The 144,179-nt window shown below is 34.7% G+C and overlaps 2 protein-coding genes across 2 annotated transcripts; one reads left to right on the top strand and one right to left on the bottom strand.

Annotated features, from left to right (window-relative positions):
- Positions 1-2,505: 2,505 nt before the first annotated feature.
- Positions 2,506-52,868, top strand: paqr6 (progestin and adipoQ receptor family member VI). Its single transcript, XM_056475751.1, has 8 exons — positions 2,506-2,637; positions 23,838-24,082; positions 27,810-27,937; positions 30,414-30,619; positions 41,803-41,929; positions 45,067-45,163; positions 45,287-45,431; positions 49,105-52,868. The coding sequence occupies exons 2-8, from the start codon at positions 24,032-24,034 to the stop codon at positions 49,347-49,349; spliced, it is 999 nt and encodes a 332-aa protein (XP_056331726.1). The 5' UTR covers positions 2,506-2,637; positions 23,838-24,031; the 3' UTR covers positions 49,350-52,868.
- A 13,529-nt stretch (positions 52,869-66,397) lies between these two features.
- On the bottom strand, positions 66,398-133,506 carry ntrk1 (neurotrophic tyrosine kinase, receptor, type 1). Its single transcript, XM_056475756.1, has 17 exons — positions 133,242-133,506; positions 117,823-117,897; positions 117,444-117,515; positions 109,514-109,582; positions 109,171-109,322; positions 106,963-107,105; positions 103,541-103,679; positions 93,817-94,149; positions 93,710-93,727; positions 90,924-90,979; positions 90,736-90,838; positions 83,797-83,961; positions 83,590-83,720; positions 80,567-80,739; positions 74,663-74,903; positions 72,364-72,522; positions 66,398-67,748 (listed from the first exon to the last, which is right to left on the bottom strand). The coding sequence occupies exons 1-17, from the start codon at positions 133,418-133,420 to the stop codon at positions 67,563-67,565; spliced, it is 2,394 nt and encodes a 797-aa protein (XP_056331731.1). The 5' UTR covers positions 133,421-133,506; the 3' UTR covers positions 66,398-67,562.
- Positions 133,507-144,179: the final 10,673 nt, after the last annotated feature.

The following is a 144,179-nucleotide window of genomic DNA, read 5'->3' as shown; positions in this document are numbered from 1 at the left end:
GTAGGTGGCTGAGGAGTGACTCAACTGTATCTGTTCGTAAACGATAAATGCTTTGAGGTTTTTTTTAAGAATTAATATAATTAGAGATTTTGTTGGAGAATAATGTAAAATTTTAAAATAATATAATTTTTTAATTAAAATTTTTTAAATTACTGCAGCAAACCAGTGTAGCAGACATTGAACAGTCATGATCACTGAAAATAAATAATTCATTGGATTTACTTTTTTTAATTTTTTTATTAAGCTAAGTGGTTGCAATATATTAATATAGGCTGAATTCAAACAAACAAATTAAGTTGAACATTATTACAATTAATTAGTTTGTTTAAATTTAGCTCATATAAATTGTTTGCAACCACTTAGGCTACCTCAGGGCGCACTCACACTACAGTATGCTATCCGAACAGTTCTCAGGCCCGTTTCCTGGATCGTTTGAGAAGTGTGAGTGCTCTGAATCGGGCTCAGGCATGGCTCAGTTGGGCGGCCCTGGCCCGGTTGGAAGAGGTGTCCCAGAGCACGGTTCACTTTGGCTTTGGTGCAGTACGCTTGTAGTGTGAGTGTAAAGCATGCCTGAGCCCGAAACTAAAGACGAGACGTGACTAAGGGACTGTTTGATATGGATTTATTAATCATTCTTACTGTGCAATGAACACAAACTGTTGTAGATTATTAAAGATGCAAACCTCTCACTGCACCACAGCTTCACCTATAGCAAACCTCCTAATTCCTGCAGCACGAGGACTTTATGATTGTTTATGAGCATCAAAATTGGCTGATCTGTTCGGTGATATATTTGACTGTGTGTTACTGCATATCAAATGACTAAAACGATATAACAATATAAAGAAATCTCCACTGTGAGAGCACTGTGAGAGCGATTCTCTACTGAACAGCGCATCATCGATGACGTAAGCGTGCTCAGGCTCGCATACAATGTGAGTGCGGGCCGTCGGAGGAGACGGGAGGGGGGACAAGCGTGCTTTGGCCCGGTTCAAGGCAACTGTACATAGTGTGAGTACGCCCTTGTAAGCCTTTGTCATTTTTCGTGTCGTACATGTTATTCTTATAGGAGACATTTAACGCATTGACGGACTGAAAAACGTTTATTGAAAGTAACATACAATTTTTTTTTTTTTTTTACGGTAAGTGATTACAAACAATTTATATATGTGCTGTATTTAAACAAACAAATTAAGTTGAATGTTACTAAATTTAATTTGATTGTTTAAATTTAGCCCATATAAATTGTTTGCAACCCCTTAGGCTACCTTTAAAAAAAAAAGTAGTTAACCCAACGATTAATTTTTTTGCACCTAATTATGAAGCATCATTTGCAAATTTACATAGAACTTTTTGTAATTTTTAGAGTACCGTACATTATATTCTTATAGCAGACATTTAACGCATTGACACACTGAAAAAATAAATCATTGGATTTACTAATTGTTAAGGTAAGTAGTTGCAAACAAATTATTTGGGCTGAATTGAAACTAAGTTGAACATTAATACATTTAATTTGTTTAAATTCATCCAAATAAATTGTTTGCAATCACTTAGGCTAACTTAAAAATTTTTGTAAATCTAACGAAAAAATACTAACACCTGGTTAAGAAGCATCATATGCAAATTTACATTGAGCTTTTGGCATTTTTAGTGTCGAACATTGTTATAGCAGACATTAAGCAGGTAAGTTGTTGCAAACAATTTTTTTTTTTAGTTTTTAGAGTGCCGTACATTATATTTGGCATTTTTAGAGTTTCGTACATTTTTCTTAGATCAGACATTTGACGCATTGACGTACTAAAAAACATTCATTGGATTTACTAAAAAAAAAACAACTTATATGGGCTGAATTTAAACAAAGAGATTAAGTAGAGAATTACTAAATTTAATTTAAAAATGAATAATTTTTTCGCGCCTGGTTAAGAAGCGTCATATGCAAATTTACATTGAGCCTTTGTCATTTTTAGAGTGTCGTACATTTTATTCTTATAGCAAACATTTGACGCATTGATGCACTGAAAAAGCATTGAGTGGATTTTGTTTTTAAGGGAAGTGGCTGAAAACATTTTATGTAGGCTGAATTTAAACAAACAAATTAAGTTGAACATTACTACATTTAATTTTAGTTTTAATTTTAGTTTGTTTGAAATTCAGCCCATTTAAAAGAAAAGGTTTATTTTTTTTTCTTAGTAAATCTAATGAATTTTTTTTCATCGCGCGTCATATGCATATTTCCATTGAGCTTTTTGTCATTTTTAGAGTGCCGTACATTTTATTCTTAGAAACGGATCGTAGAAAGTAGCCGAACGGGTTTGTCGTCTTTGTCCTCGCTGGTCTCCTGATTCTGAACACTGGGCTTCTTTCATGTCTCCATCCAATGGGCGCGTGCTCGTGCGCGGAGGGTGGGATTTCGACTGCTGTTTGTGTTCCTTTCTCAAGGAATGTGAGGGACACACAAAGCCCGAATGATTCTCGGGACTGTCCGCTAACTTTAGGATCTAGTTCGACCATGGACCAGTAGCTATTCGCGCTTCTTTTTTTCCATCAACCGTAACTCTTCGGATCCCAAACTGGCGACCTCACATCTCCAGCTGGCACGCGCAAATGAGCTCATAGATCAGATCAAGCTCAAAGGTTTGAGTTCATTTTACGTCAAGTTTTGCTTTTCCTTGCACATTGAGCTTTATGTTGTTAAAACTGTGGAAACTTTAAATGTTTTATAAGAGTTAAACATTAACTTTCAATATAAAGGAACGCTTAATATGAAATGTAATGTACTACAAATACACTGTACAGTCATTCAGGCGAAAATGTGAGGGAGAAAAGCTGTATACTTACGTTAATTTGGAAGATTGTGTGTTATTACGTTTAAATGATCAAGTTCAAGTAGCTAAAAACAGGTTTGTAAAGTTAAGGAAATGTTTTTGTGAAATGTGGAAGTGTTGAGTTGACATTGAGCACCTCCTCATGGATGACTGTAGCTATATATACTCATATAGCATGCATATGGTTGGAAAGCATGGCTGCTTTTTGCAGAACTGCCTGACTTTTCCTTGAACACATATGGTCTATACGGTGCAGGAGTCCACGTGAGTAGGCTTCTGTAAGTAATACAGGGCCTCTTCTTACTGTTCTGACAGCAGCAATCTGTCTAGGTCTCTTTCTGCTGGACGTCCTCCTGACTTTCCACCAGAAGATATGAAGAAAGTGACATGTATGTGCTTCTGTTGTCTTATTTTAAAGGCTGTTTGGAGTGTGTGTCATTTGTCAAGTCGTCTTAAACTTTGTTAGTGGCCACTGTGGTGCACTTTTTGCTTTTTAGCATATGAGAAAATGCAAATAAATAAATAAATAAAGTGTTTTGGAAGTTGGATTCTGCAGTAAATGCTTTGTTTTTGGCTTTGCATTTAGTTTTTTTAGATGACAATGATCTGCCAAATGTGGTGATCTCTTGTAAAGGACATTTACATATAAAGACAGCTGTATAATGTGTGCAGATGAATTTGTTTAGCTTGAGAAGCAGTATGCTTAAATAGGACACCTTGGGCCTGTTTCAGAATGGAGGTTAAGTGAAAACTCTGAATAACCCTGAAATGAGAGAAACTCTGGGTTTTCCGTTTTAAAAATGGCAGGTTTGTTAAACTCGAGAAAGCAGGGTAATACAAGCTTGTTTCTGAAAGAGGTATTTTTAACTCCGAGTCAATTACTGTGTTAACTTACTCTATGAACCTAACCTGGTCAGGACAGGAGCAGGTTTTATTCTCTAAACTCTGAGTTTCTGTCTGTCTCCTCCCCTTTTTTGAAGACGAAGCAGTATTTCTCGCTATTCCTCATTTTGGATATCCGCATAAAAATCATTGATGGAAATGTCAATGATGCACATAACTTTTGAAAATACGCATAAAAAACATGCGTATAACTGAGTCGGATAAACTTTTATTCGATAGAAAAGATGCACCTAACTACGATGGAAACACTTGTACTGAACAAATTCCAGTATGTGCATTAAAAAAAGTTTGTTATAAGAGATCATATGATGATGAAAATATGTGTGAATGGACAAACCAGCAGGCTGAGCACACTGTAGCACATCTTAAATGTTGTTTTGGTCATTCTAAAACGCCTTAACCATTTCAGTATTAGTGTTATATTATTAATGACCTCCAGAGCGCCTGGAGTGGGTCAAGAGCGTCGTTCTCCCCGTCTTATGGCTTCAAACGCCACCACGTGTTCAGTGTCAGCATTGTCTTCTGAGGCGCAAGTACATTTATTAAATAAAGAAAAGATTGACGCAGCTTCTTCTACCGCAGTAAATTCTGTTTTTACTGTTGATATTTGGCGCTTGTTTAATCAGGAAGTGACAATTTTGTTCTCTTTGAATCGTTGGATGGAAACGCTGCTTTATCTTTTATGCGTTATTATAGTTTTGCACATAAATTTAATTAATATATTTGGATGGAAACATAGCTATTGCCTACATTTTAGTCACACAAAGAACAAAGTCACGTACGAGAATGGCTTGTCCTTTCTCTTTAGTTCTGCTTACATTCTATATGTCATATCAACCTCTATCACTTGATCAATAAAAAAGGCAGACACACACAAGTGCACTTTTAAATCTACTAAAACTGATCAACGTGTATAAAAGTGGGAATGTGTGTAAAAATTTTAGAAACGTCACACATAACATTACTTATTTTATTATACCAAAATATTTAAATAATTTAAACATAAAATTACGCATTAACTTGAGCAGCTGTTTTCCCACGCTAACTGTGCCTGTTTCACTGATGCGGTGGTGTTGCTTTTTAAAATATATGCTCATATTTTCTATAACTTTGCATGAGCATATCAAGTTCTGGAGAAAGAAATGCTAATCTCTTTTTTCAGATGTTGCCATAGTCACTCGTAATATCTGCGCTCTATTGATAATGCCTTTTTATAGTCACGGTGTGCGCGCTTAACTCTGAGTTGGTCTACTCAAAGTTTATTGACCTAACTCAGATCAGCTATTCTGAAACCGAAAACTCCGAGTTGGTTGAACCTCCTTACTGAAACAAATCCCTTGTCTGCTAAATGTAAGAAATAATATTGTTGAACTATCTTGAATATATTTAAGCCAAGTTTGGATGACTTTTTTTTGTTTGACGAGTAGTACGCTTAATTATGACTCACTCTGCTAAATTTAAGAAATTATATTATTAAACTTGACATAATATCTTGGACATATTTAAGGCGTGTTTTAGGGCTGGGCTGATAAACGATATTATAGCAAATTGTGATAAAATTGATGTCAATAACAATGATAAGCTCTGGACCTTTTTACTCTATATTGATCTAGGAGCTGGCGATGCAGTGGCGCAGTAGGTAGTGTTGTCGCCTCACAGCAAGAAGCTCACTGGTTCGAGCCTCGACTGGGTCAGTTGGCATTTCTGTGTGGAGTCTGCATGTTCTCCCTGCGTTCGCGTAGATTTCCTCCGGGTGCTCCGGTTTCCCCCACAGTCCAAAGACATGTGGTACAGGTGAATTGAGTAAGCTAAAATTGTCCGTAGTGTGTGAGAGTGTATGGATACCGCCCCCTTTCTAGTTGTACACATTTGTTGCACTGCAAAGCTCAGTTTCACATGAGAATTACTAGCAGCATGTACTGTAATTTAACTTTTGCAGCACGGCGCATCATTCATCGATGTACTTTCGAATCATTCATGTTTTTAAATAGTGCGAATGAGATCGCATGCTGTTGTGTGCGCGCTCAGCCTCAGAGACGAGCAGAGCACACACAGGTCATCTTAATGGGAGCTCTTTAATGGTCAAATAGGTGTCAAAACATTGTGTTTAGTGATTATTTATATTAACATTTGCGTAATAAACAAACGAGTTGAGAATCAAAAGACATGGGAAAGAGAAACCATATATCAGAATCGCACTGCTCTTAAAGTGACAGCGCGCTATATTCCTGCTGCCGACTGTTTTTATCATTAATCAAACAACAACAGGACAAAATCACTCACTGCTCTTGACTGAAGGACTTTTGTAGCATTATCTACATTGTAAAAGCGCTATACAAATAAAGGTGTATTGAATTGAATATAATTAAAGTTTTTTTCTTACAGGGAAGATGCTGAAAGCACAGTTTGTTTCATATTTTTATTCTATTGTGTTTATTTCCCTTTTCTTATTTACAGGGAGGGAAAAAACTGTATATATACAGTTTAAGTCAGAATTATTAGCCCTCCTGAATTATTAGCGACCCGTTTCCCCCAATTTTTGTTTAATGGAAAGATTTTTTTTCAATCTATTTCCAAACATAATAGTTTTACTAACTCATTTCTAATAACTGATTTCGTTTATCTTTGCTATGATGACAGTAAATAATATTTTACTAGATTTGTTTCAAAACATACAAGCATTCAGATAAAAGTGTAATTCAAAGGCTTAACTAGGGTTATTAGGCAAGTCATTGTATAACAGTAGTTTCTTCTGCAGACAATCAAAAAAATATATTGCTAAAGGGGGCTAATAATATTGACCTCAAAATAGGTTTTAAAATATTTAAACCTGCTTTTATTCTAGCCAGAATAAAACAAATAAGCCTTTTTCCAGAAGAAAAAATATAAGAAGAAATACTGTGAAAAATTCCTTGCTCTGTTTAACATAATTTTGGAAATATATATATATTATATATAAAAATTCACAGAAGGGCGAATAATTTCAACTGATCGTTTTGAATAATCGTGATTACAGTTATGACCAAAATAATTGTAATTCTGATTTTTCCTATAATCGAGCAGCCCTACAATTAAGTTAACTAAATCAATATGTGTTGGGGCAATATGAAGTGAATATAATAAAAATCGCAGTCTTATGATCTCTTTATAAGCCTTTAGAAAATTTGTGATGCATTTTTAAGGATCTATCTTTAGCATCTACAATACGCATACCACAACAGTAGTTGACATGCTTGCTTTGGCATAAAGACAGTAATGTTTGGCACACTCAAAAAATGATGTTTGCTGTTTGTTCAAACTACTTGTGTAAAATGAGCTGAAACAACACAGTTCTTGAGGTTTTATTTGGGACAACTTAATTGTTTTATGTTCAATCCACTTAAATTTGTAAAAACTAATACGTTAACTTAATTCTTTCATGTTGTAATTTTTTTACAGTGTAGGAAGGCAGTACTCTTATTTAAAAAAACATTATTAAATCAGATTTTTCACCCCCTCAAACATGCATTAGAATGTTCTCAGATCAGTGTAATGATGAGCTCTTAAAATAGTTTCCAAATTCTGCATGTGTGTTCAATATCTGCTACTTCTTGTTGGGAACTCCATGACCTGTGTAACTTTTCTTTTTTTACTCCCTCTGACTGTATTCAGGCAGATTTGGCCTAGGAGAACTGCAAAATAAGCATTTTCCAGGGAGGAGTAACTTTTTTTTTTTCAGTTTCATTCCCTACAAAATCTGAAATATGGCTGCAAAGCATGTGATTTTGTTTAAGTCATTGTTGAGTGTGCGTTCTTGTGGATTTCAACCATATGTTTGATAATGCGGGTTGTACTTTGTTCTTCAGCATGGTTCTGAGTTATCATTCATCATCTTTCATCTTTTCAAGAAATTTGCAGGGATGACAAACTCAGTTCCTGGAGAGCCGCAGCTCTGCACATTTTAGTTCCACCCCTGCTTTAACACACTTAAGCTGCGGTCACACTTTAGTTTGTGGTTGCAAAATTCTGTCACACGGTGCTGTGAAAAGAGGCGGGATTAAACAAGATGATTAGACATTAAAAAAATCAAGCGATTGGTTCATATTTTTAATTTCTGTACACTGAGGTCATATTTTGATCCTCGATTGGTCTCACGCAGCCATGTGATGTGCTTCCACAGGTCAGAGTTCATCAAGCTTGAACTTTTCAACGCAGCAAACTTGCAAAACTTGCATTTCCGGTCTGCCGTAGTTGAATTCGTTTGAAGGAGCGTCTATGGGACGAAAAGTATAGTGTGACCGCAGCTTTACCTGTAGGTTTAAAACAAAGCCTGAAGGACTCAATTAGTTTGGCTTGTTTAATTACGGTTGGAACTAAACAGTGCAGAGCTGCGGCCCTCCAGGAACTGAGTTTGACACCTGTGATGTTTTATTGATGTTAATAAGTTGTAATAAAATTGGTTTTGGTTTATATTCATAGAACACATTTTAAATGCACGTGTTTTAATACTTTAATGCACATATTTTAAAATACTTAATTATTTTGAGTATATATGTAAATAAAGGTGGTCAGCTCAACTTTTTTTGTTATATTTTAAGTTATTAAAACTTGCAAATCAATAAAACCAAGTGATTTGATAAATAGTGGCAAAGTATAAAGATTCAAAATGACAATTAAAAATATTTTTATAATATTTTATAAATAATTATGTGATCCATGATGATTCATGTTGTAAATAAGCTGTTTCAGATAAATCATGGTAAAAATTTATGACAGGCAGCCATATATTGTTTTGCAAAAAAAAAAAAAATGATAAAAATAACATGAATAAATTAATCAAAATAAAAAAAAAACATCTTGGGTGGCGCAGTGGGTAGCGCTGTCGCCTCACAGCAAGAAGGTCGCTGATTCGAGCCTCAGCTGGGCCAGTTGGCATTTCTGTGTGGAGTTTGCATGTTCTCCCCGTGTTCGTGTGGGTTTCCTCCAGGTGCTCCGGTTTCCCCCACAGTCCAAAGACAGGCGGGACAGGTGAATTGGGTAGGCTAAATTGTCCGTAGTGTGAGTGAGTGTGTATGGATGTTTCCCAGAGATGGGTTGCGGCTGGAAGGGCATCTGCTACGTAAAAAAAATGTGCTGGATAAGTTGGCGGTTTATTCTGCTGTGGTGACCCCGGATTAATAAAGGGACAAAGCCGAAAAGAAAATGAATGAATGAATTAATAATTTCACAGGGAAAAATTGGAAATCTTCATTAAATTTCACAGATTTCTTTTATATAGATCCCTCATTCAAGGCAATCTTTATCTTTTTTTATGGTCTCCAGATAAAAAAAGAAAATCTGTATAATAACATAACAAAAAGAGTTTTAGGGTTGTTGGATTGTGCAGTGGTTTGTGAGGCAACGTGCAAAAATACATTGCTCCGAGTACATTTTGTTGCACGTTTCAGATGGAAAAATCCTCTAGAGAGCGCTGTCTACATTTCTATGAATCTGAAATACTCAGAAACAAAAGTTATTATAAACATTTGTGTTAATAACCTGAAATGTTCTGTTTTTTTAAACATTTTTAAATGTCGATTTTTGTTAGTTAATTACATTATTATTTTTATTATTATTGTTGTTATTATTATTATTACTTATCTATGTTGTTATTTAAGTTACAAAACAAATTTTTGTTGTTTATACAGGGTTCATACGGGTTCTGGAAATCCTGGAAAATACTTGATTTTTAATATAGTGTTTTCAAGGTTAGAAAAGTGCTTAGATTTTAGACAAATTGCTTGAACCTGCTTGAATTTGAAATTGCAGGACTTGAAATTACGACCGTTGTGCACCAGAAATTTTATCTATTCAAGCTTCAAGCAGAATGCATGTTTGCACTTAAAAATGTAGCGCTCAGGAATGGTTTAAAATGGTTGGAATGGTTGGCCGGATACGAGAGAATGAAAATAACACTGACAGATTTCGTTTTAGAAACCATCTAAAGTTACAGATAACGGCAGATCTGATCAGTGATCATGTGGTGAATGTTAATCTTGCATTTACACTTTTTGAAGAGTTGATCAAAGACTTCGTCCGCTATGAAAATGACTAAAGCCGTTCACTGTAAAGCCTGAGGGTCGAAGTTTGCAGATAACTTAACTGTGTTTCCCACACATTTTAAGCGCGAGATGTTCTGTTTAATTCTTCATTTATTCGTCACAATGTTGTCAGTCATGCAACTGCAGAGCGTACACCATCGAAAAAGGACTGGCATTCACTAAGATTAAACTCATGAAAAGACTGTTATTGCTGTTAATATGACGTATGCAAATAATAAGTTATATGTCAAAATCTACCTACCTACCCTGTTTGGCCTACACCTGAATAACATAGTTATTATTTTTGCACTATATTTTGTTCAGTGAAATTAAATTTTTGCACTATTTTCATTGCACTTTATTGTCTAAAGGGCACTTCCTTTAAAATTTAAATTATTGATCGTGTTATTCACGCCATGCTATGTGAGGGCTGGTCAAGATAAGCAGAAGGCAGAAAAAATATTCAAATTTTGCACAATTAACATTAAAGGGTTTATTGAAATTGTATTTATCTCACTGGTGATTATTTGTCAATTATGCATGGGTTATATAAAATTCCCAAACTACTTACAGAGAGGTGATACATTTTGAACCATTAAACATGTTTTCCTTTAACCCCTTAGCTGTCACCATTTGACAGGTGGGACATTCGCATACAGTTACAACAGTACCTTAGTCCTAACCTAATGTAATATTGAAAATAATAAAAAGTAATATTGATAAAAACTTGGCGTCACGGTGGCGCAGTGCATAGCACGATTGCCTCACAGCAAAAAGGTCCCTGGTTTAAGTCCCGGCTGGGTCAGTTGGCATTTCTGTGTGGAGTTTGCATGTTCTCCCCGTGTTTGCGTGGGTTTCCTCTGGGTGCTCCGGTTTCCCCCACAGTCCAAAGACATACGCTATAGGTAAATTGAATAAGCTAAATTGCCCGTAGTTTATGTGTGTGAATGCAAGAGTGTATGGGTGTTTCCCAGTGTTAAGTTGCAGGGCATCCGCTGCGTAAAACATGTGCTGGATAAGACTCATAAAGATTTAATTTGTTACCTGAATTTTGAATAGCAATGCAAATGAAATATTATGAACGTCTGGTCTTAAAATGTTGGTACTACACCCAAACAAAATCTGACTGTAAGCTCATTTTTGAGATATCAACTTTAGGTAGCAAGAGACCGAACTTAAAAAGATAATTCATCCAATTACTGAACCTTTTTTTTTTTTTAACCATTTTTGGGTGAACTATCCCAATAAATCTATGCTCCAAAGTATTCAACAAGTTGAAATGACACATTGAGTTTTATTAAAATAGCACAATAAATTTTAATGTGAAAAATTACCACGGTTGTTAAGTACTGAAAAAGCATAAAAATGCACCTTGAAAGTGCTTGAAAAGTGCTGGAATTTGAAGTTGGAAAAGGTGTAAGAACCCTGTTTATATAAAATGATAAAATATTTTTTATATACTTTAAATACACTTTTTAATATTGGAAATTTCACAAAATTCTTTTAAATAGTGATATAAATATATAGATCCCTCATTCAATGCAATCTTTATAAAATAAAATATAAAAATAAATCTGCATTATAACATAACAAAAGAGTTTTAGGTTTGTTCTGATGTTTACCTTTAAATACAAGCAGTGCATTATCAAAAAAAATCCCTAATCATTGGTTAAATCCACTGGAATCTACTGAAGTGTTGCATGTAAGGTGAAGTTTAGCTCCATGTGCACTGCCTGGTATTGATAAAAGCTTTCGTTTCTAGGAAAAAGCCTTAGGCAAAATTTAAAACATTACACAGAACAATATTTTCTAAGAAATCTATTCTTCACAATACTTAACAAGTCACCAATTAATACATTTAGTGGCGTTTAAAACCTAAACCACATTGATTTGTTTTGTTTTGCTCCCTGAAAAGAGGTTGCTCAGACTTGGTGGAAAATTCCTGTTCTCCCAGTAAAGACATTTGCATAATTATCAGTGTTGGACATGTAGGTGGTAGCCAGACAGTTTCGTCCCATGGTCCTGTATTAACATGACAGAGGAATGTTTTGGACTGTGAGATGCTGTTTGTGCATTTACACACATACTAAAGAGAACATGCACATACAGGCTGCATTCATGTATGCAGTGGGTTGTCAACACACAGTGATAAAGACGCCCATTGAGGCCGATCTTGTGACAACAATCACAAGCCAGAGAAAGAATGTTAGATTTGCTGAAGAGGGAAGAAGCAAGGATTCGAGGTTATCAAGGTTATTATCTGCATTTGCAACCTAAATTGTTCTGCTTTGGATTGTGCAATCGTTTGTGAGGCAGCGTTTTTGAGGTATTTTGCGCAACATAAAATACATTGCTCCTGTTTTTTTGCACGTTTTAGAAGACAAATCCACTAGAGGGCGCTCGCTACATTTTTAAGAATTTGAAATTCTAAGAAATCAAAGTTATTATAAACACCTGTGTTTATAACCTGAAATGTTCTGCTTTGGATTGTGCAATAGTTTGTGAGGCAACATCCAATTTTGTCAAAACGTAAAATACATTGCTCCGGGTACATTTTCCACGTTGCATGTTTCCGATAATAAATCCATTAGAGGGTGCTGTCTACATTTTTAAAAATCTGAAATACTCAGAACTTAGAATTCAAGGTTATTAAAAACATTTTTAATAACCTGACATGTTTTGCTTTGGATTGCGCAATGGATTGTGAGGCAACATCCATTTTTGCACAACGTAAAATACATTGCGCTGGGTACGTTTTGGCTATTGCACATTTCCGAGAGGGCGCTGACTACATTTTTCAAATCTGAAATACTCTGAACTCAGAAATTAAGGTTATTATAAACATCTGTGTTAGTAACCTGAAATGTTCTGCTTTGGATTGCACACTAGTTTGTGAGACGACATGCATTTTTGCCCAACGTAAAATACATTGCTTCAGGAAAGTTTTGTTGCACATTTGTGATTACCATTCCACTGGAGGGCACTCTCTTTATTTTTAGCAATCTGAAATACTCAGAAATCAAGCTTATTATAAACATCTGTGTTTATAACCTGAAATGTTTTGCTTTGGATTGCGCAATGGTTTGTGAGGCAACATCCATTTTTGCACAACGAAATATACATTGCTCTGGGTGCGTTTTGCACATTGCATGTTTGCGATAATAAAATCATTAGAGGGTGCTGTCTACATTTTTACAAATCTGATTTATTCTGAGCTCGGAATCAAGGTTATTGTAAACATCTGTGTTAGTAACCTGAAATGTAATGCATTGGTTTGCGCAGTGGTTTGTGTGGTAACGTGCATTTTTGCGCAACTTGAACAAGTCCCTCTAGGTACATTTTTGTTGCATGTTTCTAAAGACAAATCCACTAGAGGGCGCTGTCTACATTTTAAAGAATTTAAAATACTCTGAGCTCAGAAATCAAGCTTATTATAAACATCTGTGTTAGTAACCTGATATGTTCTGCTTTGGATTGCTCAATGGTTTGCGAGGCACGTAAAATACATTGCTCCGGGTACATTTTGTTGCACAATTCAGATGATAAAGGCAACGTCCATTTTTTCGCACAGCAAAATACATTGCCCCGTGTACATTTAGTTGCAAGATGTCAAATCCACTAGAGGACGATGTCTATATTTTTAAGAATCTAAAATACTCAGAAATCAAGCTTATTATAAACATCAATCTTAATAATCTGAAATGTTTTGCTTTGAATTGCGCAATGGTTTGTGAAGCAACATCCATTTTTGCACAACGAAATATACATTGCTCCGGGTGCGTTTTGCACATTGCATGTTTGCGATAATAAAATCATTAGAGGGTGCTGTCTACATTTTTACAAATCTGATTTATTCTGAGCTCGGAATCAAGGTTATTGTAAACATCTGTGTTAGTAACCTGAAATGTAATGCATTGGTTTGCGCAGTGGTTTGTGTGGCAACGTGCATTTTTGCGCAACTTGAACAAGTCCCTCTAGGTACATTTTTGTTGCACGTTTCTGAAGACAAATCCACTAGAGGGCGCTGTCTACATTTTAAAGAATTTAAAATACTCTGAGCTCAGAAATCAAGCTTATTATAAACATCTGTGTTAGTAACCTGATATGTTCTGCTTTGGATTGCTCAATGGTTTGCGAGGCACGTAAAATACATTGCTCCGGGTACATTTTGTTGCACAATTCAGATGATAAAGGCAACGTCCATTTTTTCGCACAGCAAAATACATTGCCCCGTGTACATTTAGTTGCAAGATGTCAAATCCACTAGAGGACGATGTCTATATTTTTACGAATCTAAAATACTCAGAAATCAAGCTTATTATAAACATCAATCTTAATAACCTGAAATCTTTTGCTTTGAATTGCGCAATGGTTTGTGAAGCAACATCCATTTTTGCACAACGTAAAATACATTGGTCCGGGTACATTTTGTTGCACATTTCAGATGAAAAGTCCACTAGAGGGAGCTGTCTTCATTTTTACAAATCTGAAATATGTTACAGATGGTCAGCACAGGTTTTTTCTTGCATGTAAATCTTGAAATCATGCTGTATGTCTTTAGTGGTTCAATCAAAATATTATTAAAAATATGAGAATGTTTGTTTGCACGTTAAACCAAATTAACGATATCAATCAATAGATACTCACAGTGAGGAGAAGCAGCTGTTGCATAAAGTCATTATTTCTGTTTTGTGTGTGCACACAAGTATTCTCATCACATGATAATATTCATATTGAACCACTGGAGGCATATGATCTGTTTTGAGGATGTTTTTAGTTCCTTTTCTGTATTTTGAAGGAGCTTCGACCTTTGCTGTGGGTCAGAAAATTCTCAAATTTCACCTAAAATATCTTCATTTGTGTGTCGAATGAATGTCTCTTGGGTTTGGAATGGCACAAGGTTGAGTAATTAGTGATAGAACTTTCATTTTTTCTAACTTTTTTTCTGGCTGACACCTCTTCCAACCATCTGGATCCATTCACACATACAATACGTCATGTCATGTTTCACAATCCAATCAGTTCCTAATGGATAAAATGTTCTGTTCCTTGAATATCTTAGCTGGATCAGAATTTCATCAGTGAACTGCGACAATAACAGCTCTTGTTGAGCACATGTGGACAGACACAAGCTTATGCTGACCTCATCTACTCGTCTTGTTTGGTCTGAATGGTGTGTCATGGGATTTGGTTAGTCAGACTGCAAACTAAAACATCTCCGCCTATCAACAAGACGCATCCAGTTGCGACTGAGGAGAGTTTCACAGGAGGCATTATGTGGAAAACTTCATATCCAGTGTCAGATGAATTCTGTTTATGTTTGACTTCCATAGAAACAGCTGATGGTGGAGACAGACATTCCTCAATCTGTTAATCCGTAAGATCAACACTGGCCCATGGATAATAATGACAGCATATTCCATGAATGGACGTCCAGCCCAGAGGGAATTCATCCGTTCTGTTGGCTTACGCAAATCTATTTGTTATGTTTATGTGCTTTTGGAAGGAATAGTTTGATTAAAAACAAATAAAGATCCATATGATGTTCACTTATCTATAGAGCGAAAGGATGCTCTTGTTCATAAAGTCAATGTATATCATGTTGATGTTTGGAGCAAAAGCTATTGATAAATATTTAGTTGTTTATTTAATTTAATTAATTTCGGATGGCACAGTGGCTCAGTGGTTGGCCCTGTCACCTCACAGCTAGAAGGTCCCTGGTCCGCGTCCCGGCTGGACCAAGTGGCATTGCCAAGACATGCACTATAGGTGAATTGGATGAACTAAATTGGTCGTAGTGTATGAGTGTGTGTATGTGTGTGTGAATGCGAGAGTGTATGGGTGTTTCCCTGTATTGGGTTGCAGCTGGAAGGGCTGTATAAAACATCAGTTGGATAAGTTGGCGGTTCATTTCTCTGTGGTCACCCTTTATAAATAAGACACTAAGCCAAAGGTAAATGAATGAACGAATGAATTAATTTAATTTAATTTAATGCACAGTATATTGCTTTAACATCAATATCGCAAATCTGCAATAGTCATCGCAGAATCTCAAGCAATTTAAAGTGAACTTAAACTTAAAATTTTACTTTTATTTAGCAAATTTCTGTATAGTTTTGTATACTTTATGCAAATGCACTCACCCACGAATTCATCCCAATCCATGTAAAATTATGAATTCTTTCTGAATACTCATCTTGAGAAATTATAGTCATATCGCAATATAAATGGCAGAAAAACTAAATATTACAATGTCATTTTTTACAATATTGTGCAGCCCTAATTTAATTATTAAACTGTAAAGTTTAAATAAATTATAAATAAAATAAATATTATTTTATTATTATTTTATTCATTATTTTATGTTTGAAAAAAGATATGTTGTCCTGGACGGTGTAGCTGACTACAATTAATTAGTTTAAGGTGACATACAAAAATCACTAAAACTTTGTCGTCGCCAAGGTGCTGCGGCGACCCGAGTTTGATTTCTGCTCCCCACACTTTCCTGTCTGTACATCTCCACTGTCCTATCAATAAAGATAAACACCCCTAAAAATGCTAAAAAAAAAAAACTTAAACTTACTAAAACAGAACAGGGGACACTGTGGCTCAGTGTTTACACTGTTGCCTCACAACAAGGTGTGGGTTTCCTCTGGGTGCTCCGTTTTCCCCACAGAGTCCAAAGACATGTGCTATAGGTGAATCGTTTAAACTAAATTGGCCGTAGTGTGTGTGTGTGTGTGTGAATGAGTGTGTATGGGTGTTTCCCAGTACTGGGTTGCGGCTGGAAGGGCATCTGCTGTGTAAAACATATGCCGGAATAGTTGTCAGTTCATTCCGCTGTGGCGACCTCTGAAATAGAGACTAAGCCAAAGACGTAGAGACGTAAGCTGTTTGGACAGAACTGTGTGTAGGTATAGTGTGTCCACAGTTATATTGGAGTGATATGAAGGCAATAGATGAATTACCATGTTTGTAAACATTCAGGATGCGCGCGCAGCGAGGTTGCAGAAAAAAAAGGGGAGGGAATGACATACGATGTAGTACAGAGTTTGTTGTTGTGTTAGAAATAAGTTATATTGATTACATATTATAAATATTATTTGCATAATGCTTTCAGCATATTATAACAGCTCGTCACCCAGTGATAAGCACAGTTATTTGGCAAAATTATTGTTAAAGTGAGAGGCGTACAACTGAAATGTCCATTTGCGATAGCACCCTGCCAATAAAAAATGGATAAGACGAAATGGCCAAGCATCCAGCTCGAAAACTCTCATGAAACTCCAAGTGATTTTTACAAGAGAGAAGTTTAAGGTCTACAAGTCTTTGGATGCCAACAATGTTGTTCTGTGTGATCATGTGCAAGAAATAATGTTCTATGATGACCAGATTCAAAACTTTGTAGTGTTAAAAACCGAGATTCTGCACAACACGACATGTTTGCTATTGCGACCGGGCTCTTTTTGCAACTGGGAATCCGTGTGACGTAGGTTGGTAATTCGTCTATAAGCCTCTTTTTTTAAAATTCCTGATGTTAAAATAGGATCGAAATCCCTCGCATTCTGAGGCCGACATGACGAAGGAGTGCGGTTTTCCCTGCCCACCAAATTGATTGACAGCCACGTATTAACATGTCTCCATAGTAATGCGTATAATCATATCAATAAGACTGGACATGTGCAAAGCAACTGGGGTTAAAAGATCTGTTCAGCTCTCTGTGATCATCTGCACCTCAAGAATGAGTTTCAAACAGTGCATGTTTGTAATAAAGACCGTAAAATCGCTACAAAATTCATCACCACAGCTGCATATCAGTACAATTATAATTACAATTTTAAGTATATTCAATCCCGGTTCATGGACTTATATCAAGTTTATTTTGTACATTAATGTAATGGATACTTATACAGCAGTGGATATTAACATGTATCCTGTCACATTTCCAGTGCAAAATTAGTGCAAGCTAAATGTGTGTGCAAGCGTGCGTGTATGCATGTGAACTTTATAACAACAGTGTGCGTTCCCAAACAACCATTGGGAAAGTTCTTACTGTAGTAAAGGAGATCTGCTTAATTCTCGTCTGTCACAGTGCTGTTTATCTACATGAAGGCTACACGCATTAGAGAAATACTGAGAGATCTCTATGGCTCTGTGGGAACAGTGGGTGGGGAGAACCAGCTCATTTGCATTAAAGGCACAGCCAACAAAAACAGCGGCAATGTCCTAACAGCTCAAATTTCCCAGATTCTAAAAGATGTAATAAATAATCTGATGGGTATTTTCAGCTGAAACTTTACAGACACATTCTGGCAACACAAAAGACTTTTATTAAATCTTGAAAAGGAGTAAAATAGGTGCCCTTAAAATTAGTTAAAACAATTAATTAACTTAATTTGTGTTGCAACAACATGAAGAAATTGTGCAGTTTTTACAGGGCAGTTCCAACAGTTTTACTTACTTTTTGAAGTGAAGTGTTGCTTTTACAGTGTAATAATCATTGTTTTATTTGCATCAAAAGTTATTTTTTTTAACAGTGTACTGAGTGATATAATCTTTAATAACTAGTATAATTAGTAAGGGAGTATCTATGAACAGTAAGGAAGACTGCTCAGGCATTTCCATCTGCTTTGTTTAGGCCAGCGTTGTGTGGCTGTGCAGAAAGGCGTGCTCATTTTCATACAGCTCCACATCTAACAGTCAACTCTCTGACCCTCACAAAGCACATTCTGTTCTAGTTTACAGGAGCGGCCCTTTACACACAACACACCACAGGCCCCTATAGAGAGACAGGTACTTACAGCTAAACAGCTCAGCTTCTGCTTCTGAGAGGATGGTTATTGGTTAACGCGAGTGTGCAAAAATGTTGCATGCAAAATAGTATCATGCAATTTCACAAATGTGCCAAGTTATGTTCCCTGCTATGGGCTGTTGAAACGTTGAAACAGGAGGCTCATATTGGGGTCTGAGGTTTATTTCAGTGTTGATTGACCAATGTATTTTTAGTGTGTTCTACTTCATGCATACTGTATATACAGTCGAAGTCACAATTATATATAAATATTTCCCAAATTATATTTAACAGAGCAAGACATTTTTCACAGTATTTCCTATAATATTTTTTCTTCTGGAGAAAGTCTTATTTGTTTTATTTCAGCTAGAATAAAAGCAGTTTTTAATGTTTTTAAAGCCATTTTAAGGTCAGAATTATTAGCCCCTTTAAGCTATATTTTTTCAGTTGTCTACAGAACAAACCATCGTTATACAACGACTTGCCTAATTACCTTAACTTGCCTAATTAACCCAGTTAAGCCTTTAAATTGAACTTTAAGCTGAAGTTTACTAGTATACTAGCTACTGTTATCTTTAAAAATATCTAGTCAAATATTATTTACTGTCATAATGGCAAAGATAAAATAAATCAGTTATTAGAAATGAGTTATTAAAACTATTATGTTTAGAACTGTGATGAAAAAAAATCTCTTTGTTAAACAGAAATTGGGGGAAAAGGTAAACAGGGGGGCTAATAATTCTGACTTCCACTGTAAATTGAGACATGAATACAATTTCACCAGATGGCTTGAATAGGGCCATCTGAAAAAAAATCATTAATTTCGACTGATTGGGGCGAGGTTTTACATGAGTGAATCATGTATAAATAATAATAAACAAATTGCAAGTAAAAATAAAATACAGTTGAGCAAAGAAAACAGCTTTATGGTTTTCCAGAGTCAAACAGTATTCAGGTACAGAAATCATTTATTCATTCATTTTCCTTCGGCTTAGTCTCTTTATTCATCAGGGGTTGCCACAGCGGAATGAACCGCCAACCTATCCAGCATATGTTTTACACGGCAGCTGCAGCTACAACCCAACACTGGGAAACATCCAATTCAGCCAATTTAGTTTATTGAAAAGTGCATGTCTTTGGACTGTGGGGGAAACCCACGCCAACACGGAGAGAACATGCAAACTTCACACAGAAATGCCAACTGGCCCAGTCAGGACTAGGCATGAGACGATAACCATTTTCAAGGTATATCACGGTTTGGAAAAGTCAAGGTTTTAAAACCGCCAACATTTTCTGTAATACTGTTCCCAAGGTATGTGTTTTTTTTTTTGTTGTTTTTTGGGGTTTTAAGGACAACAGTATCTCCAGCAGAAACGATATCCAAAGATGACATTTTAAAATGTAAAGAAATCTGTGCTTTAGAAACTAATCAAGACAGCAGAAGTCAATGATTCATTTGAATTATTTAGCCTGACATGTTCACTGCTCCAAAATATATTGTGTTGAATGGGGGAAAAAGATTTTAGTTTTTTATCCATACATTAAAAAGAATATATTTTAGAGCAGTAATCACAATACCGTGAGACCGTGAAACCGTGATATTTTTATCCAAGGTTATCATACCATCAGAATCTTATACCGGCCCATGCCTAGTCAGGACTCAAACTAGCAACCTTCTTGCTGTGATGCGACAGTGCTAACCACTGAGCCACTTTGCCGCCAAGTATAATAATCAAATAATCAAATGTAATGTGAAATAAGACTGTATAGATTTCATTGTATTAATTGTTTAGTAAAATTGTGCTTTTTTAAAGTTACAGATGTACTTTTTCGTGTCCGAATGGTTTAAACTCTCTTAAAATGCCTTTTTAAACTCTGTCATTAATCATCATTAACACACTTTAAAATCTGTCTTTGGATTGCAATCTGTTGTTTTTTGGAAATGAAAGTTCAAGCCAAGTGTGTTGCTCTCTAGTTACATATGCAAATATATGTGAGTTTGGATATTTCATGGATAGAGACATTTCATACTCACATACACGACTGCTGGTGTAAAGTTTGGTGGCAAAGCTGAATATTTATGCATTCTTGCTGGAATGCAAATATTTTCTATTGAAAAAAATTCTGATTCTAAACATGTGAATAGTACTACATATAGATGTTTGATATTGACGAAAACAGTGGACCTTATTACTTAATCCTCTACTGCACGGTGTCACCATATGGCAACATGATACTTATGTTCATTTCCCTGCCACTGTTTTCCAAAGAAGACCAACATTCATTTTTTGTTGTTGTTGGAAACAGAAGACCTTAGTGTAGCCAATGATGTGCTTTGATTAAGTCACATGACAGCGTGATTTAGTCACATTTTCTGTAGCGCGATTTCTGACAGACTGGCATTTATTGTGTGTATTGCTGAATCCAAATGTAAACGTCAATAAAAACAAAGGATAAAATTATGTCAGATCCACAAAAAAATCTGAAACGTCACCTCCAGTAAGTTATGATGACATATTCACAAGTTTTTTTGTAAATTGATCAAATGTATGTGTTGCCAAATGGCAACAATGTGCAATAGTGGAACATGCAATATTGCAATGGTTTAGCTAGCTAGCAAGGTCAGCTGTGAACTTTTAAGTTGTAACAATAACAACATGAAAGCTAGTAATATAATGTTGATTAGTTGTATGTTAATGACATTTGTATAATGCACTGAAAAAAATTATTCAACGGTGAATCCTTGGATTTTCTCATTTTTTTACGTTAAGTGGTTGTCAACAATTTATTTGGGCTGAATTTAAACAAACAAATTAAGTTGAACATTGCTTAATTTAATTTGTTTGTTTAAATTCAACACAAATAAATAGTTTGCAACAGTTTTGCATGCAACACTTTTTTCAGAGTGGATAAAATCTAGTTTTAATGGCAATACTACTTTTGAATAGATATGAATACAGGGAACAGTGTATTAGCGAGCACCACCATGTTCTATGGTAAGGGAAAGAAGAAAAGGACAGAACTGGCTCTTCCTGCGTATGAAAGTGAGGATGAGATGGGTTTTAGTGACCATGAGAATGATGCAGACTGGACATTTGATAGAGACAGTTCAGGTAAGTTAGCCATATGGCTGACGTTGTTGCCATATGGCAACATATAAAGTACATTAAAAAGTACCTTTTCACAGCACTTCAAGTTAAGCCCTTTTTAGAAAAGGAAAAACAGTCAACAATTTTTTTTTTTATAGATTTATCATAATGTGTGCGGTAGAGTGTTGAATTTGCATAGAAACAATATGTCTCATATGATGAATAAAGTGGATTTATTAAGTCAATACTTAACTTTTTTAGAGTTTACTTAAAGCTGCGCACATTCTCCCTGTCAAGTTTGTGTTTTTGTTCAGGTTTCCACCCCTATATTTTTTGGAATTTTTTTTTTCAGTAATGAGACATAAACAATATTCAGCTGTTTTGGTTTTGCACTTTATCATAGGTTGTTTAGTTCTGTCATGGATTAACAAATATGACCATAATCACACCTGTCAAGGCACTTTTTCTGCTGCGTGGTACAGCTTGCTTCACTACGACTCACTTTTGAGGGCTTTTCCTCTGTGTTTCGTACCTAGAATCTGGCACTATTTTAGTGCTATCTCGAGGGAGGTTCCAATTAAGCCAGATTAAAATGTAAAAACGTCACTATCAACATGATTAGATTTGCAATGCCAGACACCAAATCTGCTATATTTATATATTCAGCAGTAGCAGTAAACTGTTATTATACCAACACAAGAAAAAATACTCCTGAAATGGAAGCATTGATGTCAGTCTAAGAGGTTCAGATGTTCCTATTGATAATATGAGACGACATATAGAATAAAAAACAGTAGAGGCAGTGCCATATAGCAATAATCCCACCCACTATTTTGTATTACTAAAGCCATACAAAAATGCTGGCTAATGCAAAGTGAAACCGAACTGAAGCGAGCCGAACGATGTAATGAATGCGGCTTAAGTGGTAAGAATCACTTAACAAGCGATTCACTGAATCATTTTTTTTCAAAGATTCGTTCAAATAAGCTGATTCGTTTACAAAAACAAAAAAACAAACAAGTGAATGGAAGCAATTGAATTCATTAAAAAAATCATCCATTGGAAGAGAACACTGCACCGTTGTTGTTCTGCTTTAGCTGTTTTGACAACTTTCTGTTGATATAAAAAAATGACTATATTGTGTCTTAAATGTAACTCAAAAACATTTACGGTTGTGTGATATTTCTATAGCTACTATAATATCTTGCAAAAATAAAAATCTGTAGATATTTTTTGCTTCCATAGTGAGTGGCCACTAGACACACTAGAGGGCACTCTACACCTTACATCAACCACTCACCCGGACTACATGCACCACAATGCTTTACACATCACACCTGATTGACATGAACTAGGCTTGTCATCTTCAATCACATTAATGACAATAACATATTGTAACAATATGTTTCAATGTTCAGAGTTTCAATGACACTAAAACTATATTCTAAGTTCATCACACGTCATTGCTTTTGTACCCTAAAGATGTGCTTTTGAAAAGTAAGTAACATACTTGCTAATATACACTCACCGGCCACTTTATTAGGTACATTTTACTGCCGGGTTGGACCCGCTTTTGCCTTTAAACCTGCTTTAATCCTTCGTGGCATAGGTTCAACAAGGTACTGGATTTCGGAAGTGCGCTCTTTTTTTCCGATTGTTTCAGAACTTCCGATTCAGATGCATATGGGAGAAATGACTAGGAATAATAAATGGCAGAAAACAGTCAAACTACTGGCTCTACAAACAAGTGTGTTCATGACTACATATAAAAAGGAGAATAATATAATAAGAAAATATGCATGTTGCAACATTGAGCAGCAAAGCGAGCTGTTTTTAACATCTAAAAACCAATGGAAGTGAATGAGACTGGAAATCTCCAGCCAAAATGATTGCAATGGCTGCACTCATTCGTACATCAAAAATAAGGTTAATAAACAATTCCTTCAGGACATAACCAATTAACATTTTACTTTGTTTGAGTCTAATAAACTCAGTAGATCAAATGTTTAGTGTGTTTCGGGAGATTTTAGGTTCTTTGTTTAGTTGTCAATGTAATTTCTTGGTCTTGAAGCAAAACCACTTATTCAAAGCTTTCAGCAGTAATCCAGCTTCCTTTTCACCGCATGTGGGTCAAGTAATCATTGTGTGTGTGTGTCTGTCTCTGCAGTGTTTCCTGCGTGGCGGGGGGCTGGAGAGGGTCATGGTTGGGGCTGGGCTCAGTGTGTGAGGTGGGAGGCTGGAGAAGGAGGCCCGTCCCGGGGTCTGGAGTGTCCGCTTTGGTGCGTCCTGTGTCGAGGAGGAAGAGACAGACTTAAGCAGGCCTGCCAGATTGGGAGGGGAGCGCTTCGCCTGCCCACAGACATGCTGAGCCTCAGACTACCACAGCTATTCGACATCCACCAGGTGCCAAAGGTGAGAAAGGGACGGCCTTTTATTTAGTAATAATGTCACACATTTCAGATGAGATGCATTTCTGCTACATCAGTCATAATATCCTGAATAAAAATGTTATGAATTATGACTTCAGTCTAATAAAAAAGAGCTGTGACTAGAAAGATAAGAATTGTTAATAGTGATTAAATATAAGATCAAAATATACTAGAAGATACTTATAAATAGGCGGACACTGTGGCTCAGTGGTTTGCACTCCCGCCTCACAGCAAGAAGGTTACTGGTACGAGTCCCGGCTGGGTCAGTTGGCATTTCTGTGTGCAGTTTGCATGTTCTCCACCGTGTTGCTGTGGGTTGCCTCCTGGTGCTCCAGTGTCCCCCACAGTCCAAAGACTTGCACTATAAGTGAATTGGGTAAGCTAAATTGGCCGTAGTGTATGAGTGTGTGTGAATGTGAGAGTGTATTGATGTTTCCCACTACTGGGTTGCAGCTGGAAGGGCATCCGCTGCGTAAAACATATGCTGGAGTAGTTGGTGGTTCCGCTGTGGCAACCCCTGATAAATAAGGGACTAAGCCGAAGTAAAATAAACGAATGAATGAAACTAAGTTGAACATTATTAAATTGAGTTTGTTTGTTTAAATTGAGCCTATATTAATTGTTAGCTCACAGCTTTTAATAGTTAACTGAAGAAGAACTGAAATAGAAGAACATTCTTTAGCTGCAAAACATCTGATTTAAGCAGGTTCAGTAAGTTTGATTCGGCTCAGTGATTCTTTTGAATCTGATTCATTCCGTGATTTGAATCATTGTCCATTTCTGCAGATCACATAATGTTGAAGACAGCCTTATTTGCAAAAGTTTTATTCTCATTCAAATATTTCCCAAATGATGTGTAACAGATTCAGGAATTCTTCACAGTATTTCCTGTAATATTTTTTCTTCTGGAGAAAGTCTTGTTTGTTTTATTTCGGCTAGAATAAAAGCAGTTCTTAAGTTTTCTTTTTATTTTAGTAATGCATTAATAGATGCTGAAGTGAGCTTTAAGTAAGATTAATAAATGCTTTGGATGCCTGTATATGTCTCATTTATTGAATAATTAAAACTATTATTTTTTAAGAAAAGGTGTTCGTAGATATAGAACACAAGCAGAATACATTTATAAAGCCTGTACTTTGTAAAGTTTAGCTGTTACGTGTTATTGTGTTTTCATTATTTATTATGATTTTGTTTTAATAATTTGCAAAAAATCTTGGTTTTATTTTTAGATTGCAAATTAATGCATAAAGAAGTTGCACAAATATCTAAAGCAGTATTACAGTACTACAATAAAACTCTTGCTTATTACAGTTTCGTTCCCCTTTAAGGGAAATCCCTGGGAAATCCAGCATTATGGCTAAAAGTTACAAGCTGAATAAGTGGAACCAGCCAGTGCAAGACACCGTTTTTAGTTCCTCTTTAATCTGGAGTTCAGCACTGTTTCAGCAGGATTGCATCAGATGAATGACTTGTGTCCAGAGTGTGAAAGTTTTTTATTTTTTTATTTTATATAAGTTTTTATTTTTATGTTGCATTTAAAAGAAAGAGGTATGGGTAACACTAATAAAGGTCAGGTTCATTGTTTCAGCTTAGTATGACAGCTGTTTCTTATGTTTTTGGTTAGGTCCAATTAAATAAAAATTTTTAGATGTTAGTATCAGTATGTCTTCAAGAATCTATATAAGCTAGTTTTGTACAAAACAAAGACAAAATTCATGTTTAGAAGATATAAAACTGATATAAACTTGTAAAGCTTGGAGTCTGTCCTTTCCACCTGAATTTTCATGTTACTTCATAGATTTTCATCAAATCTTGACCAATCAAATGCTTTCTAGTATCTGATATGCCCTGCCCCCTTCAAGACGCTACTCATTTGCTTTTCATTTGATGCACTTGAGCTCAACTACTCTCACTGGCAGAGCTGTGATTAAGCAAAACGCTATTGGCTGCTTTTTAAAAGGGGAGGAGCTACATGTCGTACCCTCTCTGTTTTCTGTTGAGATTACGTCAAACATTGAAAATAAAATGCACATTTAAAAGGACTTTACGAGACCTTTAAAGTCATGACACTGCAGGCAAAACATATTTTTCATATGCTTGAAAATTTTAAGATTTTCGTATTTTTTTTTTTATGTTTCTGTGTAATCTAAAATACTCTTTTAATACACAACTTCTTTTGTCACTCATATTAAAATAATATGTAGATACACATTTTGAATATTATATTTTTTTATATCAATACATAATTTTTAACATATTAATAATTTTTTTTTATAAATCATCAACAGCACTTACAATACTAAATTACAGTTTTATTAATATCTGTATTCTGAGAGTTTTTACTGTGGAATTATTAATGGATTACTTTACTGATTATATGCTGTATTTTATTCTGAAAACAATTGGGAAAATTATGGAGTGAGAAAAGGAGATCAGGAAAATATCCTTTCTAAAAACTTAACAATAACTGTAATGTCAAAAAAGGAATTTGTAGCCTCCACTCCCCCCCGTCAGATTTTTGTACTAGAAATGTATGCAAATTGGCACATACTGTACTCAATGAAATAATTCATTTGCATATTTAAACATACAAAAATGCTTGCAATTCTTAATGTAACCAATCAACTGAGGAAGTATGGTGATGATAAATATTAGTTTTATAGTAATTATATTTTTATATTAATAATTTACAGATGAAGTCAGAATTATTAGCCCCCTTTGAATATATTTTTTAAATATATTTTCCAAATGATGTGTAACAGAGGAAGGAAATTTTCACAGTATGTCTGATAATATTTTTTCGTCTGGAGAAAGTCTTATTTGTTTTATTTCAGCTAGAATAAAAGCAGTTTTAAATATTTTGAAAACCATTTTAAGGACAAAATTATTAGCGCCTTTAAGCCAGATTTTTTTTTTCGATAGTCTACAGAACAAACCATCGATATACAATAATTTGCCTAATAACCCTAACTTACCTAGTTAACCTAATTAAACTAGTTAAGCCTTTAAATGTCACTTTAAGCTGTATAGAAGTGTCTTGAAAAATATCTAGTCAAATATTATTTACTGTCATCATGGCAAAGATAAAATAAATCAGTTATTAAAAATGAGTTGTTAAAATTATTTAGTTTAGAAATGTGTTGAAAAAATCTCTCCGTTAAACAGAAATTAGGAAAACAAATAAACAGGGGGGCTAATAATTCAGGGGGGCTAATAATTCTGACTTCAACTGTATATTTATTCATATATTTCATCATTTAGGATTCCAAAAAAATTGTATAAAAATCATCTCATCTTGTCTCATTCTCGTGAACCCAATCTCATGTCTCATCACACCCCTAATAACGATGGTTTGTTCTGCAGATAATCAAGAAAAAAAATTGCTTATGTGGGTTAATAATATTGACCATAATTTTTTTTTATTAAAACGGCTTTTATTCTAGCCAAAATAAAACAAATAAGACTTTCTCCAGAAGAGAAAATATTATAGGAAATACTGTAAAAAAATTCCTTTATTTGGGAAAATTTTGAAAAAGTTCACAGGAGGGTGAATAATTCTGACTTTTTCTGAATCTGTATCCCCTATTCACCTGCAGTGTCTCGCCTTAAATGTTGGTTTAGTGTTTGCATGTGTTTCAGTCACCTGTGTGGATGTTTGCAGGTGCTTCAGTGTTTGCATGTGTTTCAGTCACCCGTGTGCGTGGTTGCAGGTGTTTCGAGAGGATGGCATCATGTCTGGGTATCGTCATCCCAGGAGCTCAGCGCTGGACTGCATCCTCAGCAGTTTTCAAATGACCAACGAGACGGTCAATATCTGGACACACTTCCTGCCGACCTGGTAAAGAGCCCAGTTCCACATGTGATCTCCTGTTAGTGCCAGAACTAGTAGGCTTTCAGCTTTCAAGCTTTGTTTGGGCTGCTTCGTTATGCAATTATGATTTAGCTTATAAGCAGACTCTTTTAGGCAATTTCAGATTTTACAGACACTAAACGCATTACGTGGAAAGTATTATTCGGGCAGCACGACCTAAATCTTGTTACCACTTTGTAAGGTTTTTTTGTGGTATGTGATGTAAATTAATAATAGAAATAATTGATCAAATAACCATGTAGTAATACATATGTATGTTGCCAGCAAAAAAGTCGCTGGTTCGAGTCCTGGCCTGGCCAGTTGGTATTTCTGTGCGGAGTTTGCATGTTCTCCCCATGTTGGCATGAGTTTCCTCCAGGTGTTCTGGTTTCCCCTACAGTCCAAAGACATGTGCTATAGGTGAATTGGCTGTAGTGTATGTGTGTGGGAATGTGAATAGTGAATAGTGTATGGGTATTTTCCAGTACTTGGTTGCGGCTGGAAGGGCATTCACTAAAACATATGCTGCAATAGTTGACGGTTCATTCCGCTCTGGCGACCCCTGATTATTAGGGACTAAGCTAAAGGAAAATGAATGAAAAAATGGAAAATACTTACTTACTTACTTACTCTCAGGGCCGTTTATAGCGAAGTTGATATTTAGCCGCACCATATTAGTGTTTCATTACATCTAGTTTTTATGAGGTGGGTTGTTAGCCCAGCGCTCAATCCCCAGGACATACACACATACACGATGGACAATTTAGCTTACCCAATTCACCTGTACCGCATGTCTTTGGACTGTGGGGGAAACCGGAGCACCCGGAGGAATCCCACGCAAACATGGGGAGAACATGCAAACTCTACAAAGAAAATGCTAACTGACCCAGCCGGGGTTCAAACCAGCGACTTCTTGCTGTGAGGCAACAGCGCTACACACTGCGCCACCATGTCACCAATGAATAATACTTATGTTTCAATAATCTGCCCGTTTTTTTTTTTTTCCTTATATATATATATATATATATATATATATATATATATATATATATATATATATATATATATATATATATATATTTGTTACTTGCTTAGTTTATTGACGGTTATTGTTTTTTTTGTATGTACTCTGACCTGTTTACCAAGTTACCTTTACATCCACACACACAAACACACGCACCTGCCAGTATTTAACTGTATTGTTGTTGTTTTTTTTTCATTTTTGTTATGTTTCATTTTCTTTGTATTTGTGTCATCTCAAATTGTGTACCTTTTGTATATTCTAAAAAATAAATAAATAAATAAATAAATAAAATAATAATAATAATAATAATAATAATAATAATAATAATAATAATAATAATAATAATAATAATAATAATAATAGTAATAATCTGCTCGGTCAAATAATTTACAAATGAATGTTTTTTTATTTTTTTTATTTTCTTATTCGTTATTTTTTATAAATTTGATCAATAGATTATTATTACAACATACATTCAGAAAGAGCTTCATGTTATGAAACATTTGAGCTGAAGACAAAATCCTTTATCTGATTCAAATTATAATTTTATTTGTCACATATAGAGTCATACACAGTACGAGATCCTACATTTCAAGAGTTCACACTTAGCTGATAATCAATAAAGCGTAATTGGCATGCTGTCCCGGGAGAGATCCCTGAGCTCGTAATATCCTCGAGCCCGGGGCTCCCTCCCGTTAGAAGGGCGAGAGGGGAGTTTGAGCTCAGGAAGGTCTTGAAAACTCCCCTGCTGTCGCGGTGTGAGAAGTGTGAACTAAGGTTGTCCAGGGTGATAATTTGGTTTAGTCGATTGGCTATGGTGTATGTTTTTGGACGGTGGGAGGAAACCGGGGAACCCAGGGGAAATCCATGCGAACACAGGGAGAACATGGAAACTCCGCACAGAAACGCCAACTGGCCCGATAGGAGGTTGGACCAACGGTGTTCTTGCTGTGAGGCAACAGTGCTAGCCACTGGACCACTGTGTCACCCTATCGAAAAAAAGGGTTGGAAGTAGCGGTGGAAGGGGGGAAACTTCAAGATGAAGATAACTGGAGTGAAAACCTCTGGTTATTTATAATGCTTCTGTAATCATCTAATAGGGAAGATTACGGAGCTAATGAGGTGCCAGCCGTGTTGATCATAAGCATGTGATCCTCTCGAAATTAGTTTATAAATAAACCCCACTAAATTCTATATTAAATCCTAAAAATATTCAACTAATTTTAATGTTTAATTACAGTCAATCAATGCTTTGACTTTCTTTGTTTAGATAGGAGACCAAAACGTCACAATATTCAATAAATCTTTGAGCAGGTATTGATAGTCTGCGAATGTTTGTTTTTCACAAATTTTGACACCTACTGTATAACATAAATACACAACAGCACAGAAAAAAGGTGTAGTAACCAGCTGACATCTTCTTCTTCTCCTGTATTGTAGGTATTTTCTGTGGCGGTTCAGCGTCCTGTGCTCGTCTCTGGACTTTGTGACGGATAGCTACACCTGGCCGCTGCTGGTCTACATGCTGCTGATCTGCCTTTATCCCTTCACCTCCAGCTGCGCTCACACCTTCAGCACCATGTCAGCTGAAGCTCGTCACATCTGCTACTTCTTCGACTATGGAGCGCTCAGTCTCTACAGTCTTGGTAGGATCTGCTTTTTGAGTCGTCCTATACTGTTAGCTTTGGGTAACACTCACTATATTACTTTGAGAGAGGGAACGGTAATATAAGCAGATCTTCATTTGTGTGTGTGTGTGTGTGCGTGTGTGTGCGTGTGTGTGTGCGTGCGTGTGTGCGTGCGTGCGTACGTGCGTGTGTGTGTGTGTGCGCGTGTGTGTGTGTACATGTTTTTGTGACATATCAGGACCAAAATATGTATGATGACATAGCTATGACGCAGGTATTACAAGAAGGTAGTGTAGCATGAGGACATTGCTGGTGTTCTCATTTCTCAAAAAGTTTATAAATCACACAGAATGAGTTTTTTCAGAAAGTAAAACTGTACACAGTTTTCTGTGAGGGTTGGGTTTAGGCGTAGGGTGGGGTTAGGGCAATAGAAAATACAGTTTGTACAGTATAAAAACAATGGAAATCTATGTAACGTCCCCACAATTCACAAATCAAAACAAACATGTGTGCGCGTGTATGCCTGTGTGTGAGTGTGTTTTGGCTACATCTAATATAAGCTCTTTATGAGTTCTTAGCTGATACAGACACCATTAATTGTGTGCAAAAATATGCTGATATGTTGAAGTCTGCATGAATGTGCACACTTAAAAATTGACGTTTGCTGTTTGTTTAATGTACTTATTTACAATGAGCTGAAACATCACAATTCTTGATTATTTTTGGGGATAACTTATTTGTTTTATGTTTAATCCACTTAAATTTGTAAAAACAAATAAGTTAACTTAATTTCTTCATGCTGTCCCAACTAGGGATGCACCATGGATTTTTGGCCAATATCGATAAACGATAACTCTTAAGATTTGGAGGCCGATAACTGATATATTAGCCAATAAATAAAAATATTTCAGAATGTTATATTTTTATACAGTGAACAACTGATTTTATTTTAAAAACTTCATAAACGTTTGAACTGATCTTAGAATAGCCCGCTCAAATCAAAAAGGCAATAATTTCAAAATTGCAAGGTGATTATATAGACCTATATTCAAGAATTTACATAAATCAGCATGCCAAAAATAAATTATTTCCTTTTCTTCACATAGCAAATTAACATGGAACTTGACTGCATAAAAATAATGGGTTAAATATCAAAATGGGATTTAATTAACAAACAAGTAAAATAAATACATTTTAAGTAAAATTTAAATAAAAGAACTAAGAACTGAAACCAGTAATGTACAGATGTAGAAATATGTAATGTCCAAAAAAGCATTTTGATTGGTGTTTTGACAGTTCAGAGCACCGTACAAGCGGAAAGCTAAATATAGATTTAGATTGACTATCGGCTTAAAGATATCGGACTAATTTTGATATCGAACCGATAGCGTTTATCGGCCGATATCAATATGGCCGCCGATATATCGTGCATCCCTAGTCCCAACACAAATCAATGTGTGGAACCCAGCGTTTTCTTACAGTTTACTACAGTATTTTTATTTTATTATCTCAGATTGTTCGTTTTACAATTAATCCGATCAAGTTATTCCTCTGGGAATTTTTTTAGGGGGGCGGGGGCGGGGATATTTTTGTAATCTTTAATTATAATATAACCCTTTGCTTCTGCTCTGAAAAGGCTGTACTTCTCTGATGATGTCAGTTTGACGGATTGGGTGAAATGTGAACTATGCCACGCCCCTCTAACCATTCATTTGTTTAGAGAGAAAAATGAGAGGATGATAAAATGCCCCCTTATTAATATATAAGTCTACAGCATCTTCCGATTCACAAAGACTTCAAAGTGTCTCTATATTTCTGTACATATTGATCCGAAAATATTTAAAACAATTTTGCAGTATCAATACTAGGCCTAGTTTTCTTCACAAAAAGTACTTTTAGGATGTATTATAACCAGATGAATTGATGTAAAGTTTAAAGATGTAAAGCTGTTAAAAACTAACTTTAGGAAGAGACGAGAGTCCGAATTATTAGCCACCCTTCTTTTTGAAATATTTCCCAAATAATTTTTCACACTATGTCCTATAATGTTGTTTCTTCTGGAGAAAGTCTTATTTGTTTTATTTTGGCTAGAATAAATAGAATTTTTTTTAAACCATTTTAAAGTCAAAATTATTAGCCCCTGCAAGCTAAATATTTTTTCGATAGTCTACAGAACAAACCATTATTATACAATAACTTGCCTAATTACCCTAACCTGCCTAATTAACCTAATTAACCTAGTTAAGCCTTTAAATGACACTTTAAGCTGTAAAGAAATATCTTGAAAAAGATCTAGTAAAATATTATTTACTGTCATCATGGCAAAGATAAAATAAATCAGTTATTAGAAATGAGTTATTAAAACTATTATGTTTCGAAATGTGTTGAAAAAAACTTCTCTTCATTAAACAAAAATTGGGAAAAAATAAACAGGGGGCTACATATTCAAGGGGTCTAATAATTCTGACTTCAACTGTATATATATATATATATATATATATATATATATATATATATATATATATATATATATATATATATATATATATATATATATATATATATATATATATATAAAAAGTCATGACAACAAATATTTTTATGTCGCTTTAGTTGAAGTAAGTTATCAGGTTATAACTAAACAAATTTTAGCTATCCAAAGTTTAATGTAATATTATCAGTCATAAAGTGAATGCAATACAGAAATATTAGTTTTTAATTGACAACAAGCTAATTATCTGCTGTTTTGACATAAATGTTAATCCAAGAACAAAAGAAAGAATCGTTCAGTGCTATTGGGTGAATTTGTGTCATTTTATTTTTAAAAGACTTTTACCCCCTTTTATATATATATATGATGCATTGTAAAATAAAAATGTGTATAGTTTACAACAAAAAAAACAACAACAAAAATGGCTGCTGATGTTGGCAAATAAATACATTTTAAGTAATGCAATAAACATTATTTATGATCATTAGTTATAGCATTAAACTCTGATATATATCACTGATGAAAAACTAAACTCTAAAAACAGACATAGTAATATAAACAACAATGCAGGGAATTCTGGGAAACACAAATGTGTGGATATTCATTGTATATAGTAAGTAAACGTATTGTTAACCTGGTATCAGACATTTAATGTAGTGTTTTTTGCAGTTTTTTGAAATCCCACACAATTTTTCACACTGCATGATGACTTCCTACTTCATGCATCTGAATAACCGGAAAGGATTTTCGGCTAGTTTTAGTTACAACAACAGCACGACATTCCTATACTGAAGCTCAACATTACCAGCAACGTCAATGCCATTGGTTTGATTTCCACTGAAAGCGTGAATGGATCAAATCTATATCTCAAATGCTTTAGATAACAAGCCTCGTGCAAAAGAATCCAATGCAAAGGCATGCGTTGCTGTGAGATAAATGTGCCAGAATCTGCTGTCCTTGAGAGGATACAGAAAACCTGACTGCAGGCCAGTAAAAAGAGGCAAAGTCCTGATATATAAAGCTGATGTTATATCAGAGGCTTTCACGGAGCTAGAAATGAATGTGTCTTGTAAGGTTGATGCGAGGTTATTTGTAAGGTTGATGCGAGGTTATACGCGTTTGGAGGAAATGAGGCATCAAACATACACCGACTGTGAGTTCAAAGGCAAACGCTGAAGCTAAAGCTTTAATGTCTGCATTGATGAAGATTGAAGGCTGAAGAAGTGCACGTATTGTTCTAGCCACTTAAGAAACCAAGTATAAGCAGCATTTTAATATGAGCTCGAACACTTTACCTTACGTTTGAGTGATTTATTAATGCGCCTTTTAAACATTAAAGACTCTTTTTTTGTTGTTGATAAAAAGAGCGATTATCCTTTCAAGATGAAAAAAAAAATTGATTAATACAGTTGAAGATAAAATTATTATCCCTCCTATGAAATTTTAATTATTTAAAAAAAGTTTTTCCTAAGTGATGTTTAACAGAGAAAGGAAATTTTCGCAGTATTTCCTATATATATTTTTTCTTCTGAGGATAGTCTTGTTTCTTTTAGTTTGGCAGAAATAAAAGCAGTTTTTACTTTTTGTTAAGGGGAAACAAACAATACAGCACACTATCAATACTTGCTGTATGAATATTTTATTATATATAACGTTTTGTTCTACGAACTTCATTAGATGTACACATTCAATTGAATTCAATTCTATTTCATTTATAATACACTTTAAAACAACACAGTTAACCAAAGTGCTGACAATATGCTTATTTAATGCGTCCGCCATTTTAAAGAATGAAAGCGAGGCTGTGGTGGGAAGAAACCCGGAAGTATAGGATCAGCACTGTAAACATTCCAACAACATGCTGTGGACTACAAACCTCAAGCTGTTGCCCCGATTTCAAAACGCAGATATCGTGGAAACATCACTTTAATATCATTCAGTTCACTTGAATTTAAATAATTAAAAGCATATTAGGCATCAAACAACATCATAATCTCTTAAAGAGTGTCCTCCTAGCACCAGGTAAACACCATGGGGGCTTCCATGCTTCAGCCTACAGTATGTAACATGGTGAGTTACATACGCTTATGTTGTCTGTAATAGTGTTGTTAGGTGACACTGAGATGACAGAAAAAAACAACATATTTAATAATACTAGTCAGTGAACATCATCCAATCACAGTGCGCAGTACAAAAAAGCAACTACGTCTCATTCAAAACACCCTTTGTCTATTAAGGAGAAGGACAAATGCACCTATCATTGCTTCAGGTGTGCTGAGTATACTTGATTGACATTACATACATACAACATACAACAGCCATTGACTTCCATATTATTTTTTATTACTACCACGGATGTCAATGGCTGCTTTTTCCAACATTCTTCAGCATATATTGTTTTGTGTTCAGAGATTGAGTTTGAGTAATGTGAAGAAACGTTCATTTTTGGATGAATTATCCCCTTAAAGGTGCTGTATGTACTTTTCGACTCTTGTAAAGCACAAAAATACCATAATATGTTTGCAGATATTTAAGAAACATCCTAAGTAAGCCTTCTTGTTTATCTGAAAAACAATGCTGAAGTCAGATATTCTGCTTTGAACATGTGCGTTAAGTGTCAGAACGTCTGTCTTTGTTTTGGTTCTTTTAACCCGCCCAATGCCAATGTAGCCAATTATATTTCAGCACCCCGAGTTGCCTTGGTTAAAAACACTGTATTTCATTCATTCAATCAAAAAGGCTCTCAAAGCATGTGCCTGTGACCAAAATGCAACCTCTGGTGGACAGTAGCAGACTTGGAAATGAGATGCAGATTCAGAATTCCACATGAGGTGGTTGTCAGCAAATAATATAAATATTATGAACATAAACATTAGGTGAACAGGTTAGCCCTGTGTCCTAAGAACACCCTAAGTGACAGGATACGCAGTGATAAAAATTTTGCCTGTTTGCACCAGACAAAACACAACAGAATTTTTAATTTAGCCATTCAGAAACACAGAATATTGCACTCACTGCACTACAACAAAATGGTAATGTTTAAAAAATTAATACATATTAAACCTTTTTAACATCATTAAATGTAGATGCTGAATTACTTATATGTGTTGGTTTTGAGTCACAGTTCTGAAGTTCAGTTTCAAGCGATTTATTTTATTTTCAAGATCTGACCTGATCTATCTGCTGCTGCTTTCGGTATATGGCAATAAATGAAATGTAAAATGCCATTTTAACTCACATTATTAGCATTTAACACTGAATGAGGCACATGGGGTGTACCTGAAATGATCATTGTCAGTTTATTTAATTGTTCACTTGTGAGAAATACCTGTGTTTCTAAAATATAAATTTCAGGTGTTGGTTAGGACAAAAACTCCTTTTAATATGGAAAATATTCCCTCTATTACGTGCCGTTGCTTTTATTTAGAACACCGTTTAAATCAACCTTAAATCAGCCTTTAGGCTCGATATTCAGGCACAATCCTGTTAATGTCATCAATCTGGCAACCTTTGCTTGCATGTGTTTTGAACCAGGTATGCAATATATATATATTATGAGCTCGAACACTTTACCTTACGTTTGAGTGATTTATTAATGCGCCTTTTAAACATTAAAGACTCTTTTTTTGTTGTTGATAAAAAGAGCGATTATCCTTTCAAGATGAAAAAAAAAATTGATTAATACAGTTGAAGATAAAATTATTATCCCTCCTATGAAATTTTAATTATTTAAAAAAAGTTTTTCCTAAGTGATGTTTAACAGAGAAAGGAAATTTTCGCAGTATTTCCTATATATATTTTTTCTTCTGAGGATAGTCTTGTTTCTTTTAGTTTGGCAGAAATAAAAGCAGTTTTTACTTTTTGTTAAGGGGAAACAAACAATACAGCACACTATCAATACTTGCTGTATGAATATTTTATTATATATAACGTTTTGTTCTACGAACTTCATTAGATGTACACATTCAATTGAATTCAATTCTATTTCATTTATAATACACTTTAAAACAACACAGTTAACCAAAGTGCTGACAATATGCTTATTTAATGCGTCCGCCATTTTAAAGAATGAAAGCGAGGCTGTGGTGGGAAGAAACCCGGAAGTATAGGATCAGCACTGTAAACATTCCAACAACATGCTGTGGACTACAAACCTCAAGCTGTTGCCCCGATTTCAAAACGCAGATATCGTGGAAACATCACTTTAATATCATTCAGTTCACTTGAATTTAAATAATTAAAAGCATATTAGGCATCAAACAACATCATAATCTCTTAAAGAGTGTCCTCCTAGCACCAGGTAAACACCATGGGGGCTTCCATGCTTCAGCCTACAGTATGTAACATGGTGAGTTACATACGCTTATGTTGTCTGTAATAGTGTTGTTAGGTGACACTGAGATGACAGAAAAAAACAACATATTTAATAATACTAGTCAGTGAACATCATCCAATCACAGTGCGCAGTACAAAAAAGCAACTACGTCTCATTCAAAACACCCTTTGTCTATTAAGGAGAAGGACAAATGCACCTATCATTGCTTCAGGTGTGCTGAGTATACTTGATTGACATTACATACATACAACATACAACAGCCATTGACTTCCATATTATTTTTTATTACTACCACGGATGTCAATGGCTGCTTTTTCCAACATTCTTCAGCATATATTGTTTTGTGTTCAGAGATTGAGTTTGAGTAATGTGAAGAAACGTTCATTTTTGGATGAATTATCCCCTTAAAGGTGCTGTATGTACTTTTCGACTCTTGTAAAGCACAAAAATACCATAATATGTTTGCAGATATTTAAGAAACATCCTAAGTAAGCCTTCTTGTTTATCTGAAAAACAATGCTGAAGTCAGATATTCTGCTTTGAACATGTGCGTTAAGTGTCAGAACGTCTGTCTTTGTTTTGGTTCTTTTAACCCGCCCAATGCCAATGTAGCCAATTATATTTCAGCACCCCGAGTTGCCTTGGTTAAAAACACTGTATTTCATTCATTCAATCAAAAAGGCTCTCAAAGCATGTGCCTGTGACCAAAATGCAACCTCTGGTGGACAGTAGCAGACTTGGAAATGAGATGCAGATTCAGAATTCCACATGAGGTGGTTGTCAGCAAATAATATAAATATTATGAACATAAACATTAGGTGAACAGGTTAGCCCTGTGTCCTAAGAACACCCTAAGTGACAGGATACGCAGTGATAAAAATTTTGCCTGTTTGCACCAGACAAAACACAACAGAATTTTTAATTTAGCCATTCAGAAACACAGAATATTGCACTCACTGCACTACAACAAAATGGTAATGTTTAAAAAATTAATACATATTAAACCTTTTTAACATCATTAAATGTAGATGCTGAATTACTTATATGTGTTGGTTTTGAGTCACAGTTCTGAAGTTCAGTTTCAAGCGATTTATTTTATTTTCAAGATCTGACCTGATCTATCTGCTGCTGCTTTCGGTATATGGCAATAAATGAAATGTAAAATGCCATTTTAACTCACATTATTAGCATTTAACACTGAATGAGGCACATGGGGTGTACCTGAAATGATCATTGTCAGTTTATTTAATTGTTCACTTGTGAGAAATACCTGTGTTTCTAAAATATAAATTTCAGGTGTTGGTTAGGACAAAAACTCCTTTTAATATGGAAAATATTCCCTCTATTACGTGCCGTTGCTTTTATTTAGAACACCGTTTAAATCAACCTTAAATCAGCCTTTAGGCTCGATATTCAGGCACAATCCTGTTAATGTCATCAATCTGGCAACCTTTGCTTGCATGTGTTTTGAACCAGGTATGCAATACCTAGTTCAACCACTGGGTGTCAAACTTACATACTGCAGCTTTAATCGATTTTTGTTTGGACAACATGAATGAATTGTGTGGAACCCTGCATTAGTGTCCTTACCAGTGCCCAAATTCATCCACACGACCTACTGATGAATTTCATACGAGGTCTAATCATTTTGACTTCAACTGCATTTGAAATATCTGTAGCATCTCTGTCTGATTTCAGTCTGTGTTATATGGAGGGATGATCATCTGTTCAATATCCTGCGTGTGAAGCTGTACGTTTTGTGCTCTAGTAGTCTAATAAAAATGTTATTCTTTCATTTGTGGAATTCACCGCTGGTTACGGTTCAAGAAGTGGCTCAGAAAGGCCTCTTTTATTGGCAGAGTAGCTGGGTCTGTGCAGCAGCCGAGGGAATGTGAATGTTTGTGGACATAGTACAATAGCCAAACATTACAAAGGAAAAAAAAATCTATGAAATGTGCATGCTTTATAGAATGCTTGCCTCCAAAAAATTGTGCGGTACATACTGTACAGTCCGCATTTTCACAATAGTAAAACTTACAACTTAAGTTTTGTAGGAACTGTGTTCTCTTGGAAATAATAAATCACTTGGTTATTATTTTCTGTGAAGGTCTTGGTGAAGTTTCATAGTAGTCTGTTCCTCTAGGGTTTGTTGGAAATCCACAGAGTACTTGAGAAAAAATAAAATGAGTTTGGGAATGTGAATTTTATTATTATTATTGTTATTACTATTATTATTTTGGGGCGACACGGTGGCACAATGGGTTGCGCTGTCGCCTCACAGCAGGAAGGTCACTGGTTCGAGCCCCAGCTGGGTCGGTTGGCATTTCTGTGTGGAGTTTGCATGTTCTCTCTGTGTTGGTGTGGGTTTCCTCTGGGTGCTCCGGTTTCCCCCACAGTCCAAAAACATGCGCTATAGGTGAATTGAATAAGCTAAATTAGCCGTAGTTTATGTGTGTGAATGCAAGAGTGTATGGATGTTTCTCAGTGCTGGGTTGCAGCTGGAAAAGCATCCGCTGCGTCATAACACATGCTGGATAAGTTGTCAGTTCATTCTGCTGTGCCGACCCCTGATTAATAAAGGGACTAAACCGAAAACCGAATAAATCAATTAAGGAATAACTATTTTGCATGCACTAAATTAATGCTGTAGTCCAGACCAACAAAAACTGAAACAAAGACCACACCATCACTTTTTCAGATTCATTTTAAAGACACATATTTACTGACTGAGAAATGCGTTGATAAAAGAATCAAAGCTATTTACATTAAAATGGTGAAAAAATTATTTAAAAACATAAACAGTTGAGCTCAATAGAGTTTTCACGACTGCGACTGCAGGAGCTGCGATGTCGACACCAATATTACACGATTGGCCGGATTCACCACATGACAACAACCATGTATGTTTTGGGTTTATTATTGGACAACGACAGTCTAAAAATTTCCAAAATTTACTTTTTATGCCATCTCCATCTTCATCCATTTATATATACTCTAAACCTGAACATTAACATACCATTCAACATCTGGTAGCCTAAAAATTGATGTTTAAACTCCTAGAATTTGTGCTGAATTGTTTTGTGTTTAATAGGCCTATTTGTTGATATTTATTTCCTTTTCATGTGTTCTCTTATTTCCCCCTTATTTCTCTCATACGTTTTTGTTAAATAGGCTACTTAAATTTAATTCATGATTCCCTTATTGTTGAAAATGAACTATAGACTCTATTCTGTTTTATTTGTACAGTAAATATTTTGTTATTATTGCAATAAATACATTTTAAGATTTCACACTAAGCTGAGGATTAATTATAAGCTACTTTGGCACACTGTCCCGGGAGAGAGCCCTGAGCTCAAAAGATCCTCGAGTCCGGGGCTCCCTCCTGTTGCAAGGCGAGAGGGGAGTTTGAGCTCAGGTAGATCTCGAGAACTCTCCTGCTGTAGTAACTAATGAACAGATAGTGATTGCTCTTAAGAGATAACTATTTACTAGGAGCATGTCTATGGTGCCGATTTGGATTAGTCAATTAACTTGCATGTTTTTAGACGGTGGAAGGAAACCGGGGAACCCAGGGAAAACCCACTTGAGTAAACTTAAATAAACTTCACAAATAGTTGATCATGCCATGTGTTCGGTCATCATGACTGCTGCAACTTTGAGCACTGAAGTGTTCGGCTTGACGGCTTCGTTTTCAACTCCGCCCCCGCCTGCGCTCGGCTAATCTTGTTGATCACCGGCTCGTTGAATCAAATCGGACGCACCTATTGTGTTCAACAAAAATGACTGTGATTGGCCGTGAAGGTCATAAGTTCACAGAATTTACCGCTGTTTACTGTTTATCGTTTACCGCGAAGATCGGCTGGTCTGTTTATAAGCTCACAAACGAGCGATCCGCTAATGAATCGACTGATCTTTAGCTTTAAAATGCTCCAGTATCCCTGTATTTTATTTTATTTTTATTATTTATAATTATTTTATTTAATTAATTATTTTATTTTTAATTTAATTTTACTTTTATTTTGCTTTTATTTTAATTTACTGCGATAGCCGCAGTAGGTAGCGCTGTCGTCTTACAGCAAGAAGGTGCTGTTCGACATGTGCTATAGGTGAATTTGGTAAGCTAAATTGGTCGTAGTATATGTGTGTAAATAAAAGTGTTTGGGTGTTTCCCAGTAATGGGTTGCAGCTGGAAGGGCATGCGTAAAACATGCTGGATAAGCTGGCGGTTTATTTCGCTGTGGCGACCCCTGATTAAAAAAGGGACTAAGCCGAAAAAGAAAATGAATGACTGTTGTTGTTGTTGTGGTTGTTGTTGTGTATTTGTTGAACATACATGCATACAGTATATTGTAAATATGCTCTTGTTTTTATCAGGCTGTGCCATCTCATACGGGTCCTATGCGATGCCCGACTGCTGGGTCAACAGTTGGCTTCACCAGCATTTTGTGACCATCGGTGTCTGCAACTCTCTCTTCTGCACCAGCACGTCCTGCTACACCAGGTGAGGGCTCTTTTAGAGGCTAATTATGGCTAATTAACGGAGTCTGTGATTACAGGAGCTAATGTAGATGTCATTTCAGAATAAGTGGGAGTTAATTACATAACTCAAGTCCTTCTCACACACAGACTTTGTTTGTCTGGAGCTTGAGTGTGCTTGCACAAAAGCTTTAGCCATTTTTTTTTATAAAGAAATTATTCACAAAAGGGATAAAGCGCTTGTTGAATTTACTGAGTTGTTTAGATTTGCTTTGGTAAGCAGCACTATTGCTCAAATATATGATGTTTAACTAGAACGTAACTCGTCTTATTCTGAAACCTTATAATCCTTGTTTAGAATAAGTGTGTGGTTTGCTTTTATGAACAAGTGGATTTATAATTTGTGTGTGGAGGAGAATGAAATTGTCAGTGAATATTTACACAGAGATTATCATAGAGATGTGGGGTAGGTGTCTTAGGACTTGCACCATTAATCATCTACCTAGCAACCATCAACAATATCCTAGGAGCCACATAAAAACACACTGGTATTGTGCTGGATATTTTCTTCATTAAATGATAAACTGTTCACTTTTTCATTCATTTTCTTTTCGCCTTAGTCCCTTTATTAATCTGGGGTCGCCACAGTGGAATGAACTGCTAACTTATCAAACATATGTTTTCCGCAGAGGATGCCCTTCCAGCTGCAACCCACCAGTGGGAAACATCCACACACACTCATCTCATTCACACACATACACTACGGATGATAAAATCATAAAACCATGATAATTTATGTGAAAATAACATTATTGTTTAATGTTACATTATATATTTAGTTATATTAATAAATAATAATAATATTTAATTATATTACACTACCAGTCAAAAGTTTGGGGTCAGTAGGATTTTTAAATGTTTTAAAATAAGCTTCTCCTGCTCACCAAGGCTGCATTTATTTCACCAAAAATACAGTACAAATTGTGAAATGTTATTGCACTATAAAAGAACTGTTTAAAAGTAGTCTACAATTTAAATGAATCATTTATTCCAGTGATTTTAATGATGCATTTTCAGCTTCATTGCTCCAGTCTTCAGGGTCACGTGATCCTTTAGAATTCACTCTAATATTACTTATCAGGCCCATTGCCAGGGGGATTCGGGTGGTGCGAACATTTTTGACAGTATGCCATCATAAACTGTGAAAATAACAGATAAAAGAAGGCTTTAAGACAAATGTAATTAATAATTATTATTAAAATGGACAAATTCTGACTGAGGAAATGAGCTGGCTAGTTTGTTATTTGCCTATAGGCTACAGTTTTTTTAATTTAAAGCAAGTTTTAATAGATTCCTAATTGTTTTTTTAATGATGGATAATAAATTAACATTTAAAAAACTTATAGTATTATAGTAAATATTTTTTCATATTTCTTAATTTTTTATTTGTTTACATTTTTATTCTTAAATTTTTTATTTAAAATTGTAATCTCATTACATAATTTATAAAACTGTAATAACGTAATGCACATTAGTAAATAAACACAATTTTTTGTAAACATAAAATCGTATGGTAAGCACTTTGACGTCACTTCGTTGCATCAAAAAGTGTGGTAATGATAACCATCCGACAAGCTAAATTTAGTGCTTAAAATGTCACTAAAATGCAGTGTTTGAACTATATAATTTAATTGAAAATTAGGCGAATGACAGCGAAAAGGTCCACTTTTTGAGAAAAAAAGAAGCTCCCATTTTAATAGGCTGGCCACGGGAATGATTATTATTACTCTAACATAATTATTATTATCTAATATTAATTAATATTATTTAACTCAAGACCATGGGTGGTAGTTCTTTCTCATAGAGCATCCGCATTAGGAATGCTGCTTCTCTGTTTTGAGAAACTTCTTAAGACTCACCTTTTTAGCATTGCTTTTAACTTAGGATGATCCTTTTGTTAACTTTTTTTTATTCGATCTTATGGTTCATAATTTTATTGTTTTGTTGCATCTTTTTTATTATTGTGCTGTTTCTGCTATTGTTGGTAATTTGCCTTGTAGCGCTTTGAGTCTAAGAAAAGAGCATTACAAATAAAAATGTATTATTATTATTGTATTATTAATGTTAATAGTAATAAAAACAATAATGATTGGAGTAATAATTTCATTTGAAACTACATACAATAAGAAAGCAGTTATTTAAAATTTTAATAAATATATATATATATATATATATATATATATATATATATATATATATATTTACATTTAATAAATGCTGCCTTGATAAACAGAATAGTTTTCTTTAAAAAAAATATATAAAAAACTGACCCCAAACCTTTGACCGGTAGTGTATAAAACAAATATGTGTTTATTAAATGTGTCATTTTTAATAAAAAACTAAAAATTTAAATGCTAAATCTCCGTATAGTTTATCTTTTCATTTTTATGTTAAGTTGTTAAAAAAATATTTTATAAAAATTGTTATTTATAAATGTATTAGAATATATTTATTTATTATAGACATTATTATGTTAATTTAGAAATATATATATATATTTTTTAAAAACAATTAACAGCCATTTAATTAAGAACTGAATATGTAATAAACACATTTTACCAGAGCTCAATCCAACAGAGCACCTTTGGGATGTGGTGGAATGAAAGATTCATATCATGGATGTGTAGCTGACAAATCTGCAGCAACTGCGTGATTCTATCATGTCAATATGCACTAAAATCTCGGAGGAATATTTCCAGTACCTTGCTGGATCTATACCACGAAGGATTATAGCAGTTCTGAAGGCAAAAGAGGGTCCAACCCGGTACTAGTAAGGTGTACCTAATAAAGTGGCCTGTGAGTGTTTATAGCACCTTAGTTCAACCAAAATTGACCAAACCAAAAGTGCTTTAAACCAGTAAAAACAAATTATACAACACAACAAAAAAGCAAACAATGCAAAAACAATAAAAGAAATATTAATAAAACAGCAAAACATTAAAACAGAGTAAAGTGTCAGTGCCGCTGTGCATTAAAAGCCATTGTGAACAAGTGGGTGTTATTGTTCACATTTCTAAAACATTTCTAAAACATTTCTAAACTCTACCACATATGAACATAGCATATAGTCTACAGTATTTAAGCTGTTTTCTTTTCCTACAGGTTCATAGAGCTGCAGTTTCCACACAAAAGTAAAATCCTGCGAACGTCCGCATTTGTGGTCCCCTTCCTCTTCGACAGCTTCCCACTGTTTTACAGAGTGAGTAAAACCGCACACCATTACACATGTAAAGCAGATAAATGCTTATGCAGAGATATGATATGACTGAGAGGAAAGCACCATTCATGCACAGTCACTTTCTTTCCGTGTGTGTGTTTTTAGCTGCTCTCATGCTGTTGGGGGAGCTGTAGTCCCAGTGAAGCTCTGGCCAGTCATTCCTACCATCTGCTCTTTGCGTTTCTCACATGTTTTCTGTTCGCATCGCATCTCCCCGAGAGACTGGCTCCAGGCCGCTTCGACTACATTGGTACTTCATTTTTAATGATTTCACCCTTGTTTTTGGCCCTGTTTACACCTGCTGCTTAAAGGCTTTTTGGCTGATTGGCTCAGAAGTAGATGAGAAGACACATTGCTGTTTTAACCTGATGTTCGAGGAGAGATGCTGTAAGCTAAAACTGTGTTTTTATTATTTTGAGCTCTTTGGTTTATTATACTGATAAGAGTGTTTTAGTGTGTTAATACAATTAACAATAGTGTTTTACAGGCTAACCTAAAGAAAACATCCCAAAATACACTTTTAAATGTTTCTTATGCCACTTTATCAATTTGTGGCTGTAGATTACAATTACAAGACAATGTTAAAGACTGTTTTATTAGTGAATTTGGGTGAATTACAGAGCTGCTGAAGTGGAGATTTATGGCTTATTGCGGAAAAAATAAACTGCATTGAGCCATAAATTTCATCTTCAACAGCTCCCTTATTCACCCAAATATTAAATAAAAATATATAATAATTAAATAATAATATATTTTTTAAAAATTATCAGATCTGTATTCTGTAGGCTTTTACTGAGGAATTTGTTTGTGTTTACTTCAGTGTATACAACAGTTTATTCTACAGAAATACTGTTAACAGTACTTAATGAATAATCAAGTGATGAAATTAGATTCTCAAAACACCTATGGTTTTTAATGAAAAACAATTAAACAATAATTTTTAGGTCAGAAATATGATTTAATCTACCAAAATGGAGTACAGTACAGTATGATAATAGAAACTTGTATAAGTAGATTTTGTTTTCTTTAAGTTTGACTAAAAAAACACACTTTGCTAAAAACCCCAAAAATCTCAAAGTGTTAAAAATAGATTCCAAAAACCCTAAGAAATGAAAAGAATTTTGAAACTGACTTCGTCTAGTAATCAGATCTTTGGGTCAGAAAATATATTTTAATCTACAGATTCAAATCAATAATAAATGTGATCAAAGAAACTATTAAAAGTAGATTTTGTTTTTATTATATATTAGAATGAAAAAACAACTAAAAACCCAAATCTCAAAGTGTTAAAAATAGATTTACAAAACCCCTCTGTAAAACACCTATGACTATGATGCTTTTTGAGCCAGAAATATGATACAATCTACTGGTTCAAATTGAAAAATATAATAAAAGAAACTATTGAAAGTAGATATTTTATATATATTACACTATTATTCAAAAAGATAATGATTCGAACTCATCAAGTAATTGCTTCGTACCATTTTTCTTTTTTCTTTTTACATTCTTTGGGTGATTTAAAAACACAAATGTTTCGGCACAACGCCTTCCTCAGTGTGTGACACAATCCTCTCACTCCACCCTTTTATCCCACAGTCAACCACAATGCATCATTAGTTAGACGGCCACTCTCATTTTCATTTCATTATTCCATGATTAACCACATAAGGACTACATGTATTTACATGTACTTGCATTTCGTTGCCTTGTACTTGTACATGTGTAATGACAATAAAGTTGAATCTAATCTAATCTAATGTATTTACCTTCACATTTCAAAAACATTTTCACAGAGAAAAATCATATCAATTATTATCCTTTGCCAAGTGTACATCAATACAATGAAAATCCGACAGATAACTTAAAAAAACTACTTACAAAGACGGTCACTCGATGATTGAAGACAATCTTACCTTCACCTCAACACACATAACTAACCACACAAGAAATTACTCTCACCTTCAAAAACATTATTTTACAGGAAAATAGCATATTTACCCCAATACAATGAGGTAAATATCCAGTCCAAAACCCCAATACAATGAGGTATTGAATTCAATACAATGAGGTAAATATCCAGTCCAAAACATTAAAAAATACATTTGTTATAAACGGCTACTCGATGTTTGCCAACTGACTCTTTTTCATTTCAGTATATCATAATCAATCGCACGAAAAATACCTTTACCTTCAAAAACAGTATTTTATAGTAAAATCACATATCAATTATCATCATTCCCTTATTTATGTCTACGTCAATACAGTGAAATTTCCACAGTTCAAAAACATAAACAATCCATTTTCATCTCATTATTTGTGTCACTACAACTTCAAAATCCATGATTCCTAATATTATAGCTAAACAACAGGCTGTTAAAGAAACACAGAAAGGTCCAACTCCTCATTCATTCCTCTTGGTGTAAGTGACTGCAATTTATGAATCCAGAACGCTTCTCTTTGCAATAATCTTTTATTTAGATTACCTCCTCTATGTGACTCAAACACTTCTTCAATTCCTATGCATTCTAGTTGTTTAGCGTCATGTTCAAAATCTATAAAGTGTTTTGCTATTGCCGAGGTTATGTCTCGTCGTCATATACTTGAACTATGTTCGCTAATTCGCATCTTCAACGGAAGAGATGCTTGTACATTTCGAGATACTATTTTGAAGCTGTTACAAAGCCAGAATGCTATAATAAACAACAGTGCAATATATATTATATATAAAAACATAATAATAATTCAACAAAAAAAGAAAGAACATTGTAATGGTGACATTGGTGACATAATGGATAGTTGCATTGGATTTAACTAGACTCAAATATACTGAATTATTAGCCCTTCTGAATTATTAGCCCCCCTCTTCTTTTTTTTTTCTCAATTTCTGTCTAACGGAAAGAAGATTTTTACAACACTTTTCTGAACATCATTTTTAATAACTCATTTCTAATAACTGATTTCTTTTGTCTTTACCATGATGACAATACATAATATTCTACTAGATTTATTTCAAGACACTAGTATCAGATTAAAGTGCAATTTAAAGACGTAACGAGGGTAATAAGGCAAGCTAGGGTAATTAGTCGAGCCATTGTATAATGATAATTTGTTCTGTAGACAATCGAAAAAAATAATGCTTAAGGGGGCTAATAATATTGACCTTAAGATGGTTTTAAAATAAAAATAAAAAACGTTTTCCAGAAGAAAAAATATTATAGGAAATACTATGAAAAATTCCTTGCTCTGTTAAACATCATTTGGGAAATATTAGAAAAACAAAAAAAATCACAGGAGGGCAAATAATTTTGACTTAAAGTGTATTACATATCTGTTGTATTCTATAGTCCAAAAATACGTTCCAATTATTCCATAAAATAACCCATTTATGCTATTTTAGTTTTAAACATTAAATAAGGGTGTTTCCATCTTCCAAATGTCCCTTACAATTGCTTTCTAGAGTGGGAGGGTTAAGGTTAGGGATAGGTTAAGTATATTAATATTAGCCTGTAATTTTCAATGCTTGTTTCAATGCTGGGTTGGCATGGTGGCTCAGTGGTTAGCACTGTCGCCTCACAGCAAGAAGGTCGCTGGTTCGAGTTCCGGCAGGGCCAGTTGTCGTTTCTGTGTGGAGTTTGCATGTTCTCCCTGTCTTGGCATGGGTTTCCTTTCGGGTGCTCCGGTTTCCCCCACAGTCCAAAGTCATGCGCTATAGGGGAATTGAATAAGCTAAATTGGCCGTAGTGTATGAGTGCATGTGTGAAAGTGGGAGTTTATGGGTGTTTCCCAGTACTGAGTTGCGTCTGAAAGGGCATCCGTTGCATAAAACACATGCCAGAGTAGTTTGTGGTACATTCCGCTGTGGTGAGCCGATGAATGAATGAATGTTTCAGTGCTCACACACACTTTTTTTTTCCTCCACTCAGGTCACAGTCACCAGCTCTTTCACATCTGTGCGGTCGTCGGCACTCATTTCCAGATGGAGGCTGCGTTATCAGACATGGCGTCCCGCAAAGACTGGCTGATATCCCACTCCGGACTGCCTTCATTTCAGGGCACCATAGGGGCTCTCGCTCTGGGCGTCCTGCTAAACCTGGCCATCATTGGTGTGTTTAGTGCCAGTTTAATTCAGACTCCTCGCCAAAGCACTTCACACCCTCATCAGGAGTAACAGGCTTTCTTGAACACTCCAAACCTCACTGTGCACCTTTCCGGACGATTTTGACCTACAGAGCACTTATACAGTCACTTTCACTGATTTACAGTATATAGGCCTCTAGCATTGATACTTTTGTACTAAAAACGGTTATGCTAGATCATTTAATCTAGTTTTATTTTATTTTTTACTCACCGTTTATTATCTCAGCCGAAAACCCGATAATCGCAACCTTTCTGGGGATGTTTGACCGCTGTGCCTTCAATTATTTTTATTATTTAGTTGTCTACTTGAAAGGTTGAGGGTTGAATGACGCTAATATTGATTTTGTTACAAGCTATATTCTAACATAGTTTGGGGTTTATTAACCAATATGATTGATAAATGTGTACTGGTATGTGGTAAACGTTAGAATATCATTAACTGGAATTGGTTAAGTATAGCATTAATCAAGGATTTTATATTTGCATCATCATGAATAGCAGCATTAATATAAGTAATTCAGTTTTATGATGTTACATATTGAAATATTTTACGGTTGGGAAGTTGCACATTGAAAAAAAATGTCTTGTTTGGTATTTTTGTCTTGTCATCCAACACTTATATCAATATTTGTACTTACAAATAATTTGTTAGCATTAGTTATTCTGACCAACTACTAAAATTTTACATTACTCCATAACTAATAAAACTTATATACATACAGAATTATTAGCCGCCCTGAATTATTAACTCCCCTGTTTATTTTTTCCCCAATTTCTGTTAATTTTTTTCAACTCATTTCTAATAACTGATTTATTTTATCTTTGTCATGATGACAGTAAATAATATTTGACTAGATATTTTTCAAAACACTTCTATACAACTTAGTGACATTTAAAGGCTTAACTAGGCTAATTAGGTTAACTAGGCAGGTTAGGGTAATTAGGCAAGTTATTGTATAACGATGGTTTGTTCTGTAGACTATCGAAAAAAAATCAAGCCTAAAGGGGCTAATAATATTGACCTTAAATGTTTTTTTTTATTATTAAAAACTGCTTTTATTCTAGCTAAAATAAAACAAATAAGACTTTCTCCAGAAGAAAAAATATTATCAGACATACTGTGAAAATGTCCTTGCTCTGTTAAACATCATTTCGGGATATTTGAAGAGAAAAAAATTAAAAGGGGCCATAATAATTCTGACTTCAACTGTATATACTTATGAATTGGTATATTTTAGCTTAGTAAATAGAAATTTAAGCCAATTATTTAATGCAAGACAAAAATATACTACTAAAAATGTACTAAAATATTAGCAAAAATGAAAAGAATAAAAAATATAACTATCAGTAAAAACTACAACAGTTGCTCAGTGATATTCAGATAACTCTAACTTGACAAGCTATATATATATATATATATATATATATATATATATATAAATATTTGGCTTCATATCAGCACTGGTGGGAGGCTACGACTGTGGTATTGCATTTATACAACAGTTCGATGGCATAACCATGTATATAAAAAAGAAAATTGAACACAGAAAGTCTCAAAAACCCTTTAATAAGAGGAACTACTTTCTTCCACCACTCATTCACATCTGCAGCTGACGGTCAGATTCAGCAGCAGCTAATTCTCTTGTGTAATGTCTGACAAAACAGGTCATTTTGCTCACATTTTAAGATTATAAGGTTGAACAACATGAAATGCCATCAATCTACAGAGATTTCTCAGTATTTCTTTGTTGCAATCGGGAGATCACAATAATTAACCCTTAAAAAGCCAAAGCAAAGCCAACACTACCAGATTACTATTGTATAAATACAGCACTACAAAATACAAAAGAGAGAGATCGACTTAGAATTACATGATCTATAATTATTTGATCAGCTGTAGTTTGAAATTTCCGCTCAATTTTTCTCCCCTAAGCACTTATTATGTGGTCTCTGTCACCATCTTGTGGCAGAACATCAACCTTCTTTGCTCTGCTCAGGATGACAGGCTGATGGGCGCAAATGCAGTGAATCTCCAAAATTATAAATATTTCAAAGTGGCACTGTCCTTATAAATAAACTGCATAACTGCAATCTAAACAACTACGTTCTAAGAAAAAGCCCCAAAAGTACATTATGTTGTCCAACAGCGGCAATATTTGTCAAACTGTACTGAGTTTATCGATGTAGGCGGAGTAATACACAAGGGTGAAGAGACTGTACGAGTGCTGTTATTATGGGTATATGGGTATATATATATATATATATATATATATATATATATATATATATATATATATACTTAATAATAGTATTTTTGCTTCTCAGTTAAATGTATTTTCATTTCTAAAAAATTAGATAACAGTACTAGAAATCAAGACAAAAATACTGAGCAAAAAACATTTTTTTTTTGTAATGTGTACTGTGAGTGGGTGTAATTTTACCCCTTTTAAACCTGCATTTGTAACGTCCCTCATTAGCATCATTTAAATATACTATAAATCTTTCCAGGTACAATTACAAATGAGTAGTTGGTGAAAAACCCTGCGTTTCTGGAAGAGAAAAGTCATATTATGAAGGATAAAGCTCGTCTAAGCATCATTCTCCTACTAAACTGCATCTCGTGGTAATATGGGGCCGCACTGGAGTCATTCAGATGTTTCTAGACATCTGAAGAACAGCACATCAGGTCACATTTCTGTGCTATTGTTTTGTTCATTGCAGGTTTATGACATACAATACACTCTGTTTAGACTGAAGGTTTTTAGCTTTTATAAGTTTGTCAGTGCACTTGTCAGTTCTCAAAATAGACGTATTGCTCATGTAACACTTGGGTTTTTATTCTTAAACCTTTTCCTGTGGCTTTTTAACCTCATTTTGTACCTCATTTTGTCATGCTGCACAGGTACGTCGGCTTGTAATTCAGTGCAATTAATGCCGTATAAAGGCTATAGTTTAGCAGAACCTTTTCTAACAAGCTCTTAATAAGGTAGTCATGTGGTTGGAAGGATGAATTAATTGGTGTTTATTAAAGGGATCTTGGGTTAAAAAGGAAAAGCAGGTGTTTTAGTGGTTAGCGGTGGAAAGGTTCTGTGTTTGTATAGTTGGACAGCAGATATTCTCGCTCGCACACCATTCGCTTGGAGTAGGTGTGAGTGGGGTTTTTTTTCAATCTGTTCTTCTGCTCTAAGAGGTTTAGGTGTGAATGTGACTGGTGACAATTGTATTCTGTGGACTAGAATTCAAAGAAATGTCAAAGGTTTTGGCATCCCAATCCCTGTGTTTGTTGGCCCAAATGAATGTACTGCAGTTTTGAAAACTGTGCTTTTTAAAACCCTTTAATGTTACGATGTAGCATTTAAAACTACCAAGGAACTTAAAATAATAATTTTTTAAGTGTTCCATATATGTTTTTATTTTATATGAGTCCCTTTACATTGAAATATGCAAGCATTGCAGTGCCTTTTGTTTCCGTTGTGAGTTTTGAAATGTTTTTGTAACAAATGTGAAAAATATGAAAGTGCTTAGAATTAAACTGACTCAGTGTTCACTACTGTGGTCGTCCAGGTATTGAGTTGTCATTGATTACACACAGTGTGTTTTAGGGTTTACTGTAGGTCAAACTATACAAATTATGTGTCTAATTTTTATATTTTTTAAGGCTATTTGCAGATATAGTTGAAGTCAGAATTATTAGCCCCCCCCCCCCCCCCTGGATTATTAGCCCCCCGTTTAAATTTTTCCCCAATTTCTGTTTAACAGACAGGAGACTTTTTCAACACATTTCTAAACATAATAGTTTTAATAACTCATTTCTATTAACTGATTTATTTTATCTTTGCCATGATGACAGTAAATAATACTTGACTAGATATTTTTCTAGACACTTCTATACAGCTTAAAGTGACATTTAAAGGCTTAACTAGGTTAATTAGGTTAACTAGGCAGGTTAGGGTAATTAGGCAAGTCATTGTATAACGATGGTTTGTTCTGTAGACAGTCGGAAAAAAAATTAGCTTAAAGGGGCTAATAATGACCTTAAAATAGTTCATAAAAAATTAAAAACTTTTATTCTAGCCAAAATAAAACAAATAAGACTTTCGCCAGAAGAAAAAATATTATCAGACATACTGTGAAAAATTCAAAGGGGGCTAATAATTCTGACTTCAACTGTATAAACAACTATTTTACAAGGAACATTTTGTGAATTCTTAAGATGTCTTAATGTCTCCACTGCCTGAATAATATCCGATATGAAGTGGGTCTCAGATTGTACAAGAAGCACTGCATTAAATTACATTTTCCCCCGCCATGTCTTTAAAATATGAACATTTATTTTACCCCAGTATGTTCAATGGAGCTTCTGCGCTAGCCTGTCAATCCTGACGGGCATGTGTGCAAATGACTTTTCATCTCTGTTCACGCTTGAGCAACTAAATGAATGCCAAAGTCTGTTTAACTGATTATATTTTAATTAAATTACAACATCGATGCTGTAAATGCTGTAAAACCGTATAAAATGTAAAAAAGTCACAGTAACCATTTACCAGATGTTTATCAGTATAGGAAGAAACTCGAGCTCCGCATATACCCTATAAGATAGGAAATTAATTATAAAAGAAATGTGGATGATGTATGGATGATTGACAGGGCTAATAACAAGCAACAAAATGATCTGTTAACGAGGAAGTAGAGTGACCCAAAGCTTGCATACTCTTCTGTTAACTAATCAAAATGTACATACTTTTCCTTTACACAATAGTACATAGCCTACTTTTAGGGCTTAGAATAAGTATGGCAGTTGGGTTTGTGGATGGCAAATGGATGCCAAGGTTTTGACATCAAATTGATTCTTTTTCTATGGAAGCCATTTTCTAAAAGCCCTGTGAAGCTGTTTTTGAGTCATTCTATGAAACAGGTGCCATTTCCACATTGCAATTTTCAATATTCTCATCAAGTACAAACTTAAAAAAAAAAAAAACTACAACCTGACAGATATCTTATCCCTCCAAAACAGCTATTTGCCCACCTCAGGCTCAAAATCCTTATTAATTATCTTGTACCACCCCGTCATGGTCAATATGTATGATATTACAGTAGTAAAATAACAAATTGATTTTTAATTTTAAATGTTATCCACATAATAAAATGTCCTCTTTTATGCAGCTATCTATTGAAAGTCTGTAGTTTAATTAATTCTTTTTATTATTGCATTTTTAACTTTGAAAAATACATTTGACATCTCAGTTGCCTCATTGTTTTCACTGAAAAAACAAATTCACTTAAAAAAGTACAAATCAATCTACATTTTTAATTTAGTCCACACAGCAAGAACACCATTCAACATTAATTTATGTCACATTTCATTTCCATAAACCTTTAAGAAAATGAGAGTGTGACGGGTGGTATCTGCTGTGACGGGGTTGTTCACTGTGACAGGGTGGTATGGACAATGTGTAATTTAACCAGTGTAAATCTTTAAACAGGGTAATTTGTGAAGTTAAAAATATTTTTATTTGGGGGTATGTAAAATTAGACCATCAAGGTAAGATGGACTACCACAACCAATTGGGATATTGTTTGTACAATTTGCATCTTACATAATGATTTTTTTTTTATGCCACAACAAAGAAAACACTTTATTTTAAGCATCATCCTGCACTTTCTAACCTCAACAACATTCTAAACAACTTTAGGAATAGAACATTTTTACTCAATTATATATTGGGGGAAAAAAGGCACACTACAAAATTAACAAAAATGAAATATACGTTTTGTTTCTTTAGATTTTTCCTCTTTATTAAAATTTGGTTAAATGTTTCCCCCAAACATATACAATGTGGGGGTACTCTTACGACCTACTTTTTTTGTTAGATTAGTTCCAGTTTTGGCTTTGGTATTTGCGACTCTAATGATGTTGACTGTAAAGCATCCTGTAGAAAATATAAATTTAAAGAGATCTTTAGAGATTATTATTTATGCTGAGCGCAAGGGGCGGTACTGTGGTGCAGTGGGTAGCATGATCGACTAACAGCAAGAAGGTCGCTGGTTCGAGCCCTGGCTGGATTAGTTGGCATTTCTGTGTGGAGTTTGCATGTTCTCCATGTGTTGGTGTGGGTTTCCTCCGGGTGCTCTTGTTTCCTTCACAAGTCCAAAGACCTGGTATATGTGAATTGGGTAAGCTAAATTGTCCGTAGTGTATGCGTGTGAATGAGTATGGATGTTTCCCATGATGGAAGGGTATCCGCTGCGTAAAACATATGCTGGAATAGTTGGCGGTTCATTCTGCTGTGGTAAGCACAGATTAATAAAGGACTAAGCCGAAAAAGAAAATGAATGAATGCTGAGCACTGTATGTCCAATAATGTTTAATCTGAACTGTGTGCTACTCTTTGAGTTTGAGTGAAGGATAATGAGTGGATGACTAAAAATCAGTGTGTGAAAGAGAAAGTAAGGAAGTGTGTGAGAGATCATTCATTCATTTTCTTTCCGGCTTATTCCCTTTATTAATCTGGGGTCGCCACAGTGGAATGAACCTCCAACTTATCCAGCAGGTTTTTACGCAGCGGATGCCCTTCCAGCCACATCCCATCTCTGGGAAACATTCATACACAATCATTCACACTCATACACTAACAACAATTTAGCTTATTCAATTCACCTGTACCGCATGTCTTTGGACTGTGGGGGAAACCGGAGCACCCGGAGGAAACCCACGAAAACGCAGCGAGAACATGCAAACTCCACACAAAACTGCCAACTGACCCAGCCGAGGCTTGAACCAGCAACCTTCTTGCTGTGAGGCGACAGCACTACCTACTGCGCCACTGCGTCGCACGTGAGAGATCAAACAGGCTTAAATTAAAAGAAGATTACTGAATTAATTGATTAGCCCTAAATTAGAATCTTTGATTTCATACATTTTCACATTCAAATGGGATGCAGAACCACCCCGTCACAATAAAAATTGTGACAGGGAGGTATGTGACAGGGTGGTAAAGTGCATCCAAAAATGGCCGCAAATCTCCCATGTGGTCAAGTTCCTCACTCACCACACATTCATTCAATCTGAAATTTACTCTTCTTTGCTTTATAAATGTAAAAAAAAATAAATAAGTTTACCCTATCTATTTTGCGTGACGGGGTGGTTGGGTTGAGCTTGACGGACCCTGTCTAACATGAAAAAACAACAACAACAAAAGGAAATGGAAATGAATTTCTGTAATTTCCTGCTTTAAGTCTTGGACGGTGCAGGAGCCATATGATGTCAATTCTGTTTTTGTGATGTCATTTAAAGCAAAAGTACATTATTTATAGATGAAACAAGTTAGTGTGATGGTGTGGTACGACTGAAGGACACACACAAATCATGAAATATTTACAAAAAACTATAAAATTTATCAAATAAATGTATCTTATGGAAATAGAAACACATATAAACCTCAAAATAATAAAAATTTGGAAGGAAAAAAAGTCATTTATTTGGTGATATTTTAGGTGCAAATGCAATGTTAGTCAGCACAGAAAATTAGTAAAATTAGTAAAATTTGCTATGTAATCATTAAAAAGTATTAAAAAAAAGAATATTACACTTTAATAATAATAATTTTTAATATATCATGCTAGCAAGAACCCTTGAACTAATTACTTTAAGCTTTGGAAACACATTTTAGGACTTTTTGTGCTTCATGCAGCTCTTCAAATGTTACGGACACAAATGGCACCCGTTTCATAGAATGACCCTTTTAGTGTGTTTCATTTGTACTGATTTACATAGAATTTTGAAGAGCCGTTGTTTGGGGATTTGCTTTTTAACATGTGACACATGTCCTGATTTTTTTAAAGTCTTTTTTCAGACTGGAACTAGTCCCTGTCTTATATCACACTACAAACAATGTTGGGCGAAGCTACTTTAGAGTATTATATTACAATCTTTATTATTTTGTTGTTCAAAAAACGTCTGAAAATAACTTTCCAGCCAACCAACATTTAGCTGCTGCTAGCATATCTACATTGTAGTAATTATTTTCACCAACAGAGGAGGCTGCAGCGAGCTGTGATTACTCTGCCGCGTGTCCCTGCTTTAATCGACATGAAGAACTGAACCTGCCACCTGGACTAATCAAGAGAAGAAAGTTGACATTTTTACAAATGTTTGAAGGTAATCCTGAATGTTGATGTTAAAGTAATATCGTTTATAATTGCTAAATATCAGCGCCTGAACAGTTTGTGATGATAAACATTCCAGAATGTTTAGTTATTGGAAATTAGTATCTTAATTCACGCAATAAAAGTTTACCTTACTAGAACCATACATGAGTCGATAAAAAATGTATAATCGACCGAACATTTACAGCAGCGTTTTTCCTTATATAAAAATATCATATTTCGCCCTTAAAATGACCCTGAAATTTAAACAATGAGCCTAATTGGAATACTACAGATCTATTTATCCTGCAAAAGCACAAACGTAAACAAAAATGTAAAACATTTAACTTTAATAAGCTAATTGGAATGGGAAATACATATTCAGTTCACATTTCACAGAACGAGATCATATATAGAGTATATTAATATGTGATGTGCAAAATGCATGCAATTTATGTTTATTTTATATTTATTTCATTTCTTAAATTCTGTGGATTGTGATGAAACCTCTTAGGGCCACTCAACATCATCATCATAATAATAGGGTGAATTTGGGAAATCTGGGACACATAAGCTTCAGTGTGTTTATTTCTGTGTTTACAAAATTCAGTTAACAGGACTTTTATTATAAGTTTAGCATGGACCTCATGTGAGTGAAATCACATGACTTCATTGGGGGGTTCCACAGAGGGATGGCAGGGCACTTGTCAATCAGGAAGCTCTCAAATTTGGATGACAAGGTCAGTGCCAGGATTCTGACTGGACATAAACCTGTCATGAATAAGACAATGTTCCCAATTGTTGTCAAATTATGTTTGTGATCGATTTAAGTAACAAAATATGTATTAGAGTGTTGAAAATGTTTTGTTTTTTTTTACTTTTTTTTGCTTTCGAACATTTTTTATGTTGTCCCACATTATCAAATATGATTGATAATGTAGGACAGCATGGTTTGGGTAATTTGGGACAGTTTTCGAATAGGAGAAATATGTATTTAGAGACTTCATAAGTTTAATGACAACAAAGATGGAATGTACAATGTTCTGTACACAAACTCAAACACACACACACACACACACACACACACACACAGACATACTCACACTCACTCATTTTTAAAAAAATTGGTAAAATTGTGTTTGGCATGCATAAATATGCCAAATGCATACTTTTTGAATACATACATGTCCCAGATTATGAAGTGACTTGTCCCAGATTATCAAATTCAGGCAGAATAATTTTTTTTTTTTGACACAAAAATACTAATAGGTGTGGGCATGGCTCTTGTCAGTATAATAGCAATATTATGTTTTCTTAGGTGGTTAGAAAACATCTTAGGGATTTCAGAAAAGTCTAATAAGTGGTTCTAATGAATTATATAGACATTGAAATAGAGATCTAAAGTCAAAATTGCAAAAAGTGTTCCAGATTACCCAAATTCACCCTATTATTATACTACCAGGCCTGTATGCAACCAACAACAACTAAAATACAAGAGTATCCCAACAATGTTTTATATTTATCCCTTATTTTCATTTCAGAAATCTGCTCATCTTGTGTTAAATATCTGGATTTGTTGAATGGAGGACATTTCTTCTTTTGTTTCTCATTGAAAATGTCATCTTTATACTGCGTATCAGTTTGGAAGTGAGTAATAGGTAGGCCCACACGGAATCTGCGCGCGCACATTTTCCGCAGATTTCCACAGATTTTTAGTCCATCATTAATTCTGTTTATTTACTTGTGTAAATGTGTGTAAATATTTATTCAGTTTTTAAATTAATTACAGAAATATTATTGACTAATATGAAAATGTTCATTTGATTTATGTACAATGCAGTTTGTACAGTCATATTTTCTGTCTTTTAGTAGAGATATTATATGAGAGACTTGCTCCGTTTACCAAATAAAGTGGATCTAGGTTTTAGTTATGATACTCCCAAAATAATTCCGCAGAAATCCGCAGATTTTTAGCAAAAAACATCCGCATATTCCGTCTGGCCCTAGTAATAGGTGAGTAAATAACACCATGGTTTTAATTTAATGTAATCTGTCCCTTTAATTGCACATCATCGAAGTGTGTGTAAGGCAGGAATATAGCGACTGCCTGGAAAAGAGTTAAAATGAGATCGCGGTCCAGTCACAAATGACCCGTGAGAATTGAGTTTAGGCACCACAGAGGCAGCGATACCATTACCCAGAATGCATTACAGTTCTCTAGAGTCTCCGAGCTGAGATTTCAGGCAAAATAAATGTCTGCAAGTGTGATAGTAGGCCTGTGTTGTCCAACTTAATTCAGATGTACTGTATGTGCACTAAGTGTTTTGCCTTCTTGCTAAAGCAGCCACAGCATTTGTGAATGGCGTATTTGTTGTCAACTATACACAGATGCCACGTTTTAATCTACAGACTGCGACCCTGAAACAATGGTCTTTTTCAGGCGTCAGCACAGTATGTTCGTGGCATGTATGTATGTTGTAATGTGTAATGATACTGGGGTTTCATTTTCACCTCCATCTGTCACTTTCTACCAGCATCTCTTCTGTCCATCTGTTGGTTTTTGCTGTTTTCACTCTGGTAGGTTTCACTGATGATTTGAAAGAAACCAAAAATGTGATACTGAAGTATATTCAAGCTTTTGTTTTGAGTAAATGATACTCTAGAAATCTTATTTAGCATTTATTTATTTATTTTTATTATTATTATTATTATTTTGTCAAATCAAATGATTAAATTTTATTAAAAATAATTAATAATTAAAAATTCTAAATGTTTTCATTTTCAGCAAGCTGAAATTAAAAGTAGTCAAGTTTTTGTTTAGTTTTTTGCTGACATGTTTATTTAAAATCTTTGTTAATTAGTAATATTAATATTTATATGAAAAATAACAAGATAAAGTACAATATGATATACAGCCATTCATTTTCTTTTCGGCTCAGTCTCTTTATTAATCTGGGATGACTACAGCGGAATGAACCGCCAACTTATCCAGCATATATTTTTACACAGCACATGCCCTTCCAGCCACAACCCATCGCTGGGAAACACCCATACAGACTCTTCACACACATACACCATGGCCAGTTTAGCTTACCCAATTCGCCTGTACCACATGTGTTTGGACTTGTGGGGGATACCGGAGCACCCACGTGAACATGGGGAGAACATACAAACTCCACACACAAATGCCAACTGACCCAGCTGAGGGTCGAACCAGTGACCTTCTTGGTGTGAGGTAATTGTGCTACCCACTGTGCCACCGTGTCGCCCAATATGATATACAATATAATAAAAATTATAATGTATTAGAAGATTTCATTACAAATGACAATATCAAAATTGAAAAAATACAAATATATATAGATATTATAAAAATAAAATGTTATTTTTTGAAAAGCTAAATTTATATATTTTGGTCTATTTATAAAAGATTCTAAGATTTTTTTGGAGAGTCTAGATAGTGATTGGTGACTTGTTGAACTGATAAACGAAAGTTTATAGATTAGAAAAATACACTCACCGGCCACTTTATTAGGTACACCTGTCCAACCATTTGTTAATGCAAATTTCTAATCAGCCTATCACATGGCAGCAACTCAGTACATTTAGGCATGTAGACATGGTCAAGACGATCTGCTGCAGTTCAAACCGAGCATCAAATTGGGAAAGAAACATGATTTAAGTGACTTTAAACATAGCATGGTTGTTGGTGCCAGGTGGGCTGGTCTGAGTATTACAGAAACTGCTGATCTACTGGGATTTTCACACACAACCATCTCTAGGGTTTACAGAGAATGGTCTGAAAAAGAGAAAATATCCAGTGAGCGGCAGTTCTGTGGGCACAAATGCCTTGTTGATGTCAGAGGTCAGAGGAGAATGGCCATACTGGTTCCAGCAGATGGAAATGTAAGAGTAACTGAAATAACCACTCGTTACAACTGAGGTATGCAGAAGAGCATCTCTGAACACACAACACGTCCAACCTTGAAGCAGATGGGCTACAGCAGAATTGGACAATAGAAGATTGGAAAAATGTTTCCTGGTCTGATGAGTCTTGTATTTGGCATCAGCAACATGAAAGCATAGATCCATCCTGCCTTGTATCAACAGTTCAGGCTGGTGGGTGGTGTAATGGTGTGGGGGATATTTTCTTGGCATACTTTGGGCCCATTAGTACCAATTGAGCATCGTGTCAACACCACAGCCTACCTGAGTATTGTTGCTGGACATGTCCATCCCTTTATGACCACAGTGTACCCATCTTCTGATGGCTACTTCCAGCAGGATAACGCCCCATGTCATAAAGCATGAATCATCTCAAACTGGTTTCCTGAACATGACAATGAGTTCACTGTACTCAAATGGCCTCCACAGTCACCAGGTATCAATCCAATAGAGCACCTTTGGGATGTGGTGGAACAGGAGATTCGCTTCATGGATGTGCAGTCGACAAATCTGCAGCAACTGCGTGATGATATCATGTCAATATGGACCAAAATCTCTGAGGAATATTTCCAGTACCTTGTTAAATCTATGCTACGAAGGATTAAGGCAGTTCTGAAAGCAAAAGTGGGTCCAATCCGGTACTAGTAAGGTGTACCTAATAAAGTGGCCGGTGAGTATGTTATTGCTGTATTATTTAATTATTATTTTTTTCATCATTCAAAGTGTATTAAGTTATTTTGAGTTGATTTTATTCTTGTTGTTTTTTTTTGTTTTTTTTTGCTAAACTGCAAATTTAAACCTAATTGTTGTTAAAATAATTTAAAAAAAATGTCAAGAACTACAACATTTTTAAAACTAACTAAAATTAAAGTGATAATGTAAAAAAATTAAATGAAAGCTAATCCATTTAGCAAAATCTACAATAGTGTCTTGATCCAAAATAAAGTCTCAGATTTATGGGGTGTCATATAATGTACAATTAGATTTAGATAAAACAGTAGCCGTCTATGGTATGTCTGCTGACTCAAATGTATGGTAGTGACACAGCAAATTCATCAAGCACAATATGCAACACAATATGAGCATCATGCAGCAAAAATGTGAGAAACAATACGGCATACAAAAGCTGGCAATGAAAAGATCGAATAAAATCTAGTTTAATACAGCTATTCCACATCAACGAAATCATAAACAAAGTCTATATCCAAATCGTTATATTTATTTGTACAATGAAACAAAAGATATTGTCAGATGCCAACTTCAATATTATACATTTTTGATCAAGAAATATGTTTTTTTAATTTCATCACTGTGTTACGATTCCAAGCTGTTACTCCTAATACTGTTAGGAGACATAGAAACCTATAATTTTGAGACATATTTAGTACACTAGGTAAAGATAAAAAAAAAGAGTACAAATAGAAAATGATTTAGGCAAAATAATGCAGGTCATTAACTATGTACAAGAGGCACGATTAATACATACGAATGATGCAACCATTAATGAAACAATAAAATGGTAAACTGTGACCACCGTAGCTTAACATGCTGTTATCATAAATTAACATTTGATTGATTGATTGGCTTACACCAGTATCATGCTGGAATTCTGGCTGTGTTCGGAAATGCATACTAACATAGTGCACTTATTATTTCTGCAGCATGTGACTCTGTAGGGATTATTGATGTGGCATTTATAGCTCCAAAATACAATGAATTCATAACTGAGAAAGCGGTGAACAATGAACATGCATGTTGTGTATTTCTGGAGCTGCATGTGTGCACTTACTGAGAGCCTGAGCCATTGAAATGAATGGGGATGCTAATACAAAGCAGGTGTTATACAATTAATTGGAAACATTTTAGCACAAAATTTAGTTATAAAAGCATGGTGATTTAAAGTAAGGCAAGAGACCAAGCTGTGTTTTTCAGTTTGGAGATTTCCGGCTCTTATAGGCTTGCATAACTTGTTTTTTAGGCTATTGGAATAAAAACATCCATGTTCAGTTTATGTAAGTTCAAAATATATGAGTTTTTTGTGTGAATGCATGACACAAAGTTAGTCTCAAGCTCAGTTTGTTCTAATTTTCTACAGTAATTGCACTTTGTATGTTTGCATGTCTTCATGCTAATTGTTCTGCAAATGCTTTTTTTTTTTAAATACTAAGTTTTTCTACAACATAGGTCTCAAACTGGATTCCTGGAGGGCCACAGCTCTGCACAGTTTTGCTCCGACCCTAATCGAACACAGCTGATCCAACTAATCAAGGTGCTCAAGACTACTAGAGACTATTAAGCAGGTGTGATTTGGAAGTGGTTAAAGCTAAACTATGCAGAGCTGCGGCCCTCCAGGAATTAAGTTTGAGACCATTGTACAAAGTGGCAACACATAACTGAGCTGTTTTTTCACTGTCAAAAAAGGAACAAGAAAAATATGGTACTAGATGTATAACATGTTTTTTTTTTTTTTTGAGCACTTGTGTAAAAACTATAAATGTATGTAAAAACTTGTGTCAAAGTATAAAAAAAATTCAGTGCACAACATCTTTGGAAAGAAAATTCACAGACTCTGGATGAGGAGTTTTGTTGTAGTGCACTTGTAAATGGAGTTTTTCCACAGTGATTTCAATTATATTTTTATTCTGGGAAAATTTTTATTTATTTATTTATTTTTTGTTTGGCAATTCTAAATAAAAAATAAAATAAAAGTGCTAAGGTCAATATTATTATCCCCCTTAAGATGTTTTCTTTAATTGACTTCAGAACAAATCACTGAGTACGTTTACATGGACACCAATAATCCGATTTCAATACAAATAAGACAATACTCTGATTAAGAGTCGACCATGTAAACAGCGATTTTTGATTAATTTAATCCGATTAAGTTCATAATCGAACTAAACAGAAATCGGATTGAGACATGTGGAGTATTTGCATTATTGAAGTGCAGTACAAACATGTAAACATCTTAATCGAACTATAACAGTCCTGTAGGATTTTCGCCGCATTTTGTGACAGGATATTCCATAAACACACACGGCTGTTTGACACCATTCTCTGCAACTACCGAGTCAGTAAAGGAGGTTTTTTCCCCCATATGGCATGCAGTATTAAATTCCATTAAAACAACACTCTTCCAGCAGTTCATACTTGCATCCAATATCTCGGTTGTGATGGGGGCATGCATTAAATGTTCCTAAATGACAGTGCCTAACTGCAGTTACAGTCGACAAATTAAAAATAATACACTCAAAATTACATGAAACTCTGGAGGAAATGTTGATAGTGCGGTGATGCAATGACGTTAATCGAATTATGTGCTATAACATGTAAAACTGGATCATGAAAAGAACATTCAAAAAGCAACTCATGTAAACACCTTAATCATATAATTGTCTTATTCAGATTAAGGCAAATAATTAAATAACTGATGTCCATGTAAATCAATATTCACTGTAGTCAGTGTAGTCATGACTTTCCTAATTAAAGAAATGTGCCTTGTTAACCTAATTAACCTAGTTAATGATTTTAACTGCCCTATAAGCTGCACAGTAGTATATTTCAAAGTAACTATAAATATGATTTACTTTGAATATGACAGACAAATTAGGTATTAGGAATTCATTATTAAAACTAATAAGTTTAAATAAATAGTTCAAAATCTGTTAAGCATCACAGGAAATATTTGAAAAAGAATTAAAAATGCACTGGAGGGCTAATAATTGTGTCTAAATTTGAAAGCCAATAACCAGTATATAGGCTGATGAATGATAAATGTTTTTTATACAAAAACCTACAAAAATAAAAGGTAAATATTTTATTTCAAAAGATCTAAAAATAAAAATTGCCCAAAACAATTCACAAATTGCAATTCTAATGATGGAACCTTGGTTTGTTTCTTATTAAACCTACAAAAGTCCTTCAGTGAAAATATAATGCTCTGTCCCTTAAAAGGTGCACGATCAGATTTATGGTATGGACCAAAGTAATATGGGCTTTAGCTTAAATTGTCCTGTTTTTATTGTTATCTATATTATTACTATTGTAACAAAGGCCAGCTAGCGAATTGCTATGCAGGTAAACCTCACTCCTCTGACCTCAAAAGGTGCTTTAGCAACAGACGCCTCCTTGTTAGAGCAACAGACTCCCATACAAAGAATTGTTTCGATCCCAGCTCAGAACTGGATGGGGGCTGTAGGACCGGTGGGTTACACGTGGGAACTCGTCCAGGATGGGAGTGAGGTTTAGGTGGGTGAGTGGAACAGAGGCCAGCTAGAGAAGTGCTATGCTATGCAGATAAACCTCACTCCTCTGACCTCAAAAGGTGCTCTAGTGACACACGCTTGAGGCCAAGGTCTTAAGCCTGCTTGTTAGTGCAACCTACTCGCATGCAAGAATCGCTGGTTCGATCCCAGCTCAGACCGGGATGAGTGCAGTACGACCGGTGGGTTACTCGTGGGGCCTCGTCCGGGATGGGAGTGAGGTTTAAGGTGCGAGTAGGGTGTGAGGCCATGATCTTTAGCCTCCCCTCCTTGTTCGAGCAACCGATTCTCTTTCATAGATTCACCGGTTCGATCCCAGCTCAGAATGGGATGGATGCAGTAGTCCCGGATGGTTACACGATGATGGCTTGTTTCAATCACAAACATTTGATTTATGTCATCTGATTATTATATACATATACATACATACATACATATATACATATATATATATATATATATATATTATTATTATTATTTTTTTTTTATTTATTTTTTTTTTTGCCTGATTTAAGGAGTGGTTGTATTCAAAATCATCCTAATAAAGTCATTTAACCCATAGTATGTAAATAAAATAAAACATGTTGAACCTGACTTTTTCAAGTGCTCAGATTTTGTTAGATTGTTAAAACCTGTAGTTTCTTAAACATACAATACTTGACAATACAATTCAAAACGTTTGCAGTTTGCAAAAAGTTTGCACACTACATGTTCTTAGGATGCAGTATGTTAATATTCAATTCCCCACACAGCCATGTTTCTGCTGACATTGTTGATGCTTTTGACACAGAAAAGAAAATGAAAACAGTGGAGCTGTAAACATTGAGAGATGTACAATACATGCATGTGTAGATCACGCATAACAGGTTGAAGTAATATATTCATAATCGCAAGACACAGCAAGAATCAGCTTGGCACAATGTGTAAACCACAGCAACTAAAGAGTCTTTGTTTTAGGGGCACATTAGATAGAAAATGCACGTGATGGTTAAAGGTGAAGTATGTAATTTATAATTTATATATTACAGAAACATATGGTTATTCGTGATATAAAGGGATAGTTCATACAAAACTGAAAATTCTGTCATCCTTTACTCAACAACTATTTAGTTTTTTCTGTTGAACACAAGAAGATATTTTGAAAAATGTTGGAAAACTGTGACCATTCACTACCATAGTATGTATTTTTCCTATTATGGAAGCCAATGGTTACATGTTTCCAACATTTTTCAAAACATCTTCTTTTGTGTTCAAAAGAAGACAGAACCTCATAAAAATCTGGAGTAAATGTGTATTTTCGGGTGTACTATCCTTTTAAATCTTAATTTCTAAATGAAAATCACCATGGTTTATGAATGTATGTGAAAGGAGTATCAGTTTTTACTCTACCTGTCTCCTATTGGTCAAACAAACACTAAGCCCCACCCCTAATCTCACGTCATTATTTGAAGTGCTGTTGCTATGTCAATCTGGGCGGGATGCTCAAACAAATAGAGCCAGATACATTTATCGAAACAACAGCATACAAAGTGTCTGCATATTACAATACATGCAGGAAAAAAATGACACACTTCACCTTTAATGACCTTTAATTACAAGACTGTGACGCCAGTATCCTCGAATAGAAAATCTAGTGTGGAAATCCATCAGCCATTTCCACTAATGCTTATTCAAAGTGTCCGCTCCTTAGTCTGCATCTCAAAACACGTGGACAGACATTCAGTGGCTTAAACACAGACATGTCAACAAACACTGGAAATGTTCATACTGCACACATTTGAGATTGTGAATTCTGTCTGTGCCAAAACCCACCATTGATTTTTTTTTTTTAGTTTCCTTCTCAGCCTTCTTTCAGAAGTGTGTGTTTTTTTTGGTGCAGGGCTGATCAGCTGCTACTCCAGGATGTCCAGGTAGACGGGTGGGTTTTTGACGAGGGCCACGAGGCGGCTGTAGATGTCCTTGATGACTAGCCTCTGCTGTGGCTCTCTCTGCCAGCAGCCCTGCATCAGGAGGTGCACTTCTTTCGGGCAGGTGCGGGGCCGCTCCAGCTCTCGACCCTGCGTGATGCACTCAATGGCCTGGAAAAAGGGTGATTATAGTAAAAACATTTTTTTATCACACACACACACACACTTCTTTTTTTCATCAAAATCATTACTTTGAATTTATTCTGAAGTCCACTTATTATATTTTGTCCAGTATTATTTAAACATTTAATTAGCCCTCCTATGAAATTTGTCAAATATTTCTTAAGTGATGTTTAACAGAGCAAGGCCATTTTCACAGTTTTTCCTCTGGATTTTTTTTCTTTTAGTTTGGCTGGATTAAAAGCAGTTTTATTTTTAAAATAGGTCATTAATATTATTAGCCCCCTAAGATTTTTTTAGTTTTGATTGGCTAAAGGGCAAACCACGGTTATAAAATGACTTGCCTATTATCTTAACTTGCCTAGTTAACCTAAATGCCACTTTAAGCTGACTAAATATATTAGTTATTAGAAATTATTATTTTTTTTAACTATTATGTATAAATCTTTTAGAAATATTTGAAAAACTAAATACAAGAGGGCCAATAATTTGGTCTTCGATTATAAATAAATATTTAATTAAAATATTAAAATATTTTATTAAAATATTACAATTATAATTTAATAAAAGATGACACATTTCTGAACATAATAGTTTTAGTAACTCATCTGTAATAATTGTTTTCTTTTATCTTTGCCGTGATGACAGTAAATAAGGTTAGGGCACTTAGGCAAGTCATTGTATAAGGATGGTTTGTTCTGTAGACTCGAAAAAAATGAAGCTTAATTGGGCTGATAATTTTGACCTTAAAATGTCTTAAAAAAAAACAGCTTTTATTCTAGCCAAAATAAAACAAATAAGACTTGCTCCAGAAGAAAAAATATCATTAGACATACTGTGAAAATTTCCATGCTTTGTTAAACATCATTTGGGAAATATGTAAAAAGAAAAAAAATTAAAAGGGGGCTAATAGTTCTGAATATTTATTTATTTATTTAATTAATTAATTTTTTTATTGTAATCGTTTTTTGTTTTGTTTACATCCTAGTCATTCCTTTATATATATTATTTGCCATGACCTAGCATACATAAAACAAATACAGAATCCAGGGGTTAAAAAATAAATAAATTAAATAAAATAAATAAATTATTTTATCTTTGCCATGATGACAGTAAATAATATTTGACTACATATTTTTCAAGACACTAGTATTCAGCTTAAAGTGACATTTAAAGCCTTAACTAGGTTAATTAGGTAAGTTAGGGTAATTAGGCAAATCATTGTACACTGAAAAAAGTGTTGCATGCAAAACTGTTGCAAACAATTTATTTGTGTTAAATTTAAACAAACAAATTAAATTGAGCAATCTTCAACTTAATTTGTTTGTTTAAATTCAGCCCAAATAAATTGTTTAAAACCACTTAACTTAAAAATATTGAGTAAATTCAAGGAATCATCTTTGAATAATTTTTTTCAGTGTATAACAGTAATTTGTTCTGTAGACAATCTGAAAAAAAATTACCTAAGGGGGCTAATACTGTTGACCTTAAAATTGTTTTTAAAAAATTAAAAACTGCTTTCATTGTTGCCAAAATAAGACAAATAAAACTTTCTCTAGAAGAAAAATATTTAAATAATTAAAATACTGCAAAACATTCCTTGCTCTGTTAAATATAATTTAGAGAAAACAATGACAGAAGGGTTAATAATTTTGACTTCAACTGTATGTACTATATATACACACGTGTATTTTATATTTTATACAGAAAATCAAAACAAATGAGATTTGAACTCTCGTTTCTACAATCACCAGATGAGTGTAAAGAACCATTCCATTCTCTCCAAGGCTATTCCTGGTGGCTGTTTAAAAACGCCAGTGACTTCAAGCTCTTATAGCGTTGCCTCTTAATCAAATGAGGTGAAGAGACTGTCAGCACCACACAACATCATTCTCAAATGGGCTTTCAATCACTGCAATAAATTAACAAAAATTCGCATTGACCCCTTCTGAGAGTCTGGCACCCCCCCGTCCTCACAGATGGAAATTCACCAACGATCCGTCTCCGTCCCATACAATTAGACTGGCCATAATTAGCTGTGTCCATCAGGGCTTGGGATGGATTAGGTTAACGAGGTTAAACAACGTCGGCCCAAGGCGAAGATGAGCTTTAATGGGATTAAAATCGAGTCGGCAGGAAAGCGATCTACCTCTCTGCTGAAAGAAGAGAGGCTTCTCCAGCGTAATAGTGCAGTTGTGGTCGCACCAGAGTCCACTTTTTGGTGCCTAATCTGAGCGGTCTGGATCCAAAAAAATCTATTGATCCACTCGCTCATCATAAGTGCTTAAGAGCACAGTCTGATCCAAAATGGATGTTGGCATCAGGATGAAGGTTTGGGAATAGCTCTGTGTCTGTTTGCTTTTTTAACTCACTGACCAGCACTGATGCCTTCAGACACTCAATCTCTTCTGTCACTGCAGGTAAACCTTACTGGAATCGCTTACTGACTAATGAAAATTCATTTACATGGCGTCTTGTATCTGACCTGTGTGATTTTTCTTTTTGGTGAAACACTAGAGCAGATATTTTGATGTATGATTATATTTTATTCTCCAAAAAAGAAAAAAATATACAATACAATTCAAATTTAAGTAGGGTAAATAGGAACAAAAGTATTATTTATTATTTTTGTTCTAAACCTGTGAGATTTTTTTTTTCTTTAAGTATAACACAAAATAAATAATTTATGTATGATAATCCTTTTTATTCCTCCAAAATAAAAGAGAAAAAAAAACACGCAAAAAAAAAAAAATCTGAATAAAGTAGCATAAATAGGAACAACATTATTGTATCTTTTGGTTTTAAACGTTTAATTTAAAATATATATATATTTTTTTTCTTCTTCAGTGAAACACACAAGGAGATATTTTGATGGATGGTCATTATTTATTCCCCCCAAAAAACAAAAAACCTGCACAAAAATAATACAGTATTGATTAGCATGAATCGGAATAACATTACTTTAATCTTTTTATTATAAACCTATATGATTTCTCTTCAGTGAAACACAAAGGAGATGTGCGAAATTGGTTTTGTTCCTCCAAAAAAAGAGAAAACAAACAGCACAAAAATGATAAAATTCAGATTGATGTAATGTAAATACAAAAAAAAAACAAAAAATTATTATATATCTTTGTTCTAAACCTGTGTCCTTTTTCTTTTCTTTTTAATGTAATTTAAAATGAGACATTTTGACGTATAATTTTTATTCCCTACACACAATAAAATAAAAAACTGCACAAAAAATATCAAATTCAGATTAATGTAGAGGGAAAAAAAAGTAGATATTTTGATGTATGATCTTTTTTTATTCCCTAAACAAAAAAGCACAAAAATATTAAATTCAGATTAATGTAGCGTAAATAAACAAAAATGTATTATACTTTTTGTTCTAAACCTATGATTTTTTTTTTCTCAGAATAACTCAAATGGAGATATTTTGATGTATGATCATTTTTATGTATATAATAAAACTCTGATTATTATAGCACAAACAAACAAAACATTACTACATCTTTTGTTCTAAATATGTGTGTTTTTTTCAATGAAACACAAAGGGAGATATTTTGATGTATGATCATTTTTTTTGTTCCACCAAAAAAGAGAAAAAAAAACAGCACAATTTGTTTTTCTTTTGTTCTAAACCTGTCTGATTTTTGTTTTCTCTGTAGTGAAAAAATAAATATTTTGATGTCTGATCATTATTTTATTCCACTTAAAAAGAAAAAAAACCAACACAAATAAATTCAAATTAATGTAGCGTAAATAAGAACAAAAATATTATATAACATGTTATAAACCTTTGATTTATTTATTTTATTTTATTTTATTTTATTTTTATTTTTTTTGTGAGACACAACAGGAGATATTTTGATGTTTGATAATATTTTTATTCCCCTAAAAAAAAAAAGCAGCAATAAATAAAAATTCAGATTAAAGTAGTGTAAATAGGTAAAAAATATTAGATTCTAAAACTGATTTATTTTTCTTTTCAGCAATAGAAATAGGACACACAGGGCATTTTCGCCCTCTTTTGGTCTTTAGTTAAGAGTTATAAATTATCATTTGTTACTTTTTTAAATGTTTGTGTATTAACATTACTAAATATTATTCTTGAGAAATACCATTTATAAAACATTGGTTTATATTTATTATTTGAAAATATCATTACTATAAATAATTATGATTTGAAAACTGTAATAAACATAACGTCAAGTCATATTATTGTACCGCAGTACCTTACTGTGACCAAAAAATATATTTTTATTCTTAATGTTATCAAATACACTCACAATATAGGAAGGACTTGAGCTATTTCTATAGAATGTGTTTGTTTTGTGGTTGTATATACATTTAAATAGTTATGACTATAGTAAAACTATAGTTTTATGTACTGGGGAAAAAAAGTGTCTAATTCGTACAAATTTATATAATTTTGTTTGTGTGTTTTTGGTGGCGTAGCCCCAGACCCCACCCAATAAATAAACCCAATCATCATTGGTGGATGAGAAAATATCATACTAAAATCTACAAATGAGGTGGTACAAATTCATACATATTAGCTACTAAATGGAAAAGTCTTTGAAAATAAAATAAGGTATTGTACCTCACTGTTGGATAGCTGATACCAGGGTTGTTTGCCGTAGGTGAAGATTTCCCACAAAACAACTCCAAAGCTCCAGATGTCACTCTCCGTGGTGAACTTCCTGTACATGATGCTTTCTGGTGGCATCCAGCGAATGGGCAGCATCGTCCTGCCTCCGACCTGTGGATGTAAATGAGGACAAATCACAACCTAACATCTCTGCTGAGGGTAAATATACACAGATTTACTACACTGTAAAAAAAAATGCAGAGTTCCACACAATTCCTTCATGTTGTCTCAAAACAAATCAATTAAGTTAACTTCATTGTTTCTACAAATTGAAGTTGGTTGAACATAGAATAATTAAGTTATCACCCAAAACTGAAGAATTGTGTTGATTCAGCTCATTATAAACAAGTAGTTTGAACAAGCAGCAAAAATATTGTTTGAGTGTAATAACGAAAGCGGTTTCCTTTAGTAAACAACATATTCCATTAAGGTAGTTGTTGTAGTAGCGTTTAGGTATTGGGGATATAGAGTATAATTGTACAAAATTAGGCATGTTTTTATTAATATGCATTTTATAAGTACTTACAGGCAGTATGCTAGCTGTATGCATGCACTGTACAACCCAATAAGTTAATGTTGAACAAACCGGTTGCAACAAACCATTTAAGTTCAAAAACTAATGAGTACTGTGAACTTAATCCATTTGAGTAAATGAGGCAATCTGAGCAAAGTAAAACCCAGTAAATGAAGAGAACTCAAACCAACTGAGTACTGTAAAACCCATAAGTTAAGGCAACTCAAACCGTTTGAGGAAACTGATTGCCACAAACCATTTGAGTTAAAAAAAACTAATCTGTATATGAGTACTGTGAACTTATTCCATTTAAGTTGAAGTAATGGGGTATTTAATTAACTCTGTACTACACTCATTTCATTTGATAAAGTTGATTGTTTGGTTTTACAGTGTGATAATAAGCAACTAATTATTGATAGTTAATAAAGTGTTATCAAAATAATTAATTATTTTAATATGAGTTATTGTCTTGTTTCTAGTCCAAACAACAACAAGAAAAATCTTAAATCAAGAAGCATTTTCTAAACAAGTAAAAAATGTGGTTTTGATTTCAGAGATATTAAATCAAATTAAAGTGATTTTTTTTTTTTTTTTTAAAAATAAGCTAACTTATCTGCCAGTGGGGTGAGTAAAATGAACTTGTTTTTTGTTTTAAGTAAGATTTGATTTGATTTGACTCATTTATTTCGAACAGTATAATTCACTCTTAAAACAATGATCCATTTCATCATAATCAACAAAACATTTTCATATGTAAACTCAAAACTAACACTTGATTTTATCCAGTTTAAAATGAAAGATGCTTTTACTTGTCACACTGACAGATAGTTTAGCTTGTTTTTAAGAAAAAGTTTCTTAACTTTCTTAAGAAAATAAACACATACTCGTGTTATTTTATATTTTATTTCTGCAAACAAAACAATATTGTTTATTCATCTTAAAAATGCTTTTTGATTGACATTTTTTATGTTTGGCTTGAAACAAGAAGAACATATATATTTTTGCAGTCTATAATTAATGAATTTCTTGATTATTTTGGTGTTTATTTAAATGTTGGTATTAAATATTGATTATTTAATTGATAAATTATTTGATTGGTAGTTGTTTTTTTGTAAATATAACAAATCTAATAGTTTAATCTTAATAATTGATTATTAATTTTTTTAAGATAAATGTACAGTTGGATTCAAAATGATCAGCCCTCCTGTGAATACTTTTTTCTTTTTCAAATATTTGCTAAATTATGTTTTTCAGTGCAAGGAAATTTTCACAGTATATCTGAGAATATTTTTTCTTCTGGAGAAAGTCTTCTTTGTTTTATTTTGGCTAGAATAAAAGCAGTTTTTTTAATTTTTAAAACCAATTTAAGGTCAACAGTATTAGCCCCTTAAGCATTTTTGACTTGCCTAATTGCCCTAACATGCCTAATTAACCTAGTTAAGCCTAGTTAAATTAGTCTCTTGAAAAATATCTAGTAAAACATTATTTACTGTCATCATGACAAAGATAAAAGAAAACAGTCATTAGAAATGAGTTATTAAAACTATTATGTTTGGAAATGTGCTGAAAAAACCTTCTTTTCTTTCGAGATTAGGGAAGAAATATAAAATAATTAAAATATAAAGTGAGGGCTAATTATTCTGACTTCAACTATATATACTATAGGCCTACACTTCAAATGATCTAGCAGTTTTGTGAATTATATTTTAGCAGTGAAATTGTGTGATATATTTTTACCCGGTAGTAGTCAGTACTATAAATGTCTCTTGACATCCCGAAGTCCCCGATCTTCACCACCAGCCCTTCTCCCACTAGACAGTTCCTGGTGGCCAGGTCTCGGTGGACAAAATGAAGTGACGCCAAGTACACCATTCCTGAGGCGATCTGAGCAGCGATGTGGAGCATCTGAGGAAGAGTCAGCTGACCCATTGGGGGAACCTTCATCTCGTCTAATATACGAGCATCGGGACCGTGAGCCCTGTACAAAACACAACACACTTTACATTATAATAGAGCTGCTCGACATATGTAAGAGAGTTTGATGTGTTCAGAATGGCATACTGTTATAATTCAAGTGCTCCCTCTGCAGTGTGTGTCATGAGCAACTTGTGTGTGCACATATTTCTGAGATTCAGCATTTTCAAAGTTTAGTATATATTCCGTTAACAAACACACAATTTTTTTAAGCCAAAGTGGGATATTACTGATCTATTTTGTGTGAAAATTAAACCATTGTGAAACCTTTTGACTTGAGGATGATGGGAAATGGAAGTTCAAGAATACCAAAACCATGTTTAAAGATCAAGTTGATCTTTATTATCGTTCCGCTACATGTTTGAACATACACTACCTGACAAAAGTCTTGTCGCCTGTCCAAGTTTTAGAAACAACAAATAATAACTTGACTTCTAGTTGATCATTTGGTATCAGAAGTGGCCTATATGAAAGGCAAAGGCCTTTAAATTACGCTAATTTTACATAAAATATGATCATGCCTTGATTTTTAATTATTTAATCAGGACAGTAAGGTCTGACTTTACATAGACAGAAGTCTTGTCACTTAACAGAAATAATGTCCAGTATAGAATATAAAGTCATGGTGCAGTGGAGAAAGAATGAATATTGTGTCTGACTCCCATGAGCTTGGAGGACTGCATCCATACATCTCTGCAATGACTCAAATCACTTATTAATAAAGTCATCTGGAATGGCAAAGAAAGCGTTCTTGCAGGACTCCCAGAGTTCATCAAGATTCATTGGATTCATCTTCAATGCCTCCTCCTTCATCTTACCCCAGACATGCTCACTAATGTTCATTTCTGGTGACTGGGCTGGCCAATCCTGGAGCACCTTGACCTTCTTTGCTTTCAGGAATTTTGATGTGGAGGCTGAAGTATGAGAAGGAGCGCTATCCTGCTGAAGAGTTTCCCCTCTCCTGTGGTATATAATGTAATGTGCAGCACAAATGTCTTGATACCTCAGGCTGTTGATGTTGCCATCCACTCTGCAGATCTCTCGCACGCCCCCATACTGAATGTTACACCAAACCATGATCTTTCCTTCACCAAACTTCTCTGAGAATCTTGGGTCCATGCTGGTTCCAATAGGTCTTCTGTAGTATTTGTGATAATTGAGATGCAGTTCAACAGATGATTCATTGGAAAATTAAGTTATTATTTGTTGCTCTTAGAACTGGGATCGACGAAAAGACTTTTGTCAGGTAGTGTAATTTATTATATAAAAAATTGCATTGCATTGCAAATGCATTTGATTTGCATTTTTAAAGTAAATTTGGCACCTATTTATCAGAAAGTATTGATTGTTTTGTTTTTGTCTAAGTGGGTGGAAAGAGTACTTTATTTGCGAATGTTTTATACAATATTTCAGTTTTACTCCTACATATAATTCACATATTTGGGTGGAAACACAGCTAATAAAATCCAAATATATGCAGTCACAATTGATCCATTTAAATGCTTGTTAATTCAAGGTGGAAGCTATACTGCATCTCATAGCTATACTGCATAGTGCTGGCAATCAACAATCAGATAACTAAAAACACATTTATGCCAGGTGGAAACATGTCCAGGTTTTAGGACTCATTCCTTAGGCTAGCACTATATTGCTAGCCTAATGAATATCTGCCATATTTGTCTTGCCCGTGAAGCTGTTTAACTTGAATACACATTGGATACACATTGCAACTTCAACTATTCAACTTGACTTACACTAGTAACAATAGAGCGGCCCTACTAAGTGTTACGTAATGAGGAATCAAGTTTACCCTAAAATTTTGGACACATCAGAGTTAATTCTAATCTAAAAACTGGTTTCAGACATTAGATCATCCCTACTGGTCCAACAAACAGGCTGCCAGGCTGGCTTGTTTTTTCTTTTGTCTTGGCATGACTTACAGAGGACATGAAGTGCTTTAAAAACACACACATTTTTTCTGTGGGGTCCACTTATAAAGTTAGCAAGATTTTAAATCAATGACTGTTTAATGAATGTATGGCATGTTTTTGCACAAAACTCAAAAATACATCTTTTTTTTATTACTTGTTACTTCTTATAAGCATTTGACAGTATTCAATCATCAATATTCATTCTGGACACAATCTGGGATGATTATGCCAAGTGTGCATGATTTATACTTCAATGATTTCTAACTAACTCCAGAGTCTCTTTGGAGTCCTGCAAGTCTCTTTGCAAAAGAAAACATCTGCTAAATGACAGCAGACGCACCATAGCTCACCATTGCCTTGCGTGTCAGGCCTCAATGTGCAAACCACTGTCTCTATTCATCCTAATGCACGCATCTAAACTCTCTCTGAGGTTTAGCATGTGATCCTATTAGTTTATCAGGCAGGTGGCAGGATGGGACAGCTGGAAACTGAGACTGGAGCCACATCCATACACGTGAAAATGCGATTTCATCTCCCCCTCAAACATTCACATGTCCCCACTCCCAATCTGGCCCCAGCAAACCACCTGGCAAACAGACTGGATCTTTACGCACAGAGACTCAGCTGTGCTGGGACATATGGCCAGTCAGTCTCTTCTATCAGCCACTTCATACTTCAGTCAACTTTACGTCTTAATTAAGACTGGAGCATCGCAAAAACAGGAATCACATTTCAGCTTGAAGTTGAGCTCTGTAGATGTGAATGTGATGGAAATTTTGGTTACGGATGTAACATGAAAGACTTAAAGTTGACTCGCAGGCAAGACTATTAGTCAATGTGAAATTAAAATGTTAATTTAATGTCTTTTAAATAAAATATTATGTATTCTTTTCCATGTTTAAACTCATCATGTTTTTTCTGATGTATTTACTGACACTAGAATGGGCTCAACCTGTCAATAACATGAGATCCACCAATAGCTAACTGCATGCATCCAATTCATTCATTCGTTTCCTTCGGCTTAGTCCCTTACTTATCAGGGGAGGCCACAACGGAATAAATCGCCAACTATTCCGGCATATGTTTTACACAGCGGATGCCCTTCCAGCTGCAACCCAGCATTGAGAAACACCCATACACTGTCGTATTTACACACTATGGCCAATTTAGTTCATCCAGTTTACCTATAGCGCATTTCTTTGGACTAGGGGAAACTGGAGGAAACCCACATGGACATGGGGGGAACATACAAACTCCACACAGAAATGCCAACTGGACTCGAACCAGCGACCTTCTTGCTGTGTTGTGACAGTGCTAACTACTGAGCCGCTGTGCCGCCATCATCCAATTCCCCCTGGTCAAAACTAAGTTCTTCTTTACTACTATTTTTCTTGTTCGCGAAGCTGTTTGGCTTGGATACACATCACAATAAGAAGAGACTTTTGCAACTTCAGCTACTCAACTTAACTTCAACTAGTAACACTTTAGCGGCCCTAATAAACGTTTATACTGTAGATTGATGAATCAAATTTACCTTCATTTTTTGACATCATGTGTCAAGTTTCAGACTTCAGATCATTACTGATCCAAAAAAACTTCTGTTGAAAAAAAGCTGCCAAGATGGCTTGTTTCTTCTTTTGTCTTGGCATGACTTACAGGGTCATAAAGTGCTTTAAAAACACACACATTTAACTGTTCTATGGGCTCCACTTATAAAGGTAGCAAGATTTTTGCATACTGTAAATAAAATCATTATTTAGGGGTAATTGGCTGATTTCTGTCCTATTTTGAGCACTCTAATCAAAACTCAAATAAAAAAAACATATAGCAGACCGCAGACCCAGACGTAAATGCCCATTAGTATGATTGGGTAATAGTTTTACAGTGGTCGCCAACATGTCAATTGCAGTTGTATCAATTAAACAGATTAAAGTAGGTCAAACTAGTGCTTTTACATTGTTCAAAAATGTTCAATTCCGTGCAAGTTTTTTTTTTTTTTTGATGGGTTCAGCAATGCTGAGTTTAGGCATCTTGGGTTAAAAAAGGCTTGTGACCACAGGATTTGCATACACTGTAAAAAAGTTCACAAATCAATTAAGTTGAAGAGCCCCTATTATGGGTTTTTGAGAATGACCTTCCATGTAGGATCAGAAAAGACTATTGATGTAAGGGACTATGTCAGAACATGGATCAGTGAATCATGGATCATGGATCAGTTTCTTCCTCCATTCGACAAGATTAAGTGCATTACCATGGCTGCCTCCTTGTTTTCTCTAGCTTGCAAATTATGTATTTAATTGTGTTGTGTTACCTGTAACCGCATGTACTGTATCTGGTTAACTCTTTATATTCTCATATCACGTCTAATGATACGTTGAAAATGCGACGCATGCCGCTTTGTTCACGGATTTAAATGCGTTTGTGACCTCACGTTCCACTGCCGTTTGTCATTGCTATGGCCACCGTCCGCTGTTCTTACACGCGTGCAGCGGTCAAGGTTCAGAATAGTTCAGCTTTTGCCGCTGTGTGGATTAACACTGAATGTGCGTCATGGTTAAGTATAGAGAAATATGCTGGTGTTTAACTGCACACACATACCTGGGGGGTTCAGTTTTTTTAGGACAATTTGCCTTTGTATAATGTTATTATTAGCAGTATATTTATTATGTGCATATTTATAATTGTTTTATTAAAACAAGTTTAGATTTGTCCATCTGTCAAGTTTTGGAGATGTATGCATCACCATATGGGGCATAAGAATAGGACATGTGTTTGGATATAACTAATTGTTATTGTTTATTTATTGGTTTGCTGGAAATTAGACCTGAATCTAGAAGTAGTTTTAAAACAAATCTTTGAGCTTAACAAACAAATTTAAATATGTACGCTAATGGATGTCTTCACTGGAGTGAGTACAACACGCTTCCTTAGTAAAGAGTAAAGAGAAAGAGGATGAATGGAAGAGTCTTATTCTTTATCCTCACGCTGCTGATGGTTTGTTTAACTGTTTTCTCTCTAGTGAAGCATTCAGTTTTTCCTCTTACATAGTCTGCCATGTAAATAGCAAATGCGCAATGCAACTGAATCTTAAAGGGAATGGGAGATGAAACTCTGATTGGTTTAATGCACGTTATGCTCAAAACACACCCAGAACTTAAGAGAATAAGCACCTGTTAGACCATGCGAAGGGGCACAGAGCATATTTTTTCATCCTTAAAATAGTAAAAGTGGATTCAGACATGTCCTTAATGCTTTTGTGCCATGCACTTTAGACTTTGCTCTTAGTTTGTTCAAATGGAGCCTAATGTTTTCAATGTACATCAAAGCAGCATTCCTTTATTATTTAAATATCCGAATCCATCACCTATCAAAACATAGTGCTTCAAAAGAGAGGCTCAAGACATAAAATACCCTATTAGATCTAAATGATGATTTTTTTTTCATATAATAAGAAATCTCATTAACATTACACTGTAAATCGTCCTCAAAGGACCTGAAAATGCAGTTCATGACACCTTAAAATGTTCTTTTCTCTACTACAGTACATTTACAGATGCTCTATGCCATATCAATTCACACAAAATAACATGTGTTTTTGTTTCTGAGGTTTTCCTAGGACAGCAAATTGAAGCTCTTTCTCTGAGGTCTCTTTTAGCTGGTCAGTTTCCGACCGCTATGCCGCATCGCTGCCACTGTAGTTAATTCACTGTGAGTGGCTGCTGGTTATTAGACTGACCTTAGAAAGCGGTTGAGGTCTCCGTGTCGCATGTACTCAAACACCATGGCCAGGGGTTCTCCGTCTGCACACACACCATAAAAGCGCACAATGTGTTCGTGCTGAAGCACCGTGAGCAGCTCAGCCTCGCGCTGGAAGTCCTGCCGGGTGGACTCATTGGCCATTTTCAAAGTCTACACATGAAAGATACTCAGAATTAATCAGATGCTCAAAAAAACAGCAGATTATGCATAATTATTATTATTATTATTTTACTGACCATTTTATTTTACCTTCATTTTAACGCTATTTAATAGGGCTGCATGATATTGGAAAAATCGAATATTGCTGTATTTAATATTTCTGTTATAAATACTGCGATATAAATACTGTTTCACAAGATGGTTTCAATGGCTCTATTTGACGGTCTTAGCAGACAAAAATTGAATAATCATGGAAAAATTACTTTGTCTTGTTTCCTCTCCAAATATCTAAAAATTCTTGTAGATCAAGTAAAAAATATTGTTTTGTTTTTCGCCTTTAGAAGAAACAAGTCAAAATTAGCTAAGTTATCTGCCAATGGGGTAATTAAAATGACCTTATTTTTGCTTTGAATGTAGATATTTGGACTAGAAACAAGACAAAAATTCTAAGTTTTTTATTTATTTTTTGCTTAAATCATATAAATAATTAAAAACAATTCATTTTTAGATGTTTGTTATACCTCAAAATTAGTGGGCAGCAGTTGATGTATGATGTATAATTACTATATTTAATTAATTTATTTTTTTAAATTGACCATTTTATTTTACCTTCATTTTAACGCTATTTTATAGGGCTGCACAATATAGGAAAAATCTGATATTGCGGCATTTTGTTTTTCTGCAATAAACACCGCAAAATTAATACAGTTTCACAAGATGGTTTGAATAGCTCCATTTGACGGTTTTCAGGGGAGACTAACAGCATTCAGGTACAAAAATTGAATATTCATGATGCAAAATATGTATTGCATTGTCTCGTTTCTTGTCCAAATATCTAAAATTCTTGTAGATCAAGTAAAAATATTGTTTTGTTTTTGCCTTCAGAAGAAACAAGTCAAAATTAGAAGTTTTTCCTTAAAACAAGCTAAACTATCTGCCAATGTGGTAATTAAAATGACCTTATTTTTTCTTTGAAATGTAGATATTTGGAATGGAAACAAGACAAAAAATCTAAGTTTAAAAGTTTCTAAGTATTTTTTTTTTCATAAATCATATAAATAATTAAAAACAATTAATTTTTGTGTTTTTGTTACACCTCCAAACATGCTTTAAAAAAAAGTGCTCAGTCAAAGGTCTTAAAAACACATGCAAATGATAAAGTTAGCAGTGACTCTGCATATCAGATGTGTTCTGTAGCTCCTGGTCAAATATAATTCAGACTGAACATTGCATATCTTGCGTTGTGGCTATTGCAGATGCGCACATTGCGATATCGATGTCAAAACAATATATTATGAACATGCAAACTCAACACAGAAACACCAACTAGCCCAGCCGAGGCTCGAACCAGCGACCTTCTTACTGTGAGGTGAACGTGCTACCCATTATGCCACTGTGCAGCCCACGTAATATTACATAGATATATTTTATTATTTTGTCATTTGTTTTATTTTATTTTGTTTAAAGGCAACAAGAAAGATTTCAAGCATCAAAACAATAAAACTCTTTTTGTTTTCTGCATTATTGCACCTGTTTACCTGCTTTTGAGCAAAAAATTCTTTACTTTCACACATTTTTACTAAGACATACACTAAATTTAAATTCAGTGTAGCATAAGCTTATAAACAAAGTCTTATCGAGCATATTTAGAAAAACACGAATTATTTAATGACACTTACTGTTAATATCATCATCAGACGCTTTATTTAACATTATTGTAAAGTGTAATCAAAAAAAGCTAAATATTTTTATTTTTGACACACAAATAGCTAAAAATACCACATAAAATGTTTTAAATACATTTAATTTAAAAGGATAGTTCACCCAAAAATTTAAATACTGTCATCATTTACTCATTTACCATTTATTCCAAAACCTTTTCTGTTGAACACAAAACAAGCTATGCTGAAGAAAGCTGGAAACCTGTAACCATTGACTTGAATAGCATTTTGGACGATTTATAATTCTCAGAATATTAAAATCAACTGTAGGCGGTAGATCTTTCTCATATCTGGCACCTAAACTCTGGAACAGCCTTCCTAGTACAGTTTATTAGGGCAACCGGAGCCGAAAACACTTACCAAAAGACATTATAATTTCAATGGCATCTACGCTTATGTAAGTCTTCATTATCCAGAGGCCTCTATAATCCTGGACCAGGCTGTATCCTATAGAGTAGAGAACATGAGACTGATTTCTGAAAGACCCCAGTGCAGGCGAGTCTCCGCATTGATCCCGTGGGCCAGCCTGAACACCCGCCAGTGACCTACTCTCACCTGCAGCTTCTCCACAATGGACGTCCAGCATTCTCCAGCCCCGGCGCCTAGACTGCAGCTCTGCACGAGAAGTTTGTCCAGAGGAGAAATGGTCGTTCCCAACTGAACCTGGCTTCTCTTAAGTTTTTTTCCTTCACTTTCATCAGTTGGTGAAGTTTTGTTCCTCGCCACTGACTTGCTTGGTTTGGGGACTTTTGGGACTTGTGGAGCTGCTCATCATTGGATTTTCTCTTCAGTGTTTGCACTTTTAGCAGCGAAAATTAAACTACACTGAACTAAACTGAACTTCAACTTTGAAAACTGGACTGACTCAGTTTCAATTTACTAGAACTTCTATGTTAAGCTGCTTTGACACAATCTCCATTGTAAAAGCGCAAGAGAAATAAACATGAATTGAATTTGATCTTCCATAGCATTTGTTTTTCCTATCATGGAAGGCAGTGGTTACCAATTTTCAGCATTCTTCAAAATATCTTCTTTTGTGTTTAACAAAATAAAGAAACTAAAGGTTTGGAACCACTTGAGTGAGTAAATGGTGTCTTGAAAACCCAAAGCACAATCATACCTTGATGGCGACCAGCATCTTGTCAGTATCAGGACAGAGATTGGCACATTCAGCCAGATAGACCTTGCCAAAAGCTCCTTCACCCAGTTCCCACTTCAAAACAATGTCTTTTCTTTTAATGTGCTGAACACCTGCAATAAGAAACAACCGCTTTCAGTCAACATGCTGAATAACTTGTATGCTGTCATGTGATTGTTAGACACTCACACATGTCTTTATCTTTGATGATGCCACAGAAATATTGCGGGTTCTCCACAAAACTGGACAAGCCAGAATCCAGTGTGCCGTCGTCTGAAGATGGAGGACTAGCACCAAAGTTCATGAAGCGGAGAGACACTGCCAGATCATCCTCGGTGCCCAGAACTGATGAACCTGTGGGCACAGACAGGAAGCGGTTCCCAAGAAGCTCCGGTATGGCATATTTTATTTTTCCTTACCACATCTGTAAGGGTTGTGTTCATAATTGGCAGAATATGTTCAGGTAATAATAAGTTTAGTTAGCAATAAGTGTGAGCACTCCCATTTAGACCTTGGTGACACCAAAAAAAAGGGATCAAGCACTGCAAAAAACCCTTCTCTTACAGTCATTGTCTTTTTCTAATCCAAATATCTAAAAATTCACAAAGGGCACCTATTTTACCACTTTCACAAGATTTAAGATACGCTTTTGATGTCTCTAGAATGTGTCTGTAAAGTATCAGCTCAAAGTTCCCATCAGATAATGCATTATAGCCTCCAGAATTTGCCCATTTTGCACAATGTAGCTGTTTTTGTAGCCTGTGGCTTTAGATGCAATTGATCAGATAAACAGCAGTCAGTGATAGAGACAGACTTGGATGAAGCTGAAATACAGCTCGCTAGTCAAAAATACCATGTAGGTTTATTTGATGCATTTGTGGTGGAGTTTATTTAAGCCTTTCTGAAACTATGAATCACACACAAAGTGCCGTTCGCAGTACACACACACATATTAGTGTTTACTGACACCATGCGGCAGTGGTGATTATAGTGGTTAAGAATGACACAGTGATTTTATTGTTATTTTTATTGTCTTTATTACAAACATGCTCTGTTTTTAAAACGTTTTAAACTTATAAAACTTATAAAATCACAGAGTTGGAACAGTTATATTCAAAAAAGTTCTGTGGACATGTGTAAACATGTTATTATAGAAACATGGTGTCTGTCAATCAATTTGGTGGGCGGGAAAAAACGCACTCCTACTTCACGTTGCGATGGGCCTCAAAATTACTGGGATTGGGGTCCTATTTTAACATCAGGAAATAAAAAAAAAATACTTGTTGGGTTTATATCACTCCACTATGACTGTGGACACTGTACCTACTCATTGTTCTGTCCAAACAGCTTACAAAATTTTTATCATAGGTGCCCTTTGAATCAAGAAGCATTTTCCAGTCAATTAAAATAAAAATGATTGTTTTATTTTTAGAAATAAGAAGTCAAATTAAGTGAAATTTTCCTTTAAAACAAGCTAAATAATCTAGCAGTGGTGTAAAATAATTTTGTTTTCTGATTGAAATAAGTTTGTTTTACTAAGCCTACTGGCAGATTATTTAAATTTTGACCTATTATTTCTGAAAACAATCCTTCTTGATTTAAGAATTTTTATATATTTGGACTAGAAACAATACAAAAGCTCAACTGCAAAACATTTGCAGCAAGACCAAATATAAGATGGTTCTCAGTCTAGTTTCTTTTTTAGTTTGACTTTTATATGAAGGCAACAGGTATCAAAAGACCCCTAAAGGAATCAAATACAGTAAATGATGTCACAAGATGTGACCCTAAAAAAGCAGCTCAGTTAATTTTGCCTATTGCAGTTTGCTGCTGTTTTGATTTTATAATCTCTTTATTATTTTACAACTGATAAAAATACTAACAGATGTATGCAAAAACAATAAGGGCATTTAGCCCAGCACGCAGCATTGTGCTGAATAAAATATATATCTTAAAATGCACCACAAGTGTTTTACTCTGAGCAGACCAGGACTAAATCTTCATGATTTTGTCAAAATTGTGTTTATTGTTCCTTGTAATATACAATATGTTACCCTTGAACACAGAATCAGTCTAATGTTGCACAGGGATGTTTTTAGCTATAGGTACGGTTTGGTTTTTTTATGCCAAAACATTAGATTATGAAGTAAAGATCATAGTTCATGAAGACATTTTCTAAAATTCTTACTGTAAATACTGTAAATTACTTACTATAAATCTATTAAAGCTAAAGAATTTTGATTGGTAAAGTTTAGACACATTTAAAGTCTACTTCATCAGTATTTACAGTAGATTTAGTTTAAAATTCTCTGGTTCTAGAAATTTAAAGTGATTACTCAGCCAACCGTTGTCCTATCCTAACAATTTTTAACAAAATTTATTCAGCTTTCAGATGATGTATAAATCGATTTTTAAAGCATAATTTCTTATGACTAGTTTTGTGGTCCATGGCCAATTCTACAGTACCATTGTGTGATTATTGTACTGTTCATTTATTATTAATGTGCACATAAAATAATGCATTTTATGGTTGGCTTCATGTATGTGCAGCTCATAAATATGATCTTTCTGACAACAAAGTACAGGGGTCTCAAATTCAAATTGGTGGGGGGCCATTTCAGTTAAATGGACCATTTCTGTTATCCTAAAAATCTTAGGATAACAGACATGACGTTTATACAGTATTTACCTGTCACCAGTGATAATGCAAATTAGCACGTTTACTGTGTCACACATCAGCTGCTGAAATATTTCTGTGGTTGTTGTGTGTATTGCAGTCAAAACTCTAGCTGGGCATAATAATTATTATTATGCCAGTTGTATTGTCCCAATAGCTTAAGGAGTAAGGACTGGTGAGTGTTATAGAATTTAATAACGCTCGCCGAATGGAAAGAAAAAACAACTTGCGCATTTCACGATGTATGTGTGTTTGTGTGTGTGCGCGGTCCTTTACTGACAGCTGCCTCTGTGGATCTTGTCGGAAAATATGGTGAAAGTCCTACATGACAGTAATAGAATTATTGCGGTGTTTACTTCAATAATGCCACCAATATATGCACTCCACATGTCTTAATTCCATTCCTGTTAGGTTTAGTTATGACTTTAGTCGGATTAAGGTAATCAAAAATCGCTGTTTGGAGCTTATGTAGGCCTACAGTTCAACATTCATGTTTAACTGAATAAACAGTTAGCAAACACAAGCACATCTTATTGAACATCCTTTATTTTGACCACCAATGGTCATAGTAGAACAGTTTCTCAAGCAGTTTGTGATGCATTTTGGAAACCGGAGATGAGCCCCTGGTCTAATGCACCACCTGGCTTGAGAAACCCGTTCTCAATGACTTATTATTTGGGTAGCACACATATTCTGAATTCAGAATCCAAATGAGCCATTTTAATCTAGATTAATTTTAAGATTAATCAAGATTCAAAATATTAATCTATGCCCACCTATAATATAATATACTATTTTTTCTCCCCATTCTTTCTATTTTAATATTAGTTGTATATTAGTGTTACATACTGTGCAACCATATTATATATTGTTCATGCATGAAAATACAGCACAAGGACAATAATATCTGGGCATCTGCAGCATCTACAAGATTACAAAGCCCTGGTTTAAAGAGAAAAAAGTAGTCAACTTTCCTCAACAAGCTGCAGGACTGGAGATATCATGTGGCGCAAATGATTACATAGTGTAATTTAACACTTGAGGTTAGGATTTAGTTCAGATGGCTAACCCTATAAGTGCGAGAATCAGTACGAGTGATGCTTGCCTTGACAAACAGCACGAACAGAGTGTTATCTAAAACTGACAACAAGCGCACACACTGACACAACAGACACTCAGCAGATTGTTGACTTGATCCCAGTTTTAGGAAGCAGAATTAAACGCAAAAAGCTTCTCCTACAAATCACGAAATCCACTCAGGCTATAACCACAGAGAGACCCCAGACTGGGCAGAGAAGAGGAACGTAGGGAATAGAGGGCGAGAGGGGAGGGAGGCAATCAGGTCCACTTAGGCACTTTGTGAACGGAGCGAGTGGACCTGAAAAGCCTGGCTCCATCACTCTTCTTTAATGGCTCGCTCGCGGCTGGGGCTCCCGATGCTATTTACTTTGCATGCTGTAATTAAGACCTGGCAGCACTTTGCCGAGCTGTTAGGCTGACACTGTACAAAGTTACAGCTTCCAAGAGACCGTATTTCGCTGCCTTTTTTGTGCATTACTTAAAAGCAACACAATGCCTCCTGTGGAACTCCAAAATAATAATGGAGAAGTCGCTTTTTTTTGGCATGGGCTGTGATTGTGCTGTCTCTGGCTTGTTTAAAGGGATAGTTCATTTAATTATTGTGTCACTCTGGTGCTGTTCCAATGATTTCACAAGACTCTTATGACATGTTTAACAGTCATCAGCATCTTAAATCCTTGAAAGTTTTTAATATTTAGATTTTTTTAAGTATATTTATTTGCATTTATGTATGCATTAAATCATATTTGCTTTAATTTACAAAAACAAAATACCGCTTATGCGAGGTGTTTGTAATGAAGCATCTATGGAGGCGAGATAAACACATTTGACGTTGTTTTCTCTTCTGGCTGCCGTTATCAGTCTCACACTATTTTTTCCTTTTTCTGAAAGTCTCGATAACACTATAGTGGAGTTTTTCTTTTATTATTTTGGCAAATAGGACTGTAAAAATTATTGTTGTACTCGCCCATTTACTGAGCTCTAAGTTTGCCAACTATGGTGACTACTGCTTCTGAGAGAAATGTGAAAGGATCCATTTCAGATATTATAAAAGGAGATTCATTCATTCATTTATTCATTTTCTTTCGGCTTAGTCCCGTTATTCATGAGGGGTCATCACAGCGGAATGAACTGCCAACTTATCCAGCGTATGTTTTACACTGCAGATGTCCTTCCAGCTGCAACCCAATACTGGGAAAGAAACCAGTCTGAGATAATTTGCGCGTTATCTTGCTGGAAGTAGCCATCAGAAGATGGGTACACTGTTGTAATAAAGGGATGGACATGGTCAACAACAATACTCAGGTAGACTGTAGCATTGACACAATGCTCAATTGGTGGCCAAAGTGTGCCGAGAAAATATCCCTCACACCATTATACCACCACCACCAGCCTGAACCGTTGATACAAGGCAGGATGGATCCATGCTTTCATGTTGTTGATGCCAAATTCTGACCCTACCATCCGAATGTCGCGGCAGAAATTGAGACTCATCAGACCAGGCAATGTTTTTCCAATCTTCTATTGTCCAATTTTGCTGAGCTTGAGCAAATTGTTGCGGCAGTTTCCTGTTCTTAGCTGACAGGAAACACCCGATGTGGTCTTCTGCTGCTGTAGCCCATCCGCCTCAAGGTTGGACGTGTTGTGTATTCAGAGATGCTCTTCTGCATACCTCGGTTGTAACGAGTGGTTATTTGAGATACTGTTGCCTTTCTATCATCTTAAACCAGTCTGGCCATTCTCCTCTGACCTCTGGCATCAACAAGGCATTTGCACCCAGAGAACTGCAGCTCACTGGATATTTTCTCTTATTCAGACCATTCTCTCTAAACCCTAGTGATGGTTGTGTGTGAAAATTCCAGTAGATCAGTAGTTTTTGAAAAACTCAGACCAGCCAGTCTGGCACCAACAACCATACCATGTTCAAAGTCACTTAAATCACCTTTCTTCCCCATTCTGATGCTCCGTTTGAACTGCAGCAGATCGTCTTGACCATGTCTACCTGCCTAAATGTATTGAGTTGCTGCCATGTGATTGGTTGATTAGAAATTTGAGGTAACAAGTAGTTGGACAAGTGTACCTAATAAAGTGGCCAGTGAGTGTATAATAGTGCTTGTTATAAAGGACGTATCGGTGCATGTCATTATTTTGTAAAAATTCATTTGTCCTTATAATCTTGAATTTAACGCCATAACCTTCATTCCCCCCCTTGAAAGTTTCGAAACTACTTTTTTCACTTCTGGTCACATAGAATGGCTTTAGGGCGCGGGACTATCAGTACGGGTTTTATTTTTGCTCTACTTTCTTCTTTTCATCAATTTTCCTCCATTTTGTTAGCCATGCCCATTTTCCAGTGATCCAATTAGTTCCCAAAGTATGAAATTTTTTTTTTGGTCTAATTTCAGAACCGTTTCAAGTCATGATATGGGAAAAAAGTACAATGTTAACTTTAGTTTCATACCAACTTTAAGCTTTATAAAAAAAACAAACAAGAAGTAACAAGTTATATATCTTATAACTTGAGTTGGCGTGTACTGTGGTGCTAATGTGTTTTTATGAGCATGCAGTCATGCACAAAAACTGACTTTGAAGGTCAAGAATTTAGATCAGTAATATAGTTAAAGTCAATATTATTCACCCTCCTGTGAATTCTTTTTCAAATATTTCCTAAATGATGTTTAACAAAGCAAGGAATTTTTCTCAGTATGTCTGATAATATTTTTTCTTCTGGAGAAAGTCTTATTTGTTTAATTTCGGCTAGAATAAAAGCAACTTTTAATTTTTTAAAAAAATTTTTAGGTCAATATTATTAGCCCACTTTGATTGTCTACAGAACAAACCATCGTTATACAATGACTTGCCTAATTAACTTGCCTAATTAACCTAGTGAAGCCTTTAAATGTCATTTAAAGCTGAATACTACTTCTTGAAAGCTATCTAGTATATTATGTACTGTCATCATGGCAAAGACAAAAGAAATCCGTTATTAGAAATGGAATATTAAAACGATTATGTTTAGAAATGTGTTGAAAAAAAAAAAATCTTCTGTCCGTTAAACAGAAATTTGGGGGGAAAAAAATATACAGGGGGCTAATAATTCTGACTTCAACTGTATTTACGTGAACCTGCAAAATAAATAATCAATCATAACAAATATATGTTCCCTTCAGTGTGTAGAGTAGACCATAAGAGCTTTTAAGAAATGTAAAATAAATGTGTGCAAAAATTGGATGGATGGTGAATTAAAGTCAGGAAGAGAAAAAGATAAGCTGGAACGACATGCACAATTAAACCAGGGACATGCATTGAGAATATAATAAGACTATGATTTTATTTAGACTTTTAAGCCTGTATTTGGCAGAAAAACTTACGGTGGATGCCAAACTTGGAGTGCTGTCCACATTTATTGATGACAATAACCATGATGAGCAGAAATGTGCAAGCAAACACAGCGAGACCCACCGCTACTGACACCTGTGGACATACAAATGGACACAGTTAGATTGAGAACAGATGTTAAAAAAAATCGGTTATACATTGTCTGTGACTCGTCTCTTACCCCAAACACTCTGCTCTCCAGTTTCTCCGTCTCCGTTGATTGGTTAGTGGGAGCTGCTAATGTCGAAGGATTTATTGAAATGTTACTTCAATGAACAATTGAACGATTTTCACATGCTGCATGATATTATAAGTTGTTTTTAGAAGAAGAGTTGTATTTTTATAAAAATTGATCAAAAATAGAGTAAAAACTGGAATTAGGTGAAATAATATTTCAATTTAAAAAGGCTGTGTAAATATATTTTAGCCTGTAATTTATTCCTGTGATTCATGGCTGAATTTTCAGCATCATAAATACAGTCTTCTCTGTCACGTGATCTATCAGATATCATTTTAATATGATGATCTGCTTCTCAAGAAACAATTCTTATTACAGTTTTTCTCAGTGGATTTGGTACTTAAATCAGAATTGAAATCTTCAAAACTCCCAGTTCAATCTTCACATCATTGTGTCACTTGTGCACATCAAAAAAGCAGATTCTCATTCCTTTGATCAAGCTGCAAATGCTTTTGTACATCCATGCAAATGTGCAGTTCTCTGCTGTTTCCTACATTGTCAATTGCTTATGTCATGTTGATCAAATTGTATTACATTTGTCTCTGTTGAATAGTCTCACCCCCCACAACATTTAATCACTTGTTCATGGCTTAAGTCTTTACATGCAAAATGGCTGAACAAGTTGTCCTAATATTTTGTCATAATTCATTTTTCTATGCATTTTATATAGCCTTTTTTTCTAAATCTTTCTACAGTTTTTCTCAGTGGCTTTGGTGCATTTCTCACAACACTGTTTACATTTGCACAACAGTTCATGCATTTCTCAAAACAATTACTCATTTGTGCACATCATAGTAGCAGTTTCTCATTCCTTCCAACAAATTGCAAATGTTTTTGGACATGCATCAATCGCTTTCATACAACTCTCTGCTGTTTATAACATTATCATTTGCTTATGTCATGTCAGTCAAAATTAACTAAACTTACGAATGCCGAATAATCAAAAAAATAGTCCTCATTTCATTACTTGAGTCATTACATACAAACTGTCAAAATCTATCAATCTACTTTTATAAATTATAAATTGACCAATTTGATGAATGATTTACAGACCTGTGTATATTGTAGGTTCGGTTCCAATATGTACTAAAGGGACTTGTTTACAGTTGTGCACAGCTCTACCCGAAGGAATTTTGTTTGTTGTAAATAAGGGTCTATTTATTCTTTTGCACAATGCTGTGAATAAATTAGAATTGCAAAGAGCATCTGCAGAAAAAAGGTGAACACATATTCAGTGTCTTGTACTCAGATACCTCACTAAATGCAATGATGTCCAACTTTACTGTAGTTTTCATGGCTGTGCAAATAGTATATAGTGCTGTCTTGAGCATTTTCAGCAAGTGTCACCAAAATCTGCCTTTTTTGCATTGGAAAACATTTACAGAGTAAACTGTCATAATGAGAACATGACAAAACCATTTGACTATCTTGTTCATAAATAATGGTGTCAGGACTTTTCATCTTGATGACACTAACACTTTCATAGACATCAATACTTGCTTTTGAGGAATGAGCTCTCCATTTTGAGCAAGTGAGACGCTTTTGCAGTTCATCATCTAGGTTTTGCAGTTTGAACTAATTGTTTTGAGAAATGCATTAACAGTTGTGCAAATGTAAATCATGTTGTGAGAAATGCACCAAAACTACTGAGAAAAACTGGAATACATTTCTCCCAGGTGAATCTTGACTTTTTCTTATGAAGGTGCATCTTAAAGGAGATTGTCCTGTGTTCACATTTGTACTTTTGTTTTGTTTTTTCTTTGTGCTATGCAGTGCTGTCCTTTCCTTTCTGTATCACAATGACATGATTTGTCAACAAATTACAGTACAAACAGCAAACAATATAAAATTAGCCATAGTTTACATCAGAACACCCCTCCAAAAGCATTAAGGGCGTGTCTATTTTAAGGATGGAAAAATACGCTCTGCGCTCTGGCACATGGTCTAACAGGGTTGTGCTTATTCTCTTAATGAGTTATGGGTCTGTTTTAACGTGCATTACATCTATCAGAGTCTCATCTCACATTCACTTTCAGAGTCAGTTGTGGAAGAGTCAGTAGGTGGTAATGGTTTTTATATAAATGTTTTTTTATATTTATGTAGAAAATTTTTGTAACATTGTAATTTTTTTTGCATATGTAAAGATATTTGTGTATTGCTGTACATACTGTGTGTATAAAGCAATGTGTAAGCGTTTGGACCTGCACAGGTGCATAACTAACATGCTCCGTGCTGGACTTTAGACCTGCTTTTAGTTGGTTAATGGTGCGGTCTATTTTAGTGCCTCAACAATGCGCCTTAACACACCTCCTTTTCAGACTGGCACACCCATGAGTCCCAAAAGTGGTGCAAATGGATTTGCTATTTAAATAACGTGCCGTAGAACATGAAAATTAGGGTTGCGCTGGTCTGAAAATAACAACAAATCGCACCAAACATATCTTGAGCCTTATTGTGCCGTTTGTATGATAGAGCCCTTTGAGTTTCTTTCCTCTGTTGAATACTAAATAAGATATTTTGAGGAATGCTGAAAACCTGTAACCATTGACTTCCATAATAGGAAAACCAAATACTATGGAAGTGAATGGTTACAGTTTTCCAAGTTAATATTCTCTTTTTTTATTCCACAGAAGAAAAAGTCAGTAAGGGTGAGTAAATGTTGACAGTTTTTGTGTAAACTAGCCCTTTTAACAACATTTAGACATTTAACCTTGTACAGAGTAACTTACTTGGGTCGTCATTGAGGACTGGCATGTGAAATAAGAGAGAATACAGCAAAAAATTACTCAATGCATCACACCTTTGACATAATATCATTTAGATGAAGTGCCCTCACCAGGAATGATGCCCTCTGGGTCAAATGGGTCGAAAGGATTGTCCATGAACTTGGCTCTGACTGTTCTCTGGTCTCTACCCAGTTTGTTCTTCACGATGAGTGTGTAGTTGCCGTTGTTGAGATGAGTGGGTTTGTTAAGGAACAGACAGCCGTGTTGCAGCGAGCCGTCATAGGCGTCTCTGATGAGTTCAGTGTAGGCATAGCGGGTCTCAGTGAGAGGCATGTTGTTGTACAGCCATTTGATGCTGGCGGGAGGATTGCTGTCTACAGCGAACGGGAAACACCAGTGATGTTGAGATTCTGGGTTTTTGAGAAATATGATCCGCACTGGAACTGGAACACAGACAGGGAGATCACATGTAAGTGCAATGAGACTCATATAGTTGAAGGCAAAAAGATTAGCTCTCCTGTTGATTTATTTTTCAAATATTTCCTAAATGATGTTTAACAGAGCAAGGAATTTTTCACAGAATTTCCTAAAATATTTTTTACTGAGAGAGTCATATTTGTTTTATTTTGGCTGGAATAAAAGCAGTTTTAATTAAAGTTTTTTCAATATTATTAGTCCCCTTCAGAACAATTATTTTTTTGATTTTCTACAGAACAAAGCACTGTTATCCAATAGCTTGGCTTTATCCTAGCTTGCCTAGTTAACGTACTGTAATAACCTAGTTAAGTCTTCAAATTAAGTCAGTGCCAATAGCGTAGTGGTAACAGTAAGTGCGCCGACATATAGCACCGTGGTGCTCACGGCGACCTGATTTCGATTCCCGGCTCGAGGTCCTTTGCAGATCCTTCCCCTCTATCTGCTTCCAATGCTTTCCTGTCTGTAACCTTCATTATCATTTCCAATAAAAGGTGAAAACCCCCCTCCAAAAATAATTATATATATATATATAATATATATATATATAGTCTGTAAATTAAAACTGAATACAAGCATCTTGCAGAATAAGTAGAAAAATATTTTGCAGTGTCACCATGGCAAAGAAAAAAGAAATTAGTTGGGAAATATTTTTAAATGAATTAAACTTTCACAGGTGGGCTAATAAATTTGACTTTAACTGTGTATTACTTATAATTCAAAACTCTAAGTTTATTTGTCACATACACAGTATGATATGCAGTGAAACAGCCTGTTACCTTAAAACAAGATTATTAGTAAAGAATTAATTATGGAACAAAATAGAAACAAAATGTAGATATTCATTAGATATAGAAAATAAATATAGCTATAGAAAACAAAAACAAAAGATTAAATATGTAAAAAGACTTTGTTGTAGATTTACACTGGCCCAATCCCAATTCTATTTTTGTACTCTTTCCCCTTCCCCTTGGCCCTTGAAACAGAGTGTGAAGGGGAATGGCTTCAAAATTTACCTCTAAGAAAAGGCACAGCACTACAACACCTGCACACATCATCATATGTCATGCAATCTCTTACTTCATATGAGATCGAAGACAGCGACTGCTGTAGGTATTCCAGTTTTGTTATCTTTTTGGTATTAATCTTCAGGAAATCACTGAAGGCATGTGTTATGTTATCATAATGATATAATGTGGCTATAAGATCGAAGCTGTACTGTGCATTTACACCCTGGCCATATTCATCTATGTAAACATGAAAACAACCTTAACATTTTAGCAGACACTGTAAAAAGCTCATTCCTGGCCACTAGACCTTTCTGACAGGGTATTCGAGTGTCATTGAGTGTCAGAATATTGTGGGACTGCTGTACAGGAGTTATTATTATGGATTTTAGATAGCGTAATCTAACGTTTTTTATTTTAGCATTTTTTTAAAAAAAAGCATGACGGTAAAACATGATCGCGGTTATGAATATATTAAAACATGTGCTTGTTTTTGTAAAAATTCGTAATAATGACAAAAAATACTAATTTGTGCATCTCCTGACTTCCGGGTGCAGCCATGCTGCTGTTGTGGCTGGTGTATTCTGGGAAATTTCTTACCCTTTGGTTTTGAGTGTGTAAATCTAAAAATCTCCATTTGAAGGGGTAGAGAATTGGGACACCCCTAACCCTACACGTGAACGCACAAAATAAAGCGTAAGGGGAATCGCTAAGGGGTAGGATTGGGCCTTAGTATACAGCAGAAAAAAGAAAAGAACTGAATTGAAATAAAATGTACATATAATTAAATAGAAAAGTCCAGCTAGTAAAAATGTGCAGATCTGCAATGTGATAATTATGAATGTTGAATTATGAAGTAGTTGTAAAAGTAATGTGTTATTATCACCCGATTCGAATGTTATCACACGATTGAATGGTATCAGTGGTTATCAGCTGATAGATATGGGAAAGATACTGATAGGCTCAGAAGGCTGTTATCATCCATCCACATGGTTAATCAGCTATACTAATAGAGAAGACTCCAGATCCAGATCTGTTTTTACATTACTGTAACGGCTGGGTTTAGGGTTGGGGTAGGGGTAGACATTAATAAAATACAATAAATGGGAAATTTAATAAAAAATATAAATAATTCTCGTTAACTTCTGGCCGCAGCCGTATGCGATTTACAGCAGATTAACCATGTGGATGGATGATAACAGCCTTCTAAACCTACTAGTAAGCACAGAAGGCCCCTACTGGCCCATACCTATCAGCTGAAAACCACTGATAACGCCCATTCAATCAAGTAATAACATTGGAAACCGCTGGTTATTATATAGTGTCTTATGTTATTATTATATTTCATTTAATTTAATGCATGCATTAAGCGCCGATAAGCAGAACAGCAGTTGACCATGGTGCTAAAAAAGGAAAATAAGCCAAGAAAAGAAAATCAAATAACTTAAAATTACATTTTGGCCTACAGTTCAAAATTCATGTTTAACTGAACAAACAGTTAGTAAACACAAGTACATCTTATTGAACATCATTTATTTTGATCACCAATACATAGTAGAACAGTTTCTCAAGCAGTTTGTGATGCATTTTGGAAACATGAGATGAGCCCCTGGTGTAATGCGCCACCTGGCTTGAGAAACCCGTTTTCAAAGACTTACTTTGTCATTATTTGGGTAGCACACATATTCTGAATGCCTTTGGCAGAATTCAAATAATGTATGATTTTAATCGTTGCATTAGTCTGAATGTAAATCCCCTCGTCAGACAGTGCTGGAGCGGCGAGAGAAAGTGGAGCACAGCGCATCAAATGAAAGGTATTAACAAAAGAAAAATACACAACTTAAGACACTTAAATGATTGTATTTGTTGGATTTGCACCAGCTCTGTGATGCACGTCCACAACTTCATGGATTAGGTTAAATTAGGCTGTCCAGTGTCTGTGTTCAGCCCGTTAAACTCACAGACAGGTAGTCAGGCAGCGTAATAAATAGAGTGAAGTAAAGCGCATCAAATGATTGTTAATTAAAAGGGAAATAAATAAAAATAGAATAAATATACATATTTTAAATTAGACACACATCTGAAGCTTGTATTTGCAGCAGCTCCACGTCCACAACTTCACGCATTGGGTTAAATTAGGCTTTATAGTCTCATTTACTTCCATTGTATCTGTTCTGCTTAGTGAACAGAACCAACCCTGTGACGTCATTCACAGTGACATTCCAAGATGGGGGCGCCCTAGGCCTAAAATCTATAGTAAAACATGCCGTTTTCTTCTAAATAGTTACATTAATCGAGTTTGTTTAATATATTTTCATTAAAGTGGAATCCAATGTACAAAATAAGGTAAACTTGACTGAGTGCTTTATTTTACTTTTGCAACATTAAAGTTACTCAGCTATTGATTCCCAGTCACTGCTTTTGATAAGCTTTTCTATGAGCTGAATCAGATGCATAATCAAAATGGTCAAAAATCATTGCACAGTTTATTAAAAAAATCCCCATAAAGTTCCAATATAAATGATAAGACAATCAGTAAATTATTGATTAATTATTGACTGGCACTGTCACAATCAGGAATTATGTGCACAAAATTATAAATAAAACAATAATACAATAAAATTAAGGATTTTTTTTGTTTTGTTCTTAGTTCTTAGTGCAATCTTAAATTATTTACAATAAAATAATACAGTTTATGCAAATATAGTAATATAATGTTCTTTATTTAGATATGTGGTTGAAATATTAGTAATATATTAGAATCAGAATCAGAATCAGTTTTATTGCCAAGTGTGCTTCACACACACAAGCAATTTGTTTTGGCTACAGAAGCTTCCAGTGTACATAAAGTGACAAGTGACAACATAAAAATAACTCTGAAAAAATAAAATAAAAATAATAAACATTAAACGGAGATGCAGTTAGTCAAGAAACCTGGATGTTGAGTTGTATGCACAGATTGTTATAAATATACAGGTTATAAGGTGCTGTGTACAAGTGCGTATGAGAAAGTATTGCACATATTTATTGCACAGTAGGGGAATATTTAACTGTTCATAAGGTAGACAGACTAATAGTGATATTAGTTTTAAAATAGTATAATATAATATAATATAATAAAACATAATATAATATAATATAATATAATGTTTAAAGACAATCGGTAAATTATTGATTAATTTTTATTATTGATTAATTATTGACTCGGACTGTCACAAAAATAAATTGTGCACAAAATAATAAATATTAAAATAATTCAATAAAATTATTGATTTAGAGTGCAATCTTAAATAATTTACAATAAAATAATACAGTTTGTGCAAATATAGTTATATAATGTTCTTTATTTAGATATGTGGTTGAAATATTAATAATATATTAGTGATATTAGTTTTAATATAATATAATATAATATAATATAATATAATATAATATAATATAATATAATATAATATAATATAATATAATATAATATAATATAATATAATATATATATAATGTTTAAAGACAATCTGTAAATTATTGATTAATTATTATTATTGATTAATTAATGAGTAGGACTGTCACAAAAATAAATTGTGCACAAAATAATAAATATTAAAATAATTAAATAAAATTATTGATTTAGAGTGCAATCCTAAATAATTTACAATAAAATAATACAACAATTTATACAAAAATATTAATATAATGTTCTTTATTTTGATATGTGATTGAAATGCTAGTAATATATTAGTGATATTAGTATTGCAATATTAGTGAAAATAGCTCAGAATTAATTATTTTAATGTCTAATTAGTAATATAAAAAGGAAATTAGTAATACAATTACTATAAAATAATATAAAATTTAAAGACAATCAGTACATTTATCAAAATACATGCAGTTAATCAAAGTATTTACAACAGACCTGTTATTGACTTCAATAATTATTTGAAATAATATATATATATTTTTTAAATATATTTATATTATTTCCATTGTTTTTTGTGATTTATATGTGTTCATGTTTTCATTTGTGTTTTATTTTCCCCCACTAAAACTTAATAAAGCAGATTTCTAAAAGTATTTTACTTTTGCAACATTGAAGTTACTCAGCTATTGTTTCTCAGTCACTGCTTTTGATAAGCTTCCCTATGAGCTGAATCAAATGTATAATCAAATTGGTCAAAAATCATTGAACAGTTTGTTAAAAAAGCCCAATAATGTTCCTATATAAATAATGCTCGCCTATATCTAGAATAGCTCAAATAATTGACGCATCCATCATCATTTTTTTTTCTCAATGAATCAATGTGCTCCATCTTTACAGTAAACCTGTTGACCTGTTATAAATAATAAATCTCTATCTGTTTAGGGGACCCAACCACAAGAGGCACTTGAAGGTGGGATGCAGGAAATGGTTTCTTTTAGCCGGGAGAAGATGCTGATGCTCCATAACCATTTCTCTGCTCTTAACCCGTGACCTGTCTGTGGAAAAGTGCTGCGCTCGGAGAATCACAGTCATTTGTGTCGTGGCCTGGAGTTCACGAATGAAGAACCATCCTCGTTAGACCGACCCCATGTTAGCGGTTGAGCGGTTGGAGAGCCATCTGTGAACTACGCTAATTGTGGTAATCAAGTGGAATTAAATAATTGAATCCAATTATTGGGTTGCAGTTAAGGTAGGCGGGCGAAGGTGGATGTCTTCATCTGGAGCTATAGTTAGATGTAAGTACAGAATGCTGAGGCTGTAACTAAAGCTATATAGGCATTATGTTATCGATTGGCGTCTGGGTTTGTTGAAAATTTGCTGTTAATTTGTTTACCTGTTGAAAATCTAAGATGCTTGAGACTTTTTTTCTTTCCTACTGGGCACCTTGATGTCAAAACATCAAGCATGACCTCAAAAAATCATGTCAGAAATGACAGTCAATTTGATGTCAAAACCTTGACGTCTTTTTGACATCCACACATTGATGCCCTTTTGACCACCAAAATAATGTCATAAGTATTATAATATAAGAAATTTTGTATTCATCTGGAAGCTTCAATTTAAAATGACAAAATTACACTGGATTTTGTCAATTTTAGATGTCAAATTAATGTCGTTTTGACATCAAGGCAGTCAATTGACATCAAATGCCAAGCAAGATGTCAAAAAAAAAAACATGTCAAAAATGGCAGTCGATTTGGATGTCAAAAGCTTAACGTCTATTTGACATCCATACATTGATGCCCTTTTGACCACCAGAGTAATGGCCTAAAAAGTATTATAATATAAGAAATTTTGTAATTATCTGGAAGTTTTAATGACAAAATTAGACTGGATTTTGTATCCCTATACTGCATGCAAACTACCTTGATGTTAAAACAACATGAAATTGGCGTCTAACATTGTGCCATTGTCTTTTGATGCCAATTTTAGATGTCATTTTGATGTTGTTTGGACATAAAGGTAGTCAGTTGACATCAAATTGATTTGCAATTTAACGTGTTTTAATATTTTTATGTCATTTTGACATCAAGGTACCTGCTGAGTTAGTAGAAAATTTTTTTTTTTGCTTAAACTGTGGTTTTTGGTGATAAAATGCAAATGCTATTGGCAGCTTAAATGTCTAAAGCTACATTTACCTGACGACAGTGAAGAAAACTACTTCTTTTGAAAAGGTTTCATGTCTACATGACTTTTTCAGAACATAATGTGTCTACACATTGGTGAAAACTGCCAAAAAAGCTGCATTATGTATGCCATGCCAGTATTCTTTTTTGATTCTCAAAGTGCCATTTGTATGTAATGAATTTACAGAAAATCTTCTTTAATATTCAACTGAAGATAATGATGTATTAGGCCAATTAGAACCAAATTAACAACTAATTTTCATTTTAAAGCCATGATTGAATAGGAATTTACCATTCTTAAAACAACATATTTAACCTCTACAGTGAAAATAAAAAATAAAATAAAGACTAGTTCAAAGAAATAATATGATATTTAATGGCTATATGAAATCTATATATTACCGTTAATATAAATAGTAGAGATATTAAAAAAATGTAAATTTATACACTGGAATTGCTAAAAAATTAAAATGAAAACCAAATACCTAAATAAAAACTGACTCAAACAAGCAAACTCCACACAGATATGCCAACTGACACAGCCGAGGCTCGAACCAGCGACCTTCTTGCCATGAGGCAACAGCACTACCTACTGCGCTACCGCGTCGCCCAGATCATAATTTCCTCAAGTTAATTCAGACTATTACTTTTTGTGAAGATCTTTCAGTTTCGGCACTTACTCGACTGTAAATTTCTCGGTAGACAGTAAGTTTATCGACGGTCAACACTGAACCTGATTTTCATTTTCCTCCATATGGCTCAGTATTTTGTGTGCACACTGCTATAACCGCTGTGCTAATTTCTGTGCTAATTAAGCTGTGGCCGTAAACGAGCCGTTTTTCACTAGTCATGTGATTCTGATAGACTTCCACACTTGCTATCTGCCAATCAGCCCTCACAATTATATTTCCGGACTATGGGGGAGAGAAATCCATTAGTAGAGAACAAACAAGATCTGAAGACGGTTATCATCCCATTTTCCTGACAGTCATTATCGCTCCCCTGATGGCCATACATTTGTCTGAAGTCAAGCACTGTTTTTCTTCTTTTGAAGAGGAGGTGATAAACACTGATAATTGCTGCGGTGTGGAGTGCGGCCGTATGGCTGGATTTTCAATGAAAAAATCTCAGTTGCTGCTATGTTTTTGACCCGGTCAAGAGTGGGGTTATTATTGTAAACAAACTATAAACAAAATATATCAAGATAAAGCAGAAAAATTTAATAAAATATAACAAAAATTGAGGAAATATTTGACTTAATAAAAATGAGGGATGTGGATGACGTTTCTGGAAATAAGAAATTAATTAAAACATCTAAACAAAACTAACTTAAAGATGGTCGTAATTAGTTTGTTAGATTTATATCTAGTTCATTCATTCATTTTCCTTTCGGCTTAGTCCCTTTATTGATTCGGGATCGCCACAGGGAAATGAACCGCCAACTTATCCAGCATGTTTTAACTCCGCGAATGCCCTTCCAGTTGTAACCCATCTCTGGGAAACATTCATACACACTCATACACTACAGACAATTTAGCCTACCCAATTCACCTGTACCGCATGTCTTTGGACTGTGGGGGAAACCGGAGCACCCAGAGGAAACCCACGCGAACGCAGGGAGAATATGCAAACTCCACACAAAAATGCCAACTGACCCAGCCGAGGCTCGAACCAGCAATCTTCTTGCTGTGAGGTGACAGTCCTAACCACTGAACCACTGTGTCGCCAAATTTAATTACATAACAAAAAAAATAACTGAAAACTATTAAACTAAACAGAAATAAGTTTCTGAAAATTCATTCATTCATTTCTTAGTCCCTTTATTAATCAAGGGTCTCCCAGTGGATTGAACAGCCAACTTATCCAGCACATGTTTTACACAGCGGATGCCCTTCCAGCCGAAAACCAGCACTGGGAAACACTCATACACTCTTGCATTCATACACATACACTACGACAAATTTAGCTTATTCAATTCACCTATAGCGCATGTCTTTGGACTGTGGGGGAAACCAGAGCACCTGGAGGAAGCCCACATGCAAACTCCACACAGAAATGCCAAATGACCCGGCCGGGGCTAAAACCAGCCAACTTCTTGCTGTAAGGCAACAGTGCTAACCCCTGAGCCACCGTGTCGCCCCCGTTTCTAAAAATGTTTAACTGAATTAAAACAGAAACAAAAATAAATGAAACCTACAACTAATAAATATGAAATTATTTAGAAATAAAAAAGTCATAAAAAATTTGACAAAATTATTAAAACTTTAAAAATTGGAAAATGGAAAAATTAAAAACTACTTAGAATATTATTTCAGAGCTATAATGACATCCCAGTGATAAATTATTACTCTTTCTGAATATTACTATAAAAAAATTAAATATATAAATATAATGATTTAGAAAACATTACACATGGGTTTCAGGCTCATTCTGGCTTGGTTGGTCAGTTCAACATTTGGTTTAGTAATCACATATGTAGGTCTGCTATAGAAACAGCCAAAGCTTATTTGATATTCAGAATCCTAAAAAAATTTAAATAAATAAAATCAAATAAATATTTCAACTTGATAAATCTAAATCTTTGCAATTTCACATTATGCATCACACAGCTTTTATTTATTTTTTAACTCGGATGCAGAAACAAGTTTCCATCTGCATTCAATTGTGCTGCCGAACGTTTATGCAAAGTATTTAGTTTTTTGTTTCAGAAAGGCGACAGCATCAAAAGTTAGGAAAAAGTGTCATTGCTTACATTCAATGTCCAGCTCCACCACGGCATCTCCCATTCCAGCACGATTCTCTGCCTCACAGGTGAGGTTGTGCAGGTTGTCAGCAGATGAAACGTTCCTCATGTGCAGAACCAGCTCCAGGGTTGATCCCCAGATTCCTTGCTGTGGACAACAGTACAGGTTTAACTGTCTGAGCATGTAAACAACTGAACAACATTTGGTTAAAAGTTATGCCAGTTATGCTCCCCTAAATTATTAGCCCCCCTGTTTATTTTTTCCCTAATTTCTGTTTAACGGAGAGATTTTTTTTTCTACATATTTCTAAACATAATAGTATTAATAACTCATTTCTAATAACTGATTTATTTTATCTTTGCCGTGATGACAGTAAATAATATTTGACTAGATATTTTTCAAGACCCTTCTATACAGCTTAAATTGACATTTAAAGGCTTAACTAGGTGAATTAGGTAACTAGACAGGTTAGGGTAATTAGGCGAGTCATTGTATAACGATGGTTTGTTCTGTAGACAGTCGAAAAATATATAGCTTAAAAGGGGCGTATGATGTTGACCTTATAATGGTGTTTAAAAAATTAAAAACTGCTTTTATTCTAGCCAAAATAAAACAAATAAGACTTTCTCCAGAAGAAAAAATATTATCAAACATACTGTGAAGATTTCCTTGCTCTGTTAAACATCGTTTAGGAAATATTTAAAAAAGAAAAAAAAAATCAAAGGGGGGCTAATAATTCTGACTTCAACTGTACATGACATACAAGTTGATATTTGGGTTTTATATATATAAAATATATGTCCTATACGCAATATATTTGTTGAAATATTGAAAAGTGCCCCCCTTTTTTTAACCATATCAATCAAACATACAATATATTAGCTATAGTTTTATACAGGGGTTCATATATGGCTAAATATGCAGAAACAATATATATATATATATATATGAAACTTAGGGCTTCTGATCTAGAATAGCAAAGTCGAGAAAAGGAGGTCGAGCCTTCTCATTTATGGCTCCTAATCTCTGCAATAGCCTTTCTGATAACGTCCGAGGCCCAGGCACACTCTCCCAATTCAAAACTAGATTAAAGACCTATCTGTTTAGTAAAGCATACACTTAGTGCATCACTTAGCGGGTTCCCACACAGGTTTCTGCATCTTGTTTATATACACTATGAACAGCAGCTACGCTAATTATTCTCTTTATTCTCCATTTCCACGTGGGGATACTCTTCCTGAGGTCCTCATACTATGCAGAGTCACTGATTCGATCCAAGACCAACGACGAGATGATCCCAAGCTTTCCATATCCTGGACCAGGCCGTATCCTGAGCAGCTACTGTGATGGTCATGGAAGAGTGGAGAACATGAGACTGATTCCTGTGACGCTCCAGAGACAGACGAGTCTTTGCTGAGGCCAGCTTCCAGCCTGCGCCGCTGAGACTGCAGCTCTTCACAAGACGTTTGGTCAACGAAGAAATTAAAATGGTCGTGCCCAACTGAGCCTGGTTTCTCTCAAGGTTTTTTTTCTTCATTATCGCCAATTTGTGGTTTTTTTCCCTCTCCGCTGTCGCCACTGGCTTGCATGGTTCGGGATCTGTAGGGCTGCGCATCGTTGGATTTGCTCTTCAGTGTTTGGACTCTCAGTAGTGATTTTTATACCTCACTGAACTGAGCTAAACTGAAAACTCAAACACTAAAAACTGAACTACACTGTTCCAATTTACTATGACCTTTCATGTGAAGCTGCTTTGACATAATCTACATTGTAAAAGCGCTATACAAATAAAGGTGAATAGAAAATTGAATTGAATTGATGGTTGATAGACATCATGATGCTGAGCCAGCATCGCGTTCTTCCGTCCCGCCCGTCCCAGCAGCAACCTGCTCGTGAAAAATACACACTTAGACCCTGTTTACACTAATACGTCTTAGTTTTAAAATGACATTTTAGAATGAAAACGATTCACATCCACACTGGCGTTTCATCTAACATTTCTGAAAAACACATGACCAAGCACACACAGGCATGCTCTGCAGCATATGCGCACGTCTGAGCTCCAGCAGTCACTGAGTGCTTTGAGCACAAAACTGCAGAGAGCAGTGCATATCGGACAGTTTATCTGGCTCTCGTCTCACATTGTTAAACGTGATATTTAATTAATCTTTACAACTCTTCGGTCTTTTGAATCCATCAGGTAACGTGTCACAGCGTCAGTACACTGCTTCAATCTTTTGCTTTCACTCTTGTACTTGTAGTCAGTTTTTGGTGAAAACCTCAGATACTGTTGGTTGTGCACCTTTTTTACCAACCAAGTTTGTTTGACGCCATTATAATGACACAGATTACTCTGCCTATTCATGCCAGAGTCCTGCGGAAAAAAGTAATTGACAGGTGGTAATTTGTGTGTAACTTGTCTTTATTTATTTATAATTTGGTTATGGGTAAAGCAAGGACCATGTTGTTCAGGTAGTTGAAACGGTAGGCTACAAATAAATAATTTGTTACGAATTAATTCATTATTCATAAATAATTAATTCACCGCCGCCTACGACGATATATATATATGTTTATATATATATATATATATATATATATATATATATATATATATATATATATATATATATAAGAAGATGAGAAGAAACTCCAACAGCTTTTGAACAAGTGACGGGTGAGTAAATTATTACAGAATGTTTTTATTTTTGGGTTTGGGTGAATTATCCCTTTAACAGTTCAAATTCGCAGACATACCCAACATTATGTGAACGTGTGTGTTTTTATGTACTTTTTCTCACACTAAATTGAGGTGACCTACTTTCACACTTTTGTGTGTGTGTGTGTGTGTGTGTCAGAAAGCTGAATATTAGGACTTTAAATTGACAAGGCTTTAAAACACATGCCAGTGATTTGTTTGTTGTTGCCAGAGCAATGTAGGTATAATCTATAAAGGCTCCGCCCTCTTCTGAAAAGGTGGGCGGGAGCAGTAGCTCATTTGCATTTACAAAAACGCACACAAATACATGTTTTTGGTTCCACTCATAATAGGAGTATCTTCAGCACAAACTTTACTGGATTTGCTTTTACTGGTACTTTGTTTATTGTCATTACATAGTTAATTAGATCATAGATCATTACATACAACCAGTTTACCTGTATATTACGTTTATAATACATCCATCTGTACATTTTTCCCATAATTTTCTAAAAGTGCACTTATAACTTATACCTATATGCTGAACTTGCTGCTATTGCACTCCTGGTTAGAGCTAAACTGCATTCCGTTGCCTTGTACTTGTAGATGTGTAATGACAATAAAGTTGAATCTAATCATTGTGTTGCATGTGTTTTATGTTGCCAGTGCCAACAAGTAGTCCTGATCCAGTGCTATACTGATATGGCCAGTTTCTGTAGATGTCTCATGTACCTCCAGGGTCCAGCTGGACCGAAGCTGCTCAGTTCTCCAGTGGATTGTTGGTGTGGGAACTCCAGTCACCCTGCAGGTAAATGTCAAACTTCCACCTTCTTGAGTGGTTATTGTCTGTGGGTCAATCATGACCTCAGGAACACCTGCAGATCACAGAAACATTTTGAGAATGGAAATGATAGGGGAGAGAGAAGAACAACATGATCATCTGAAATGTGTAAGCGTATGAAATGGGGCATCAGTTTTTCTTCAAATTAACACTTTTATTTCACATAGATGCATTTTAAACTGATTGAAAGTGACAGTAAAACATTTAGAATGTAACAAAAGCTTGCTATTTCCAATTCACGTTGTCCTTTTGAGCTTTTTAAACACCACACATCTTGAAAAGGTCTTGATTTCCACCAATAACAGTTTAAAATATTGATAATAAAAAAATTTCAGCTGTAAATCAGCATATTTGGATGATTTCTGAAGGATCATGAGCCACTGTGAAAGAATAATGATGCTGAAAATTAGATATACATTTGAAAATATTTTCAACTTTTAACTTGTAATAATAGTTCACAATATTACTGTTACTGTATTTTTCATCAAAAACTTGCAGGGGTGTGCATAAGCAACTTATTTCAAATGTGTTTAAAAATCCATCACAATTGTGTAACTTTTTTATTTAATTTTGACAGATTTGTGGCTAAAAATTTGAATTTGTACAATCTGATGTGTATGTTTATTCCCGTAAAATTAAGATTAAACTAATTAATATGCATTAGACATTAATTCACCACAATCTAAACTATTTTTGTGAAACAAATCTTACTGCTTCCAAACTTTTGAACACTAGTGTATGTACTGTAGTAAAGTAACCATCATGACAATTTAGTTTCATCATCATCTTTAAGGAAAACTATGTAATTTAATCTGAAATAGTTATTAGTTTCAAAATGGTCTTATGGGATTAAAATCCCGCCAAATATATTATAGTCGTGGATCGAAAAATAATGAGCGTAAATCAAAAAATTGACAATGTGTGTAAAATTATAACGTGCTAAAACTAAATAACTAAATGAGAAACAACAAGTTCACTTACCGAAAGATAATGAGCATGAATCAAAAATGAAAATGCCTTTAGAATTGCGTTGCGGAAAACTGAAACCTAAATTTTGTGTGCTTACGGTCTTTACCCTTTTGCTCTTGTTCCCACATTCTGCGTTCGCTTTTGCAAAAGATGCAATTCCATATCGCTATTAAAGAGCCAAATTAGCTGGAGCAGGGGTCTATAACTATTTCTGTGACTAACAATTCATATCAGGGCCGTTTTAACATTCAAGCACAAGAAAAAAAGTGGAAACCTGATGTAATTGATGCATCTTGGGATAACAGACATGACGTTTATATTTCAAGCATTACCTGTCACCAGTGATAATGCAAATCAGCACGTTTACCGTGTCTGTGGTTCTTGTGTGTAATATATCTGTGGTTCGTGTGTGTATGAAAATAAGAAAAATCTATTAGATGAGACCAATTGAATCGAATATTATAAAAATGATCATATTTGTTACACCACCAGCATAATGTGTAAGCCATGGAGAAGTGTTTGTACAACAAAATACAAGTGGTCTAAAACTGATAATAATCAAATGACCCATGAATATTTACAAAAATAGAGCTTTAGTTAGAATAGAGCCCTTACGGACATATATTTTAATGTTTAAATCAGCCACAGAAATAAAACGCATGTGTTACTCTAGACCGTACACTGAGAGAAAATGAAAGTAAAACTAAATTGAATGCAGTACTATAAATGTCGACTAGTTGGCTGGTCAAAAACACAATTGGCTAGATGTCAATGCACAACAATGATAGTGGTTCAAAACTATATGTTTTGGCAGGCCGAATTGCATTATATTTTTGATGGAGGGAGGTGGGCGGGCCGTAAATGGCTCGTGGGCTGGCAGTTTGAGACCCCGGAGCTAGAAGATCAACTGTTATTCTCAACTATTGGACCAATGATGATGCTGAAGCCTGCTCATGCTTCAAATAAACCTTGAATATGAGCGGATGCCATATGGTCTCCCTAATAACTCCGCCCACAAACACACAGCATCACATTGAGTACGCATTTCTGTGAATGGCTAGCTTGTTGTCTTTGCATATTAAACCGCTATTGAAGTAAGTAAAATTATAGGGACAAATAGGCATACTTACTGCAGTTATCCATTTCGAATGAATCCAGTGGAATCTGGCTGCCGTTGTAAATGCAATTTTGCTGAGAATCAATTTCGCTTTGTCTTTTTCTGTGCCACTGCTGAAGCCAGTAAATGTCACACGAGCAGGTGAGCAGATTGTCCCTCAAAATCCTGTTCCAAAAAGAAGTAGCTGACATTTCTCATGCTTTCAGCTAAATAATATGTGCATATGACTTAAGATCTGTCATTTGAGGTTTTTTTCAGACAGAGGTAAATTCACATTTTCAGTCTCAATCACCAGCTGAGCAGAATAAATCAGTAAATTTGAGCACAGCAGTGTTTGAGTGCAGTGCGCTACTTACAGACTCAATAGAGTCACAGATTGGAACACCCTCCAACTGATGTGCGTCAGTGCATTAGAGGCCAGGTTTCTGGAAAGGAAGAGAAAAGATTTATATTTATTGTAGATTTATACTTGATAAAGATTTCTCTTGCGTTCAGAATGCATTGAAAGTTGCTAGGACATTTCTAAATGGTTGCTATTCTACACACCCAAGATGGGGTGTGTGATATATATTGTCAACGCTTAATAGCAGAATTGTTATTTTAGCAGTATGTGAGCTAGGGTTGGGTGTTGTAGGCGGTGGTGAGTTAAATATTTATGAATAATTATTTAATTCATAATGAATTAATTATTTGTAGCCTACCGTTTCAACTACCTGAACAACATGGTCCTTGTTTTACCCATAACCAAATCATAAATAAATAAAGATAAGTTACACACAAATTACCACCTGTCAATCACTTTTTCCGCGGGACTCTGGCATGAATAGGCAGAGTGATCTGTGTCATTATGGCGTCGACAAACTTGGTTGGTAAAAATGGTGCACAACCAACCAACAGTATCTGGGGTTTTCACTAAAATTACTAAAAACAAGCGCGAAAGTGAAAGATTGAAGCAGTGAACTGATGTTGTGACACGTTTCCTGATAGATTCAAAAGACTGAAGAGTCGTTAAATAGAGACAAGATTAATTAAATATCACATTTAACAACTATAGTGAGATGTGATCCAGTGGTACAATGCAAAGATGCGAAAAGACATCCTGCGATGCTATTCACACGAATGAGGCGGAGAGAATAATGCGTTTGACGCTCTTATCATTCAAGTTGGAAAATCTTAATTTTGTCGGCCATTCACGCCGCTTTATGACGTAGTGCCTTTTGTTGGTGTCCCGAGGGAAAATCCTTCTGACAGTTCTTGAAAATGGGGCCGGCTCAGTTGGAAGCACCACTGATAGCTTCCATCATCCAGGTACGGTTTCTGGAGGAGTTGATGAACTCACCTCTGAAAGGATCTAATGGACTCAATCTATGTCATTTATCAGCCTTCCTAAAGCATATAAAGCACAGCTACTGTCTCAATAAAATCCATGTTAGCCATTTAGCAACAAACCTGGAGTCAACAGACAGACAGAAGCACCTCCCATGATGCAAATTTGCATCTAGTGTAAAGTGAATTTCACATGAGAATGAAGCAAGTAAACTCAAAATGTTCACATCTAATTACGCGTGAATATCACTGTTTATTGGTTTGCCCAAGGCATGTCTTGTTAGAATAAGCCTATAATTTAAGATAAGAGAGTCAAAAAGAGCCTTGTTTCATCTTTTTTTTAATAAGACATGATATAGTATAAGTAATATCACACAAGCAAGAGTGCCATTTTTGTAAATGTTGTTGGCATTGCAAATGTATTAGCTTTTAACTGATTTCATACAGTGAACAAGAATTTAGTTCATGTGTTAGATTATAGACTCAGTATTAGAAAATGAAAACCCTTTCAAACAAAGCAGGAGCAGAACATTTCGCATGTCAGAGCAACACTGTGGTGTTTCATTCCTAAATGAATCTGTTATGAATGAAATGAGTCAACTAATGATTCAGTTATACAGTTTTTAATAAGAATTTTGTGAATGAATAAATAAATCGCTTATTAGGACTGGAACTTGCCAACATCTACTGGCAGTTTTAGTGCCATATTCATTTATGCATGTCAAAAGCTTGTCAAAAACACATTGAACATTATTGAATTATTATTATTTTTTTTTCCCCCAAATATACAGAGTTTAGAGGGGTTATTTATGAATATCGGACACCCCTAGCTCCAAGTAATGTTTTCCTTTTATTTTTATTAAAACTATTAGAAACCTTTTGGTTTATTTAAGTAATGCTCCAATTAAACAATAATATGGGATTAAAAAATGTTAAAAAGTGAAAACAAAGTGGAATAAATGTTAAGTTGTTATAAAAACTCAAATAGAAAAGCTTTATACAAATAAAACAGAAATTATAAAAATAAAACTGTTGAAAATATGAATAAATACTAGTAATATCTCAATAATGCTAAAATATCACGTGTCTAAAGTAAATCATTCAGTGCAAGTGGGGATTTTTGTCAGTTTTATTGTCTTATATTGAAATCTTAAATCATATCTCTTAGAAAATTTACAGTAGCAACAAATTAAGGATCTTTAATGTCTATAAACAGCATGGGCCCTATCATACACATGGCGCAAGACATGTTTGGCGCGATTTGTTGTTATTTTCAGACCAGCGCAACAGTAATTTTCAGGTTTTGCGCCACATTGTTTAAATGGCCAATCCATATGCACCACTTTGTGGACTCATGGGTGTGCCGGTTTATAAAGGAGGTGTGTTAAAGCGCATTGTTTGCACATTGCTATTTTGAGGAACTAAAATAGACACACTATTGACCAACTAAAAGCAGGTCTAAAGTGTGTTAGACCTTAGAAGAGTGTGTTAGTTATGGGCCTGTGCAGGTCCAAATGCTTACACATTGCTTAATACACACAGGATGTACAGCAATACACAAATATTTTTGCATATGAAAAAAATTAAAGGATTCAAATATTTCAAAAATATTATTTTATACCTAAATATAAAAAATCACTGCCTCCATGCCTCACCTTAGGGGCTTTTTTCAGTTTATTTATGACAATTTGCAATTGTATCATGTTATTATTATTGTCAGTATTATTTATTATATGCATATTTATGTTTGTTTTAATAAAAACAAGTTTATATTTGTTATGGCTGCAACAAAAAATCGATTAAATCGATAAAAAATCGATTATTAAAAGAGTTGGCAACGAATTTCATAATTGATTCCTTGTGTAACACGACACGGGGACGTTTGAGTATTAAAAAAACACTTGAGTTGAGCGTGGAGTGGAGTAAACAAGTTCTCTCTTGCGCTCTGATACAGAGTTCGGCGCCTCATAGACAGGAACGAAGAGGAAGTGAGCTCAACAGCAGGGTAAATCACTAAAGTAGGATTATTTTGTTCCGTGTTGAAGTGAGGACCGTAAAGTTCCTGGTGCTGGTGTTTTACTCGTTATCCAGCTTGACAAGTATGACAAGTTAGCGTTAACTCGTTTACCCGTAGAGCGGCAACTGAAAATTCAAACTGAGCTTTGGTGCATTGCCTGGTGCTGAGCCAGAGGACGTGTCATGTTATCACAATTATGCAGTGTTTTAACCACCTAATGCTTATTTTATATTTTAGACATGTAAATACACACAGGTACTAGTAAAACGATACATTTAGAGTTTGTAAAACACACAAGAAAGTCTAATAATCCATTCAAATATAATTAGTTGCAGCCCCAATATTTGTCCACCTGTCGGGTTTTGGAGATGTATTACCATATGGGGCATAAGAAAAGGACGTGTGTTTGGATATAACTCAGTTTTTTGACCACTCTTCATTATTATTGTTTATTTATTCGTTTTCTGGAAATAAGAACTGAATTTAGAAAAAAAAATTAAACAAATCTTTGCGCTTAACAATCAAAATTAAGTATGTAGGACAATGGATGTCTTCAGTGGAGTGTGTACAACACCGTTTCCTTATCCAAAAAGTAAAGGAGTAAAGAAAAGAGTAAAAGTAAAGAGGCCAAATGGAGGAGGCTCGTTCTTTACCCTCGCTGCAGATGGTCTGTTTAACTGTTTTCTCACTAGTGAAGTGTTCAGTTTTTCCACTTACAAAGTAAGTAGATAGCAAATGTGCCATGGCGCAATGCTACTGACTCTAATAGGGAATGAGAGATGAGACTCTGATTGGTTTAATCCACGTTATGCTCAAAACACACCCAGAACTCATTAAGAAAATAAGCACAACCCTGTTAGACCATGTGCTGGGGTGCAAACCGTATTTTTCATCCTTAAAATAGCAAGTAGATTCGGAGATGCCATTAATGCTTTTGCGCCATGCGCTGTAGACGTTGCGCCTAGATGGTTAAAATAGAGCCCATTGTGTCATGATCAAACCTTGTAACCTCACAGAATACAGAAATAACAAGCGCCACTATATTGACAGATTCAGTGCAGCGGAATATTTCATAGCAGCACTGTATTTCTAAATAAAACTGGCAATCATCTCTCTGTATTGGCTGACACTGGACTCAAGGCTTAATTAGAGTAGTAAATTTCCTCTCTTTCTCACAGACAGGCCAGAAAACCTTTGACAAGAATCACAAAAGTGAAATTTTGAAAGCCTGTAATGTTGAGCACAGACTTTTTTTGTTTTGTTTTATGCTTTGTACACAGAAAATGTTGTGATTCAAGGTTTCTGATTGAAAGATATTAGTTAGCTTGTCTAATTGAATTGGCGAGACCTTTCTAGGACGCTATAAAAAGAGAGATGACAGGATGATAACGGCTTTGCAGATATAGATTCTCTGTGGCAGGGCTAATGGGGGCCAGCAAGGGTTCAAATATTTGTTTTCCCTACTCCCAAAAGTTCATGTCAGATGGGTCGGCCATCGGGTCCTATCTATTACAGCTCGATTCTACCGTAGGGAGAAAGCGTCTGAGAATAGCAGCTGCCGTTACATACTGGCGTCGAGGGGAGGGGAGACCGCAGATTAAAGAAACGCACCGATTGAATGAGTCAAGCGGATAAAAAGCTAGATTCATTTATACGTATTATTTTTTAATACTGTACATCCCTAGTGCTTGCAGATCTTAGACACATCTGGTCCTCCGCGCAGCCCTCTGTGAAATATTGATTGCGTGATAATGGACCCTTAGTGGAGTGTATTTATTATGCATCAGTTGTCAATAATACGCCAAAGTGGGCGAGTAAAAGGTGACTGCTGGATATGCTCTCATGTTTCCCCCAGAACCCTCGCGTTCCCCCCCCCCCTCCCTCCTATGTGACCGCTTTTCCCCCCACATCAACAACAGTGGGCATGTCGCACACACTGAGAGATAATGATTACAAGATAGTGGAGATAAGGGTCAACAACCTTTCGGCTAATATTATTAGTGTTTGTCAAGGCGGTGATTAGAAATCTTCCCAACGAGGGGGGATAGATGTCAGCTCTTTTGGCTATAAAGTGGGTGATTAAAAATAGTTATGTGTACTTGTTCTCCCACTATTAGGAGAGTGATTGTAGTAGTGAGGTTTTTAGTTGGTTTGGCACAAAATTCATTGTACTAAATTCATATTTGTTATTTGGGATGGATGGATGGATGGATGGATGGGTGGATGATAGATTAATGGACAGATAAATATACAGACAGATAAAAAGATAGAAAGATGAAAGGATGGATGAATAGACGAATGGATGGATAATTAGACAAACATAAAAATGGTAAAGTAGATAAATAGTTTGATGGATAAACAGACCGAGGGATGGATATATGGATAGATGAATAGATGGACAGACACATAACTAGACAGACAGATGAACAGACAGAAAGATGAACAGATGGATGGATGGATGGATAGTTCGACAAACATGAATGGTGAAAGATGGATGGTTTGATGGATAAATAGACCATGGATGGATACATGGATGGATGGACAGATAAATAGACAGATGAAAAGACAGAAAGATGAAAGAATGTATGGATAATTAGTCAAACATCTGAATGGTAAAATAGATGGATGGTTTGATTGATGGATGGACGAACAGACAGATGAACAGACATAGTTGAACAGATGGATGGATAATTAGACAAAAATATAGATGGTAAAATAGATGGATGGTTTGATGGATAAATAGACCATTGATGAATGGATGACTGAACAGGTGAACAGACAGAAAGACGAAAGGATGGATGGGTAATTAGACAAACATGGATGGTAAAATAGATGGTTGGTTTGATGGATGGATGGATGGATGGATGGATGGATGGATGGATGGATTGACAAATGGACAGATAAATAGACATGAATAGACAGAAAGATGAAAGGATGGATGGATTAATGGATGATGGGTAATTTATTGGAGATGGATAGATGGATGGACAGATAAATAGACAGATAGATAAACAGACAGGAAGATGGATGGATGGATGGATAGTTAGACAACTATATGAACAGTAAAATGATTGGTTTGATGGATAAATAGAGCATAGATGGGTGGATGGATGTATGGATGGATGGACAGATAAATAGACAGATGAACATACAGGAAGATGGATAGATGGATAATTAGACAAACATATGGACAGTAAAATAGATGCATGGTTTGATGAATAAATAGATTATTGACAGACGGATGGATGGACAGATGAACAGACAGACAGAAAGATGAATGTATGGATGGATAATTAGACAAACATGGGTGGTAAAATAGATGAATAGATAGATAGATAGATAGATAGATAGATAGATAGATAGATAGATAGATAGATAGATAGATAGATAGATAGATAGATAGATAGATAGATAGATAGATAGATAGATAGATAGGTAGATAGATAGATAGATAGATGGATGGATGGATGGATGGATGGATGGATGGATGGATGGATGGATAGATAGATGGATGATGAATCAACTGATGGATAATGGACAGATAAACAGAATGATGGATGGATGGATAATTAAATAGACATAAGAATGGAAAAACGGTTAGTGGATGGATGGATGGATGGAGAGATGAATTATTAGACAGATGGATGGTTAACTAGGCATGGATGGATGGCTGAATGGACAGATGGAGGAGTGATGGATCGATCCTTGGATAAATGGATGGATGGCTAAATGGATGGGTGGATGAACAGACAGATGAATTAACTGAGAGATGAACGGATGTATTGACAGATAAATTAACTGACAAATTAATGGATGAATGCAGGTTTAAAACTATGGAATAAAAGATAGATGGATGGATGGATGGATGGATGGATAATTAGACAAACATGTAGATAGTAAAATAGATGAATGGTTCCATGGATAAATAGACCAATGTATGAATGGATGGATGTAGAAGAAACTGATTGGGCAATCAAGAAATAAAAAGGATGGATGGATGGATGGATGGATGGATGGATGGATGGATCGATAGATGGATGATGGATCGACTGATAGATAATGGACAAATAAACAGATTAACAGAAAGATGGATGGTGGATAAATAGACATGGATGGATAGATGGATCAAGAATAGAATGATGGAGCAATCAAAAAATAAATGTATAAAAAAGTATAAATGGAGAGATGGATCATTAGACAGATGGATAAAATATTAATAGATGGATGATAAATAGGCATGAATGGACAGATGGAGGTATGTAGACTGATTTTTTTGATAAATGGATGGATGGCTAGAAGAATCGATGGATAGATGGATGGATGGATGGATGGGTGAATGAAGAGACAGACAGATGGATAAACCATCTATCCATGGAACCATTCAGATGAACGAACTGAGAGATGGATAGATGGATGTATTGACAGATAAGTTAACTGACAAGTGAATGGAGGATCAGACCAACACATGGATCTAAAGAAATATGGATGGATGGTTGGTTGGTTGGATGGATGGATGGATGGATGGATGACAGATAGAGCCTCTGTCATGTGGTTAAAGTAAGCTACTGGATATCACGTCACATAATTAATACTCATTAACCAAGCTGATTTTGGGAAATTTCCCACCCAAAAAAATTCTCAGATTTTCCTCAAGCACTTACAGTAGATGCCATGATGATAATGAACAACATAATTCTTCAAATTTACTTTTGATTTAGCGGGAAGGAGGACATCAAATGATTTCTGGAAATGTGGTGCGGAAATTTGTTTTCCTCATATTTTGGTCGACTAACTTTAAATGTGTCTTGGGTTTTTACCGCCAGAGACCAATAAAGCAGCTTCACTCATCAGAATGGAAGAGGATTTGAAGTGATTGACAGGTACAAGCCCAGGGACCCAAGTGTATTGTGGGAAGGTCATTATTATATGTAAAGAACACTCACACATACTGCAGCTTGGAATTATGCTGAAAGGCATTTTCAGAGATGTACACCAACCCACAATCTGTTATTGTCCTGAAACAAACAAGAGAAGCATTAACCTTTCTTTTGTGTTTCCGCCCAAAATATCAGGCAGCACAACTGTTGATATTAATAAGAAATCTTCTAAAAGCAACATATCAGTATATAAGAATGATTTCTGAAGGATTCTTGACATTGACGGCTGTAGGAATGATGCTAAAAATTCAGCTTTGCATCACAGGAATATAACTTGACTTAAAATCACCTGTCCGTAAACGTATATCTAATTCTTTATTTATGTTTGTAAGTACCATATACATCTTAACCCACTTGAAAATCTTTTGTATACTGTCATACTTACAAATTCTTCAGTTCTCTGTAGTTGGCGAGGTCTACATCTGTGATGTTCTCCAGGTTGGGTTGACTCTCTATGTAGCTAGAAGAAAAACAGGTTGAAATTAAACTAGTTTTTCATCAGCAGTGCCTCAGAACAACCATTTTTTGGTTTCTCAAAGAACTTTTCAGTGATCAGTTCTTAATAAGTATATTGATTTGGAGTCTATACTGCTCAGTGAGCGCCGTCTTTCGAAGGAGATGTTAAACCGAGGTCCCGACTCTCTGTAGTCATTAAAAATCCCAGGATGTCCTTGGAAAAGAGTAGGGGTTTAATCCTGGCCAAATTTGCCCACTGGCTTCTGTCCATCATGGCCTCCTAACCATCCCCATATCATAATTTGTTTCATCACTCTGTCTCCTCTCCACCAATTAGCTGGTGTGCAGTCTGGCTCAATATGGCTGCCATCATAATAATTTCTTACATTTACATAGCGTTTTTCTGGACACTCAAAGCACTTTACACATTGGGGGGAATCTCCTCATCCACCATCAGTGTGCAGCATCCAACTGGATGACGCGAAGACAGCCATATTGCGCCAGACCGCACACCACACACCAGTTGATTGGTGGAGAGGAGAAAGAGCGATGAAGCCAATTATGATATGGGGATGGTTTGGAGGACAGAGGCTAATGGGCAAATTTATCTAGGATTAGTCAGGACCTCGGTTTAACATCACATCCAAAAGACGGCACTCACTGAGCAGTATAGAGTCCCCATCAATATACTGGGGTGTTAGGACTCACACAGACCACAGGTTGAGCGCCCCCTGCTGGTCTCACTAACACCACTTTCCCATGTAGTTTCCCTTCCAGGTACTGACCAGGTGCAGCCCTGCTTAGCTTCAGTGGGTGACCATGTGAGAGTTGCAGAGAGCTAGCTGCCAGCGAAAAGAACCCTTAAAAAAGATTATTATCTTATTGCGAAGAACATTTAAAACTTTTAAAGAACTAGGGCTGCGCACTGTGTGGGGAAATTATCTTATAGCAACAATATTATATGCAATATCCATGTTTCAGAAAAGTGCAATAAACTAAATACATTTTATTTGCCAAGCATTTGGTTGATGTATGCCCACTGTAGGTTGTTGATCCAAATCTGACCAATCAGATAAGGCCTTTATCTTCATTCTGACCTCTCCACACTGTAAAATTATTCCTGCTTTATTTTTTTTGTTGAATCAAATCAACGTTTCTAGTCATCTCAACTTAAGGCTGGTTTATAATTGTGCGTCAAGTGATCGGCGTGAAGCACGACACCTGCCTTGCGTGTTGTCATGCATTTAAACTTATGCACGCTGTTTGAGTTGCTCTGCAATAACACTTCCGAAACACTAGCTGGCAGTAGGTTTTTATGTTCCTCTGTGTCGAGTTTCTTTGCTGGTGTTTTTTTTTTCTTAACACTACACGTAGCTAACACTTGCTCATTTAGAGGCGGGAACCATTGGACGTGCAACGACTTTAATCATAAGGTAAACACAAAACAGTCTCTATCTGGACATTCTTTATGGGCCACGACACTTGTAAACGCTCACTCCAATGGGCTCGCTGCTTTCAGCACTGCCCATGCTCATCAGCACTCCCAATCCGACCAATCACAGAGCTTGCGCTACGCGTCATTTTGACGCGTTACATTTTTTGAGAGGTGCGCGTCAGCAACAGCCATGGTGAGGGCAATGCCACCGTGGGAAGGCTGGGCCGGATCGTACGCGTGCGCTTGACGCAGAAGTATAAATCAGCCTTTACATCAGTCATCCGAAAAATATTGAGTTAAATTTTGTATAACTTATAAAAATGAGTTGAAACCTGATTAACTTCTTAAAATAAGTTAAAGCAACATAAATATGTTTGTTGTCTTGACTTTACAGTGCAACAGGTGCTGTTAGGTGAATCTAGGGCTGAAAATAAATACTAATGCAGGGAGAAAAGAGTTCAATGATAACAGCTAATAAGAATCAGAATTTCCGCCAAGGTCTGTGGTCATTCGTGGAGTTTTAAAGTCTAATTGTCTGCACCTTGATATAGTTTTTCCTTAGGCTTAGTCTCTATTTCAGAGGTCGCCACAGCGGAATGAACTGCCAACTATTCTGGCATTCACACACACACACTCATAAACTACGACCAATTTAGTTTATTCAATTCCCTTATAGCACATGTCTCTGGGCTGTGGGGGAAACCGAAGCACCCGGAGAAAACCCACTCCAGCCAGGACTCAAACCAGCGACCTTCTTGTGAGGCGACAGTGCTAACCTCTTTATTTAATTAGCTTGGAAAAATAACTATTACCAGTTTATTTTAATATGATCATTACATAAATAAATGTTGTTTTTTAAGTTAGTTATAATGGTGCGGTGGCACAATGGGTAGCGCTGTCGCCTCACAGCAAGAAGATCGCTGGTTCGAGCCTCGGCTGGGTCAGTTAGCATTTCTGTGTGGAGTTTGCATGCTCTCCTGTGTTTGCGTGGGTTTCCTACGGGTGCTCCGGTTTCCCCCACAAGTCCGAAGACATGGTATAGATTAATTGGATGAACTAAATTGGCCGTAGTGTATGAGTGTGAATGGGAGTGTATGGGTGTTTCCCAGCGATGGGTTGCAGCTGGAATAAAACATGCTGTGGTAAATTCTGCTGTGGTGACCCCAGATTATTAAAGGGACTAAGCCGAAAAGAAGTTGAATGAATGAATGAAGTTACTTATATCATAAGAAATATCACTATGGCAATACTGAACATCAATATCGCATCTCGCATATTTTCCCAGTATCGTGCAGCCCTATAAAGAACCCTTTTCAACTATAAAGAACCATCAGTGCCAACATTTATCCTTTCTTAGAAGGTTGATTGTGTTGAGTGCCGGTTGGTCCTTAGCCGGCACCATTCTCTGTGTTGCGAATCAAGACACTTATTTTCTGTATGATTCTGATCTATTTATTTGGTGCAGACATGGTGGCTCAGTGATTAGCACTGTCATCTAACAGCAAGAAGGCCGCTGGTTTGAGTCCCAGCTGGGTCAGTTGCCATTTCTGTGTGGAGTTTGCATGTTCTCCCCGTGTTGGCATGGGTTTCCTCCGGGTAGTCCAAAGACATGCGCTATAGGGGAATTGAATAAGCTGAATTGGCCGTAGTGTATGTGTGCGAATGAGTGTGTAGGGATGTTTCCCAGTTCTGGGTTGCAGCTGGAAGGGCATCTGCTGTGTAAAACATATGCTGGATAAGCTGGCGGATCATTCCACTGTGGCGACCCCTGATGAATAAAGGGACTAAGCCGAAGGAAAATTAATGAATGATTTCAGATATAGTTTTAATCATCAAAATGCAGTCAGTTGCTTCTGAAACCATTCATCTTGCTTCATCTACCCTTCCAGCCATTTTTCCAAGCTTTTTTTCTTTTCTTTTCTGAGAATATTCTATTCAAAGAGGCTGTGTGTTGAATTCCCTTGCACATTTTTCTTTCAAAAACCCCAAGTACTTCTCATTATTGTTCAGGCTTTCATTGGCAGCATAGGAAATCATGGAGTTCTGTAATGGGCTGTTCACATATAGTCAAAAAAAAAAGCAATTAATACATACAGTTTCTTCCATATAGTTAATTTGAAGTGAAAATATGTTAGATCTTGTAATTAAAATAGTTTTTGAACTTTGTTTTGTATTCCCTGGCAATGATTCAGCTTTGTATTGAAACTTGAATAGCTCCATTGCCATGTTTGTTAATATTTGTTCTTGAGGTTGCATTGCAAGAATCTTAAACCGGCAATGCTTTAATGTGCACCTGAGTACATATGGGGGGGGTTGGGAACCTTGTTTCATATCCACTCCAGGGCTCCTGAATGTTGTGTCATTGAAGTGTGTGTGTGTGTGTGTGTGTGCGCGTGTGTGTGTGTGTGTGTGTGTGTGTGTGTGTGTGTGTGTGTGTGTGTGTGTGTGTGTGTGTGTGTGTGTGTGTGTGTGTGAGCGCGTGTGTGTGTGAGCGCGTGTGTGTGTGTGTGTGCGTGTGTGTGTGTGCGATTCCAGTTCTGTGAGTAAATTAAATATCGCTGTGCCCTTGCAAGGCATAAGCACCATCAGTGAAGTATTTTGAAATCGATTACTTTTTCAATTCCACATAAACAGTTTCACTGAAAAGCACTTAATACTACCAGGAATGAGGACTCCGATTCTTTTTGAGAAACTTTCAATGTTTTTTTCGTAATGGCTCTGTGAATCGAACTATAGAGCTTCTCTTTATATGTGAATTAATGCGTTCAGTAGAAGAAGCATAGTTGAAAGTATAAAACTACATTAAAAATACGATATAATCATCTAGAATTATCAGTGTCAATTGAGGACATCACTTGACCAAATGAACCACAGAACTAATGTCATAAATACTTTTCATCTTCATCCTCCTGCTAATGTAGATGTTGGACTGAAGCAGCTAATGTTAATTGATACTGATGAAGGGCGGGGGGGTTGAAGAGCTACTGAGAGAATTCAGCTGCTGTCTGGGCCTTCACTGCCTTTCTAGACCTTCCTTACTTCATGTGTTCAATATCTTTTCCCTGTGTAATTTCATTTTATTACGCATAACTTAATTTGTAAACTAATTCGATTTGTTTTCTTTGCATATATAGATTTCTTTGGTTGTTACCAACATCCGGTGAAAATTTCAAGTCAACGGCACCTTCAGAAATAGGTTTGCTGTGAAAGATGGGGACACATTCAATACTTATTTTCTCCGCTGCATACATGAGTGTGTACCCTTCAAAGATCTCTCTTTTAAATAAATATCATCGGATCAGTGTCAATCGAGGACATCACTTGACCAAATGAACCACAGAACTAATATCATAAGTACTTTTGTAAACCTTCTTGACGAAATCACATAAGTTTATTTTCATGTGCAGAAAAATGTTTTGTTGTATACCAAAGGGATAGTTCACCAGAACTGAAAATACAGTCATCTTTTACTCACCATTGACTTGTTTCAAACATGTTTGACTTTGTTTTTTTTCTGTTGAACACAAATTAAGATATTTAGATGAAGGCTGTAAACCTGGAGCCATTTACCTCCATAGTATTTGTTTTGTTTTCCTACTATGGAGGTCAATGGTTACTGCTTTTCAGCATTCTTTAAAATATATTCTTTTTTGTTTAGCAGAATAAAGAAACTCTTAAAGGTTTATATTCTGTAAATAGTGTGTAAATGTTAATTATTGGTCGTGAACTAATGCTTTAATTTAAAAAAAAATTAAGCATTTAGGTGTTTAGCATTCTTTTAAATTTCTTATTTAGTGCTCAAGAGAATAAAGAAACTTATAAAGGTTTATTGTTAGTAAATATACATTTTTGGGGGTGAACTAGACCTTTAATTCCAAAATAAAATGATTTAGTCTATAGTCATTGCTTTTTTACCATAGTATTTTTTTTCTACTATGCAAGTCAGTTGTTACCGGTTTTCAGCATTCTTAAAAATATACTGTATATTTATTTGTTGAACAAAATAAAGAAACTCATAAAGGTTTATAGTCCGTAAATAGTGCATAAATGTAATTTTTTGGGGGGGTGAACTATCTCTTTAATTCCATTTAAAAAAAAGTTTTAGTCTATTATCATCTAGATTGCTTTTTTTGTCATAGTATTTTTTTTCTAGCTACTATGGAAGTCAATGGTTATCTATCGGTTTTTAGCATTCTTCAAAATTTCTTCTTTAGTGCTTAAGAGAATAAAAAACTCTTAAAGGTTTATCGTCAGTAAATAGTGCGTAAATATTAATTTTTTGGTTTGAACTATAGTTTTAATTCCCAATAAAAAGGTTTTAGTCGTTAATCATTGCTTTTTTTCCATAGTATTTGTTTTTTTTCTACTGTGGAAGTCAATGGTTACCGGTTTTCAGCATTGTTCAAAATATCTTCTTTTTTGTTTAGCAGAATAAAGAAACTCATAAAGGTTTATAGTGAGTAAATAGTGCCTTCATTTTTTGTGCTGAACTATCTATTTAATTCTAAAAGAAAAAGAAAAGGTTTGTCTAATCATCTACATTGTTTTTGGATTGCATCAGTTGAGTTGCTCTCTAACATTTGTCCATCATCTATCCTTTCTCATATTGCTTGAAACTATGACTGTTTAGCTTGTTCCAAACCTGTCTGACTTTGTTTCTTCTGTTAGACACAAATAAACATGTTTTGAAGAAAGCTGAAAACCTGTAACCATTGACTTTATAGTACAGGATGTCTTTTTTTCCTACTACGGAAGTCAATGGTTACTGGTTATCAGCATTCTTCAAAATATCTTCTTTTTGTTCAACAGAATAAATAAACTCGTAAAAGGTTTATAGTGAGTAAATAGTGCGAAAATGTAATTTTTTTGGCGCGAACTATCCCTTTAATTCCTAAAAAAAAAAGGTTTGTCTAATCATCTACATTGCCTTAATGTATTGCTTCAGTTGAGTTGCTCTCAAACATTTGTCCATCATCTATCCTTTCTCATATTGCTTGAAACTATACCTTTTTACTTGTTCCAAACCTGTCTACTTTATTTCTTCTGTTAGACACTAATGAACAAGTTTTGAAGAAAGCCGTAAACCTGTAACCATTGACTTCCATAGTATCTGGTTTTTTTTTCCTATTATGGAAGTCAATGGTTACCGGTATTTAGCATTCTTCAAAATATATTTAGTGTTCAACAGAATAAAGAAACTCTTAAGGGTTTAAAGTGAGAAAATAGTGTGTAAATGGTAATTTTTGGGGTGAACTATCCCTTTTATTTACTAATCATCTACATTGCTGTTTTGGATTGCTTCAGTTGAGTTGTTCTCAAACATTTGTCCATCATCTATCCTTTCTCAAACTGCTTGAAACTATGACCGATTTTGATGAAAGCTTTAAACCTGTAACCATTGACTTCCATAGTATGTGTTTTTTTCCCTATAATGGAAGTCGATGTTTACCAGTTTTCAGCATTCTTCAAAACGTCTTCTATTTTTGTTCAACAGAATAAAGAATTTTTGGGGGGGGAACTATTGCTTTAATTCCAAAAAAAGAAAACATTTTGGTCTATAGTCATCTAGATTGCTTTTTGGCCATAGTACTTGTTCTTTTTTCTACTATAGAAGTCAATGGTTATCGGTTTTCAGCATTCTTCAAAACATCTTCTATTTTTGTTCAACAGAATAAAGAAACTCATAAAGGTTTATAGTACGTAAATAGTGTGTAAATGTAATTTTTTGGGGTGAACTTTCCCTTTAATTCCAAAAAAAGAACACGTTTTAGTCTAATCATCTAGATTGCTTTTTGGCCATAGGACTTGTCTTTTTTCTACTATGGAAGTCAATGGTTATCTGTTTCAGCATTCTTTAAAATTTCTTCTTTAGTGTTCAAGAGAATAAGGAAACTCTTAAAGGTTTATAGTCAGTAAATAGTGTATACATATTTGTTTTTTGTGAGTGGAACTATCCTTTTAATTCCAAAAAAAGTTTTAGTCAATAATGATCTACACTGCGTTTTTTTGGATTGCATCAGTTGAGTTGCTCTCAAACATTTGTCAATTTCTCATATTGCTTGAAACTATGACCATTTTACTTGTTCCAAACCTGTTTGACTTTTTTTCTGTTGGACATAAATGAAGATATTCAGATGAAAGCTGTAGACCTGTAACTATTGACTTTCATAGTATTTGTGTGTTTTTTTCCTATTATGGAAGTCAATAGTTACCAGTTTTCAGCATTCTTCAAAATATCTTCTCTTTTGTTCAACAGAATAAAGAAACTCATAAAGGTTTATAGTGAGTTAATGTGCGTAAATGTGAATTTTTTGGGGGGAACTATCCCTTTAATTCCCCACAAAAAAAGGTTTTAGTCTATAATCTACTTCCATAGAATGTTTTTTTTTTTCCTATTATGGAAGTCAATGGTTACCGGTTTTCAGCATTCTTCAAAATATCTTCTTTTTTGTTCAACAGAATGAGTAAATAGGGAGTAAATGTTCATTTTTGGAGTGAAGTGTCCCAATTCAAAAAAAAAAAGAAAGAAAGAAAAGAAAAGTTTGATCACAGCATTGAGGCAATACAGTGACTCTGGTAATAATGCGGCTGTATATTTATATAACTAAAGACATTTCCACTGGACTTCACTGGAATCGGTTGATTCTGTTCGAGAAGCACGAACAGATATTTATTAGCATCTGATTGACCCAGAGAGCCATAATGCAATTACAGAGCAGGTGGGGACGACATCTCAAACTGCTTGGCTTATTGAATCGAGTCGAGTGGGCAATATTTCATCTATTGTTTTCAGCGGGGGCATTCGCGAGCAATCCACAGAATGGAATTTACTGCATGATGAATGATGTATTTCTGCCGCTGGTATGAAGTAATGGTCTCTTGTTTTCCTCCCTGATAGAAGCGCTGGTCCTCTGTGCTGTGCCCATCTCACTAATACAGCCAAATGCTGCAGGGTTTTTTTTACGGGTACAAAGTGTTCTGTGTAAACACACGGCGAAAGAGCGTTCTCTTTATTGATTGAATGCCTGTAGTAAATGTAGAGAGTCTACTGGAGTTCAGAGAATTAGACTTGAGCAGGTGTACTGGGACAAACAACAAATTACAATGGCAACTGTGCAGAGCTTTATACAGTGATGATGTCAGACATTGTGAGATGGCATTGTAAGCATATACTGTAGAATACAGTCTCATCATGTATGCATACAGCAGGGAAAATAAGTATTGAACATGTCATGTTTTTTACTGGAAATAATATTTCTAAAGGAGCTGTTGACATGGAATTGAACCAGATTTTGGTAAAAACCCAAACAATGCACACATAAAAATAAAACAAATAAAATCTGAAAAATGAGTTGTGTTATAAATATGACACAAAGAGAAACTACTGAACCACTGAAACATATTTAATACTTTATTTAAAATAATTTTTTGGTGATGCTAGCTCAAAGATTTGTATTTTATATTGGATTCAAGTTAGGTGATTGGCTGGGCCATTCTACAGCTTGATTTTCTTTCTCTGAAAGCATTTGAAAGAGTCTCCTTGGCTGTGTTTTGGATCATTGTCTTGCTAAAATGTCCACTTCGGTTTCATCTTCATCATCCTCATAATGTAGATGTTGGATTGAAGCAGCTAATGTTAATTGATACTGATGAAGGGCAGGGGGGTTGAAGAGCTACTGAGAGAATTCAGCTGCTGTCTGGGCTTTCACTGCCTTTCTACACCTTCCTTTCTTCATGTGTTCAATACTTTTTCCCTGCATCATTTATTACACGTAACTTAATTTGTAAACTAATTTGATTTGTTTTCTTTGCAAATATGGATTTCTTTGGTTGTTACCAACATCCGGTTTCAGGTCAACAGCACTTTCAGAAATATGTTTTCTGAGAAAAATGGAGACACATTCAATACTTATTTTCTAGGATTACTGTGCAAAAATTAGTACACCCGGTTAGGGAATAATACTGAAAACAATTTTATTCAACCCAGGCTTCTGAAAACGTACCACTATATACATTTCTGGAAAGCGCCAAATATGTCCCAGGAGGTACATTTTTTTTTTTTGCAGTTTTTGTTTTTGCAAATCCACGTGTGTATGCTTTTTGAGATCTCAAATTTCTCTCACGAGTCAGATTTTTACCACATTTTCAGATTTTACAACATTCTCACCCTGTAATTTACTTGTTTATTTTATTTTTTGGCTTCTGTTTTTGTCTTACCCGCTTTCTGAAACCGTTCTTTACCAGACTCAAACCCCGTCGTCGCAGTCAGCTTCTCTCTGCATCTCAAGTCCCCCGACGTACATGGTGAGCTACTGGACAAACTGGTAATAGCGGAAAAGCCATCCATATTGAGGTAAACTGTCATATCGCCCCATAGCATTGTTTTAAACACGGAATGGAGCCATACATACTTCTGGCTATGTAATTTGCGATTTCCAGAAATGTATATAGGGCTACGTTTTCAGAATGAACCTGTGTTGATTTTATTTTATTTTTTAAAAATGCATTTAGTAACTTTTTGTAACACCTCACTTAAATTGAAATGTATTATCTTGCTGTTATAAAAGATGTCAGGTGACCAAACACTTATTTTAATGAGTATAACGGTTTAATAAAAGTGTTTTGTTTAAATGTTCACTGAAAAATGGATAAAATGTTAATTTTCAAAACAGGTTGTTTTTATATATACTGCGCACTGTATATGCATGTGTACACAAATTATATATATATATATATATATGTATATATATGTATATGTGTATATATATATATATATATATATATATATATATATATATATATATATATATATATATATATATATATATATATATATATATATATATATATATATATATATGCTTCAGTTGAGTCTATAGCAGGGGTGCCCTAACCTTTTCATATTAAGGGCCAAAAACCATTGATAACCGTGAGTCAAAGATAAATACTAAACTATTTAACATTAAAATTGCCTTGGGTAATTTCCGAAATCATTTCATAATATTGATAAAAGTAAATAGAAAACAATACTTTAAATTATATTAACTAACGCAGTATATCTTTTGTTAATTCTAACTTGCTGCAATAAAAGCATAAACAATCATATTTATAACACAATGGAGTTCAGGGCTGTCAAGCAGAATCTGCCTTTGCCTTGATTCACTCACCAAAGTCTCTGCATTGTCTTCTATCTGTCGTATGTACATTAAATCTGATTAATTTACACTGTTTACATTGAAACGTTTCATTTCAGATAGCTGTTTTGTAGCTTAACAATAAAACAAACAAATATAAGGTTACATTAAATTTGAAATGGCAATCTCTAAACCATTCTCAGATGGCATGGTAGGCCAAATCAAAGATCACCATGGGACAACTTTGGCCCTAGTTTGGGCATCTCTGCTCTATAGAAAACAACTGCAGTTACACCAGCATGTCAAAGCTGCTCTTTTCCATCCAGCGAAATTGAATTGAGTTTCAGTTTAAGGCATTTGCATTTTAAATCGAGTCAATCAAGTTGCAGTCGAAAACATTTTGTCGTCTTCTATTAGTCCTAATGTCACTTTAAACTTGTGTGACATTTCCGCCCCCATAGACATCAACAGGAGTTATATCAGCATGTCAAAGCTGCTTTTTTTCTGTGCATTGGCATTGAATCTAGTTTCAATTTAATCCATTTGCATTTGAGTCAAATGTTTGAGTAAATCTGAAAGCGTTATCTATTTCGATGGCACTTCAAATTCATATAACATATTTTCTACTAATGAAACAACAGAAGGTAGTATCACAAATGTCAAAGCTGCTCTTTTCATGCATTTCATACAATGAAAATGCTTTCAATTTAATTTGAGCTTCATTTATTTTTTATTTTTCATCTCTTCCAGTGCACCAAGTGGTCCAGATTCTGAAAGCCTGATCTCAAAAAAGCAAAGTGTGCCATTTCAGCATAATGATGCAGGTTGGGGCAATGAAAAAGCACCCAATGACGTACAGTTGATCAAAAACAATCTCTTCAGCCTCTGTGACACAGATATGGGCAGCGCACAGTGTGACCCACATACATCATCAAGGTAACACACATCTCAGTGGCACCAAATTGCAAATAAAATGAGCTGAAATACCATAAAACACATTAATAGAATAGAAGTTGCAGCATTGTTTTAAAGCAGGTGCATCTAAGGATCTTTTTTTGACTTAATGAATCATACCGTTTCTCAGCAACCGTGTAAAAGCACATCAGCTTTTCATGTCGTATGGTAAAGTGATATATTTAACAAACTGACAGGCTTTTTCTATCATCATAGGGGATGAGAAAGAGATTGAAGGAATGAGAAAGAGATTGCATGATTTTGTAAAAGGTATGATTATTATGTCTCTTACTATACACTTGAGCGATATAAACACTATTCTGAATGAAGTGCACGAAACTGATCTCAACATTCTCCACAAATCTTGCACCTCTGGGTTTTATTTGTCTAAATGTACACACGAGATGTTTTCTCACAGTTTCCGAGAATAGATTACATACCTGACACTCTTAAGGGCACTTAAAGAGAAGCTCAGCAGCACAAATGTACTGTATGTAGCAGGCCACTTTCCTGCAATCCTTGATTAGTTTCCAAGGATTTCTTTGTATTTGAGAAAAGTTCTGCTTCTGTGTATTGTGGTTCTACAAATGAAAGGGATAGTTCACCCAAGAAATGAAACCCTCGAGTTGGTTATAAACCTTTATGAGTTTCTTTCTTCTGTTGAGCACTAAAGAAGATATTTTGAAGGAAGCTGAAAAAAAATGACTTCCTTTTTTGTTCCTAATATTGATGTCAATGGTTACAGGAATAAGTGTAGGGAGAGTAAATGATTACATCATGTTCTTTTTACATTTTTTTTGGTTGAACTATCCCTTTAAATGAAATGTACAGTAGTCAACATTCACAGTGGATAAAATTTTTGATCAAAATTGACGTAAAAACAAGAATGGTACCTGTGTTATTCTTTTAAATTGAAAACAAAGATTTAAATATGATTGTGATGTATTATATTGTCACTTCTTTACATAAAAATTATCTCAATAAAAAGATTGTTAATAAAACAAGAATGGGTGTTGTTCAGTAGCTATAACATAACTTGATGAAAGGTGATGAACCACTTCAAATGTTGACTACTGTATTTAAAGTACTGTTTTAAAATACTGTATTACTGTATTGACCACAATAAATTCTGGATCATGGATCATGCATGGATCGGTCTGCCAGGAAAAAAACACAAACGCATACACAAACTAACTAGCCAAGTGCACTGATTTCTTCAAACAAGTCATGAAGGCCCATCACTTTGATTAAACTCATCCATCTTCACCATTTTTTCAATTTCGATGGAAGTCAGAGCTTCTTTACCCAATCATCTCACCAAAAGCTAACCTGAATACTTGGTCAAAACCAAACTCAGCAACTTTACCCAATCACTTCAACATTTTATCTTCTTAAACACAGAACAAACCGAATACTTGCTCAAAACCAAACTCAACAACTTTTCCCAATCATCTGAGTGTTTATTCACTGTAAAAATAAAATGCTGGGTTCCACACAATTCCTTTATGTTATCTCAACACAAATTAACTTTAATTTTTTTTTTTTTTTTTTTTTTACAAATTTAAGTGGATTGAACACATAACAAATAAGTTGTCCAAATAAAAATACCTCAGGAATTGTGTTGATTCAGCTTATTTAAAATAAGTAGTTTGAACAAGTTGGAAAAATCTTTTTTTGGTCAAAACCAAATTCAGCAACTTTACCTTAGCATCTCAAGGTTTTATCATCTTAAACCTTCAGAACTAACCTGAATACTTGGTCAAAACCAAGCTCAGCAACGTGACCTAATTATCTCAACGTTTATTCAATGTAAAAATACTGGGTTCCACACAATTCCTTCATGTTGTCTCGATTAAGTTAACTTTACTTTCAACTTCCCTCAAGTTAACTTTAGGTAGATTGAACGCAAAACAATTAAGTTGTCCCCAAAAAAACCTCAAGAATTGTGTTGATTCCCAACCCAAATACTTCGTCAAAATCAAACTCTGCAACTTTACCCAATCATCTCTAAATATTATTTTATTAAACCTTCAGAACTAACCTGAATACTTCATCGACACTAAACTCAGCAACTTTACCCAATCATCTCTAAATATTATTTTATTAAACCTTCTGAACAAACCTGAATACTTCATCATAACCAAACTCAGCAACTTTACCCAATCATCTCAACGTTAATTCCTTAAGCATACAGATTGCAGAACTAACCTGAATCCTTGGTCAAAACCAAACTCAGCAACTTTACCCAATCATCTCAATGCTTATTCACTATAAAAATGCTGGGTTCCACACAATTCCTTCATGTTGTCTCAACACAAATCGATTAAGTTAACTTCATTGTTTTTACAAATTTAAGTGTATTAAACACAAAACAATTAAGTTGTCCCCCAAAAAAAACCCAAGAATTGTGTTGATTCAGCTTATTTTAAATAAGTAGTTTGAACAAGTAGGAAAAATCTTTTTTTGAGCGTTCCTGCTTGCAGAACTAATCCAAATACTTGGTCAAAACCAAACTCAACAGCTTTACCCAGTCATCTCAACATTTTATTTTATTAATCCATCAGATCTAACCTAAATACTTCATCAACACCAAACCTAGCAACTTTACCCAATCATCTTTATGTTCATTCCTTAAGCCTACAGCTTGCAGCGCTAACACGAATATATGGTGAAAACCGAACTCAGCAACTTTACCCAATCATATCAATGTTTTTTTTCTTAAACCTACAGAACTAACCTGAAAACTTCCTCAACACCAAACTCAGCAACTACCCAATCATCTCAACGTTTATTCACTGTAAAAATGCTGGGTTCCACACAATTCCTTCATGTTGTCTCAACATAAATCGATTAAGTTAACTTCATTGTTTTTACAAATTTAAGTGTATTAAACACAAAACAATTAAGTTGTCCCCCAAAAAACAAGAATTGTGTTGATTTAGCTTATTTTAAATAAGTAGTTTGAACAAGTAGGAAAAATCTTTTTTTGAGCGTTCCTGCTTGCAGAATTAATCCAAATACTTGGTCAAAACCAAACTCAACAGCTTTACCCAATCATCTCAGCACTTTATTTTATTAATCCATCAGAACTAACCTGCATACTTCATCAACACTAAAACCAGCAACTTTACCCAATCATCTCTAAATAATATTTTATTAAACCTTCAGAACTAACCTGAATACTTCATCAACTCCAAACTCAGTAACTTTACCTAATCATCTCAACTTTTTATTTTATTAAACCTACAGAACTACCCTGAATTCTTGGTGAAAGTCAAAGTTGAGCAACTTTACCCAATCATCTCAATGTTTATTAATTAAGCCTACAGCTCGCAGAACTAACCCCAATACTTGGTCAAAACAAAACTCAGCAACTTTCCCCAATCATCTCAATGTTTATTCATTAAGTCTAAAGCTTGCAGAACTAACCCAAATGCTTGGTCAAAACTAAACTCAGCATCTTTTCCTAAACATCTCACCAAAAGCTAACCTGAATACTTTCTCAAAGCAAAACACTCAGCAACTTTACCCAATCATCTCAATGTTTTATTTTCTCCTCAACCTACAGAACTAACCTGAATACTTCATCAAAACCAAACTCAGCAACTTTACCCAATCATCTCAACATTTTATTTTCTCCTCAACCTACAGAACTAACCTGAATACTTCATCAAAACCAAACTCAGCAACTTTACCCAATCATCTCACCAAAAGCGAACCAGAATACTTCCTCATAATGAAACTCAGCAACTTTACCCAAACATCTCAACATTTTATCAACTTAAACCTTGAAAACTAACCCGAATACTTCCAGACTCAACTTACATTTCAGTGACGTTTTCACTCTCCTGTGGTGCCAGCGCCGGGATGCTGGTGATGCCATCTGACTCCAGGCATTGTAGCATAGCGAAGGAGCAGCGGCATGCGCTTGGGCATCCGCTCAAGACCGGTGCAACCAAAAAGAGGAGAAAACCCACAACTGGGGCCACCCTACAGTCAGCCATGCTGGGGTTTGGAGTGAGTTTGTTATCCTGTGGGGGAAACTCCACCCTGCAAGCAGCAACTCTGGATGTGAGGGGAAGCGGCTTTTCTCTTGGCCAGCACTCAGGGTTATGATCCCATCCAGGAGCTGAGCTATTGAGCCGTGTAGCAGGGCCCTGGGGAACGGTGGGCTGTTGCCTCCTCTCCTCCTCTCACTACCTCCCAGTCCGAGATGGAGAAACGGAGGGGAGGGGCAAAAACAGTCCATTAGTTGAGTGAGAGTGTGAGATGAGAGAGAGAGAGAGAGAGTAATGGTCATCAGACACCTCAGTGACACTCTCAGAAGGGAATGGGTTAGCCTGATCTGTGAGCTGCAGGTGGATGTGGATGATGGGATCCACCTGTTAGAGCTTACTGTGAACTTTGAGATCAGAACTCAAAATTCATCACTCTGCATTCCTTTGGAATAGGGGCGCATGATATTGTAAAAATCTGATATTGTGATACTTTCTGCGATTAAATATTGCGATATGAATACAGTTTCACAAGATAGTTTGGATAGCACTATTTGATGTGTTTTTAGGGAGTTTAACAGTATTCTGGTACAGAAATTGAATAATCAAAGTGCAGTCAATGCTTTTCTTACTTTGTCTAGTTTCTAGTCCAAATATCTAAAAATTCTTAGAGTAGTTATTAATATTGTTTAGTTTTCAACTTGAGAAGAAATAAGTCAAAATTAAGAGTTTTTTTCTTAAAACAAGCAAAATCATCTGCCAGTTAGGGAAGTAAAATAATCATGTCATCAGTTTAAATTGTTGACAAAAATTCTAAGAAAACAAATCAAAATAATTCTGTGTCCCTGTTCAACTGTAATTCAGACTCAACATTGTATATCTTACGATTTGACCATTGTGGATGCGCACAATGCGATGTCGATGCTGAAATGATATGTTGTGCGGCCATACTTTAAAATAGTGTTTATCTAAAGGAAGTACTCAAACATGTATATTTACTGTTAATTCAAACTCAACTGAACTATGCTGTTCCAATTTACTATGGCCTTTTATGTGAAGCTGCTTTGACACAATCTACATTGTATAAGTGCTATACAAATAAAGGTGAATTGAATTGAATCATTTAAAATAAGCTGAAACTACACAATTTTTGAGTTTTTGGGGAAGGACAACTTAATTGTTTTAAGTTCAAGCCACTTAAATTTGTAAAAACTAATGAGTTGACTTAATTTCTTCATGTTGTCCCAACACAAATTGATCATGTGGATCCCAGCATGTTTTACAGTTTATCTAATGGAATGAATTAGGCATTTTTCATTAGAGTTGGTCCAGTAGGGTTTGTTTGTTTGTTTGTTTGTTTGTTTGTTTGTTTGTTTGCTTGCTTGCTTGTTTGTTTGACAATAAAGGGACAGTGTACATTAATCAACATTCCTCAAATGTCCCCTAATTAGAACAAAGGCTACACATTTAAAAAATGAAGTTTGCTCTTTGTTCAAATTACTTATTTAAAATGAGCTGAAACACAATTCTTTGAAACACAAAGAGTTTTTTGGAAGACAACTTAATTGTTGTTAAACACAAATCAATTTTATGGAACCCAACTTTTTTTGCAGTGTAGTTTCATTGGTAGTCTCTTTGCCAGATGTGATATCCCTATTATTATTGGTCTAGTGATTTGTGATGAGATAAATGTGAGATTACACACCTGACACACTACAAAAAAAAAATTGTTTTACTGTTTTTAGACCAAAATCTATAAATTTATTAATCAGAAAACATTTTCTAGACAAGTAAAAGTTTTTATTTTTATTTTGTTAATCATTTTTAGGGCTTTTCACCTTTATTATGATAAATTTGAGATTTACAGACAGGAAAAAAGTTAGTTTTGTTTTCAGAAATGAATCGTAAAAAGTCCAAGGCCTTTAAAACGTAAGTGAAAAAGTTAAAAAGGATTTATTAACAAGGCCAAAATGCATAGGTGCAGTGCACAATAGTGTTGTATTGAAAAAAAAAAAAATAATTTTTCACTTATTATTCAAGTGCTTTGGACTTACAATTTTTTTTGTGTATCTTTATGAATCTCTTATCCAAAGAGCACCGACACATCAATTACCCCTGAAGCACCTTTGTGTTTGATTATGGATTTAAACCTTTTTTACCTATCTAGAAAGTGCTTCTTGATTTAAGAATTTTCAGATATTTAAGAAAATCTTTTTCTCAGTGCACATTTGAGTCAGTGTAATGCTGCATATTAGTGAAATCAAGCAAAAGAACTCAAATTTCAGAAAATGACAGATCTTGGCCAAGGTGTGAATTACACATTACAATGTTTTAGCATCGATATTGCAATATGCGTATCCGCAATAGTCACGTCGCAAAGATATACAATGCCCTGTTTGAATTATGGTTGACCATGAGCAACAGAATTGTATTTAATCACTGTATTTATATGGAATTTATATGATTTATGCAAACAAATGGTTTGTTCTTAGAACTTTTGCCTTGTTTTAGTCCAAATATCTACATTTCAAAGTGAAAAGACTGAAGAAGATTGTTTCACTTACCCCACTGGCAGATAATTTAGCTTTTTTTGAGGAAAATCTGTTAATTGTGACTTATTTCTTCTGACAGTGAAAACAGAAACAATACTTTTACTTGGTCTAAGAATTTTTTTCATACTTGGACTGGAAACATTGGACTGGTTATTTAATTCTGTACCTGAAAACTGTTGAATCCATCAAATTCAAACTATATTGTGAAACTGTTTTCATATCGTAATATTTATCGCAGAAAAATTAATTCTGAAAAATATTTTTCCAACTTCGTTTAGCCCTTTCTCGAATGCTTGGAGTATCAAAAACTCCATAGGCTATAAAATGTACATTATATATTAGCACTAATGTTGTATGAAAAATATGAGTTCATGTGAGATCTGTCATTTCTGAGCTTAGGCATCTCTGCACATCAGCAGAATACAGTACTGCAAAGATCAGAGATTACTGGAGTCTCAAGCGAAAGTCTCCATTTGCTCTGCTATTTAAATGCAGCTGTCACTTCTGAAACTGCACTCTCTGTATGTGGCATATTTGAGCTCATACTAAGTTTAAATTGGCAGACTGTTTGGCAAAATAAAGTAGAGTTTTATTGACCTATTTTGGACCAAATATATATTACAGCAACGAAATAGTCATTATATTCTGCAGTTTTACCTGAAGGAGCATCGACTGAAGCATTGTGTTTTGGTAATGCTTGAAAGGCTGTGTTACAGAGTGCTTTCTGTTGCCATGTCCACTTGTTTTTTGGGCTCATTAAGGGATCAGGTTAATGGATAAATAAAGAGGCCTTATTTATTTTAGTCTTATGGTCAATATAAAGCACTTGGATTTATTTCGGTTTGTTCCCATTTGTGGTTGTTGTTTTTTCTCCCCCTAGTAAGATCTGGCAAGCCAGGTGAGATATCTTTCTCTTTGATTCTCTTTGATTTCTTGCAGTACATAAACAGAGAAACTCATCAATAGCTATGTTTCCAACCACCTATTTTTATGCACATTTTGGACATGCACATTAAAAAACGGTTGATGGAAACACCAAGATGCGCATAAATTGTGAAAATGGTATGCGCGTAACTAGGATAAACGTTTTATTTGATAAAAAAAATGCGCATGAACTACGATGGAAACACTTTTACTGAACAAATTCCAGCATGTGCATTAAAAAAAGTCATGTGATTTTGTTATAAGAGATCATGTGGTGATAAAAATGTGCATGAATGGACAAACCAGCAGACTGAGCACATTGTAAAACATCTGTAATGTTGTTTTGGTCATTCTTAAATGTCTTAACTGTTTCAGTGTTAGTGTTATTATATTATTAATTATAATACAGAGTTCGTATGTCAGCTTATAGACAAACCAGCTGATTGACGTGACTTTGAAACGCTCCAGTGTCCCTGTATCTGTGTTTACACTCAGTAAACAGTGGTGAGTTTGGTGAACTGATGACCTTCACGGCCAATCACGGTCGTTTCTGTTGAGCATGTGAATACAATGGTAAATCAGCAGTGTTTAAAAACGTGATCCAGAGCATATGTATGGATTGGAACCGATTTCTAGTATCGTAACAACACCATTAAAGGCTGGCTATAGTCACAGTCTGTTGCCACACAACTGTTTGAACATGATTTTTGCATAATGGGTCCTCTTTAAGATGTTTTGTGAATACAGTCCCTGGTCTGTACACAATAACTTATCTATAACTTATTTGTAAATCTGTAGTGACTTCCTGATTTTTTGGGGGCGGTTAATTTGACCATAAAATGTAGTTGTTATCACTCTAATATTAAGTGTTAATGTATTATTTGAGAAAAATGATTTTATTATACTGTAAGGTCTGCAGACCAGTTCAACCACAGTGTGACATATTTTATATGAAAAATCTAGAGACGTTTTACATAAAATTAAATAAAATTATTATATAGTTTTTTTTAGTTTTATTTTTAAATATATGCAAAACAAATCAGATTGTACAAACATAGACTTTTTTACTTAACCTTAGAAAACAAAGAAAAAAGCTGAATATCAGAGAGATAAAAAAAATAAAAATAAAATAAATACAGTTATGTTATTAAATAAATGAAAATAAATATAATTTAATTAATCAATTAATATTTTATTTAATAAATTAATTAATACAATTAAATAAATAAAAAAATTAAATAAATGAATAAATAAATAAATAAACAAAAAATAAATGATATTAAATAATTAATTGAATAAATAAATATTTTATTTAATATGCAACTTAATAAAATAAAAAATTAAATGATCAAATAAATCATTTATTTAATAAATTAATTAATTAAAATAAATAAATGAATAAATAAATATTTTATACAATAAATTATTTAATTAAATAAAGTTAAGTAAATAAATAAATAAATATTTTATTTAATAAATTTACTAAATAAATAAGTTAATTAAAATAAATGAATGAATAAATAAATACAATAAATGAATGAATAAATAAATATTTTGTTTAATAAATAAATAAAATTAAATAATTAAATGAATAAATTAATATTTTATTTAATAAATAAATAAAATTAAATAAATAAAAATTATTAATTAATTAATATTTTATTTAGTAAATAAATGAATAAATAAATAAAATTGAATAAATTAATTAATTAATATTTTAATTAATTAATTAAATAAATAAATCAATTAATTAAATTAAATAAATAAATAAACAAAAACTTAAATTGTTTAATAAATTAAGTAATTAAAATAAATAAAATTAAATAAATAAATGAATAAATATTTTTTTTATTTAATAAATAAAATTAAATAAATAAAATTAAATAAATGACACTGAACAGTAGTTTCTTAGGGGTGCAGTAGGAATTTTTTTAGGCTAAATCTAGTTATGTGGAATCTCTTTTTGTTCTTATTTTTTTATCAGACATGTCATGCTATTTATTTATTTATTTATTTATTTATTTATTTATTTATTTTTCTTTCCTGTGGTGCATTACAGATCCAGCTGGGCCTGTAGTAATTTTCCTGCTGGTTTCTACCTTCAGCTCGGAGACACTCGAGGCTTTCTGCTCCTGAAAGGGTACTAGAGTAGGATGGATGTTGTTGGCCGACGGCTGAGATTGCAGAGTCTCGTCCTCCCATAAGGGATAAATATTGTGCCCCGCCTCCCTCTCAAGAGTCTCCATACATGCAATGGTAAGGTCATAGTGCCCTGACCACAATTACTGGCAGGACCCGTGCAGACCCGCTTTCTGCTGCAATAAGGACATAGTGATGGCTCCAGACTTCCTCCTCTCTTTCCTCTCCATCATGATCAGCAAAGACAGAAATATAGCTGGAGAGAGGGAGGGAATCAGGGGGCGAGCGAAAAATCCATCTATGGTGGTTTTCTATCCCGTGGCCCTAAAATGGCAACTCGAGAGTTTGGACGCTTCTCTCGTGCTCTTTAAAAGCTCGGCTTGTGAAGAGGCTTTTAAGACCATTTCGTAGATTCCGGACTCTATTATTGCCTCAGTTGTTTACCTCTTTACATCTAGCCGTGTACCTGTGTGCTTCCACAATCCATTGATTTCTTTCAGTGCGTTCTCACTCTTTTAGAAAGAGCAAAAACCGTCAGCATGAGGAGAGGCTGGCTGTTAATACTCCCTCTGTGTGCTTTAAAAGAAACAACCGGCAGAAACACGCATGCTGACCATCATACAACTCACGGCTCCTGTCAATTCAGGGGAATTGTTCAATGAAAAACTTTTTTCTTGGCCTTATGTTACAAAAAAACACTTCAAAAGTGTAACTCTAATGGAAATATTGGAGGGTTTTCATTTTAAGGAGGAAAAATATAAATACTTTTGTATATTAACCATATTAATAGTTTGTAGGAAATGTTAAAATAGAGATTATTGATTGTGGTAGGCAGATTTGTTTTTTTAAGGTGTTAAGGATTTTTCACCCTCCTGTTAAATGTTAATGTCTTTATTTTTTTTCCCCCCAATTTCTGTTTATTGACCTATTTTGGACCAAACGGAGAGATTTTTTCAACATATTTTTAAACATAATAGTTTTAATAACTCATTTCTAATAACTGATTTATTTTATCTTTGCCATGATGACAGTAAATAATATTTGACTAGATGTTTTTTAAGATACTAGTATTCAGCTTAAAGTGACATTTAAAGGCTTAAGTAGGTTAATTAAGTTAATTGGGCAAGTTAAGATAGTTAGGCAAGTCATATAACAATGGTTTGTTCTGTAGATCATCGGAAAAAAAAAAATACTGCTTAAAGGGGCTAATAGTTTTGACCTTAAAATGGTTTTAAAAAATTAAAACTGCTTTTATTATAGCCGAAATAAAACAAATAAGACTTTCTCCTGAAGAAAAAATATTATCAGACATACTGTGAAAAATTCCTTGCTTTGTTAAACATCATTTGGGAAATATTTGAAAAAGAAAAAAGTTCAAAAGGGGGCTAATAATTCTGACTTCAACTGTACATTTGAAAGTGAAAATTAGATTATTTCACTTATTCCACTGGCTATAATCTGATTTTCACTTTGAAATGTACAGTTAAAGTCAGAATATAGTTCAGATACAAAACCCTCTAAATCGGCCTGATCTCACGAGAAAACGTAAGTATTTTACGTTTTGTCAGCTTAGTGGCTAATTCAGTCAGAATTAGTGGAGTTCAGTCGTACGAAATTGTACGATTTTAAAAAGGAGGCATGGCACCTAGCCCCACCCCTAAACCTAACCGTCATTGGGGGATGAGCAAATTTTACTAAATTGTACGTATTAGACCGTACGAATTAGCCACTAAATCAAAAAGTTACGAATTGCCGTGAGATTGTGTTGTCTAAATCCATCAGACCTCTTTTCTTACATTTTCTATCAGGCTCCTCTGATTAGGTTTAATTTTTTATAAAAGTTTAATTTTATATGTAATGATAAGGTTATTAGCTAGTAAATAAAATATCTTTTTTTTTCATAAATGTCACTTTAGACAATTCTTTGGTTTTTAATAAGGTAGATTTTCTTTTGCGTCAAAACCAGCTAAATCCACTTCTGCTTTTTTTTGCAAAAACCTCTAAATCCACATATTGGGACAAGACAGTGTAATTAGCTGAAAAATAACTAAAGATGCAAATTATTTGACCAAACATAAAACACATTACACAAACCACCTAAAATTAAAAACACATAAATCTGTCAAGTAAGTGGCGGTTCATTCCACTGTGATAAACCAGGGACAAAGCAGAAGGAAAATGAATGAATGAAATCTGTCAAGTAAATGCATTAATCAATAACATTAAAATAGCGGCTTTTGCTGTCAAAGGCACGTGGCGTTTAAAGGCTTTTGCCAACAAGCTGTTATTTCTGAATGTGCTGGCACTGGGATTTAGATGATTTGAACCAAGAATATTTGGTAAACATGTATGTGCCTAAAGCATTCACTCAATGTCATTAGCTCATTTGTGGCGATTAAGGCATTTTGGCGATTTTTTTGGGGGGGGGAGGTTAAGTGCATCTCACTAGTCAGTGCAAACATGCAAATATACTTTTCAATACAACTTTCAATACAAATCACACTAAACAAGTTACAGTAGAAATATCTGTAGACGATAAAGAGTAGTGCAAAATAGGGGATGAGAGGGAGGGTAGGGTGAAGTGAAGTAAACAATTCTGAGGTAGAACAAAAGATATGTACTATGTTAAATGAAGATAATGAATAGTAGTGCAAAATAGGGGATGAGAGGGGGGTAGGGTGAAGTGGAGTAAACAATTCTGAGGTAGAACAAGAGACATACAATATGTAATATGTAAATGTAAAATGAGAAATAGTAGTGCAAAAATAGGGGATGAGAGGGGGTAGGGTGAGGTGGAGTAATCGGTTCTAAGGCTGAACGAGATTAGATAAATGATATATATATATATATATATATATATATACATACAAGATGTATATAATTGGATGTGTTTAGCATGAAGTCCTTTCTATGTGTGCATGTATGGTGTCAGTGCATGTGTGAGTTGAGGATGGTTCTTGAGTCCGGTTGTCCTCATTCTGATGCACCTGTAGCGTCTTTCTGAGGGCAACAGGTTAAGCAGTTCAGAAGCTGGGTCTATTCTTAATGATATTCTGAAGAGAGAGAGTGAGAGATTTACAAGTTTTTAAGTTTTTTTAGTAAATTTTAGAGATTGACAGATTTACTCTGGTTTGAGGAAATATATTAATTTATGTTATATTCTTAACACTGTATTTTTCAGTTATGTTTTTTTATTAAAAACAAATGGGAATAAAATTAAAAGACCTTAAACCCCTAATACATATACTTATCTATTTTGCATTCATATGTATTTAAATATTTAATAAAATGAGTACACTTTTGAAAATAAATGTTTTTTGTAATCTATTTCTCAGTGAAGATAGCCAATAGTTTTTGGTGCATTTAAAGAAAACATTTTATTTATTTATTTATTCATTCATTCATTCATTCATTCATTCATGCATTCATTCATTCATTCATTTATTTATTTATTTATTTATTCATTCATTTATTTATTTATTTATTTATTTATTTATTCATTTATTCATTTATTTATTTATTTATTCATTTATTCATTTATTTATTTATTTATTTATTATATCCATTAAATTAAGAGTTTGGTCACTAAACATTGTTAAGGAATAGAAAGATAATACATTTAAATTCAAACAAGTTTAAAAAAAAATTACAAACTACAAAAGTTTGTACCTTTTCATTCATTCATTCATTCATTTTCCTTCAGCTTAGTCCCTTTATTCATCAGGTGTCACCACAGCAGAATGAACCGCCAACTTATCCAGCATATGTTTTACACAGCAGATGCCCTTCCAGCTGCAACCCAGTACTGGGAATCATCCATGCACACTCATACACACACATCGTGTCACTCTGTACCATTTTTATTTACCATATTAATTTTGTTAGATTAATCGAACTTTTTTGTTAGATTAGTTCCAGTTTTGGACTTGGTCATCTAATGTAAATGCACATATATAATATTGTAAAGCATCCTATAGAAAAATATATAGGACAGAACACTAATGGATCTCCAGAATTGGTCTCTTTTCTCTTTTTTATTCTTTGTGCTGCATTAGACTTAATATTGCATTAGACTTGAAATAGACTAAACTTGAAAATGTCTTCGCATATACATATTGTTGTGCTTTCCATGCTTCTCCATTGCTTCTGTTGTCCTCATTTGTGAGTCACTTTGGATAAAAGCATCTGCCAAATGATTAAATGTAAATGTGTTAGTGAGGCAAAGTGAACTGGATCAGCTTGATTCATGATCAAATCATTTAGACAATTTTCTTGATCAATTGATTCATTTAAAGAGCCGACACAAAAGAACAGATTATTCACGTGTCAAAGTAGCTTAACATGGATGAAGAAAAGACAATAAAACCTATAATTATATGAGAAGTTTGTGATGTTTTAGGGGTGGAGTTGTGAACTAGATAAATGATTTATTAAATAGATCTGATTCAGAAGAACTGTTTGTCCAAGAATCAGGCATTGTTGCTGTAGTTAGAGTTAAAAGCTGTAGTAGATGGTGCTTTTTTGCTGATTGTTTGTAAAAAATTACTGTCATTATTTATTTTTTGGCGTGTCCTCCCAGTCCATTAACATTAGGCGTAGGAAGTATCAGTGATTTTAAACAGGATATGCCGAATAAGTCTGTCAAGCCAATGAGAGCAGAGAATAATTCAATTTTAGGCCAAATTCAGCACTCCCACACAACAAAACTACTGCTAATGGGCTGCGGCTTACAAAAATGAAGGAAACACTGGTGCTCAACTAAAAGAGCATCTTTCAGCACTGAAAACTAGCTCACTGTTTACTGCACAGTGTGTACTACATGCTGTTTTTAAAAACAACATTTGGAACAGCATGTAATATAGAATAATTCATTTACTCATTTTCCTTCGGCTTAGTCCCTTATTTATTAGTGGTCTCCACAGCGGAATGAACCGCCAACTATTCCGGCTTATGTTTTACACAGTGGATGCTCTTCCAGCTGCAACCCAGTATTGGGAAACACCCATACACTCTCACATTCACGCACACACTCATACACTATGGCCAGTTTAGTTCATCCAATTCACTTACAGTGCATGCCTTTGGACTATAGGGGAAACCGGAGAACTCGTTTTTGACTGGAAGGGCATCTGCTGTGTGAAACATATATGCTG

This window comes from Danio aesculapii, chromosome 16 (assembly GCF_903798145.1).
Source record: "Danio aesculapii chromosome 16, fDanAes4.1, whole genome shotgun sequence".
Taxonomy (NCBI): domain Eukaryota; kingdom Metazoa; phylum Chordata; class Actinopteri; order Cypriniformes; family Danionidae; genus Danio; species Danio aesculapii.
Note: the sequence above shows the minus strand (reverse complement) of the source record. Positions and strands in the feature narration are given on the sequence as shown.

What these genes read in the sequence shown, in the direction of transcription:
- paqr6 (XM_056475751.1), top strand. Translation starts at nt 24,032, where the DNA reads ATGCTGAGCCTCAGACTACCACAGCTATTCGACATCCACCAGGTGCCA. An exon ending in ACATCCACCAGGTGCCAAAG is followed by an intron (nt 24,083 to 27,809) that starts GTGAGAAAGGGA and finishes GCGTGGTTGCAG; the next exon opens with GTGTTTCGAGAGGATGGCAT. An exon ending in AGCACGTCCTGCTACACCAG is followed by an intron (nt 41,930 to 45,066) that starts GTGAGGGCTCTT and finishes CTTTTCCTACAG; the next exon opens with GTTCATAGAGCTGCAGTTTC.
- ntrk1 (XM_056475756.1), bottom strand. Translation starts at nt 133,420, where the DNA reads ATGGCTGACTGTAGGGTGGCCCCAGTTGTGGGTTTTCTCCTCTTTTTG. An exon ending in GGTGGAGCTGGACATTGAAT is followed by an intron (nt 94,150 to 103,540) that starts GTAAGCAATGAC and finishes TCTGTGTTCCAG; the next exon opens with TTCCAGTGCGGATCATATTT. An exon ending in GACCTCAACCGCTTTCTAAG is followed by an intron (nt 74,904 to 80,566) that starts GTCAGTCTAATA and finishes TGTTTTGTACAG; the next exon opens with GGCTCACGGTCCCGATGCTC.